Consider the following 144,179-nt stretch of genomic DNA (forward strand, 5'->3'; position numbering starts at 1 on the left):
CACTTTGCTGAACAGTTAACTGCCAGTTAACTGTCGGCTAACTATTACTTGGATTGCACTACCTGTATGTATAATCTATATTTTCATTTATATTTATCATTATTATTGTTATGAGCAGAGAGACAACATCTGCCGGAAGTAAATTCCTTGTATGTGCATAGGTACTTGGCGATTAAAGTCTGATTCTGATTCAATAGACCCATCTGATCCTTGCTTCCTAAACCTCATGTATGCTGCCTTCTTCCACCTGACTAGATTTTCCACCTCACTTGTCACCCATGGTTCCTTCACCCTACCATTCTTTATCTTCCTCACCGGGACAAATTTATCCCCAACATCCTGCAAGATATCCCTAAACATCAACCACATGTCCATAGTACATTTCCCTGCAAAAACATCATCCCAATTCACACCCGCAAGTTCTAGTCTTATAGCCTCATAATTTGCCCTTCCCCAATTAAAAGTTTTCCTGTCCTCTCTGATTCTATCCTTTTCCATGCTAAAGGTCAGGGAGCGGTGATCACTGTCCCCCAGATGCTCACCCACTGACAGATCTGTGACCTGACCCGGTTCGTTACCTAATACTAGATATAGTATGGCATTCCCCCAGTCGGCCTGTCAACATACTGTGACAGGAATCCATCCTGGACACACTTAACAAACTCTGCCCCATCTAAACCATTGGAACTAATCAGGTGCCAATCAATATTAGGGAAGTTAAAGTCACCCATGATAACAACCCTGTTATTTTTGCACCTTTCCAAAATCTGCCTCCCAATCTGCTCCTCGGTATCTCTGCTGCTACCAGGGGGCCTACAGAATACCCCCAGTAGAGTAACTGCTCCCTTCCTGTTCCTGACTTCCACCCATACTGACTCAAAAGAGGATCCTGCTACATTACCCACCCTTTCTGCAGCTGTAATAGTATCCCTGACCGGTAATGCCACTTCTCCTCCCCTTTCCCCCCTCTCTATCCCTTTTAAAGCACTGAAATCCAGGAATATTGAGAATCCATTCCTGCCCTGGTGCCAGCCAAGTATCTGTAATGGCCACTACATCATAATTCCATGTATGTATCCAAGCTCTCAGTTCATCACCCTTGTTCCTGATGCTTGTTGCATTGAAGTACACACACTTTAGCCCTTCTACCTTACTACCTGTCTACTCTCCTTCGCTTCCCCCCCCCTCGGACTGTCACCCAACGACCTGCTTCCGGCAGCCTAGGTGTAACTACCTCCCTGTAGCTCTCATCTATGACTGCCTCATTCTCCCTTATGAGTCGTAGGTCATCCAGTTGCTGCTCCAGGTCTTCCAGATCGCCTAGCCGCAAGCACTTCTGGTAGATGTGACTCTGCGGGAGAGAGGAGTTCCCCCAAGACTGCCACATCTCACAGGAGAGGCACATCACCGTCTCAGGAGGCATTGTAAAGACTAACTGGGAACAAACTCGTCCTCCGCCTCTTCTCGTCGAAGCCTCTCGAGTCAAAGCCTCAAATCTCCACTCCTTCACTGGCCACTTTGAGCTTGATCTTTGAGTTTGCCTTTCACTTACTCCTGCTCCCTGACACTCACAGACCTCTGGCAAACTGCTAGTGTCTTCCACAGTGAAGACAGATGCAAAGTATCCATTAAGTTCATCTTCCATTTCTTTGTCCCCCATTACAACCTCACCAGCATCATTTTCCAGTGGTCCAATATCAACTCTCATCTTTCTTTTATTCTTTATATAAGTGAAAAAACTTTTAGTAACCTGCTTTATATTATTGGCTAGTCTGCCCTCATATTTCATACTTGCCCTTCTTATAGCTTTTTTATTTGCTTTTTGTTGGATTTTAAAAGCTTCCCAATCATCCAACTTCCCACTCACTTTTGCTACCTTATATGTCCTTTCCTTGGCTTTTATGCAGTCCTTAGCTTCCCTTGTCAGCCATGGTTGCCTAGCCCTGCCATTTGCGAACTTCTTCTATGGGACATATCTATCCTGCACCTTGTGAATTATTCCCAGAAACTTCAGCCTCCTCTGCTCTGTCATCATCCCCGTCAGTATCCTCCTCCAATCCACCTGGGCAAGCTCCTCTCCCATGCCTCCGTAATTCCCTTTATTCCATTGCGATACTGATACATCGGACTTTTGCTTCTCCCCCTCAAATTGCAGTATGAATTTATATGATCACTGCCTCCTAAGGGTTCCTTTACATTAAGCTTCCTAATGAAATCTGGGTTTTTACACAACACCCAATCTAAAACGGCCTTTCTTTTTTAGCTGCTCTAAAAAGCCATCTCACAGGCATTCAACACATTTCCTCTCTTGCGATCCGACACCAACCTAATTTCCCAACCCACTTGCATATTTGTCCCCCATTACAATTGTGTCATTGCCCTTATTACACACCTTTTCCAGATCCCTTTGCAATCTCAACCCCACATCTTTGCTATTTGGAGGCCTATATCTGATGCCCGTAATGTTTTACTTTAACTTCGCAGTTTAACTCCACACACAAAGATTCAACATTTTCTGGCCCTCTGTCATCTTTCTAAAGATGTATTCCATCTGTTACCAACAGAGCCACACCACTGCCTATCCTTTCAATACAGAAGTACTGTATAGCCTTTGATGTTAAGCTCCCAACTGTGGCCTTCTTTCAGCCACAACTCAGTTATGCTCAGAACATTGTACTGACCATTCTCTAACTGCCCTAAGAATTCATCCACCTTATTCCAAATGCTGGCGTGCATTCAAATACAGCACCTTCAGTCCTGCATTCTTTTCCCTTCTGAATTTTGCCTCTGTGGTACAACTTAATTCTTTGCTCTGTCTGCATCTGTACCCAATAGCACAACTTGCATTCGTACACACAGCAGTTCCTTAAAAGAAGGCAGAGTGGTGAAGAAGGTAAATGCCTTCATCAGCCAAGGTAATGTTAGTTAGGCCACACTTGGAGTACTTAATGCAGTTCTGCTGTCCGCAGTACAGTAAGATGTGATTAAGCAAACAAAAATGTTGCCTGGATTGGAGGGCTTGACTGATAATGAGAAATTTGGTAAGTGTTTATTTTCTGTTTGTGAAGGTGCCAAGAGGTATCATGATGGCAGTATGAGAGGCTTAGATAGGATAGATGCCAGAGTCTGTTTCCTGCAATAAAGGTGTCTAAAATATACAGCATGTCATTAAGGTGAGGGTATGGAATGAACTACCACAGCAGAAGCTGGAGGCAGCAACAATAACAACATTTAAAAGTTATCTTGATGGGTATATAAATGATCAAGGCACAGAGGGATCTGGAATTAGTGCAGACAAATGGAATTAGTTATCGCTAGGCATGATAGTTGGCAATGACATGGTGGGCTGATGCATATTTGTATGCTGTCTGAGTTACCAATGTTTTCCAAACAGTTCCCTAGTACGCGGTAATACTTGAACCCAATACTCTGTGTTGTGACAATAGCTAACCTTGCACGTCAAGTAACCCCTTTACACTATTCAGTGCCACTTTGAAATTAAACATAGAAAAAAAAGAATGGATTTTGGACACTGCTGCATAACTCCTATGTATTTTCTGTTGTATTTTAAGATCATACACTGGGTCCTGTGCCTTTTGACTGCTGCATTGTAACAAATGGAGTTTGACCCTGACACTTCATATTTAACAAATTCTTGTTAAATATGTTAAAAGACATGTGTTTTGAGCTCTAAGGGAACAGAAAGTGCTGTAAACACATTTGGAAGGACAGATAAAAGGGTTTAATGGTCTAGATTTTGCAAAGAAATTAAAGCTTCCGTTTTGCAAGTTCCAGGAAGTTTGGTTAACTGTGCATAAATTTCAGAATTATAGTAAGACTCATGCAGCATGGAAATAGGTCTTCATGCCACCACTTCCACACCAACCATCAATCACCCATCAGTAGTGACACTTATTGCTGTTGATGTGTCAAGCCAAGCAGCAGTTATGGATGCACACCTGTGGCTGTGAAAACTCCTCATGGCTTACAGTGGGATGCCACTTCTAAATGCTATTCCTACACCTCTTACCATTGCTTTCTGCTTCTTCATGCACAGGCTCCTTTTGTAAAACAACACATTCAAAATGCTGCTGAAACTCAGACCCTCGACTCAAAATGGTGACAGTTTATTCCCCTCCATACATGCTCTCTGACTCATTGAGTTCCTCCTGCTTCAAAACCTCCACCATTGTCCCTGTATCAACAACTGAACGTGTCCTGTTGCACTCACCTCAATAACAAGCAGATGGTTTGAGTGGTTGATCAAGGACTAACTACATCTGCAGCATACTGCCACCCACACTGGACCCCCTACAATTCGCCTACCGATGCAACCGATTGACAGATGATGCAATAGCCACAGCTCTACACACTGTCCTTACACATCCGGAGAAGAGGGATGCTTATGTGAGAATGCTGTTCTTGGGACTACAGTTCAGCATTCAACACCATAATTCCATCCAAGCTCGACTGGAAGCTCAGAGACCTCAGCCTTCACCTTGCCTTGTGTAGCTGGGAAGAGTGGGTTCCCTCACCTCTGCCCTGCTGACCCTCAACATAGGTGCCCCTAAGGGCTGTGTACTAATCCCCCTCCTTTACTCTTTGTATACCCTTGACTGTGTTGCCACCCATAGCTCCAATCTGCAAATTAAATTTGCTGACGATAATACACTGCTTGGCCTAATCTCAAATAATAATGAGTCAGCCTACAGAGAGGAAGTCATCACCCTGACACAGTGGTGTCAAGAAAACAACCTCTCCCTCAACGTCACAAAGACAAAGGAGCTGGTTGTGGACTACAGGAGGCATAGAGACAGGCCAACTCTATAGACATCAATGGATCTGGGGTCAAGTGGGTGAACAGCTTTAGTTCCTAAACGTCACCAAGGATCTCACGTGGTCTGTACATACCAGTTGGGTGGTGAGAACTGCCTCTTTCACCTCAGACAGTTGAATAATTTTGGTATGGCCACCCAAATTCTAAGAACTTTCTATAGAGGCACAATTGAGAGCATCCTGACTGGATGTATCACTGCTTGGTTTGGGTACCTCCCTTAATCACAGGACTTTGCAGACACTGATGCAGACACCCTAGCACATCTGTAGATATGAACTTCCCACTATTCAGGACGTTTACAAAGACAGGTGTGTAAAAGGGGCCCAAAGGATCATTGAGGACCTGAGTCACCCCAACCACAAACTGTTCTAGCTACCATCCGGGAAACAGTACTGCAACGTAAAAGTCAGGACCAACAGGCTCCAAGACAACTTCTTCCACCAGGCCATCTGACTGATTAACTTGTGCTGCCACAACCATATATCTATGTTATATTGACTATCCTGCCGTACATATTTATAATAATTCACTACAATTGCACATTTGAACAGAGACGTAACAAAGATTTTTACTCATGTATATGAAAGATGTAAGTAATAAAGTAATTTCAATTCAAAGTGTGTGTGTGTGTGTGCGCGCGTGCGTGCATGCGTGTGAGCGCGCACACATTTCCAACCTGCAGAATTTCTGGTTTAGAAACATAGGAAACCTACAGCACAATACAGCAAAGCTGTGCCGAACATGTCCTTACCTTAGAACTACCTAGGCTTATCTACTTTTCTAAGCTCCATGTAGCCATCCAGGAGTCTCTTAAAAGACCCTATTGCTTCTGCCTCCACCACCGCTGGCAGCCCATTCCATGCACTCACCACTCTCTGCGTAAAAAACCTAACCCTGACATCTCCTCTGTACCTACTTTCACGCACCTTACAACTATGCCCTCTCATGCTCGCCATTTCAGCCCTGGGAAAAAGCCTCTGACTATCCACATGATCAATGCCTCTCCTCATCTTATACAGATCTACCAGTGCACCTCTCATCCTCCGTCGCTCCAAGGAGGAAAGGCCAAGTTCTCTCAACCTATTTTCATAAGGCATGCTCCCCAATCCAGGCAACATCCTTGTAAATCTCCTCTGCACCCTTTCTAAGGTTTCCACATCCTTCCTGTAGTAAGGCAACCAGAATTGAGCACATTACTCCAAGTGGGGTCTGACCAGGGTCCTATATAGCTGCAACATTACCCCCCGGCTCTTAAACTCAATCCCACGGTTGATGAGGTCAATGCACCGTATGCTTTCTTAACCACACAGTCAACCTGCGTAGCTCTGAGTGTCCTATGGACTCGCAGCCCAAGATCTCTCTGATCCCCCAAACTGCCAAGAGTCATACCGTTAATGTTATATTCTGCCATCATATTCGACCTACCAAACTGAACCACCTCACACTGGGTGGAACTCCATCTGCCACTTCTCAGCCCAGTTTTGCATCCTATCAATGTCCTGCTGTACCCTCTGATAGCCCTCCACACTATCCACAACCACCCAACCTTTGTGTCATCAGCAAACTCACTAACTCATCCCTCCACTTCCTCATCCAGGTCATTTATAAAAATCACAAAGAATAAGAGTCCCAGAACAGATCCCTGAGGCACACCACTGGTCACTGACCTCCATGCAGAATATGACCCATCTACAACCACTCTTTGCCTTCTGTGGGCAAGACAGTTCTGGATCCACAAAGTAATGTCCCCTTGGATCCCATGCTTCCTTACTTACTCAATAAGCCTTGCATGGGTACCTTATCAAATGCCTTGCTAAAATCCATATACACTACATCTACTGCTCTTCTTTCATCAATATGTTTAGTCACATCCTCAAAAAATTCAATCAGTAAAGCACAACCTGCCTTTGACAAAGCCATGCTGACTACAGTTGGCCCTCCTTATCCACAAATTCCACATGTGCGAATTCAACCAACCGCGAGTCGCAAAAATCCACAAGTGCTCTTCCAGCACTTGTTGTTTGAGCATGTAGAGACATTTTTTCTTGTCATTATTCCCTAAACAATGCAGGATAACAACTGTTTTACATAGCATTTACATTGTATTAGGTATCATAAGTAATCTAAAGATGATTTAAAGTATACGGGAGGATGTGCGTAGGTTATCGTGGATCAAGATTGAAAAAAATCGGAAGTTCTCTTACTAACTAAGTCAGAACAGGTACATCCGGTATTATTTAGCGTCAGTTAGTCAAACGTTTGTCTTAGTATATAGCATATATTTTACCTTTCTATGCGTATAGTTCCCGAGTTCGATCCAGTGACAGACCGCTCCTGAGTGCGCTCTCCACCGTGCTGGGTTGACGTGGAGGATCAAAAACCCAAAACCCAATCATTAAACCACTGTGTTGCTTAGTAATAATTGTAGCTTTCGTCGGGGCAGATCCTTTCTCACTTTATCCTTTAAAACTGTTCTGATCGTTGACTGATGTAGCCTAACGCTTTTCCAATGATCGATGGCGTTTCACCTCTTTCTGATCGCTTTATTATTTCCACTTTATTTTCAATCATGATTGTGATTATTTTCGTGAACAGAAACACTGCCGATTCAGAGCTCTGCCGCCGGGTCCCAAGGTCCACTGCACTGGGACAGGTTGAATAAAGGACTTAAGCATCCGCGAGTTTTGGTATCCGCGAGGGGTCCCAGAACCAATCCCTCGCGGATAAGGAGGGCTGACTGTATTCCTAATCATATTATACCTCTCCAAATGTTCATAACTCCTGCCTCTTAAGATCTTCTCCATCAACTTACCAACCACTGAGTTAAGACTCACTGCTCTATAATTTCCAGGGCTATCTCTACTGCTTCTCTTGAATAAGGGAATAACATTTGCCACCATCCAATCCTCCGGAACCTCTCCCATCCCCATTGATGATGCAAAGATCATCGTCAGAGGCTCAGCAATCTCCTCCCTTGCCTCCCACAGTAGCCTGGGGTACATCTCATCCGGTCCTGGTAACTTATCCAACTTGATGCTTTCCAAAAGCTGCAGCACATCCTCTTTCTTAGTATGTACATGCTCAAGGTTTTCAGTCCTCTGCAAGTCATCACTACAATCACCAAGATACTTTTCCATAGTGAATACCCAAGTATTCATTTAAGTATCTCTGCTATTTCCTCTGGTTCCATGCACACTTTCCCACTGTCACACTTGATAGGTCCTATTCTTTCATGTCTTATCCTCTTGCTCTTCACATACTTGCAGAATGCCTTGGGGTTTTCCCTAATCCTGCCCACCAAGGCCTTCTCATGGCCCCTTCTAGCTCTTCTAAATTTCCTTCTTAAGCTTTTTCCTGTTAGCCTTATAATCTTCTAGATCTCTAACATTACCTAGCTCTCTGAACCTTTTGTAAGCTTTTTTTCTCTTCTTGACTAGATTTACTACAGCCTTTGTACACCACGGTTCCTGTACCCTACCATAACTTCCCTGTCTCATTGGAAAGGTACCTATACAGAACTCCACACAAATATCACCTGAATATTTGACGCATTTCTTCCGTACCTTTCCAAGAACATCTGTTCCCAATTTAAGCTTCCAAGTTCCTGCCTGATAGCCTCATAATTCCCCTTACTCCAATTAAACGGTTTTCTAACTTGTCTGCTCCTAGTTCTCTCCAATGCTATTGTAAAGGAGATAGAATTATGATCACTATCTCCAAAATGCTCTCCCACTGAAAGATCTGACACCTGACAAGGTTCTTTTCCCAGTACCAAATCAAGTACAGTCTCTCCTCTAGTAGGCTTACCTACATATTGTGTCAAGAAACCTTCCTGAACACACCTAACAAACTCCACCCCATCTAAACCGCTTGCTCTAGGGAGATGCCAATCGATATTTGGGAAATTAAAATTTGCCACCACAACTCTGTTATTATTACACCTTTCCAGGATCTGGTTCACTATCTGCTCCTCGATATCCCTGTTACTGTTTGGCGGCCTATATAAAACAAAACACCCAGTAGAGTTATTGACCCCTTCCTATTCCTAATTTCCACCCACAGAGACACAATAGGCAATCCCTTCATGACATCCACCTTTTCTGCAGCTGTGATACTATCTCTGATCAGCAGAGCCATGCCCCACCTCTTTTGTCTCCCTCCCTGTCCTTTCTGAAACATCTAAAGCCTGGCACTTGAAGTAGCCATTCCTGCCCCTGAGCCATCCAAGCCTCTAATGGCCACAACATCATAGCTCCAAGTGTTGATCCACGCTCTAAGCTCATCCACTTTGTTCATAATACTCCTCGCATTAAAATAGACACATCTCAAACCATCGGTCTGAGCGCGTCCCTTCTCTATCACCTGCCTATCCTCCCTTTTGCACTGTCTGCAAGCTTTCTCTATTTGTGAGCCAACCTCCCCTTCCTCCATCACTTCAATTCGGTTCCCACCCTCCAGCAGTACTGGTTTAAACATTCCGCCATAGCCTTTGCAAAACTCCCTGCCAGGATATTAAACACAAAGTACACTGCAGATTGTATGGTCAAATCAACACATACAAACAAGCTGGAGGAAATCAGCAGGTCGGGCAGCATCCGTGGAAATGAGCAGTCAACGTTTCGGGCCAAGACCCAAAGTTTCGGGTCAGGACGAAGGATCTCGGCCCAAAACGTTGACTGCTCGTTTCCACGGATGCTGCCCGACCTGCTGAGTTCTTCCAGCTTGTTTGTAACTGCCAGGATATTGGTCCCTCTGGGATTCAAGTGCAACCTGTCCTTTTTTGTACAGGTCACAACTGCCCCAAAAGTGGTCCCAATGATCCAGAAATCTGAATCCCTGCCCCCTGCTCCAATCCTTCAGCTACACATTCATGCTCCACCTCATTCTATTCCTATACTCACTGTCATGTGGCACAGGCAGTAATCCCGAGATTACTACCCTTGTGGTCCTACTTCTCAACTTCCTTCCTAACTCCCTGTAGTTTTCAGGACCTCCTCTCTTTTCGTTGATACCAATATGTACCACAACCACTGGCAGTTCTACTTCCCACTTCAGGATATCGTGGACGCGATCAGAAACATCCCGGACCCTGGCACCTGGGAGGCAAACTGCCACCCATGTTTCTTTACTGCGTCCACAGAATCGCCTGTCTGACCCGCTAACTATAGAGTCCCCTAACACTGCAATTAGCTAGGGAGAACATCAAAAAATGCAATCAAATTGTGTGTCCTCTACTCCCACAGATGGATGTCTGACAAAGACAGAAACCAGAGTTTGAAATTCCACTTTTCACAATTCAGAGCCACACAGGATCATGGGTTATGTTCAAACTATTTAATATTTTTCGACACGCTGTTCACATATTCAGATAGGCACACAATGCGTGCTCTGCACATCCCTGGGTTGTGATCAATATGTACATGGAACAGTTTCAACCCTAACCAGCTTCCACTCTATCAGTTCTGCTTTCTTTACAAATGCAGAACTCTACTAGAGTTCACTGGAATACAAACGAATGAGGGGTGACCTTATTGAAACCTATCAAATGGTGAAAGGCCTACAGAGTGGATGTGGAGAGGATGTTTCCTATGGTGGGTGTGTCCAAGACTAGAGAACACAGTCTTGGAATAGCAGAGATGAGGAAGAATTTCTTTAGCCATAGAAAGGTGGATCTGTGCAATGCTTTGCCACAGGCAGCTGTGGAGGCCAAGTCTGTATGTATATTTAAGGCAGAGTTTGATAGACCCTTGATTGGTCAGGGCATGAAGGGATACAGGGAGAAGGTCTAACTCCATATCATTACTTCTGCTGCCAAATTCCACCCGGTCAATATCTGATTCTTCCTGTCCTTTCTGCATTTATTTCTGTCTCAGATAATAGGCTAGCTACTAACCTGATTCACAAGCTTACTGACTCCCACAGCTATCTTGACTACTTTTCATTCCCCACTCCCCAATCTTCTGTTAGGGAAGCCCTCTAGACTCAATATTGAATTCTCCAACTTCAAGTAACCTGACTGATCAGTCATTCATCTGGGATATTGGCTCAGCTTGCTTTATCCCCCTCTGGAAGTGAGGGTAGACCAGGCAGATGTTTGATCTGCATTCGTTGTGTTCCACTACATTCCACTTTCTCCATTCGCACTCTACTCCCATTTACTCTGACCAGAGAACCTTGTTTAGTTTATCCACATGGTCACCCAGGTTTTATCATATCATAAACATTACTTTCCCCCCACCCCCTCAGTTTAAAACATTTCTTTTCTCTCCTTCCCAGATCTGAAAAGGGGTTTTACCTGATATGTTAACTCCCTCTTCCCAAAGATGCAGCCCTGCCTACTGAGAATTTCCAGTATTTTATAGCTTTATTTTATTTCCAGACTCTAGAGTTTGAATTCCATGAAACCCCAGCCAGAAATCCAAATTTTACTGACAGTTGCCCTGAGCTGGGTGTACCCCTACCAGCATCCTTGTCTCCACTTGCTGCTGGAACAGCAAGAACAGGACATGTGCGATAATCACCAGTAATGGTGTGAGGCAAAAAAAGTGGCGGCAGAGATTTAACACTGTGAAAATTTGAAGTTTATCTGGCAATCACAGTTTAGGAACTGCCTCGATAACAATTCAAACAATTTACAATCAAAAATACAGTAGTCTGCAAACACAGTAGGTAAAATAGCATTTGTGGAGACTTCTCTGGATTACTCTGGATCTCAGCCATTGAAGTAGTTTTCAAGAACACTTACTGATATAGTGTAGAAAATAAGACAGCTGATTTATGAAACGCAGGATCTCCTGGTCACTAATTACATAACTACCAATTAGTTACTTTTAAGGTTTGGGCATAAATATTGACCAGGAGACTTTGCCAAATTCCCTTGCTCCTTGATGCACTCCTTGTCTATCAGAGAGGGCGGACACAGTCTTGGGTTAGTGTCTCACCTAAAGAGGGCACATCTGGCAGTACAGTACTTGCTCAGTCAGAGAAAAACAGGGTAAATATTTCAAGTTGATGCTATCTTGCTTACTGCGCAATTCTATTTCATGTTATTTCAGATTTCCAGCATCCAAAATATTCTTCTCTTCTACAGTGAAGCTGCATTTCTTAAATTATTCAGATGAATTACAGAGTAATGCACAACAATTATTTTTTAAAATGTTTAAAATTTTGTTCAATACTCTTCACATGACCACATGCACTTTATGTCACTGGTTATTCTTGAAAACTGATGTTGAGATCAAGGGTGGAAGCAGCTACCTTATTGAATTCACACCCAGCTCTAGTGTGAAGGAATGCCTGTAGAAAGGAAGCAAACACTTTGTCTTCCACCTAGTAAGGGCACTGTAACAAAAAAACATTAGCTGATTTCCAGCAGTCTTACAAGTATCATTTCCATTTTAACCAGTTTGCAGAATGATTCCTGAATTAAACTGTGTTGGAATTTTGACAGAAAGGACTAAAGGAGCAGTAAACTTTGCAATACTTTTCAGTCACCCATGTGAATTCTGTTTTTATGTTGCATTCGAAAAGATACGATGGGATGTTACGAAGTTTGATGGGTGAGTATTAAACCCTAGCTGTCCTCCCTAAAGCCATCAAGAGTAGGGGCAATTCTTCATTTCAGCTTTAAACGTTCTGATGGCAGAGTTATTGAGATTCCAGGCCTTGTATACAAGTACCAGAGCCAAAATCACTGACCACGTCCTCACTGGAGAAAGGAAAAAGGCAGCCGTTCCATAGGTTTTCTGCAGGAAGTAGCAGGCATAGACTTGCCACCCAAGAAGTCCCATCATGATGATGTGCATGGAGACAGAACGGATCCACCCAGTGTACTTGATGTGGGACCGAAAGAAGGCCCCTCGACAGCGTAGAAGCAGGCACCAGCACAGGTAGCAGAGCAGCGGAATGTTAAAAAATGTCAGCTGGTGAAAAGAAAAACAAATTAACACTGCATTATAAAGGGAAAGGCCTGTTGACATTTCAGTGAGAGATTCAGAAGTTTATCGTCCAGTTGCAGGCTAATGGGAAAAGGCAGACTAATAGATGGATTAGATGGGCCAAAAGGCCTGTCTGTGTTGTGCTCTATCAGTGGGAATAATGTGAAATTGATCCCAGAATGCTACTAGTCCTTTTTGAATGCCTCCTGACTACCACAATCTCATTTTATTTTCGTCATTTCAATCTCATTTTAGTTGTACAGTTAATAGCACCAAATAGAAAAGGCATGTCAAAAGGGCAATGTTATGGTAGTCACAGGAGATTTCAACATGCAGGTCGATTGGGAAAATCAGGTTGGAAATGGATCTCAAGAGAGTGAGTTTGTTGAATGCTAACGAGATGGCTTTTTAGAGCAGTTTGTCGTTGAGTCTACGAGGGGATCAGCTATATTGCATTGGGCGTTATGTAATGAACCAGAGGTGATTAGGGAGCTTAACGTAAAAGAACCCTTAGGAGGCAGTGATCACAATATGATCGAATTCAACTTAAAATTTGATAGGGAGAAAGAAAAGTCTGATGTAGCGGTATTTCAAAGGAGTAAAGGAAATTACAGTGGTATAAGAATGGAGTTGGCCAAAGTAAATTGGAAGGAGATGCTGGCAGGGATGACAGCAGAGCAGCAAAAGTGAGTGTTTCTGGGAAAAATGAAGAAGGTGGAGAATTGATGTATTCCCAAAACAAAGAAATAATCAAATAGTAAAATAGGACAACTGTGGCTAACGAGGGAGTAAAAGCAAAAATTAGTGGGAAGACAGAGGATTGGGAACATCTTATATATTGCGTACACATCATATATTGTGTACAGTTCTGGTCACTGAATTATAGGAAAGATATCAACAAAATAGAGAGAGTACAGAGAAGATTTACTAGAATGTTACCTGGGTTTCAGCACTTAAGTTACAGGGAAAGATTGAACAAGTTAGGTCTTTATTCTTTGGAGCATAGAAGGTTGAGGGGGGACTTGATAGAGGTATTTAAAATAATGAGGGGGATAGATTGAGTTGACATGGATAGGCTTTTTCCATTGAGAGTAGGGGAGATTCAAACAAGAGGACATGATTTGAGAGTTAGGGAGCAAAAGTTTAAGGGTAACACGAGGGGGATTTTCTTTACTCAGAGAGTGGTAGCTGTGTGGAAGGAGCTTCCAGTAGAAGTGGTAAAGGCAGGTTCGGTATTGTCATTTAAAGTAAAATTGGATAGGTATATGGATAGGAAAGGAATGGAGGGTTATGGGCTGAGTGCGGGCCAGTGGGACTAGGTGAGTGTAAGCGTTGGCACGGACTGGAAGGGCTGAGATGGCCTGTTTTCGTGCTGTAATTGTTATATGGTTATATGGGAAGCTTTTAAAACCCTACAGAGAGCAAGTAAAAGAATCATTAGGAGGGGAAAGTTGAAATAAGAAAGCAAGCTAGCAAACAACAAAGTGGATAGTAAAAGCTTTTTCAAGTATGTAAAAAATAAAGAGAGGTAAGAGTGGATGTAGGACCCCTAGAAAATGAGGCCAGAGAAACAGAAACAGGGACAAAGAGATGGGAGATTTTACATCAGTCACTGTGGAAGACACTAGCAATGTGCCAGCCGTTGAAGTGTGTGAGGGACGAGAAGAGGGTGCAGTTACTATTACAAGGGAGAAAGTGCTCAAAAGTCTGAAAGACTTAAGGAAACACAAGTCACCAGGATCCAAAGAACTGCACCCTAGGGTTCTGAAAAAGGTAGCGGTAAAGATTGTGGAGGCATTAGTGATGATCTTTTAAAAATCATTGGACTCTGGTATGGTGTCAGAGGACTGGAAAATTGCAAATGTCACTCCACTCTTTAAGAAAGGAGGAAGGCAGCAGAAAGGAAATTATAGACCAGTTAGCCTGGCCTCAGTGGTTGGGAAGATGTTGGAGTCAATTGTTAAGGATGAGGTTATGGAGTACTTGGTGACACAGGACAAGATAGGACACGGTCAGCATTGTTTCCCAAGGGGAAAATCTTGCCTGACGAACCTGTTGGGAGTTCTTTGAGGAGATTACATATAGGATAGATAAAGGGGATGTAGTGTATGTTGTATATTTGGACTTTCAGAAGGCCCTTGACAAGGTGCTGCTTACTAAGTTAAGAACCCATGGTATTACAGGAAAGTTACTGGTTTGGTTAGAGCATTGGCTGATTGGTAGGAGGCAGCAAATGGAAATAAAAGGATCCTTTTCTGGTTGACTGCAAGTGACTATTGGTGTTCCACAGGGCTTAGTGTTGGGACCACTTCTTTTTATGCTGTATATCAATAATTTAGATGATGGAAATAGATGGCTTTGTTGCCAAGTTTACAGATAATACAAAGACTGGTGGAGGGGCAGGCAGTGGTCAGGAAACAGGTTGGCTGCAGAAGGACTCAGATTAGCAGAATGGGCAAGAGAGCGGCAAATGAAATACAATGTTGGAAAATGCATGGTCATGCACTCTGCTGGTAGAAATAAATGTGCAGACTATTTTCTAAATGGGGAGAAAATCCAAAGAGCTGGGATGCAGAGGGACTTAGGAGTCCTTCTGCAGAGCACCCTAAAGGTTAACTTCAGATTCAGATTCAGTTTATTGTCATTTAGAAACCACAAATGCAATGCGGTAAAAAAATGAGAATGTTCCGCCAGAATGATATCACAAAAGCACATGACAAAACAGACTACACTAGAAAATCCACATAACGTTTGGCAATCCCCAATCCAGAGTCCGGAGAGGCTGCTGTGTATTAATATCGCAAAGGCAGAGTCAGTGGTGAGGAAGGTAAATTCAATGTTAGCATTCATTTCAAGAGGTCTAGAATACAAGAGCAGAAATGTGATGCTGAGGCTTTATAAGGAACAGGAGAGGCCTCACCTTGAGTATTGTGAACAGTTTTGGGCTCCTCATGAGGATGAGGAGGGATCTCATTGAAATCTTTTGAATGTTGAAAGGCCTGGACAGTGGAAAGGAGGTTTCCCATGGTCCTTGACAAGAGGGCTTAGCTTTAGGATAGAGTGGCATTCATGTAAAAGACAGATGTGCAGACATTTCTTTAGCCAGAGGTACAGCTGAGGAGGCCAAGTTGTTGGGTGTATTTAAGGCAGAGCTTGATAGGTTCTTCATTGGACACAGCATCAAAGGTTGGGGAGTGGAGCTGAGGGGGTGAAGGGGGGAAGGATCAGCCATGATTGAATTGTGGAGTAGACTTGATGGGCCAAATGGCCTAATTCTGCTCCTATATCTTATGGTTAATGCTCTGTGCCAGCATTTTATTTCAGCTTGGAGGCTATCTGCTCCCAATGATATCTAGTGGGATGCCTCCAGCAGGATATGATACCAATGGGAGCAGATGTCAGAAAGTGGTGGTAAACTAGTTTGTCCTGTTAGTAAACACTGTGACACGATGCACAGGCCAGACCAAGTTAGGAGCAGATTTCCATCCTTAAAGAGCATTAATGAACAGTAATGATTCTTATAATAATCAAACAGTTTCATGGCATTTTTCTCCTTCAGATGATGGGCGTGTGCAGGTAAGACTAATACCCACTTTTTATATGTTACTTTCAGCCATTTTCAGGTATTTCAGCTTAAATTAATTTTCTCTGATTGTAAAAGTCAAATTTGAAATCATATTCTTTAGCTTAGTGCTTTAAAAATTGATTCTAAAAATTTCCTCATGGCATCCCAGGAGAAGATGCAAGGAAAATTTACAAGAATGGCAATGGCCTGGAGAATTACTGTACTGAGAACATATTAGGCCAGAATTATATTTTGGAATTAAGCAAACTGAAGAGAAATTTATGAGGTGTGTAACTTCTGAGAGGGTGAACAAGGATGCATTTCCCTTGGAAAAGGTGCAAGTAACTACAATGGTGAATTTGTAGATGCATTAGAGAGGAATTGAAAAAGACTTCCTATCTGAACTCACCATCACCTCATTTAAAACAAATACCTGGATGAGCAGCTGAAAGCTGCAGTAATTAATGTAACAGACCAGACAGGGAATGGAAGTACCTAAACAGCTCTATTTTTAATCAGCTTTGTTTCTTTTGCCAATTACTTTTTCAATTACCCATCATCCAGCTAGAGGAAAACATTTCCTCTCTTACTCTACCAAAATCATGCTCCATACACCAGAATGTTATTATACACCATTATAAATGTTATTTTAGCATTTAAATGCAGTGAGTGGCCTTGTTTACAATTTTCAAGAAGTTGTCCATTTACCTGAAGGATTCCAATGAAAAAAGTCAGACCTCCCTCCAAGAAGTGACCGTCAACTACGATACCAAAGACAAAGCAAGCTCCAAAGTAGCCATCAACTATCTCACCGATGAACCAAGGCCCTGCAGAATGATAAAAGTGAGTGCTGGAGGTTTTACATCAACTGCATTACAAAAGATAAGATAGTGGAAGTGCTGGGAAGTATTTATTCCCTTTCAAACCATAGCATCACCTCTGCAAACAGAACTTTTGCAAGAAATATCATAGGCTATTATTAAGCTAATTAACCCCGAGACCCAGATCACGCTTGATCTGTGATCTAACTGCCATGAATATGGCTTCCATCTCTGGTTAAAATAAGTTTATTAGATTTAACAGCTGACCTGGCATTAACCGGCTGTTATTAAAAGTGGGTTACATACTTCCACAACACCACTTGTGGAAGTGTTAAGTACTAAAAGTCTGTAAATTTTTTGTCTGCATCCTAGATTCCCCAAACAAAATCTCTTCTCTCTTCACCAATCATTTCCCATCAAAACTTAGCCTAGATCTAATTAATCTTTTTTGATTTTCTGCATTTGCCAGTGAAATTTGCTTTCACACCTCATACCTTCAGAATTTATGAAAATATAATTTCAGTTTACAATACACTATCTCACACTTGCTGACATTGAAGACAGTTTGTCATAACACTTTTCCTTATTTTCTGTTTAATTATCTTTTTTACTTTCAGCTCTAATTTATATTATTTGCAATTACACCCTTTTTCTTCTTTGGAAAACTTGGAGATATATTGTTATGTACTTAAGTTCCTCATAAATGCAGTGAATAGTTTGGACCCCTGCCCCTGTATCCTTGGGGTATACAGTATATAACAACCATAATCATTCTGTCAACCACTTCAATCACATTTCTAGTTAATCAAATATCCCTTTACAAATCTATCCTGACTAACAAATATTTTTACAGTTTAAGGTCACTCCATACTTAATTACAGACCATTAATTTCATGTTGCTTTCCTCGTTTATCTCCCACTAAAGAAACATCCTCTCAGCATTTTCCCAGTCCAGCTTCCCTCAACATCTTAAAATGTCTCTTTTGGACCAGAGCAATTTACCATCTATGGAAACAAAAATAATTATAGTCATGGTACCTGCAATGTTCCTATACACCTATTTCACTTCAAACATGGGATTTTGTGTCATTATTTTCTCTTTGCTATTTTGAGTAAGTTACTTCTGCTAAGTCCCTGGTCCTGGTTCAATATTAGGTTTTTGGGATGATCAACATCATCTTCCTTTAGTGTAATTTTTGATCCAATGTCTACTGTTTCTGTAAATGTTTTAAAAATGTTTAACGGGCCCAAATTGTGCTGATTCCCTCTTTTTAACAATAATAAAAATTATATTTTGCGTTAGTACTAATTATATGTTGTGTTGATTTTAAATTGCTATATCTCTACAATTTAGTAGGGCTTGCTATCTTTTGTCTTTTGTTGCATCAATCTGAGGTACGAGGATCCATGCATTTGAAAAATTCCCCATCTGATTCCCTTAAAATCCTGGGATTGAAACCATCAGGACAGAAATGTTACAAGAAGCAAATGATGGACACCAATGAAGACATATGTACAACTATAGGTTAATTTTGATAAAAACACACAAAATGCTAGAGGAACTCAGCAGGTCAGGTGGCACCTATGGAGGGAAATGAAAGTTGACAATGAGGGATCATGATAAAGCATCTCCACCCAAAATATCAATTGTTCATTTTCCTCTATAGATGTAACTTGACCTGCTGAATTCCTCCAGTGTAATGTGTATGTTGATCCAGGTTTCCAGCATCTGCAGTCTCTCTTCTCTCTGTGTTTAATTTCATTCTTTAAATCAAGAATAAATTGGGTTACAATATTGCTACAACTGAATATTTAGACTTGTTATAATTGGTCACAGTTTTTTTAATGCTTTATATCATACAATTATAGGTGCCACAGTAGCTTAGCAGTTAGCGCAATGCTATTACAGCTCAGGGCATCCCAGAGTTCAGAGTTCAATTCCAGTGCCAGTCTGTAAGAAGTCTTTGTACGTTCTCCCCGTGGAATGTGTAGGTTTGATCCGTGTCCTTCAGTTTCCTCCCACAGTTAAAAGGCGTACCGGGTAGGTTAATTGGTCAATGTAAATTGTTCTGTGATGAGGTTAGAGTTAATCAGGTTTTTCGGGGTTGCTGGGGCGATGTGGCTCAAAGGGCCAGAAGGGCCGACTCCACACTGTATCACAAAATAAATAAATACAAAATGCGATGAAAATAAAAATTCAATCAAATTTATGAACTTTTGTAAACTTATATTTTGTTTTGCAATCTGTATCTGATCTTAAGATCTGAAATGGATGAACTAATTGCAATTTTAATTATATATTTGAATATTATAACCACTATTTTTGAATGGTGTCAAAATGGCTGTGTGCTATGTCTAGTGTGGTAGTCTCCCCATGGATTGTCACCTTGTTGTGGTGGAGAAGCTTGTGTGGCCCTGAGATCCCGACAGCGATGCCGTCTGGAGCTATGCTCCTGGTAGGGTCACCCATGGCGGTAAGGTCGAGGGTGAGGTCCCTGACAAAGAACAATTCAACCAAGACCTCAACAGTGGAACAGGCGGACAAAGTTACTTTGAACTCAACGGCAGTGAAGGCAGATGAAGGCTGCAACAAATCCATCAGCTCCAGCCATCGTGGTTTCCATGCCATTGGAATCAGTTGGCTGATTTGTGAAGTATCGTGTGCTTCTTGGAGTGCAACATCAAGTACACGTTAAACAAATACACGCACAGGTGTCTTCGCTCTTGTGGAAACGGAACGAAAACCATCATCCTCGACCTCGAGGGATAGCCAAGATGACGACGATGAGTGTGGTAGTGTAGTGGGTGGTGCTTGTCACTCTCACTTTCAGCTTCCACCGCTGGCTAGCAGTCTTGTGAAAAGGAGAGCTGAATGTGTAAGTCTCCCTCTGCCAGTACGTAGCCTCTCCATCAGCAAGCTTCATGTAATGCCTCCTCGCTGGTGACAAACAGAAACTGAGCTCGGGCTGAACTACAGAGGATGGGGAGGAGGTCTGGTCCCTGCACACGTAGCACGCATGCCCACTGGTGTGTGGACACACCCCGGTTCTCGTGAACTAGATCCCCAACTGCGGGTAAGTAGCCGCACTGCCTTGTGGGCAGCCTTGGGCAGGCTATGGGAGTAAACCCAGACAGCAAATCCGGAGTGGAGCCCCTAAGGTGGCTGGACGTCATTGAACATCCTTCTGGCAGTTTGTGCAGTCAAGCTGGTGCCAAACGTATTGCTTCATAAGCTTTCCTTTGGGCTACACTGGTGAGGCTGAGGAGGGAAGCTTGACGATTGGGCATCTCAGGATCTCCATACCTTCTACCCAGGCTTGTAGTGATGATGATCATCACACATTGTTCTTTGAGACAGATGGATGCCAACCACCAACCATTTTTGAACGGTCCAAAGGAAAATGCTGTCTCAAAAATCTTTAATCATACAATTTAAAAATTCTCTTTTGTGTTCAAGTCCCCCTGTGTACTCTACCTCAGTCACCTTCAGTTCTTCAGCCCTCAAACCTCTGAGTTACTTGAATAATTGGTTAGATTTGATTTGTTATGTGTACAGTTACTGAATTAGAGTGGATTGTTTAAATTAGATTCAAGTCCTTATGATAAGTCCCAGGATTACATATACTATAGTTGGGAATCTGGATGTATGGAAGGAGGAGCTGAGAATCATGCAAAACATTAGGCATAATCCATTAGGGAAGGAATTTGACAAATATTGCTTATCATGTAGAATACATGACAATACTGCAGCACTTGTTTAGAAAAGGTTATTAAAATACTCACCCACTCCTATGTAGCATGTGAACAGCAAGACAGGATAATAGAGTACGTTGGTCTTAGAGAATACATGGAATGAAAAGTTCGCAAGAGTGAAGAAACCAGGGCTCTCTGAAGGGGAAAAGTGATTGAAACTGTTTTACAAGAAATTAAACCAATCTTAAGTTTTAAGAGAACTTCAAGGAAGCAGAGCAGAAGAGGCCACTGAGTCAATGGTCAAAACTGTTGCATTAATCAGTAGCTTTGCACAATACCTTTTCAAGTGATGAGGATGGGGGGGGGGGGGGGGAGATGGACTTTCCTCAGCATCTCTACTTCTGCCAAGGCTGAGGAAAGTCCATCTCCCACCCCCCATCCTCATCACATTCTACAGGGGTTGTACTGACAGCATCCTGAGCAACTGCATCACTGCCTGGTTTGGAAATTGCACAATCTCAGATCCCAAGATCCTGCAGCGGTTAGTGAGGTCAGCTAAGATCATCGGGATCTCTCTTCCCACTGTTACAGACATTTACACTACACGCTGCATTCTCAAAGCAAACAGCATTATGAAGGACCCTCATAGAAACTCTTCTTCCTCCTGCCATCTGGGAAAAGGCACCGAAGCATTCGGGCTCTCACAACCAGACTATGCAACAGTTTCTTCCCCCCAAGCCATCAGACTCCTCAATACCCAGAGTCTGGACTGACACCAACTTCCTGCCTTCTACTGTACCTATTGTCTTGTTTATTATTTATTGTAATGCCTGCATTGTTTTGTGCACTTTATGCAGTCCTGGGTAGGTCTGTAGTCTAGTGTAGTATTTTCTGTGTTGTTTTTACGTAGTTCAGTGTAGTTTTTGTACTGTTTCGTGTAGCACTATGGTCCTGAAAAACATTATCTCATTTTTATTGTGTACTGTAGCAGCAGTTATGGTTGAAATGACAATAACAATTGACTTGACTTGAAGTGTACGTCCAATTCTGCTTTAAAGTTTTTTTGACTGAATTGGCTTCCACCATCTTTTGAGTCAATTCAGTCAATAGCAGGACAGCTGACTGCATCAAAATACACTTTCCTTTCTGACATCCAGCTACAGTGTTACTGGCAGGGCAGTGTTTATCATGCACCCAAACTCTGAGGAGATGCTGCCACACAAAGCTCCTGCTGGAGGTTCAGTGGTAATGCTGTCAGGAAGGGTGCTACAGGACTTCCACCCTATACTGATGGTACACAACTTGCATCCTTTTAAGCGGTAGAAATCTCACACCACATCAGAAAATCTTTGGTGAATGCCTCAGTCTCTAATGGTGTGCCTGTGGTGAGATGATAGTAGGTGGAGTGCGATGATGGAAGCTTTAAGAATAAAAGAAATAGAAATAGAAAAAGGGTAGGCCATATTCAGCCTTTCTACACCAATGAACAAGATCATGGCCAATCTTTTATTATGGTCTCTTGTCCCTGCACAGACTTTTGATTCACACAATACCTATTAATTGATTTTGAAAATACTTAACGACTATGTCTGCACAGTCTTCTTGCAATTCCAAAATTTTGTAACCATCTGGATGAAGTTTCTATTTCATCTCAGCCCATAGAGGCTTAAACTTTGTATTTTCTAAACTGACACCTAGTTCAAGATTTGAGCAGAAAGGTAACGTCCTTTCTGTATCTATTTTGACAAAATGTCTCAGGATCCAGCACTTCAGTCAAATTGCCTTACCTTTATAATCTTTCTGAAGAGAACATGTCCTTACCAGGTCTAGTAAATTAATTAACTGATTGTTTTTTTTTGAGATACAGCGTTGAATAGTCCCTTAAAGCCACACTGCCCAGGAACACCCTTGCCTAATCACAGGACAGTTTTACAATGACCAACCAACCTACTAATCTATGGAATATAGGAGGAAACAGGAACACCTAAAGGAAACCCTCGTGGTCACAGGGAGAATGTACAAATTGCTTACAGACAGCGGCAGGAACTGAACCCCGATTGCTGGTACTGTAAAGTGTTGTGTTAACCACTGTGCTACCGTGCACCCCCTCCTCTGTGCCCCATCCAATGGAGACTAATGCTGTGCAGACAACACTTTAAATGTAGCCTGATGATATTTTATTACATTTTCCCTATTACTTGTACCCGCACTCTGCAAGTCATGACTGGTTGGCAGGATGCAACAAATGGTGTGTGACAGGAATCAGTGCTGAGAATTCCTACTTCTACATTGTACACAAATGGATAAAGACATCAAGATATGGTTGCTGCATTTGCAGGTAGCACAAAGATAGCTAGGAAGTCAAATTTTACAGAAGACATAAGGGACATGGATAGTGTATAGGTGTTGTTACGTACCCGTGACACGTGACAGTGGTACCCTTGTCACGTGACTGGGGTTGAAGTTATACTGGACATGAGGTAATGGTGGAGTGATGTCATTTTCCCGCCAGTAGAGGTCATGTGACAGGTTTTTTCTACAGGGTATAAAAGGAAGACCCACCCTGTCGGGTGGGGCAGTTCGTGGCTGGATTTGCCAAGATGACTTCATGTTACTGTGTGATTTAATGTGATGACGCAGTTTAGTTAAAAATGAAGTTTTATATAATGCCTAAAGTTTAAAAGGTCAGAGCCAACGGTTTCTTTGCTGATGGAGAGTGAAGTTTGGAAGATGGACATCGAGAAGAATCGATTTTCGATGGATTGACTTCGACCTTGTGTGATCCTCATTCGGAAGGATTTCGTTTACTATTCTCACGATAGTCTCCGCTGGAAAAAGCGGGAGATTGAGAATATTGTGGAAGGAAGGTCAGTCACTTTAAGCTGTTATATTTAATAAAATTCGACGTGGGAGTTCGACGCTGGGAATTGAAGGACATCGACGTGGAAGAGAATTTACATCGCTTTAAAAAGTCTCTCCTTTTAAAAGTACCGTGAGCTTTTGAACTTTCGCCATATCGTTCTAAAGAACTGATTTTTTTTCAATACTACTTTAAAGACTGTTTGAGACTGCAACGCTATTAAGAGCTGTTTGAGCAGCTGAGCTCGGATCATTGTTTGGGGTTTGTTTACATTTGAAGGGGGTTTGTTATCAGTGTTTAATAAACGTGTTATTTGTTATAAAACCCTTCGTCTAACTCATCTATAATTATTGTTGCCTGAATACGTAACATAATTATGGGGGCTACGTTCGGGATTGAATTATTTGAGTTTAATAAGCTTTTTGAATTTTGAATCGGTGTTTTGGTAACGGGGATTGCTCGATTTTTTTTGTTTGATTGGCTTGTGAGTGGTATTCGGCAACGATGAATATTGATGAGTTTCTGGATTCACCAGTCGCGGATTTGTTAGCGAAGGCGAAAAAAACTGAAGTCTCTGAACTTGCTAATCGGTTGCATCTTAAAGGGGTTTTGCCAACTACATCAAAAGCTGTAATACAGAGAAAGATCGCATCACATTTTGTGGCTTCGGGTCATTTTGAAGAATCGATTTTAGAATCGTTTCCAATAAGTAATCTGGAGATGCAGTTGCAAATTGAACAAATGAGGTTGGAACAAAGTAAAGCAGAGTTAGAGAGGTGTAAATTGGAATCTGAGCAGAAGAAAAGAGAATTTGAATATGCAATGGTGAATTAAGGTCTGAGAAACAGTCTGCTGATTCTAGAAAACCGTTTGTTGCTAGCCAAGAAATTAAATTGGTCCCTCCATTTAGTGAAACAGAAGTGGAGAGATATTTTCAACATTTTGAAACTATTGCTCGGATGTCAGACTGGCCGAAAGATAAATGGTCAGTGTTATTACAGAGTGTAATCAAAGGCAAGGCACAACAGGTTTACACAGCTTTAACTGCTGCGCAAGCATTAGATTATGATATTGTGAAAGAAAATATTCTCAAATCGTATGAATTGGTCCCAGAAGCGTACAGGGAAAGATTCAGGAGTTTGAAAAAGTCTGTGGAAAAGACTTATGTGGAATTTGCCTATGATAAAGCTATGTGTTTTGAGAGATGGGTTTCTTCTAAAAATGTAAATGGGGACTATGAGACATTGAGAGAGCTGATTTTAATGGAGGAATTTAAAAGAAGCATTCCTGTTGAAGTAAGGACCTACTTAAATGAGAGGGATACTGATAAATTGCAGGACTGTGCTAGATTAGCTGATGAGTATGTTTTAATCCATAAGAATAAATTTCCTCAGGGTAGAATTTTCAAGAGGAAAAATAATATGGAGACTCCAGGTAAATCAGAAATTAAATCAGAGGTTAATGAGAGAGGTAAGGAGGAAGGAAAACCTGTGAAGGAAAGACAGTTTGGTCTTATTTGTAACTATTGTAAGAAGCCTGGCCATGTAATAGCTAACTGTTTCAAATTGAAAAAGAAAGAGAAGGAAGCAGTTCCAGATGCTTGTGTGCAACATACTGAAGCACCTGTAAAGTTACAGGGTTTGGTAAACACAAATGAGGATTTGTTAGAGTCTGACAAAGTTAGAAAGGGATATGATCATTTTATAACTGAAGGGTTTGTATCCTTGAAAGAAGGATCTACTCTGGTGCCAATAAAAATTCTTAGGGATACTGGAGCTTCTCAATCACTGATGTTAGATAGTGTGTTGAAGTTTAATGAAGAGAGTGATACTGGTGAGGTAAATTACATAAGAGGTGTTGGAAGTGATTTTATGCCTGTACGTTTACATGAAGTAAATTTAAAGTCAGGGTTAGTTACAGGATTTGTTAAGGTAGGATTACAGCATAGCTTACCTGTGAAGGGTATTTCTTTATTGTTAGGTAATGACTTGGCAGGTGGACAAGTTTTTCCTGAAGTGCATTTGACAATGGAATCAGAGGAACCAGAGGTGAATTCTAACACAGATTCTTCTTGTGTTGTGACTAGAGCGATGGCTAAAAAGATTGATGTGCAGAATGAGGTTGTTACTCATGACTGTTCAACTCAGGATTTGAGTTTTGAGGATGTGTCAGAAACTTTCTTACCTTCGTTGTTTGAACAAGATTCTGGGAGTAAGTCTGACTATGAAGATTTATCTTTGTCTCGGAAGGAGATGATAGCAGAGCAGAATAGAGATCCTGAGATTATAAAATTAAGGGAACAAGCTTTACTAGGTAGTGAAATTGAGAAGGTGTCAGTAGGATATTACTTGGAAAAAGGAGTGTTGATGAGGAAGTGGAGGTCGCCTACAATTCCTGCAAGTGAGGAATGGAATGTTGTTTACCAGGTAGTTGTTCCTAAAGTTTATCGGAATGAGATTTTGACTTTAGCTCATAGTGTGCCTTTAGGTGGACATCAAGGGGTAAGGAAAACTGGACAAGATTTTAAAACATTTTTACTGGCCTGGTTTAAGAAAAGATGTGGCGATGTTTTGTAAGACGTGCCATACTTGTCAAATTGTGGGTAAACCAAATCAGGTTACACCAGTAGCTCCATTACAACCTATTCCAGCATTTGGTGAACCGTTTTCTAAAGTTATTGTAGATTGTGTTGGTCCATTACCAAAGACAAAAACTGGTTATCAGTATTTGTTGACTATCATGTGTACTTCGTCTAGGTTTCCAGAGGCAGTACCACTTAGGAATATAAAAGCTAAAACTGTGACGAAGGCTCTTATAAAATTCTTTACTTATTTTGGATTGCCTAAGGAAATACAAACTGATCAAGGTAGTAATTTTATGTCTGGATTGTTTCAACAGATAGTTTATAAATTGGGAGCTAAGCAAATTACTTCGTCTGCATACCATCCAGAATCGCAAGGTGCTTTGGAGAGGTTTCATTCTACTCTCAAGAATATGATTAGGACATATTGTGTGGAGAATGAAGGTGACTGGGATGAGAGTATAAACTTACTTTTATTTGCAGTAAGGGAATCGGTACAGGAATCTTTAGGGTTTAGTCCATTTGAACTTGTGTTTGGGCATAGAGTTAGAGGACCTTTAGCTTTATTGAAGGAACAATGGATTAGTAAGGAAGTGCATACTAATTTGTTGGACTATGTTTTGAAATTTAAGGACAGGTTACATAAAGCTTGTAGCTTAGCCAAGGAAAATTTGAAGTTGGCTCAGGAGAAAATGAAGACTTGGTATGATAAGGAAGCTAGGATGAGGATGTTTAAGCCTGGAGATAAGGTGTTGGTTCTTTTCCCAGTGCAGACAAATCCTTTACAAGCTAGATTTCATGGACCTTATGAAATTGTGTCTAGAGTTAATGATGTGGATTATGTAATAAAAACTCCAGATCGTAGAAGGTCAACACAACTTTGCCACATAAATATGATTAAACCATATTTTGAGAAACAATCTGATACTGTGACTGTTGTGGTTAGTGAGAATGAGTTGGATTTAACTGGGGACATGATAGATGATTCATCTGACTTTCATTCTAAATCTAACATTGTTTCTGTTAGGTTACCTAATTCGACCATTTTGGAAAATATGGATGAGAAATTAGCACATTTACAGCTAGAGCAGAAACAACAGATGAAGGAATTGATTTTTAAGTATAAGGATTTGTTTCCAGATGTTCCGAGAAGGACTACTATAGCTTCACATGATGTAGATGTTGGAGATGCCAAACCTATTAAACAACATCCATATAGGATGAACATGGAAAAATGTGAACTTGCTGAGAAAGAAATTGAATACATGTTAGAGAATGATATTATTAGACATTCTAACTCGAATTGGAGTTCGCCATGTGTTATGGTGCCAAAACCTGATGGTAGTATTAGGTTTTGTACGGACTATAGGAAGGTGAATGCTGTAACGAAAACAGATGCATATCCAATTCCTAGAGTAGATGATTGTGTAGATAAGGTTGGAAAAGCAAAGTTCCTTACAAAGATTGATTTATTGAAAGGGTATTGGTGTGTTCCATTAACGGACAGAGGTAGAGAGATTTCTGCATTTGTAACTCCATCTGGGTTATATGAGTATAATGTTCTTCCATTTGGGATGAAGAATGCCCCAGGTACTTTTCAGAGGATGATTAATTCTGTGATTCAGGGATTGAAAGATACTGATGCTTATATTGATGATTTAGTGACAGGAAATGATACTTGGGAAGCACACATAATTGCGGTGGAGAAATTGTTTGAAAAGCTTTCAAAAGCTAACTTGACTATTAATTTAGCCAAGAGTGAATTTGGACATGCCACTGTGACTTACCTTGGTTATGTTGTGGGTCAAGGTAAGGTAGCTCCTGTTCAGGCAAAAGTTCAGGCAATTTTAGAAATTCCCACTCCGACGGAAAAAAAAACTCTCAGAAGGTTTTTGGGAATGGTAGGATATTATCGAAAATTTTGTAAGAATTTTGCTAATGTTGCCCTTCCATTAACTAATCTTCCGCAGAAGAATGTGAAGTTTGTGTGGACAGTGTTTTGTCAGGAAGCATTTGAACAATTGAAAACAATGATATGTGAACAACCTGTGCTTAGGGCACCTGACTTTGAAAAACCTTTTTCATTAGCTGTGGATGCTAGTGATGAAGCTGCGGGAGCAGTATTGATGCAAAGGAATGAGGGTGATGAGGTTGATCATCCAGTAGCTTACTTTTCTAAGAAATTTAATAAGCATCAAAGAAATTATTCAACAATAGAGAAAGAATTGTTATCTCTTGTTTTAGCTTTGGAATATTTTGAGGTATATGTTGGTACAACTCAAAAACCACTTATTGTTTACACTGATCATAATCCGTTAGTTTTTCTGAGTAAGATGAAAAACAAAAACAGAAGATTGTTAAATTGGAGTTTGATGTTACAAGAGTACAATATTGTGATAACTCATATTAAAGGTAAAGATAATGTGGTTGCTGATTGTCTATCTCGATGTTGACTGTACAATGTTTTTTTTTGGAGTGGTTTTTTTTTATTGTAACACTCCTACTGTATTGTATATTGTGTATGTTATATGATTTATACATTTGTTTTTTTTCTTGTAAGTAATTGTTAAAATTTTTGTTCTTGTCAGACCAAAAATGTTTTTTTTGGAGGGAGGTGTTACGTACCCGTGACACGTGACAGTGGTACCCTTGTCACGTGACTGGGGTTGAAGTTATACTGGACATGAGGTAATGGTGGAGTGATGTCATTTTCCCGCCAGTAGAGGTCATGTGACAGGCTTTTTCTACAGGGTATAAAAGGAAGACCCACCCTGTCGGGTGGGGCAGTTCGTGGCTGGATTTGCCAAGATGACTTCATGTTACTGTGTGATTTAATGTGATGACGCAGTTTAGTTAAAAATGAAGTTTTATATAATGCCTAAAGTTTAAAAGGTCAGAGCCAACGGTTTCTTTGCTGATGGAGAGTGAAGTTTGGAAGATGGACATCGAGAAGAATCGATTTTCGATGGATTGACTTCGACCTTGTGTGATCCTCATTCGGAAGGATTTCGTTTACTATTCTCACGATAGTCTCCGCTGGAAAAAGCGGGAGATTGAGAATATTGTGGAAGGAAGGTCAGTCACTTTAAGCTGTTATATTTAATAAAATTCGACGTGGGAGTTCGACGCTGGGAATCGAAGGACATCGACGTGGAAGAGAATTTACATTGCTTTAAAAAGTCTCTCCTTTTAAAAGTACCGTGAGCTTTTGAACTTTCGCCATATCGTTCTAAAGAACTGATTTTTTTTCAATACTACTTTAAAGACTGTTTGAGACTGCAACGCTATTAAGAGCTGTTTGAGCAGCTGAGCTCGGATCATTGTTTGGGTTTGTTTACATTTGAAGGGGGTTTGTTATCAGTGTTTAATAAACGTGTTATTTGTTATAAAACCCTTCGTCTAACTCATCTATAATTATTGTTGCCTGAATACGTAACAGTGTAGATTTAGCAAAGTGAACATAAAGTAAGAACATATGAAATTTGCAAACACGAGGAAATCTGCAGATGCTGTAAATTTAAGCAAAACACACAAAATGCAGGTGGAACGCAGCAGGCCAGGCAGCATCTATGGGAAGAAGTACAGTCAACGTTTCCGGTCGAAACCCTTCATCAAGACTAACAGAAAAAAGAGATAGTAAGAGATTTGAAAGTGGGAGGGGGAGGGGGAGACCCAAAATGATAGGAGAAGATAGGAGGAGGAGGGATGAAGCCTAGAGCTGGAAAGTTGTTTGGCAAAAGGGATACAAGGCTCAAGAAGGGGGGAGTATCATAGGACAGAAGGCCTTGGAAGAAAGAAAAGGGGAGGGGAACACCAGAGGAAGATGGAGAACAGGTAAGGAATTATTGTGAGAGGGAAAGAGAGAGAGAAAAAATAAGGATGGGGTAAGAAGGGGAGAAAGGGCATTAACGTAAGTTAGAGAAATCGATGTTCATGCCATCAGGTTGGAGGCTACCCAGACTGAATATAAGGTGGTGTTCCTCCAACTTGAGTGTGGCTTCATCTCGACAGTAGAGGAGGCCATGGATTGACATATTGGAATGGGAATGGGACGTGGAATTAAAATGTGTGGCCACTGGGAGATCCTGCTTTCTCTGGCGGACCGAGCGTAGGTGTTCAGCAAAACGGTCTCCCAGTCTGCGTCGGGTCTCACCAATATATAGAAGGCTGCACTGGGAGCATCAAACACAGTATATCACACCAACAGACTCACAGGTGAAGTGTCACCTCACCTGGAAGGACTGTCTGGTGGTGAGGGAGGAAGTTTAAGGGCAGGTGTAGCACTTGTTCCACTACAAGGATAAGTGCCAGAAGGGAGATTGGTGGGAAGGGATGGGGGGGGGGGGGGGGGGGGAAACGAATGGACAAGGAAGTCACATAGGGAGTGATCCCCGCAGAAAGCAGAGAGGGAGGGAAAGATGTGCTTGGTGGTGGGATCCCGCTGGAGATGGCAGAATTTACGGAGAATTATATGTTGGACCCAGAGGCTGGGGTGGTAGGAGGTAGGCAGACTGGGAGACCGTTTCGCTGAACACCTACGCTCGGTCCGCTAGAGGAAGCAGGATCTCCCAGTGGCCACACATTTTAATTCCACGTCCCATTCCCATTCCGATATGTCAATCCACGGCCTCCTCTACTGTCGAGATGAAGCCATACTCAGGTTGGAGGAACAACACCTTATATTCAGTCTGGGTAGCCTCCAACCTGATGGCATGAACATAGATTTCTCTAACTTCTGTTAATGCCCCTCTTCCCCTTCTTACCCCATCCTTTTTTTTTGTCTCTCTCTTTCCCTCTCACAATAACTCCTTGCTTGTTCTCCATCTTCCTCTAGTGCTCCCCTCCCCCTTTCTTTCTTCCAAGGCGCCTTCCGTCCTATGATACCCCCCCTTCTCTAGCCTTGTATCCCTTTTACCAATGAACTTCCCAGCTCTTAGCTTCATCCCTCCCTCTTCTGTCTTCTCCTATCATTTCGGGTCTCCCCCTCCACCTCCCAGTTTCAAATCTCTTGCTATCTCTTTTTTCCGTTAGTCCTTACGAAGGGTCTCGACCCAAAATGTCGACTGTACTTCTTCCTATAGATGCTGCCTGGCCTGCTGCGTTCCACCAGCATTTTGTGTGAGTTGTTTGTTAACATATGAAATTGTCCATTTTGAGAGGAAACATTTAAAAGAAAGGCACAGACTTTTAGAGCTGTACAGCAATGGAAACAAACCTTTCGATTCAACTCATTCAGAGCAACCAAGTTACCGAGCTACACTGATCCCATTTGCCTGTGTTTGAATCATGTTTCTCTAAACCTTTCTTACCTATGACCCTATCCCAACATTTTAAATGTTAGAATTGTACCCTCCTCTATTTTCTGGACAGCTCAGTTAATAGTGTTATTGACAGGCAAAATGAAAGTGGAAGGAGCGAGATTATGCTTCATTTCTGCAGGACATTGCTGAGACCACATCATGCTGTACTAGTCTTTGAAATAGATTAAAGATTAACCAGAAGCTTAACAGCTGACTTGCATCACTGTAGTTTAGATGAGTGAGAGATGACTTGATTGGTCCTGACAGGGTGGATATGAAAAGGATTTTCCTCTGGTGGGAGAATTCAGATCTAGGGACAGGCAAAATTACCTCAGAGAGTCGTGAATATTTGTAATTATCTTCCTTGAGTTGGCCACTTAAGACGATTTATAAATATTTTTCAAGCAGAAGTAAAAAGATGTTTAATATACAAGAGTGAAGGTTTCCTGTGGTTGTCAGAAATGCAGGGGTAGACACAGACAGCACAATTTAATACCCTGCCATTTAGCTACTCTTTGTGTGACATTTGATATTCTCCATCGCCCACACAGATAGAAATATATATGTATATAACATGCAGACAACTTGAGAAATAACCTAGTGACTTCCCAGTGTAACATCACTGATATCTCACAAGATGCAGTTAGGCTTGTTTTATCACAAGGGATTGAGATACAATACTGTGCAAAAGTCTTCAGTACATATAATTAGCTAGGGTGCCCAAGACTTTTGCATAGTACTGTTTTTGTCAACGTGGAGCAAAGAATGTTGGGAATGGCGAGGGTGGAGCACTGTAGGACAAGTGGCAGAGGAGGAGTGCCAGAGTTTGGGGTGACGCGGGTACAGACAGACCCAGCCCTGAGAGCCAAGGTAAAGTCATTTGATTGCAAGGAATTGGTTTATTGATCGTTACAGGATATCTCTCTGGTACTTCCTGCTCCCTCTCCCCTCCCATTTTCCCAACCATGATTCCCCTCTCCCTGACCCCTTCCTATTCTCAATCCACAATAGAGACTCATCTGGTTTATCATCACTCATATATGTCAAGAAATTTGCTTATTTTTCTCACGGCAGCAGTGCAGTGTATACATAAAATTACTACAGTGCTGCACAAAAGTCTTATGCAATGTATTTAAAAATAAACATTTTAAAAAAACCGGTAATGTTAATTTGCCAAGATGCAGAATATGAATCACCTGAAAATATACAGTCATTCATAATTTTAATGATTTGTCTATCATTTGAGTATGTAGCTCACTCAAAACCTATTGTTGTCTATCAGCCAGAGAGTCTCTCAAATCAACAGAGGTTTTAAACATAACCTGCATAATGAATAGAATTAGCACCAAACTGTAAAGCACACAAATTTACCTTTAAGCTGTGGCTTTGTCAGGTATCGGAAGAAAATGATTACAAGGATATTAGCCAGAAGGACCAAAATAAAGATAACTCTGAGCTGCAAAAAATAAAGTCACATCATTATGAAATATGCAATTCATGGTATTTTGGGCTTCAATGCCACCAACTAATCAATAATCGATCAGAAGTTGGAAGTGCAGAAAGGACTTGGAGTCTTAGTGAAGGATTCCCTAAAAATTAACTTGCACGTTGAGTCAATGGTAAGGAAGGCAAATGGAATGGTCAGTATTTCGAGAGAACTAGAATATAAATGGAAGGATGTAATTAATGCTTTATAAGGGATTGGTCAGATCACATCTGGAGTACTGTAAGCAAGTGTGGGGCCCCATATTTAAGAAAGGATGTGCTGGTGTTGGGGAATGTCCAAAGGAGGTTCATGAGCATGATCCTGGGAACGAAAAGGTTAATGAATGAGGAGCATTTAATGGTTCTTTGCCTGTACTCGCTGGAGTTTAAAAGAATGGTGGGGGGGGGGGGGGGCGGGATCTCATTGAAACCTATTGAATATTGAAAGGCCAAGATAGTGGACACAGAGAAGATGCTTCCAATGATGAAAGAGTCTAGGATGCCTGTTTTGAACAGAGATGAGGAGGAATTTCTTGAGCCATAGGATGGGGAACCTGTGGAATCCGTTGCCATAGATGGCTGCGGATGCCAAATCATTGGGGATATTTAAAGCAGTGGTTGACAAGTTCTTTATTAGTAAGGGCATCAAAGGTTATGCGGAGAAGGCAAGAAAATGAGATTCAGAGTGAAATTAAATCAGCCATGATCAAATGGTGGTGCAGACTCAATGGACTGGATTTATAATTCTTCTCCTACGTCTTTTTGTCTTTGTGAGACCGAATTGTGGCATGCCTTGGAACCATGATAATTATTTACCAATAATGGCTAGATTACACTGGACATGCTCTGTGCAACTCTGCATGTCCTTCTGCCACATCTACAAGAGCGGGAGCAGGTAACACAAGGCAAATGATGGCCCACTGTCACACCATGCACGGCCAGGCCCTGTTCCACTACTTAATGATCAGCAGTTGAAAAGCATTTAAATAATTCTGAAAGATTGCAAGGACTGGCTGATACCAATGTTTCAATGCCTTGATATGCAAACACTGATAACCCGATGAAGGGTGCACATGATTTCCTCTGCTCATGTGACACTATTGTACCAGGCTGCACAGTAGGGCCTGGAGTGCATACTCCACTATTTAATCTCCTATTTTTTCATGTACATAACAAAACTACAATGAACCATAAAACAAAAAAACATCAATATGTAAAATAAAATAAAAACTAAGAGAAAACAATATTTATTAATTTGCAGAAAAGAGCTCCCTCAAGATAAAAGTAAGCAGCAGAGTGACAGTGAATCAGAGCAAATTACAGAATGATGGCAATTTTTCTCTGTAACCATCCTTTGAACTCTTGATGTCAGCACAATCCTTTCTCATTTTAGCAACATTTTCACCTCACGTAATTTAATATTTTTTTCAGCCAGTTGGACACAATTGGTTAATTTTTGCAGCTTTGTTTTTGTGTCTGAATATAATTTATGAGATCTTTGAATTATTGAATATCTGCCATTCAATATGTGTATTCAATTTCTCCACTAATCTCAGTCAACTCAATGCTAATTGACTTTGTTTAAGCCTCATAAATTATAAGAGGGAGTGGTACTGAATCACATTGCAGGAGGCCCACACATTCTAATTCCTACTGTTTCCCACCTCTTCTCTGGTACCATTCTACAATGGGGACTCTTAAGGTGCAAACCAGACTCTTGCCGTCTTTCTACAGTCACTGGTTATGCTTACCATGATATAGTGAGAAGACTGGAGGATGAATGAAGCCATAATGTCAAAAGTGAGCAGCTCAATCTCTTCCATTGTAAACTTATGGCCTGTAATCGTGGTTCGTCCAGCTTTGTCCTAAGATCAGGAAAAGAAGTGATTCAGTGTGTTTGGGGAACAACAAATATGAGTAGCTTACCGAAGTCACTTCTGTTTAAGGGAAGCGAGCCTGAACTATACCAATGCCACTGACAAACAGATATATCTCCAGGTTAAATGGATTCCAAACTGACAAGCAGATATAGGGTGTGATGAGCTTCTTCTTGGATCTGACTGCAAATGACTTCTCAAGCCATTGCTGTAACCCAATCAACCACCAAAGGACTTGTCAACATGCCTATTGCTGAGGGAAGAGTCCAACTAGAGCATCAAAGCTCCGTGGAAAATAGGGAAACGACACTGGCTCTTAAATGATTCAACAATTTTATAAAGCCAAAGTATGATTTAAAATATGGGGAGCATATTTTAACAAATTCAGCATCTTGTGTAGAAAGTTCATATTGAAAAAAACATTTTTTCTATTTTTTTTGGCATCTCCTTTGACAGTTATCTCCCTCTGCTTCCTAATGAAGACATTCAGTCTTGAAGGCTTACTGTCCTCAGACACAAGGCACTATCCTTTTTTCCCCGATAGTCTAAAACAATTCAAGTCTCAGGGACTTCAGTTAAACCTTGATTGCTCTTTCCTACAGAGTAATCAAGGTTTGGATTTGAGATCAATTTCCCTCTCCCTTTTCCCTTAGACCTGCTGTGACTAAGACCTAACAGGATGTGAACAAGGATGAAATAAGTCTCTGAGGCTAGTGCAGATTTCCTTTACGTGAGAACAGAAGAAACTGGAGCAACAGGCCATCGGGCCTATTAAGCCTGCTCCAACATTCAGTAAGATCATCGCTGATTCAGATATGGACTCAGCTCCACAGAACTGCCTTTTCCCCATAATCCTTAATGTCCCCATTATGCAAAAATCTAACTGTGTCTTAAGTATATTTAATGAGTTGGCTTCTGGTGCTTCCTTGGGTTGAGAATTCCACAGATTCATTACTCTCTGGGAAAAGCAGTATCTCTTCATCTCCATAAAGTGATATAAAACTGCAGCATAGAAACAGGCCTTTCTGCCTATCTAGTCCATGCTGAGCCATTTAAACTGCCTACTCGCATCAACCTGCACCAGGACCATAGCCCACCATACCCTGACCATCCAAGTACCTATCCAAACTTCTCTTAAACATTGAAATCAAAAACTGCATCCACCATTTGCACTAGCTGCTCGTTCCACACTCTCACCATCCTCCGAATGAAAAAGTTTCCCCATGTTCCTCTTAAACATTTCACCTTTCACCCATAACCCATGACCTCTAGTTTTAGCAACACAGTCAACGTTTCATATCTCAGCCTGAAACATCAACTGTACTCTTTTCCATAGATGCTGCCTGGCCTGTTGAGTTCCTCCAGCATTTTCTGTGTGTTGCTTGGATTTCCAGCATCTGCAAATTTTCTTGTTTGTGATTTGACCTCTAGTTTTAGTCTCAGTGGAAAAAACCTGCTTACATTTACCCTATCTATACCCCTCAAAATTTTGTATACTTCCATCAAATCTCCCCTCAGTCTTCTATGTAACAAGGAATAAAGTCCTAACATATTCAATCATTCCCTAAAACTCAGGTCTTCCAGACCTGGCAACATCCTTGTAAACTTTCTCTGCACTCTTTCAACCTTATTTACATCTTTCCTGAAGGTAGGTGACTAAAACTGCACATAATGCTCCAAACTGGGCCTTAGCAAGTTTTATACAACTTCAATATAACATCCAATCTCCTGTAGTCAATACAAGCCAATGTGCCAAAAGCTTTCTTTACGACCCTACCTACGTATGACACCACTTTCAATGAACTATGGACCTGTATTCCCAGATCCCTTTGTTCTACCACATTCCTCGGTGCTCTACTGTGCAAGACCCACCCTGGTTGGTTCTCTCAAAGCGCAACACCTCACACTTATTTGCATTAAATTCCATCTGTCATTTTCCAGCCCATTTTTCTAGCTGATCCAAATCCCACTGCAAGACATAATAGTCTTCTTTGCTGTCCCCTACACCCCCAATTTGGTGTCATCCACAAATTTGCTGGTCCAGTCACATTATCATCCAGATCACTGAGAAAGATGACAGACAACAATGGACCCAGCACCAATCCTTGCAGCCCTCCCCCACTAGTCACAGGCTTCCAGTCAGAAAGGCAACCATCTACTACCACTCTCTTGGTTCTCCTGCAAATCCGATGTCTAATCCAATTATCTTAAATGCTGAGCAATTGAACCTTGTAAACCAACCTCCCATGCAGGACCTTGTCAAATGCCTTGCTGAAATCCATGTAGACAATATACACTGCCTTCCCTTCAGTAACTTTCCTCATAACTTCCTTGAAAAATTCTAAAATTGGTTAGATCCTGAAGAAGGTCTTGCCCCAAAACATCGACCATTTTCTTAGATGCTGCCTGACCTGCTAAGTTCCACCAGCATTACGTGTGTGTTGCATGAGCTTTTAGTTTGATGCTTTTCTTTTCCCCTCAGTTATTCAAAGCTGGTTCTCCCCATCTTTACTGGTCTTGCTTTTAACTGGCATGGAATACAGTCATTATTAATAAAATATTTATTAAAATATTACTCAGGAGCAATTTCAGTTATTTTTCAAAAGACTGGATTGTGTCCATTTCAGCACTGACTAATTATTCTTACCCACTATCAGAGTTACCCTGTCTCTCAAATGATCTGGTGCAATTTGCATGTCTTCAATGATGTTCCATAGCTAATACAGACCATGGAACAAAATTAACATCCTTGTATAAAGAAAGCTACCTGTCCCCATAGTAGTCTGGGGATTAATTAAAATATAAATCTGCCTTTGCCTATGACACCATTCAATTTACAAATATTCTCTTTTGGCAATGAAGAGCATTTTAAGGCCCTGTTACTAATGTAATTCAGGAAAATGTGGAAGACTACACAGAGTAAGATTTGCAACCCAGCAACGCCTTTGTGACAACACGCTCCTAAATTAGTTGAGAATGCATACTGGTCAGAATATTAAGGAGAACTACATTTTTTTCTGGTAGTAGTGGGATTTTTTTCATCTACTTGAGGCAGAGAGGGTTTCAGATTACTCCTGTTATCACACCAGTGTTTACCTCAGTAAAATTCCACAACTCCATTGGCTAGATGTGAACAAACATCCGTGGCTTCTCCCAGAACAATGTCCCAAACACTGATGCCCTAACCACAATCAGATGGGCCCTGTTGAAAATTGGTAATGCAGAATACAGCAACTTCCATTCGCTGGTTCATTGGCAAGACCGAGGCGGGGAGCTGTTTGCCCTCTGTTGTCGCATGGACCTGGCTTGCATACCACAACGTTGCCTGTTGCAACCGCCCAGAGCAGGACTCTGAAGTTTTTCTGTGACTACTTGTTTACTACCATCTTAATTGTATGTATGCTATACGTTCCACGTGTTGTGTATGACTGTTGATACAAGTTTTGCATCATCATCCCGGAGGAATGCTAGTCATTTGACAGTGTTCATGGGTATTTGTGTATAGTTATATAACTCTCAGACCATCTTGAAAAACTGGAACACCATCTTCAGCTTTTAGGAATTTTCATCCCATGATCACTCAAAATGGAGGATCATCACCTGGAAAGGCATCAAACTCTCAAAGGTCTCAACAACAGGAACAGAGTCAATGGTAGGGTTCTCAAATGGCAGAACTAATTGGTTCCAGCCTCATTACAGAGAACAGGAAAAGAAGTGGAGAAGTCAGCCGTCCAACCTGCTTTCTTAATCAGTGTGATGGGCTGATCCAGTCTTGAACTCAGCACCACTTCCTCACACTCTCTCCACACGCTTTGACTCGCTTCTCATTAAGACTTGAACATATTCAACAACTCTGTGTCTCCACAGCTCTTTGGATAGTGAATTGGGAAAATTCATGAACAAGAACACCACCTCCACCTGAAATGGGTGACCCCCCCCCCCCCATTCTGAACATAAATGCACGGGTGTAGAGAACTCTATGGAGGACAGCATATACTCGCTAAATCTCCTCAGGACCCTGAATGTTTCAATAGGATCACCTCTCTTTCTTAAATAGTCCAATGTGTACAAGCCCAACTTTTCATCATGCATTAACCCCCTTTTCCCAGAAAACAAAGTGGCAAACTTTCTCTGCACTGCTACTCAAATATAGAAAGCAAGTGGGACTCCCACCACTGCACTAAGATATTGCATCAACTCACCCAGTTCCTATACTCCACATCCCTTGCAATGAAGGCCAGCATTCCATTAGCCATTTGCTGTCCCTGCAAGCCAATCTTTTTTGCTTTTCATTTACTAGAACCCTCCTTTCACCATCGCAATTATTTGTTGAAATATATGACACTGCTTTCTCATACTCTAATTTTTATTATGGTTTCTAGACTACATTCATTTTGCAACCAACAACAGTTTATCTTGTTTACCACATTACTGTCTGTGGGAACCTGCTGGGTGCAAACTGTCTGTCACACTTCCTGCTTTGCAACACTTAACAGTACGTCTGATATTAAGAATAACATTCTGCAAGAATCACCTTTGGGATTACTGCTGGTTAGTGCTTACATTAATGATCTAGATGTGAGTATTTTCAATACAAACTGCAAGTATATACAAATGATATTGATCAGGATTATATGCACTCTCAATGTTACAGACTGCATTGGAGACTAAAGGTCATGGCTAGTAAACAAGCAAATGTTCAGGGGATATATGCGTGGAGTTCTGCATAGGTACATTCCAATGAGACAGGGAAAGGATGGTAGGGTACAGGAACCGTGGTGTACAAAGGTTGTTGTAAATCTAGTCGAGAAGAAGAGCTTACAAAAGGTTTAAAAAACTAGGTAATGATAGAGATCTAGAAGATTATAAGGCTAACAAGGAAGGAGCTTAAGAATGAAATTAAGAGAGCCAGAAGGGGCCATGAGAAGGTCTTGGCAGACGGGATTAAGCTTGAGCATGTAGATATTAAGGAAGAGGATGTGCTCGAGATTTTGGAAACCATCCAGTTGGATAAGTTGCCAGGACCAAATGGGATGTACCCCAGGCTACCATGGGAAGCGAGGGAGGAGATTGCTGAGCCTCTGGTGATGATGTTTGCATCATCAATGGGGACGGGAGAGGTTCTGGTGGATTGGAGGGTTGCGGATGTTGTTCCCTTATTCAAGAAAGGCAATAGAGATAGCCCAGGAAATTATAGACCATTGAGTCTTACTTCAGTGATTGGTAAGTTGATGGAGAAGATCCTGAAAGGCAGGTTATGCCTTACGAGCCTGATTGAATTTTTTGAGGATGTGACTAAACACATTGATGAAGGTAGAGCCGTAGATGTAGTGTATATGGATTTCAGCAAGGCATTTGATAAGGTACCCCATGCAAGGCTTATTGAGAAAGTAAAGAGGCATGGGATCCAAGGGGACATTGCTTTGTGGATCCAGAACTGGCTTGCCCACAGAAGGCAAAGAGTGGTTGTAGATGGGTCATATTCTGCATGGAGGTCAGTGACTAGTGGTGTGCCTCAGGGATCTGTTCTGGGACCCCTACTCTTTGTGATTTTTATAAATGACCTGGATGAGGAAGTGGAGGGATGGGTTAGTAAGTTTGCTGATGACACAAATGTTGGGGGTGCCGTGGATAGTGTGGAGGGCTGTCAGAGGTTACAGCGCAAGATTGATAGGATGCAAAACTGGGCTGAGAAGTGGCAGATGGAGTTCAACCCAGATAAGTGTGAGGTGGTTCATTTTGGTAGGTCAAATATGATGGCAGAATATAGCATTAATGGTAAGATTCTTGACAGTGAGGAGGATCAGAGGGATCTTAGGGTCTGAGTCCATAGGACGCTCAAAGCTGCTACGCAGGTTAAGAAGGCATACGGTGCATGGGCCTTCATCAATTGTGGGATTGAGTTTAAGAAACAAGAGTAATGTTGCAGCTATATAGGATCCTGGTCAGACTCCATTTGGAGTACTGTGCTCATTTCCGGTTGCCTCGCTACAGCAAGGACGTGGAAACCATAGAAAGAATGCAGAGGAGATCTATAAGGATGTTGCCTGGATTGGGGAGCGTGCCTTATGAGGATAGGTTGAGTGAACTCAGCCTTTTCTCCTTAGAGTGACAGAAGATGAGAGGTGACCTGATAGAGGTCTACAAGATAATGAGAGGCATTGGTTGTGTGGATAATCAGAGGCTTTTTCCCCAGGGCTGAAATGGCTAGCATGAGAGCGCATATTTCAAGGTGATTGGAAGTAGGTACAGAGGAGATGTCAAGGGTAAGTTTTTTTTATGCAGAGAGCAGTGAGTGCATGGAATGGGCTGCTGGCGGCAGTCGTGGATGCAGAAATAGAAACACAGAAAACCTACAGCACAATACAGGCCCTTCGGCCCATAAAGCTGTGCCGTACATGTACTTAACTTAGAACTACCTAGGCTTTACCCATAGCCCTCTATTTTTCTAAGCTCCATTTAGCCATCCAGGAGTCTCTTAAAAGACCCTATTATTTTTGCCAATGATAGGGCCTTTTAAGAGACTCCTAGATAGATACATGGAGCTTAGAAAAATAGAGGGCTATGGGTAAGCCTAGGTAGTTCTAAGGTAAGGACATGTTCAGCACAGATTTGTGGGCCGAAGGGCTTGTATTGTGCTGTAGGCTTTGAATGTTAACCTTGGAAATGTGCAGTTCTTGAAGATAGAGTAAATACTAAATAATCATAAACACCAAGAACAACTAAAAGGCATTGTTGGACTGGCAGTCCATTTGGTTAGTGAGCAAAGGGATGACAGATTAACTGTACCTGATGCAAGTTACTATGGGCAGCAGAACTTTATGTGAACTTACCTTTTTGGATGAAAAAGAGTAGGGCTTATTTGAATAAAGTTTAGTCCAACTGCAAGTTGGAAGGATGTGTCAGATCACGGCCACTCTGTACCTCAACCTCACCTTTCTTCATATGCTCTCTCAATAGCCTTAGCTGACCAATATTGATTTTAAAAAAATTGTGGAAGCTCTAAGTAAAACTCTAAGTAAATAGAGTGGAGAGAAAAAGAAAGTTGTTATTTCAGAACAAACAAAATTTTATCAGAACTGGGGAATATTGAAAAAAATGAAATGTGTTAAGTTGCAGGTGTGGGTGGGAAGACTGGGGCAGAGTCCACTTACTGATCTAACCTCTTCATCTTCCCTCTTTCTCCATTACCAACATTCTGAGCTTTCCAGTATCTCCTATTTTTATCTCCAGTATTTTACATTTTAAACACCTCTTGCTCAGTGTCGTAACTCCAATTCTGCATGAGCATTGGTAATCTTTGAGGGAGGGGGAACAGCTTCTTTTGTGTGAAGCCATCTCTTCCTTATTTCATATCAGTTAGTTCTAGATTTACAATTCTGTCCTTTTCCAAGATTCTTACAACCAAAGAAATAGTTTTCTTATATATTAAAGATAATAATTTGACTAAGCTCCTAATCTTTAGGGAGTACAGTCTGGATATTGAAGACACTGAGTGTTATCTGAACAGAATTTGAAAGTGATGCCCCTTGGGACTGAAAATCCTGCTGGCACCTGATAATGGAGCAGGGTCCACTGTTGAGCATAGTGGCTAACAGGGTGTAAAACAATGACCATTAAATCACTTAAAGACCATGTGACCTGATATTTGCTTTCTTGCTCTTTTCAACAGCAAATCTCCACATTCACCAACTTCCTGCAAACAGTCTTGCTACAAGCAACCATTTTACAGAACATCTCTGCCCAGTCAGCTGAGTCTCTGGTTGTCTGCAGTGTTCCTTGCCCTGCTGTACACCTCTAAGGTATAGGCCAGGCACTTTAAAACACCATCGATGTACCACCCTCTGTCTCCACAAAACCTCTCAAACGTACTGGAAGGATGCACTAAGCCAACATCAGCTTTGTCTCCCAGGCCAGCCTCCAAAGAATGGAGATGAATTACACAGCCACCAGATTCTCAAAACAGATGCTATTCTCAGCTCTGTGACATCAAGAGGCTACCAGAGACAGTAAAAATGATTAAGGGTGTTCTCAAAATTTCCTTGAATAATAGTGGAAACCTCTGGTATATGACCACTCAAAATGAAGGAGCATTTAGTATGGCAAAGGACCTCAAATCTCTTTATCAGAAGCAGCTAAAAACCCAGTATAATTCGTGGATGAGCCTCCCACCCACCAAATCAACTACCCACACTCTATCAAGCAGTGTCTGTAGGTCTCACATTGATCTCACCAGCCTCCTCAAAGTCAAAGTAGAAGTAAGTCATCTTCGATCATGAGTTCTTATGTTTTTGTTCTACTACATTGTTACAACAGAGATGAATGGATGTTCAAAGAATGGCAATTCATTGTTAATTTTGGCAGATTACAACCTGCCAGATTCCGTAAGTTTGACAATTTCACATCACAACCATGATCTCCATTTGTAATCATTCTGCTACCTCCATTTATACTTCCTTTAATCCCACTTCTTGTTTTTGGCCATTTCTAGACCGTCCTTTCCCTTGTGTTGCTTAATTCTGCATCCAGTCCTCTCCCAGAACTCAACTTGTTTTTATTTTTCACTCACTTGCCTTGCTTCTAAAAATCCTTGTACTTTCTTTGTAACTGCAACACTACTGTATATTCTGCACCGTATTCTTTAATATGTATGGAATGACCAGTCTGGATGGCATGTAAATAACATCTTTTCATTGTATTTCAGTACATGGGACAAAAATAAACCAATACTAACTTCACATTTCTAATGAAATATTTATTTATTTACTTATTTAGAAATACAGCGTAGAACAGGCCTATCCAGCCCAACCAGCCACCCACCTATTTAACCCGAGCCTAATCACAGAACAATTTATAATGACCAATTAGTCTACAAACCAGTAGGTCTTTCAACTGTGGAAGGAAACTGGAGCACCCGCAGGAAACCCATGGGCCCACGGAAAGAACGTACAAACTTACTTACAGAGGATGCCAGTTAAACCGATATCCAATGCCCAGAGCTTTAATAGCGTCGTGCTAACCGCTATGTTACCGTTGTGTCTCTTCCTCATAGTTTTTATAAGATTATCCCACTCTGTGTGTTTCCCTTTGCATCTATTTGCTGTTAACATCGGACAGAAGGTACGAATGATTCCACATTAAATGGCCTGAGATTCCACAACAGCAGGATCAGTAACATCTATTTCCCTTCAGCCATTCAGTTATGTTACATCATCTCTACAAATGCTGCCTGACCCACTGAGCACCAGTGCTCTCTCCCATTTCAGAGTTCTTTCTGCTGTATTTTGCTTTTGGTAGAAGAAAACTATGTATTTTGTTACCTGTGCTTGGACTTCAATGAAATGCATTCCTTTACTGTAATCCTTGGCCTTCCAGGGAAGTGTATGAAGTGGACCTTTGATATGGACTGCACTGCCTATTAAGACACCATCAATTTTGATGAGAACTGATGTGACTTGAGCTGGGGAGAAGGCTAAGACCCTGATGAGGAAATGTAAACCATGTTACCAACAGTAATTAGACCACAAAGCTGTATTCAATCCTACAGTTGTTATTGACACATCAATATCAGCCACCAGATCCTACTTCACATGTAGTATAGGAAATTTAATGTAAATGCAAGGAGTGTAACGGAGCCCGGATTAGTACATGGAAGTATGATACCATAGCCATTACAGAAACTTGGTTGAGAAAAGGACAAGACTGGCAGCTCAAGGTTTAGGGTGCAGATACTTCAGACATGACAAAGGGGAATGTAACAGGTGGGGAAACTGCATTACTGACTAGGGAAAATGTTACAGCTGCAATAAGGCATCTTGAATGGCTCATTCAGCAGGGACATACAAGCAGAGCTCAGAGAAAGGTTATTATACTGTAGGCTTCTCAATAGCCAACAGGAGCTAGAGGAATAGATAAGCAGGCAGGATGAGCAAAGACACAAGAAACAATGAGACAAGAAAATCTGCAGATGCTAGACATCCAAGCAACACACACTAAAGGCTGGAGGAACTCAGCAGGCCAGGCATCATCTACGGAAAAGAGTAAACGGTTGATGTTTCACGCTGACACCCTTCATCAGGTGCTGCCTGCTTGCTGACTTCTTCCTACATCTTGTGTGGGGTACTGCTGTGGGTGATATTAACATCCCCAATATTGACTGGCACTTCTTTAGTGCCTGGGCATGAAAGGGGCAAATTTGTACAGTGTATTAGGAGGGTTTCTTGAAACAATGTGTAGATAGCACAATAGAGATGGTACTATACTGGGGAATGAGCCAGGCCAGATTATTGAAGTTTCTGTTAGGGAGCAATGACTAGTATTTTAAGATCGTTAAAGGGAGGACAAGACCAGTTACAGGTAAAAATACTAAATTGGAGAATGGCTAATTATAAAAATAATAGGCAGGAACGGAAAACATTATTTATGGGCAAATCTGATACTAATGTGGGAATCTTTAACAGAAGTTGTAGAATGAGGACCAGCATACTCCTGTGTAGATGAAAGGTAAGGATGATAAGGTTCAGGAACCTTGCATGACAAGTGATACTGTAAGTTTAGTCAAAAAACAAATTGAAATACTGTATATGTAAGATTTAGGAAACTGAAATCAAACAAGAGCCATTAGGAGTATAAAGGAAGTAGGAAAGAACTTATTCAAGAAATGAGGAGGTCAAAGGTCCATGAAATGTCCTTAACAAGTGGGATTAAAAGAATCCCAAAGCACTTTATTTGTATATTAGGAGCAAAAGGTAAGTGAGGGAAAGCGTAGGTCCACTCAGGGACAAAAGTTGAAATCTGTGCCTAGAGAAACAGGAAGAGGGTGAGGTCCTTAATTTGCATTGCTATTCATTAAGGTGAAGGACATGGGTGATGGAAAGGTCAGGGAGACGTATGCTGATACTCTAGAGTATGTCAATAATCAGGAAATAGGATGGTAAAGAAGATCAAAACCATGTTCAATGCTCATTGGTCAGAACATTGAGTATGAAAGTGGGCAAGTTACATATAAAACTTTGGTTAGGCCACATTTGAACCATTCTGTGGAGTTCTGGTTGCCACATTACAGGAATGATGTGGACGTTATGCAGAAGACGTTCACCAGGATGTTGTAGAATGAAAGAGTATCAGCTACAAGAGGAGGTCTGATAAGTTTATATTGTTTTCTCTGGCAAGCTGAGGGGCAACCTGGTAGAAGCTTATAAAATTATAAAGAAGTTGGAATGTCAGATTGAAATTTCAAATACTATAGAGAATAGATTTAGTTGAAAGGGGGAAACTTTAAAGGAGATTTGCAAGGCATTTTTTGTTATACAAGGGGAGTGGTTAGTACCTGAAACATGCTGCAGAAAGTGGTGGAAGCCGATACCTACAATGGCATGTTTTTAAAAAAACAGGGAAGCCAGAGAGGCAAACAGACCACGTAAGGGCAGATGGATTACTTTGAACTGACATGATTGGCTCAGACATGCTGGGATGAAGGGCCTGTCCTGTGCTGTACTGTTGTATGCTCAACAGCAGGGCTTTGAGGGTCAAAGAAGAGAGAACCTAACAGATTGGTGCCAGTAATGAGGAACCCAGTTAAACTGATACTCGATTTTCATTTACAGTTTTCCACTGCATACAAAAGCTCACAATGATACAAGATGCGATCAGAAAGATATGGAGCTTTGATGGTCAAAGAGGAAAAGCTAGTCCTATGATAGGTGAGGTAGTAATCAAACAACACAGATTATAAGTGACAAGCAAATCAGAGGAGATGAGGGAAGTTATTTTATACAGCCATTCCACCAACTATGTGGGCCTGAAGTAATCTAGATTAAGTCCAATGACAATTAGTGACTATGAGTTGCAGCATCAGTTACTGTGGTATTCTGCTCTGTTTCCAAAGTATATCTTCCTGTGGTAACCTGCATGACTGTACAGGTAGAGAACAATAAATGGGTTTAATACTAGTTAGTAGGGTACATGGCTTTGACAAAGGAAAGGCTTATTATACCCAGTTGGTCATTTTGTTTACAGTGGATGCCAGTTAATTGGGCTATCATTTAATCAGGTCAGCTACTCCTCTGGGACAACTCTTAAAGAACAAAACCTAATTCAAAAAAATAGCCAGGATGCCCTTCATCATTTAGGACTATGCACCTTAATTGGGACAGGAGGCTGTTGCCAAACAGTGTCCAAATAGTGTCATTTGCGTTCAAAAAGCAGCGATTTTTGTCACTCATAGTTGGTGAGAAACAAGCAGTAAGACAATTCAAAACTGTTTTGCTCGCTGCAGTTTCAAGCATCGGCTGTGAATGAAAATGGAACAACTTCACTACTCAAACTAGGAAGAATTTGAATAGATCAAAAATCATCTTGAATGTTACAATGAAAATGAAGATTTGGAGAAGGCAATCGGCAGTAACATTATATGAAGGCAGTCCATTATCTACACTGGGTGTTTATGCTGACTTTCTTCATTTACAGTCAATGAAAAGAACACCACAGTATAGACTGGATGAATTCCTCCATTGATAACCATTAGGAACTAATACAGTTAATAGTACTATAGTATTATTAGTAGTGCATTAATTTGGTCTGTATTTCATTTAAATACATAATTTGTTATTCAGTTAAACAGTAGTTTGTCTCTTTTACACTTTTTACAATTTTCACAAAATTTCGGCTAATTGGGGCAGTTGCTTAATTGGGTCAAAACATACTGGTGTCCCAAATAACTGGAATTCATTGTATATCCACATAAGACCTCAGTGATATTGTGGCTTTCCTCTAGACATCAATTGCTCCTCATTACACAAAGGACAGAGGAACAGAATTAATCTATGCAGGGGATCTCAGAATCAGGTTTACTATTACTGGCATTTGTCGTGAAATTTCGTGTTTTGTGGCAGCAGTACAATGTAATACATAATAATTAAAAAACTATAAATTATAATAAATATTAAAACTAAATTAAATTAGTACCAAAAGAGAGCAAAAAAAAAGCAAAATATATAGTGAAGTAGTGTACATGGGTTCATTGTCCATTCAGAAATCTGACGGCAGAGGAGAAGAAGCTCTTCCTGAGTTTGTGCCTTCAGCTTCTGTACCTCCTCCTTGATGAGGGTCCTCAACGATGGATGCAACCTTTTTGAGGCATTGCCATTTGAAGGTGGCCTTGATGCTGGGGAGGCAAACACTCACAATGGAGTTGGCTGAGTTTACAACTTACTGCAGCTTCTTCCAATCATGTGCAGTGGCCCTACCAAACCAGATGACTATGCAACCAGTTCAAATGCTCTCCATGGTACATCTATAGAAATTTGGGAGAGTCTTTTGTGACATACCAAGTCTCCTCAAACTCCTAATGAAATATAGCCGCTGTCATGCCCTCTTTGTAATTGCATCTATAGATCTTCACAGATGTTGACACCCAGGAACTTAAAAATGCTCACCCTTTCCACTGCTGATCCCTTGATAAGGACTGGTGTGTGTTCCCTTGACTTCCCCTTCCTGAAATCTACAATCAATTCCTTGGTCTGACTGATGTTGAGTGCAAGGTTGTTGCAACACCACTCAACCAGTTGATCTATCTTGCTCCTGTATGCCTCCTTGTCACCATCTGAAATTCCGAATTCTGCCAATAATGGCTGTGAAATCAGCAAATTTATAGACAGCATTTGAACTGTGCCTAGCCACGCAATCATGGATGCAGAGAGTGCAAAGAGTGGGGTGAACACTCAAGAACAGCTTCTTCCCCTCCGCCATCAGACTTTTGAATGTAGAATGAACCTCACTACGTATTTTTTTCTTGAGGTGCATTAGTGTTAATTGTCAGCAAGGAGAAGATGTTATCTCCGATCTGCACTGACTGTAGTATCCACATGAGGAAGTCAAGCATCCAGCTGCAGAGGTACAGAGGCCCAGGTTTTGGAGCTTGTTGATTAGAACTAAGGGTATGATGGTGTTCAATGCTGAGCTGTGATCAATAAACAGCAGTCTGACATAGGCATTGCTATTATCCAGGTGATCCAAGACTGTATGGAGAGCCAGTGAGATTGCAACCACTGTAGACTTACTGTGGTGACAGACAAATTGCAATGGGTCCAGATCCTTCCTTAGGCAGGAGTTGATTCTGGCAATGGCCAACCTCTCAAAGCACTTCATTACAGTAGCTGTGAGTGCCACTGGGCAATAGGCATTGAGGCAGCTTACCTGCTGCTTTTGGGCACTGGTATGATTGTCATCCTTTTGAAGCAGGTGGGAACCTCTGATTGTAGTAGTGAGGAATTGAAGATGTCCTTGAACACTCCTGCCAGTTGGTTGGCACAGGTTTTCTGTGCCCTAGCAGGAAAACTATCGGGGCTTGAACCCTTATGAGGGTTCACTCTCTTGAAAGATGTTCTGACATTGGCTTCCCACGGGGTTGCCAGATGCTGCAGGGATTTGAATGTAGTTTTATTCTCGCTTTCAAAACAAACTTGAAAGGCAAACCCTGCCAGAGCTGACGTGCATCCAATCCTGTCCCTACGATCAAAATTGCTCTTAAAATAGACATCTGAGGGTCATACCTGAACTTCTTGTATAGTTCTGGATCACCAGTTTTGAATGCCACAGATCCAACTCTCAGCAGACTACGATCTTCTGGTTCAGCTATGGCTTTTGTTTTGGGTATGTCTGGTATGTTCTCAAAGGTACACACTCATCTATACGGGTCTTGATGAAGTCAGTGACTGTAGCATTTTCATTCAGATTTAAAGATGAATTCCTGAATATTGTCTCGTCCACTGACGCAGAGCAGTTCTCTAAGTGCTTCTGTCTCCCTTGACTGTACTTTCTTGTTCCTCACCACTGGTGCTCCAGTCTTCAGTCTCTGTCTGTATGCTAGGAGTATAAGCTAGTTGTTCGGACCTTCCAAAGTACAGGCAGGTACTGTAAGTGTTCTTGATGGTGGTATAACAGTGGTCAAGTGTGTTGGCCCCTCTGGTTCCACGGTGATGTGTTGTTCAGAGACTTCTTCAAGCTGGCCTGGTTGAGAACCCCGCAAAGATAGGAAAGGTATCAGTTTCGTGCTTGTTGATTGTGATGCTCAGCTCCTCCAGTGCCTGCCTGAATTGGAAAGAGCAGGTGGAAAATTGCTCTGCTCCTCCAGTGTCTGCCTGACTTTAGCCAGAGGTGGAAAGTACACCACTACTGGGTTGACAGTAGAAAATTCCTTTGGCAGATAAAATGGATGACACTTGACTGCTAGATGTACCAGGTTGGGTGAGCAAGATTGAGGCACCATGATGAGTTATTGATGAAGCATATTCCACCTCCTCTATTTTCAGCAGACTCAAAAGGTGACCTGTCTTTTCAGTGGATGTGAAGCCCTCAGGCTGCAGCACTCCATCCAAACTGGTGGGAGTGAGCCATGTTTCCATTAAGCAAAGTACACACCAGTCCCAGATGTCGTTCTGGTACTGCAATCTCACTCTGAGGTCTTCAATTTTATTTTCCAGAGACTATACATTTGCCTGCAGGATGATGGGGGGGGGGGGGGGGGGGGTCTAAGGTCACTGTGTTTCAACCATACCTGTACCCCAGCATGCTTCCCCGCTTTCTTTTTCTTAAAGGGGAAAGGTACTCTCGTCTTAAGTCTGCTGCTTGAGTATCAGATTTTGAGAATCAATTGTATTTTAAATAGTCTTAAAACTGAAGTCCCCATGGCTGTGATTGGATTTCAGCTGTAGTATCACTAAACAGGAATATTTGATGATTCCCATCCAGCTGCACACAAAGAGTCATCATTTATCAGTGCCATTTTGGAAATCGTCAGCTGGTCTTTGCAGTTAGAATTGAAGTGAAGAGTTCCAAGCTTCAGTATTATTATTTAGGACCCAAACTGGACCTCATATTTTAAGTATTCACAAGTAGTCATTGTCAAATAGACATAATCTTCCAAAATAATCCTTAGTGAAGCTGGAATTACATTCACATCTTTTTTCAGAACAGTAACATGGAAAAATTCTCAGAGCTAATGAAGAGAATAGCCATAGGGTACAGGATTATACTGATCTGTTGGTCAAATAGGAAAACAGAAGTTCGTCCTAAGAACGACACGATAATGCACCTTGGGAGAACTAACAATGGTAGGACAAACAGAGTAAGTGGAAGGGCCTGAGGGAGTACTGAGGAACACAAGGGACCCTGGAGTATAAATTAAGAATTTCTGAAGGTGGCAGAACAGCAAGACAAATGAAGACGGCATAAGGGATTCTAGACTTCATTAGCCAGGTTATAAAATACAAGAGCAAAGAGATTATTAATGAGACGATAGCTAGGATACCTTGTGGAATTCTGGTCACCACACTATAAGGAAGTACTTGTTGCACTGGAAAGAGTGCACAGATGCTTCACCAGGATGTGGCTGGAATGGAATATTTATGAGGAGAGGCAGGATAGCTGGGTTTGTTTTCCTTTGAGTGGAAAAGGCTGAGGGAAGACCTGAATCCTTCCTTAGCATCTTGTAGCATCATCTCTTTTGTTAAAGCCTTCAGCATTCCATCTGATCATTGAACTATCCTTTGGTTCTTCCCTTACCTCTATATTTACTAGAAACCTGTTCCATTGTCAACATTATTTAGTTCTGAGTATTACCTGTCTAAAATGTTAATTCAGATTCCCTCAGCAGGTACTGCCTGATCCAGTGGAACAGCGCAGTCATGATGGAAATATTCAGGAAATTGCCTACAAATCTCAATACATTGAAGTTTGTTCTAATGCTGTCTGAAATCACAGGTGTGCAAGTGTGACTCTTCACTCACTCTTTAAATAACTGTTCTGGTATCAGCCATTGCCTCTCAACCAGGGTTCAAGTACCACTGCCTTTACAGTGTTGTGCTTGTGGACCAGCAACATTGAAAAAAGAATATGCCCAGAACAGAATCACCAAGATGTTGCCTGGTGGAACGACTGGACGGACCGGGTTTGTTCTACTTAGATCCAATGTGACTCTGGCGGCACCTGATGGGGGTATACAAAATTGAGCGGTATAGAAATGGCAGACAGAAGAAATTTTTTTACCCTTGGCAGTAGTATATAAAACCTGACCGTCCTTGGTTTAAGGGAAGGAGATTTTTAGGAGGATATATGGAAGATTTCCTTTGATCAGAGTGTGGTTGATATCTGGTACACACTGCTGACAGTTAATTTCACAACATTTAAGCAGTATTTAGATGAGATGTAATTTGCCACGGATTACAGTACAACCTTCCTCAACTGGATGAGTGGGCTGAGGAATAGTAAATGGTGTTTAATTCAGTTACTTGCAAAGCATGATACTTTTAGAAGACAAATCAAGTTAGGACTTTCACAATGAATGGCAAGGCCCTGAGGAGTGTTGTCAGACAGGGACCTAGGAGTACAACATGGTTCCCTAAAAGTGGCCTCACGGGCACACAGGTTGGTAAAGGATGCTTTTGCAAAACTGGCCTTCATCAGTTAGGATGCTATAAAAATTGGGATGATATATTGCAGTTGGGCATGATGTTGGAATATTGTGTTTAGTTTTGGTCAGCCTGCCTTAAGAATGCTATTATGCTGGTAAAACGCAGAGGAGATTTACGAGGATGTTACTGAGACTTAGGGACTGAGTTATGGAGGTTTATTCATTGGACTGTAAGAGAATGAGGTGATATTATAGGATGCATAAAATCATAAAGGACACAGATAGGGGGAAATCATTTAGTCTTTTTCACTGGGTTGGGAAGTCAAGTAGAGGACATAGATTTAGGGTGGGAAGGGAGAGACTTAATAGGGACCATAGGGGAATTTTTTTTTCTACACAGAGGGTAATCTATATGGAATGAGTTGCCAGAGGAAGTGGTTGAGGTAGGTGCATTAACAATACAAGTACATGGTTAGGAAAAATTTTTAAGGAATATGAGACAAAAAGGTTTTGCTTTTATGGGAAATTACAGATCAGTTGAGCCAAAGGCTGTATGTGTATTAGAAGAGGCCCCAATTGCTGTATCAACTGGGTATTAAAAAAAAACACAAATACAAGGCTTAACTGCCCACATTGTTATTTTACACAGAAAATAATTGTTGAATGCAAGCAGGAATCTACAGTATGTTAAAGAATGGCTAAGCTCAGTTCTTGTACCCGTCACACAACTGAAATTAAAATTGTTTGGCTCTAGACTTGTTTAGAGTGAAAAGACAGCCAGAAGCAATATAACTGCAGATAGATTAACTCATACCTGATGTGTGTAGAGTGCCTGATCTTTCCCAGCGGTTCATGTACAGGGCTACTATATAGAGTGGATTTTGGATTAGTGATGACAATTACAGGCCACTTGTCGAACTTCAGATCCACAAAGCTAAATAGATCATGGTCAAACACCAAAACACGGTACCTGCCAAGAGTAAACCAACAAGAATGCAGAATTTGGAAGGCTCAAACTTCGCAGTTAAGACTAAAGAAACTATGGTAGAAAAGCAAATTATTTCAGGTATGTTCAGGAGACAAATTTATCTTCCTAGCGGAAGGCATGCCAACTAGCCAAGTAAAAAAACAAGGAGGTTCTTCTCTATTCCTGATTGCTAATGAATTAGCTGGTATCAACTGCCTATAATGGTGGAGGTCATCTATTAGGAAAGGAATTGCTCAAGTTCAATTCATGAGCATGTTGCTCAATTTCTTTCTCAGACCTACTGCTACCTTTAATGTTGCAGTTAGTCTTCGTTAGGCACCTCTCCTCTGTGTCACCGCTTGTTCCTGGAATCTCTTCCCCTGTGCATACCAGAAGTAGTTTCCCCATCTATAGCCACATCTGTGGTGGAACCTATTATACCATCCCTTCTCTCCAAATACCATCTCCTGCACCCTGTCTCTTGGCAGGGTTATGCTTCACCTTTTAGCTGTTTGCTGATGGCAAACCCCCATTACTAACCACCAACTTTGCCACTTGCACACCTCAAAACTAAGATCAGGATTACTCAAATATTCTACAACTTTCAAAGACAACAGAACACTGTACTATCTTTTCTGGCTCACCCCACCACCTTTGTTCATTGACAGCCATCAGACTCTAGTGAAAAGTCTTGAATCACACTGAACCCAAAGTCTACTCTTCCCTACTACTAAGGTTGCTTTCTTTCTTTAACCTCTGCAGCCTCCTCCTTCCCTACTCTGCTACTCGGAGACAAGCTCCTCTGAACTCCTCGTCCACAGAATACAAAGATGTGTGTGTTTCCTCTCTACATTCTTACTGATTGGGAACTTACTTAATTTGGTACTTTTTGCTCAATCTTATGCATTAAACAGTCTTCTCACTTAATGTTCTACTATCAACTTATAAAGTTCAAAAAAGATCAAAGTAAAATTTATTATCAGAGTACATACATGTCACCACATACAACTCGAGATTATTTTTCTTGCAGGCACACTCAGCAAACTTATAGAATATTAACTGTAAAGAGGAGCAATTGAAAAACGAGCACTGAAGACAACAAACTGTGCAAATATAAATATAAATAAGTAGCAGTAAATAACGAGAGCATGATAAACAGTGCTTAAAGTGAGATCATCTCAAAAGGTGAGTGTAGTTATCCTCTTTGTTCAAGAGCCTGATGGTTGAGAGGTAGGAACTGTTCTTGAACCTGGAGGAGCAAGTACTGAGACCACTGTACCTTCTACCTGACGGCAGCAGCGAGAAAACAGCATGACCTGGGTGGTGAGGATGCTGCTCTTCTATGACAGTGTTTCAAGTAGATATGCTCAATGGTTGGGAATATAAATAACTATTCCACCCTCCTGGTGCCCACTGTGCTCCTGACCATCAGAAGGAGACCTGTTACATCGACCCAAGGACATCAGTGGAACAGGACCTCAGAGTTCCCTTGTAAGGCTTTCACAATACATTAATGACAAGTAAGCAAAATTTGGGAACTCCCTAGTTTAAACTTACTTCCACAATACTGTACTACTGTTGACTCACATTCACGTGTCATGAATAGAATGAAGCATTCTCAAAAAAGGCAGTAAATTGCAAGTTAGTCTCTAAGTGGGAGTATCATGACTTATTGTTCAACAGCACCTCTCAAATCATGCCAGACCTTGAAGGATAAGGATGTCAGCTGAATTAAATAACTAGAGGTTTTCAAGGTGTTGGAGAAAGTGCCAAGAAGGATGAATATGAAACTTTGGCTAATTGGGGTAGCTGCTTATCACCAAGGTCAATTTAGTCTTTCAAATGCAGTTCACTAATACATTGCTGTAATAATATATTGAAAGAGCATAAAAATCTCAGCGATGGACTATTGAAGCAGTGAATCAAGTTCAAACTTTGAGATAAGAATATTTTTCCAAAGCTTTTCTGAAGTACAGTCTTAAATTAGTTATTTCAGACTCTAACCTCCGGTTGTCCATCCAGTCAGCCAGCTCCAGTTCGAATGTCCCATGTTCATGCCTGCTATGTAGAACAGGCATGAAGCCTCCTAATGTATGGAGATGTCCACAGAGGTAGGCAATGGCAGAACTGTGAAAGACAGGAAAACTTAACGCAATGAGCTCATGCACAGGTATAGTTTGCTCCTCTCCTCCCCACCACTCAACCCTTTTAACATTTGAATGTTTATAGTGAGGAAAAGGACATTCAGACCTGGAACCTTGAGGGCACGTTAAATGAATCACGGTGCTCAACCTATTCATGGCGTACTTCTCTCAAATAAATCTATCAGTAATTGAAGTAGGACAATGCAATTCTGATAATGAGTCACTAACCAAGGCCAAGATCCTTCATCTGGTCTCCCATATGGGAGGTCTTCTTTCAGCCTCCATGCTCCAGAGAAAACAACCCAAGTTTGTCCAACCTCTCCTTTATCACATGCCCTTGAATCCAGACAGCTTCCAGGTCATTCTGTTTTGCACCCTCTCTAAAACCTTCACATCCTTCCTGTAATAGGGTGGCCAGATGTGAATGTAATACTCCAAATGGAGTCTAAAGAGTGTTATAAATTAGTAGCACAAGTTCCCATCTCTTGAACTCAATACCCAAACAAATAAAGGCAAGCATGCCATATACCTTATTTACTATCCCATCAACTAGTCTACCACATTCAGGGAACAATGGACTCGTACCTCAAGATCTCTCTGAATATCAGCACTATTAAGGATGCTGCCATTTCTGCCCCTTTATAGTTGACTCTCAGTGTGCAACAGCTCTCTTGACCAGATTAAACTCTATTGGCCAATTCTGAAAACATTTATTATCCTGCCGTATCCTTTGGCATTTCAAAAAGCTTCTCAGTCTAACCTCTGAAATCTTCAATTGACTCCCAGCCTCATCACCTCCTTAATGAAGCAAACTGAGGAGCTTGGATGTCTTTGCCCTGTCAGTTCATTCAAAGGAAATGATTTCTCTGCAGTATAAATTCCTTTCAATAAACACCTTAAATGATCACAGAGTATTAAATATTTTAAAAATATTTAAAGTTCTGAATATTAAAAGAAACTGCACAGTGAGCATGTAGGGTCCATCAGCCTTTTCAAAGAAAAGCTGAATTAAGTTTCTACCATGGATCTGTACTTCAAAAAGAGGACAATTAGTTCTAGCAGTCCAAGTAATCAAAGTTCTGACATTTCCAAATTGCTTATCCAGTGATCTCTATTTGTATCTAACTATAAGCTAAACACTGAGTGGTTCTCAAACATATTCAACAGTGAATCAGAGAAAATCTTTTTTTTTAAACTTAATGCACCCTGTTCTTCAATATTTAGCTGTTTATCCAAGCATCTTCAGATGGCCAGCTTTAAGTGCTTACCTGAGGTTATGCAAATCCTTGTTGCCTGACAGGAAGTCAGAAATTCTTGAGGAGTGAAGCATTGGAATAACGGGTGGCTTTATTGCAATGTCTAAATTTTAAATTATGAGTATGGAGAGAAGGAACTGGAGGAATGTGAAGCTATGTCACAGTACAAGCCAGCACCTTCAGTACATGAGCAAAGGAGAGATTAGGCAAGAAAAAGAAAAATCTGATTCCTGAAACAATAGAGACCATTTGGGCCATTGTGACCAAGTTACATCTTTGAAGGAGATTAGTTTAATTTCCAGATTAAATTGTGCAGCTTTCTTCTGGAATATCTCTTAGTTTATACAATTAAGAACTGGAATAATTTAAGGCTGAGGTGTAGCTTGCCAGCATTTGATTGCAACTCAGAGCAATAGAACTGTGATGAAGCTTGTAAGAAGGCAATGGAACACTGGAGATGATACCAAGTAAGCTCATTTTTCAAGCTCCTTAGAAAGTCACACAATATACAAATGAACAGAAGCAGACAATATGGCCCTTAAGATTCTGCTCTGCTATTCAAAGTAGATTTATTATCAAAGTAGGTATACGTCACCATGTACAACCCTGAAATTTATTTTCTGGTGGGCATTCACAGTAAATACAGAAAACACAATACAATCAATGAAAAACTGCATACAAAGATGGACAAACAACCAATGTGCAAAAGACAACAAATTGTCCACATACATAAAGAAAAATCAAAATAACAAGAAGTAAACACTGAGAACATGAGTTGTAGTCCTTGAAACTGAGTCCATAAGTTGTGGAATCAGCTCAGTGTTGGAGTGAGTGAAGTTAGCAACAATGGTGCAGGAGTCTAATAGTTGAGGGGTAATAAGTGTTTCTGAACCTGGTGGTGTGGGTCCTGAGGCTCCTGTACCTTCTTCCTGATGCAGCAGCGAGAGAAAAAAGCAAAGCATGCCCTGGATGGTGGAGTGGGGGATCCTTGATGATAAATGCAGCTTTCCTGTGAGATCACTCCATTTAGGTTTGCTCAGTAGTGGGAAGGGCTTTACCCATGATGGACTGGGCAGTCTCCACTACTTTTTGTTGACTTTCCTCTTCAAGGGCATTAATGTTTCCATACCAGGCCATGATACAACCAATCAGTATACTCTGATCACCGTGCATCTACAAAAGTTTATAGAGGCTTGTCAAAGTTTTAAATGGCATGCCAAATCTTTGTAAACTTCTGAGAAAGTAGAGGCACTGCCGTGTTTTCTTTGTAATGGCACTTATCTACAAGACCCAGAACACTTCCTCTGAAATGATAACACTGAGGAATTTAAAGTGGCTGACACTCTCCACCTTTGATTTCCTAATAGGCACTAGCTCAGGGACCTCCGATTTCCTCCTCCTGTAGTCAGTAAACAGCTCTCTGGCTTTGCTAATGTTGAGTGAGAGGTTGTTGTTGTTGTGGCACCACTCATTCCAGATTTTCAATCTCCCTCCTGTATCCTGCTTTGTCAACATCTTTGATTCAGCCAACAGTGGTGCTGTTAGCAAAAGGTAATTATGGCATTGAAGCTGTGCTACAATTAAGAGCACCCTGATGTACGCACCTTCACTGCCTGGATTTTCCAGGATTGAGTGAAGAGTCTATGAAATGGTATCTCCTGTTGACCTGTTGTGACGGTAGGCAAAAAAGTGCAGATCCAAGTCACCCGTCAGACAGGAGTTGATATATTTCATCGTCATCCTCTAAAAGCATTTCTCAGTGCTTTACCGTAAGTGCTACTGGACAACTGTCACTGAGGCAGGTTACCACACTCTTCTTCAAGTTCAGTTTTCGTCATTCAATTGTACACATGTAAACCATTTCTCTGGACCAAGATGCACAACACAAAATAATGTTACCATAAATAATAATTTGCATTATGACACAAGTTAAAAAGTAAACAGTATGTGATGAGACCTGGATGTTGGCAGGGAGTTCAGTAGTCTTACAGCCTGGGGAAAGCAGCTGTTTCTCATCCTAACATTTTCTGTCCTAATGCTACGATATCTCCTGGCTGTTGGTGGAGTGGGGAGGAGGGGGTCAAAGAGATTGTTGGACGGATGAGAGGGATTATTGACATTGCTAAGGGTCCTGGTGTCTTGGATGGGTAGAAGAGAAACCTCCTCAGCAATCCTCACAATCCCCTGATGCTTTGCAATTCCTGTATCATAAGTTTCTTTTTTCTGTAATTTATTTTTTATTGAAGTTCATCAAACATTTCCATAAGATGTATTTCAAATATTGTACATATATAATCATATAGTCAGATGGTACATTGTTTCATTGCTTCAAGATTGTATATTTACTAATTGCTAATAAAGGACTGAACAAAGGATTCAACTTTTGGAACAATCATTATTGGAGCTGAAGGCATGTGATACAAGTATAACAAATCTGTGGGGTTGCTGGCAGTGGCAATTTGGTTTGGTTAGAATTGGCCACTACAGTGACCTTTCTGTCGATAAATCCAATCTCCAGTTACAGAGTGGGGTATTGAGACTCAGTGAGGACAATTTACCCACCAGCTTCTGACTGATGACTGTATTAAACACCAAGTTGAAAATTAGAAAACAGTACGCTGGCATGTGAGGCACCATTTTCCAGGTGGGATAGGATGGAGTGGAATGCTGGGATGAAGGCATCACCAGTGGACCAATTTGTGTGATAAGTGAACTGGAAAGGGTTCAGTGTAGCAGGAAGATGGTACCAGTATGACTGACGCAGACAGATATCTCAACACTTCTGAAGCAAGAGGTTAACGATATCAGTAAATGCTTCAGCAGTTAATCAGCACAGGTCTTCAGTACTCAGCCAGATACTTTCAGCGTGTTCACCATCCTGAACGATGCTCTCACGTCGATCTCGGAGACTGAAATCACAAGATCGTTGGGAGCTGTGGGAGTTTGTGAAGGTGCCTCCATATTTTGCCGGTCAAAGCAAGCATAAAAGATTGTGAAAGATTGGAGATAAAAAAAGGTCCAGGTGACGATGCAGTCCTAAGATTGGCCATCACCAAGATTGGCTCTGTCATAGACACATTACTTAGAATTGTCCAGATCATGGCTGATTCTATATCTCAGTTCTATTTTCCTGAACTATCCTCATATCCCTTGATTCTCACAATATCCAGAAATCTATCCATGAATAAACTCAATGTCTGAGCCTCCACAGATCTCCAGGACAGAAAATTCCAATGATTCACCACTCCAAAGGAATGTCTCCCTATCTCACTCTTTTATGTCCTACCCCTTACTCTGAGATTATCATTTCTACTTTTTAGGATCCTCAGCCAGGGAACACATTCTTCCTACATCCATCCATCAAGCCCAGTAAAAATATATTGCAGTGAGAATACCCCTTCTACACTCTGGAGAATAATGGCTTAACCATCATTCAGCAAATCCACCATCCTGGGGAACAGTCTGGTGAAGTTTTGCTGTGCTGTCCCATCACAAGCACATTCTTTTATTTAAGTAAGAGACTAAAAATCTGCAGAATACTACAGATTATAGGCTCACCAAGATCCTGCATAATTGTCTGCACCATGTAAAATCAACTAAGCTCCTCATCAACCATCCCCCTTCAGTGTGGATTCTGTCCATCCAAAGTCAATGGATTGCACAACTCCAAATGCAGGGAGCAGCACAAGCTACTAAAGATGACTTTCTCCAAAGACGACTACCCCGAATACTGCTTCTGCAAAATCTTCTAAAGAATACGCAAACACTGTCAGCAGATAAACTTATTATCAAAGCCATATACTACAGAGATTCTAACTAATGTATCTACAACAGAACCAGTTGTAGGGCTGCATTTTCACCCAGACATCTCTTTGTCCCCAACCTCTCCAGCTACATTGTTGCATTTTGCCTCCAACATTCCACAAGAATGGAGCTGATCTATGGAACTAATTGGAAACTTCTGAGCTATGGTGACTGTAGACTGAGGTGCACTGTCAACTCATTACTCTGTCCATAAGACAAGATACTAATGGGTACTAAGCTGTACCCTGACAAAAAAAAGATTTATGGAGCAGCCTAGAAAATGCAGACCATTTCCCTCATCTGGGAAATCACTTTTCAACTAAACCAAACAATAATGAAATTCACAACTACTTTGGCTGGAACAACACAGCTTTTGGTGTTTTGAAGGAAGTGTCTGAAGGTTGAGACCTCAATTCCTGTTTGGAACTTGGAATCTACTGGGTCACGGTGATCCCTGCACTCCAGAAACTTGACCTACTACCCCGAATACTGCCTCAGCAAAATCTTCTAAAGAATACGCAAACACTGTCAGCAGTATCCTCAGGCTAACATCCCTAATTACACTCCATTGGGCAAGCCAGAACATTTGCATGCCTAACACCAAACTCCTAAAGCACTCGGGAGAAGGAAAAAATTAGCATGCAGAGAAAACGATTCAAAGATGTGACTTCAAAAGAAAATGCACCAACTCAACTCCAAGGAATTGTCTTATGGAATGCCTGGCCCATAAACACTCAAAAAAGCATTCAGGATGACTGAGAACCTTGAGAGCACAAAGAATCCCAGCGTAAACAGCAGAGGAACGGACCATTTCACAATCTACACACATGCCCATTGGCCACTACCTTCTCCACTTGGATAGTGTCTGTGGTCTCTTCAGTCACCTCATCACCCAAAGAATTGGAGAAGGAGCAAGTCATACTCAATCCAGGACTATCTTAAAGATTTTTGCACAAACATATTTATGCTCAAATCTTCTCACAAGTAAGACAAACATACCGTTTGCTTTGGTAATCACTTACAGCACCTGCATGTTGGTTTTCTGTGATGTGTGTACAAGTACACCCAGATTTTCTTTGAACATCAGCATTATCCAATCACTCCTATTTGAAAGATCCTGTTTTTCAGTCTGAGAAACCAAAGTGGATGGCTTCACATTTTTCCAAAATGTATTCCATCAACCAAATCCTTCCTCACTCACTCAATCTGTAGCCCCTTAAGATTTATTTATATCCCCCTCCCTACTTACAATCCCACTTAGTTTTAATTCTTCAGGAAAAATGTGACACTTGATCTCTTTAACCAAACTACTGAAATATACTGTGAATAGCCAAAAACTAATCTCTGCTTTTCCTCACCAATCACAGTCTGTCGATCTTTCTGTCTCTTAACTAATTTTCAATCCATGCCAATACACTTACCCCGGGTTCCACGTGTTTGAACTTTGTTAACCAGACCTTACAGGAAGTCTTCGGAAGATCTAAATACAGCAAGCTCATCCACAAGTCCCCTTGTATATATTCTACCACGCACATCATCAGTGTTGAATTCTAATAGGTTAACAAATCTATGTGACTGGTAGAATAGACGACAATTTCCTTTTCATAACTACACGTCAATTTTACAGACTCCCATTATTTTTTTCTAGCTTATCCTTTATTACATAGTCCTGCATTTTCTTGACTACTGCTCTCCCTCTTTCTTGCTTAAATAATGAGGCTGTCCCTTCTGGTCTTAGACTCTGCCAGAGGAAACATCCTCTCCATTTCCACTCTATCAAGACCTTCACCATTCAATAGGTTTCAATTAGGTCACCCCTCATTCTTCTGAATTCTAGTGAATATAGGCCCAGAGCCATCAAACACTATTCGTATGACAAGCCATTCAATCCTGGAATCTTTTAAAGTGCATGACCACACATTTCCCAAGACTATGCTCCATCTGTCATTTCTTTGCCCATTCTCCTTATCTGTCTAAGTCCTTCTGTAGCCTACTTCCTCAAAACTACCAGCCCCTCCACCTATCTTCATATCATCTGAAAACTTTGCAACAAGCTCCAGAGCTTATTATCTGTTACTTGTGAAGCGGGGTGCCGTGCGCAATCATAATCGATTGAAAATGGACTTGGGAGCATGGAGGAACATCGGGAAATCTCCAAGACGACCTTCTTCGTTGCTGCTGCTGTTGTGAGGTCCGGGACTCTGCTGGGAAGAACAGGCCCCCAGTTCTCGGGGTCGCATTGTCGATGGCCGTTGTTAGGGCCGTCTTAATACGCTCGGCAGAGGATGGTGCTCGGAGAAGCTGTGCTGGAGGGGATGGTTGTCGGCTCGGAGGTTCGACGGACTCGGAGTCCGCTGCGGTCAGGTCGCTTTCGGTGTGTGCTGCGTCTGTGAGGCTGAGTCAGGCGACGCCGTGGAAGTCCATAGCGGGGTATTCCCTTCTGCCACCGGCGTGGGATGGCGAGTCTGTCGGGACCCTGGGGACTTGTGGAAACAGTGTGGTGATTTTTTTTAAACTTATAGTCCTTTAACATCTTTGGACTATTTTTACTGTGCCCATAGTCTTTTTTTTAATCAATTATGCTATTGTTTGCACTGTTGTAACTATGTGGTTTTGTGCAGGTCTTGTAGCTTTAGTTTTTGGTCTTGTTTGTCTGGTGGATTTGGAGCTCCTTTCCGGGGAACGCGCTAAGACGGTAGCGCGATATTAATACGCAGCAGCCTCTCCGGACTCTGGATTGGGGATTGCCAAACGTTATGTGGATTTTCTAGTTTAGTCTGTTCTGTCATATGCTTTTGTGATATCATTCTGGAGGAATGTTGTCTCATTTTTTAACTGCATTGCATTTGTGGTTTCTAAATGACAATAAACTGAATCTGAATCAAAGCCATCAATTCCATCATCCAAGTCATTGGCATACAACTAAAAAAACTCAACACAGACCCCTGTGGAACATTACTAGTCACCGACAGCCAGTCAGAAAAGGCTTCTTTTATTTCTACTCTTTAGCTCCTGCCAATCAGCCACTGCTTTATCCATGCGAGAATCTTTCCTGTAATACCATGGGCTCATAGAATGTTAAGCCACCTCATGTGTGGCACCTTGTCAGGTTTTCAAATTCTGGACCTTTACTGCACTGAGGAACTCATTGTGATCTGTCATATGCTATCTACATAAAGTTCAATGATGACTTTTATTTTTACTCTGTAGTGAGAGCCACTGGGCTTGAGCTCACCAATTTTCCACATGGTAGAGGTCAGGTTTTCTGCATCCTGAGCAGGGTGACCACATTTGACCATAGCAATGCTGATCTATGAGATCCTTCCTTGATCCCATCCTGAATGATAATAGGAAAGGGTTTACCTATTATTCTCAAACTGGACACACTCCCCTTCAGCCATTTCCCAACTTACTACTTTGTCCTGACCCAGTCCCCAGCCACAACCCCTACTCCTTGGGCTTTATGCAGGCAGAATCGCCTCAGTACATAGGAAGGATATCTTGCCCACACTGCTCTGGGGTCATCCATTTGGGGGGGGGGGGGGTAGAGAGAAGGAGTGGGAGCCAGCAAAACTGGGGGTTTCAGTGGTGTGCACACCAAAGGCAAATGGAGCCAAGATGGAAGGGGGTGTGGAGGTAGGGGAAACTGGAGTGGCAAGTCAGAGATCACAAGGGCTGCAGTGAGGTGAGGTTAAAGAAAAATGCCCAGATCAAAGGGGCATCCAGGGATGGATATCAGAGATATCCAGGGGCTGGAGTGAGGAAGGGTCAAATGCAACAGGAATTTCTATTTGCAAAAATAAATAAGGAGTTGCTAAACATCAGTCTAGTATCAGAATACCCTTTTAGAGTTGACAATGTCCAGGGGCTATTGTAATCATTAAAGTGGCCAAAGTACATGCTGGTTTCATTACTGTCTTGTGCTCTATTTTATCCATTTGGAAAGATGGTCAAAAATGGCCTTAGTCGCCATTATCTGGGGAAGACAAACAACTCGGCTTTACTGATTATACTGAACAGTACAATTCCTGAGTCCGCCAGATCCTGCAAAGTGTCAGTGACCCAGACATGCAATTGGAACCACAGTACTTTAAATCTGCAGCCTGAAAAATGTTAACTCATGTATGTCTATGGTGATCGATGCCTGTTTTAAATCAGGTGCATTCCCATACGACGAAGAGGATACTTGAGTGTTAACTTGTTTCTGGCAAATGACATGACTTTCAGCATCTTTTCAAGTCTAGCGCACAGTTAGGCTGAAGTGATGTTCCACATCAAGTCCAATACAACACATAAAATCAGCCACCAAAAGTAATACTTTCCTTCTATCAAAATGTGCTAGTTAAATACTTGTTAGTATCTACCCCAGTGAGGCAGCCATTAATGTCAATATGTTGTTCACACCTACAGAGGAACAGGTGTGAACGTTGTATCCGCTCTCCTTACATGATGTATGTTAAAAATGGCATCTAGTCAGCCAAATAATTTCATTGGCACTCCTTCCATTCTCCCCTCGGGCATTCAGATACTGCACTGACAACTGAAAGTGGCAGCCTTCTCTGTTCAACCCTAACCAGCTACATTTCACAAATACTTTCACATGTCCAAAGTAGAGGGAATGAGAAATATTTAAAGAAACACCAAAGGCATCAAATTCATTTCTACGTGATAGCTTTCCACTGGTGTGTTCCACTAGGATATTAGCCCACTGAATTTGCAGTACATCATTTTCACAAGTGGAGGATTAATGTGGTTGACTCGCTAAAAGAACCGTTGAGAAGTAATCCCTCCCTTCTGGAATTGCTTAACGCATGTGGTCACTTTAATGTGTCATTTCACATTAGTTCTACCGGATTAAAATAATTTTCTAATTTACAGACCAACTGGCTAAGGAATGGCAGATGAAGCTTGATTCAGATAAATGTGAGGTATTACATTGTGATATGACAAAGCAGATAAATGGTAGGGCCCTGGAGAGTGCCGCACAGCAGAAGATATGAAGATATGAAGATAGCCATAACCCTAACCCTAACGCGGGCCCTAACCCTAACCCTAACCCAGGTATGAAGATAGTGGCAGCACAGTTAGACAGGTTGGTGAAGGCATTTAACAGCTTTCCTTCATTGGTTAGACTATTGAATACAAGAGTTAGGATCTCATGTTACAGCCATGCAAGATATTAGTAAGCCACATTTGGAGAACTATGTACAGTTCTTGTCACCTTGTAATAGGAATGATATCATCAAACTGCAAAGGTACAAAAATGATTTATGAGGATATTACTGGGATAAGAGGGTTTACATTTCCGAGTAGGCTAGGACCAGTGTCCCTGAAGCATAGGATGCTGAAGGATGACCTCATGTAGAGGGTTACAAAATCATAATGGGCATAGACAAGGTGAATAGCCACAGTCCTTTCCTCAAGGCAGGGGAGTCAAAAGCTTGAGGGCACAGTTTAAAGCAACATAACTGAGGAGTAATCTTTTCACGCAGAGGTGGTATATATATGGAAGGAGCTGACAGAGGAAGTGATAGAGTACAATTATGACAGTTTAAAAGACATTTGCATATGAATATACAAATTTGTATATGAATATATATACATTTGTATATGAATAGGAAAAGTTTAACTGACCAGTTGGGCACAAGGGCTTGTTTCTGTGCTGGATAATTCCATGACTTAATGCTTGACTGGCCTTGAATGCTGGCAACATTTGAATTCACAACTTCCAGCCAATTACAAAACTACAGCACAGTGCAGGCCATTTGGCCCATGATGTGCCAATCTTTTAATTTACTTTAAGATCAAACCAACCCCTTCTTCCCATTTAGTTCTCCATTTTTCTTTCATCCAAGTGTCGACTTAAGTGTTTCTTAAATGCCCTGAATGTATCGACCTCTACCACCATCCCTGGCAGAGCATTCCAAACACTCACCACTCTGTGTAAAAGAGAAACTGATTATCTCCCCTATACTTTCCTCAAACCACCTCAAAATTGTGCCCCCTAGTATTAGCCATTTCCACCCTGTGAAAAAGTCTCTGGCTATCCACTCCAGTTATGCTTATCATCTTGTACATCCCAGTCAAGTCAACTCTCATTCTTCTTCACTTCAAAAAGCCCTAGCTCACTCAACCTATCCACATAAAAAGGTTTCTTCTGCACCCTCTCTAAAGTTTCTACACCCTTCCTATGTTGTTGTTGTTGTTGTTGTTCGTCCTTCGGAGTCGAAGATGACCATGACTTCAGTCAGGTGGAGGGTTTGTGACTGCGGGTCCGGAGGTGACTGGTGAGGCCAAACCGGGCCCTGAAAGCTCGCCCACATGTGGGACACATGAGGGTAGGTGCTGCAGTGGAAGTGGAGGTAGCTCAAGCCTTTAGCGCGGTGCATTTCCTCTGAGCCTCTGCAGTGCGTCTGATTTCTGCTGCATACGCTCCTTTAGTGGTCCTGCTCCACCAGGTTGGGTGGTCCAGAGCAAGCGATTCCCAGCTACTGGGATTGATGCTGAGGTCTTTGAGGGACACTTTGAGGCAGTCTTTGAAATGTTTCTTCTGCCCTCCACCTGAGCTTGCCCTGGCTCAGCTCTCCATACAGCAGCTGTTTTGGTAGTCAACTGTCAGACATCCTGACGACATGACCAGCCCATCTGGCTTGGGCTTTCTGTAGGAGAGTGTAGACGCTGTGGGTGCTAGCCCGCTCTGGGACCTCCGTGTCTGGGACTTTGTCCTGCCATCGTACATGGAGAAGTCTGCGGAGGCAGATCAAATGGAAGTGGTTGAGCTGTTTAGTATGTCTGCTGTAGACAGTCCAGGTCTTGCTGGCATAGAGGAGGGTGGTGAGAACCACTGCTCGGTAGACCTTCAGCTTGGTGGTAAGGCTGAGTCCTCTCCGCTCCCATACATTCTCACGGAGTCTCCCAAAGGCGGCACTGGCTTTGGCAATTCTGTTGCTGATCTCTGCATCTATGTTCACCACTCGTGATAGAGTACTGCCCAGATAAGTAAAGCTGTCAACTGCCAGTAGCTACTGCCCCTTTACTGTGATGTGTGGTTCCTGGTAAGGCTTTCCGGGTGCAGGCTGGTACATAACTTCGGTCTTTTTGGTGCTGATTGGACTTACAATCAGCACCCTTCCTATAATGAGGTGACCAGAACTGACATAATATCCCAAGTATGGTCTAACCAGGGCTTTATGGAACCACATTATCTCGTGGCTCTTGAACTCAGCCAACACACCTATCAATTTGCCCATAACTTCGAGGAATCTATGGATGTAGTCCCCAAGATCCCTCTGCTCCTCCACATTGCTAAAATCATGCCATTATCCCTGTATTCTGCCTTCAATGTTGACCTTCCAAAGCGAATCACTTCACATTTCTTCGGCTTGAACTTCATCTGCCACTTCTCAGTCCAGTTCTGCACCTGTCAATGACCCGTTGCAACCTACGACAACCTTCTATACTACCCACACCACCAACCTTTGTGTCATCTGCAAATTTATTAACCCACCCTTCCACTTCTTCATCCAAGTCATTTATAAAATTCACAAAGGTTAGCGGTCTCAGAACAGATCTCTGTAGAAAACTACGGGTCACCGACTTCCAAGGAGAATACGCTCCATCTTGACCACTCTCCGTCACAAGGCCAAGGTCCCCTGGACCCAATAACTCTTGACTTTCTGAATGAGCCTACCATGGTTGAATGCCATTTAAAATCCATACACACATTTACTGCTCTACCTTCAGCAATCTGTTTTGTCATATTCTCAAAAAAATTCAATCAGGCTCATAAGGCATGACCTGCCCCTCACAGCCTATTCATAATCGGACATGCTTCTCATAAATTCCATCTATGAGAATTCTCTCAGAGTTTCCCCTCTCACTGGTCAAAAATTCCTAGGGTTATCCTTACTCCCTTTTTTGAACAAAGGAATAACATTTACCTTCCCCCAATAACCTGATACCACTACTGTGGCCAGTGAGAACATAAAGATCATCACCAACTGTGCAGCAATCTCTTCCATCGCTCCAAGCAGTAATTTGGGGTATATCCCTTATAGCCACAGGAACTTGTCTATTCTAATGTTTTTCAAAAGTTTCAAAACATCCACTTTCCTAACATTGACATGTCCCACAACATCAGCCTGCTTTACAAATGTTTATGTCCCTCTCACTGGTAAACATGAAAGGAAAGTATTCATTCAGGATGTCTCCTAGCTTCTCCAACTCCAGGCACATATTTCCTCTTCTATCCATGATCAGTCCTACCATCACTCTAGTCACCTTCCTGTTCTTCACCTGGGCGTTTTCCTTAATTCTACTTGCCCCTTTCGAGCTCTCCTTAAGTCCATTCTTCAGCTCCTTCATGGCTACCTTGTAATTTTCTAAAGCCCTGTCTGATTCTTGCTTCCTAAACCTTAATCATCCTCTTCCTAAATCTTTCTTCCTCTTTATGGTGTTATCACAGAGCTACAATATAACCAATAAAGTGAAACTAAGTGGACATTTCTTTCAAAGGTCTGCACAGGTACAATGGACCAAATGATCTCTTAATGCCATATGATTTTGTTTCTTCCGTTTTTTTTGCCAGTATTCTCTAGGCCTCAGAAGTTATTGATCTTTACTGCAACAATCATTAGAATGAGGGAAGAACAAGAATGTTTAAATCTGAACTTGAGCTACACGAGCATTTAGATTTATCAGTTCCCAAACTGTCATAATGCCGAAATGTCAGTTAAAGACACATCCAAACTAAGAACTACCAGGATGAAGAACATCTGCTTATTCAGGTTGGTGTGGGGTGCAGTGGGAAATGCCTGCTTCTTCTGCACAACAGTGACACTGTCACACTGTCCCATATACATTGTGTGGGTCCATTCAGTGTTTGTTAGCCTGCTGTTGGATGTATTCCTGTGTCGTGGCCTGCGTTTAATTATACAGTAAATAGAAATCACTGCAAAGCAAACGAGATATACAGCACTTTAAACCATTTGAATGATGACTGTTGAAATCCCGCTCTCCTAGTGAATGCGAATTTAGTTTTTCTCTCTGAAAATGCTGACGCAGCCATTACATTCCCAGTTAAAATGTAAAACACTTTCCACTTAAAATGTAAAACAAAATTTTAAAACTGGCTTGTATTCCCTGGAGTACAAAAGATTGGGGAATAATGTAATTGAGATGATAATCAAAGGAGCTAACAATGCAGGTGATAAGAAACTATTTCTTCTGGTAAGTAAATGTAGAACAGGAGGGCATCAAATCAACATTAAAACAAAGTCATTATGTAACTTCATGGAGAAACCTTTGAACAAACCACAATTGTTGCTGAAAGTAAAAATGTCGGTATTATGTTTGATTGATTTATATTAGGTCTGATATTAAGGATTATGGAACTCAGACAGGCACAGATCAACAATGATCTATTGAATCAAAGGCACTGATTCAATGGCAAATCATCTTAGTATTCCAAAATCAATCAAGTGAAATTTTAAAAGTCCTTACCTCATGATTCGCCGTATTCCAGGAGATGCCGAGATGATTGTGGAAGTAGTATAATGGCTAAACCAAATGGTTTGATTACTGTAGACTGCTTCAGAGGCTAGCTTTGATAATTCAGCCATCTTGTTCTGTGAAGAACATATATTCCTAAATTATAACTTGCTAAGCTCCTAACCAGATACACTTTCCAGCTACATGACTCCTCATCCCAGCCCTTTAGAGCAGACTGTATCCTTAAACTGGAATTTGTAAGATGCAGTTGACTGCATTGCAGTGATACGTGCTTTGGCTTGCAAGCTGGTGCCCACACAGCAAAGAGAAGGAATATATATCTGTAGTTGACAATTGCAGGATGCCCAAAAGGACTGCATCTAGTGTATGACTGCAGTTGTACAGTCACTGATAAAATACTGAGAAATGCATAAGCCAATACTTGCACACCAAAGTTCAAAAAAAGCAATAAGATCATTGTGTTTCCGGTATCCAAAGAATAAATGTTGATTCCAACTTTATAAACCCTTTGCTTTTGTTTGATTCCCGACTTTCAAGCATGCACATTTGGCTGGGAGGAATGAGGGGTTTTACCTTAAGAAATACAATACCTTCAATGGTAGAACACTGCAATAGAATTGGCAGTCTCAATTATATTCTTCAGTCATTTGGGACTCGAACATAGCACATTCCAGTTTAATCAATCTCACTTAAACAGACAAGTTCATCTTTGCAATATTAATGATTTTGAGAGCTTGCTGTGTCAAATCTCACACTTTCCAATGTTACAACAGGGACTACACTTCACAATGCTTCACTGGCTGTGAAGCACTTTGAGACGTCTAAGACTGTGGACGGTACTAAATTTAAAATCTTTTTTTATTTCATTCAATGCATGTTCTATTTATTCCTTCCTCATAATAAATAGGCTATTTTCGTCATTAGTAGAATATTATTGTCAACTGCTGTAAATATACAAAGGGATGAATCAACACATGTGAGGTAGGCAGGCCTGCCAGATCAAATTGGGAAACTCCAGGGTCAAGGTCAGTAGGAGTGCCTGGGATGTAATGTAAGGTTTACAATAACAGCTACGTTTGGATCTCTGAACTGCTGAAACGCAGCAGTTTGTATCCAGAAATATTAAGGAATGCTGGTGAGATAAAGATATTGATGAAGAGTAGGCATTGGATACGAAAGTAGTTACAAAGATGCAGAGAAATTACTTTAGTTGGAGGGTGGTAAATCTGTGGAATTTATTGCCATGAGCGGCTGTGAAGGCAAAGTCATTGGCTGCATTTAAGGCACAGATAGATAGGTTCTTGATTAGCCAGGGTATCAAAGGCTATGGGGAGAAGGCAGGTGAGTTGGGATGACTGGAAGAATTGGATCAGCCATGATTGAATAGCAGAGCAGACTCGATAGGCCAAATGGCCTGCTTTTGCTACTATATCTTGAAGAACTTCTAAGACCAGCTGAAAGAACAAATGTATTTCCATATTTCTTCCTGGATCATTACCATCTTACTTGGGTCAGTTATTGCTGACTGATACTCTAAAGAATGAGAGGTACAACACAGCTTCCAGTGAAGCTGTCTGAGAATGTGAAGTCAAATTTCAAAATCAGAGGTTCCTACAGTCCTACCCAGGAGCTATGCAGTTGCATTTTGGTTTAACTCTCGGCAGAACACAGTTGAGTACCTTACTGGGTGCCTGAACACTCTTTAGGAAATTCGCCTCCTGACCTTCCAGTGGAATTTTCAATTAAGTGCCTGCTTTCCAACATAAAACTCCCCACTTTGCCCTGATCCAATTTCACCCATATACTGTATATCCACGTGTTTCTCACCTGATTCAACAACCCAAAGAAATTGAATGGTCTTTTGGGGCCAGGGCTTGGAGTGGCATCGACACAGATGAAGGAGTAATTTCCAAAATGAGTCTGATGTACATAATGGAAGGAACCTTCCCTTTTAAATGCTGAGTATTTCCTGTGGACAGAGCAGTATAAAGCTGTTAGTTATGATATGTATTAATTATGTTTTTATAAAGTCAGTCCCAGGGAGTTTATTTTAATTGTTATACAAAATCATGTGTTAGTAATCATGAATTATATGAAACACTGCAGCCCACACATTTGTTACTGGTCCAATATACAAACCCCATTTCCAGAAAAGTTGGAATATTTTCCAAAATGCAATAAAAACAAAAATCTGTGATATGTTAATTCACGTGAACCTTCATTTAACTGACAAAAGTACAAAGAAAAGATTTTCAATAGTTTTACTGACCAACTTAATTGTATTTTGTAAATATACACAAATTTAGAATTTGATGGCTGCAACACACTCAACTAAAGTTGGGACAGAGGCATGTTTACCATTGTGTTACATCACCTTTCCTTTTAATATCACTTTTTAATCGTTTTGGAACTGAGGATACTAATTGTAGTAGATTTGCAATTGGAAATTTTGTCCATTCTTGCTTGATATAAGACTTCAGCTGCTCAACAGTCCATGGTCTCCGTTGTCTGATTCTCCTCTTCATGATACGCCATACATTTTCAATAGGAGGTAGATCTGGACTGGCAGCAGGCCAGTCAAGCACACGCACTCTGTGTCTACAAAGCCACGCTGTTGTAGCCCGTGCAGAATGCAGTCTGGCATTGTCCTGCTGAAATAAGCATGGAGGTCCCGGGAAGAGACGTCGCCTTGATGGCAACATATGTCTCTCTAAAATCCTAATATACACCTCAGAGTCAATGGTACCTTCACATACATGCAACTCACCCATGCCGTGGGCACTGATGCACCCCCGTACCATCACAGATGCTGGCTTTTGCACCTTTCACGGATAACAATCAAGATGGTCGTTTTCATCTTTGGCACGGAAAACTTGACGTTTTTTCCGAAAACTGGCTGTAATGTGGACTCATCTGACCACAGCACATGGTTCCACAGTCTTTCGGTCCATCTGAGATGAGCTTGGGCCCAGAGAACTCACCGGCGTTTCTGCATTGAGTTGTTGTACGGCTTCCTCCTTGCGTAATACAGTTTCAAGTTGCATTTCTGGATGCAGCGACGGACTGTGTTAAGTGACAATGGTTTTCTGAAGTACTCCCAAGCCCAGGTGGCTATAATTATCACATTAGCATGACGGTTTCTTAGGCAGTGCCGCCTGAGGGCTTGAAGATCACGCGCATTCAACAGTGGTTTCTGATCTTGTCCTTTACTCACTGAGATGTCTCTGAATTCTCTGAAGCTTTTCACAATATTATGTACTGTAGATGTTGAAAGACCTAAATTCTCCGCAATCTTGCATTGGGAAATGTTCCTTTTGAACTGACTAACAATTCTCGCACAAATTTTGGCACGAAGGGGTGAGCCACGACCCATCCTTGCTTGCAAAGACTGAGCCTTTGATGGACGCTACTTTTATACCCAATCATGATACCTCACCTGCTACCAATTAGCCTGCTTAATGTGGAGTCTTCCAAACCGGTGTTACTTGAATATTCTGTGCACTTTTCAATCTTATTTTAACTCTGTCCCAACTTTTGTTGAGTGTGTTGCAGCCATCAAATTCTAAATTTGTGTATATTTACAAAATACAATTAAGTTGGACAGTAAAACTATTGAAAATCTTTTCTTTGTACTTTTGTCAGTTAAATAAAGGTTCACGTGAATTAACATATCACAGATTTTTGTTTTTATTGCATTTTGGAAAATATCCCAACTTTTCTGGAAATGGGGTTTGTAGTTCCTTCATTCAAAAAGAAAAAGAGAAGCAATCTAGGTGGTGAAGAAGGCATGTCATACTTACCCTCATCAGTCAGTGAATGGAATACAATTTTACAGCTGTACCAGATGCTGGCAAGACTGCAGTTGGATTACTGTGTACAGTTCTGGCATTCCAGGAGGATATGATTAAGCTGTAAAGGGTGTTAAAATGTTGCTGGGAGTGGATAGGCTGGGACTAAACTTGTAGGTAGAGTCAGTTGGTGAGAAAAGTAAATTCATTTCAAGAGGTCTACAATACAAGAGCAAGCATGTGATGCTGAAGCTTTACAAGGCCCTGGTGAGGCCTCACCTTGAGTATTGGGAACAGTTATCGACTCCTCATCTAAGAAAAGATGCACTGACACTGGAGAGGATTCAGAGGACGTTCACAAGGATGATTCTGGGAATGAAGGGGTTATCATACAAGGAACATTTGATAGCTCTGGTTCTGTACTCACTGGAATTTAGAAAGATGAGATGGTATCTCAACGAAACCTTCTGAACGTTGAAAGGCCTAAACAAAGTAGATGAGGAAAGGATGTTTCCCAACATGGGGGGAGTCTAGGACAAGAGGGCACAACTTCAGGGTAGAGGGGCATTCATTTAAAACAGAGATACGAAAAAATTTCTTTACCCAGAGGGTGGTGAATTTGTGGCCGCAGACAGCTGTGGAGGACAACTCATTGGGTGTATTTAGAACAGAGCTCGATAGGTTCTTGATTAGACATGGCATCAAAGGTTACAGGGAGAAGGCTGGGGAGTGGGTCTAAGGAGAGGAAAAAAGGATCAGCCATGATTGTATGTTGGAGCAAACTTGATGTGCGAAATGGCATAAATTTGCTCCTATGTCTTATGAACTGTTTTCCCTAGAGCTTAGGAGGCAGAGGAGATGACCTTATACAAGCTTTATAAATTACAGAATGATGAGGTGCCAGTCACTTTCCCTGAGTAAGGGGAGTCTGAAACTACAGGGCACGAGTTCAAAGTAAGATGGGCACAATTTGAAGGGAACTTGAGGGGCAATCTCTCTCCCCACAGAAGGTTCAAAGTCAATTTATTATCAAAGTACATATATGTCACCACATATAACCCCAAGATTCATTTTCTTGCAGGCATACTCCACAAGTATAAGAAAAACAATAGAATCAATGAAGGACCATACCCAAGAGGACGAACAGCCAATGTACAAAAGACAACAAACTGTGCAAATTCAAAAAGAAAGAAATAATAATAATAATAAATAAATAAGAAATAAATAGAGAACGTGAAAGGAAGAGGTACAGTCAAGAAATTTAAAGTTACTGATCCTCTCCTTCTCTGATCCCCTGATGAGGACAGTGCCGGTCAGCCAACTCAAATATGGCACTGGAGTTGTGCTCAGCAAATAGAGCAAGGGACTAAGCACACAGCCTTGTGGTGCATCTGTGCTGATGGAGATCGTGGAAATGTTGTTGCCAATCTGAACTGGCTAGTGTCTGCAAGTGACAAAACAGAGGATCCAGTTACACAAGGAGGTATTGAGTCCTCGTTCTTTGAGCTTATTGATTAGTTTTGAGGGGATGATGGTATTGAATGCTGAGATGTGTCCATCAGATGATCCTAATGTATGCACCTTCACATGTTCCAGGGTTGAGCCAATGAAATGGCATCTGCTGTTGGGCAAGTAGAAAGAGCTGCCAGAGGAAATGATTGATGCAGATACATGAACGGTAAGGTCTGAAGGGATATGGACCAAACACAGACAAATGGGATGAGTTCAGATAGGCATTTGGGTTATATTGGGCCAACAGGTGTGCTTCCAAGTTGTACAGCCCTATGATATTCAATCAGCTGAGTATTTCCATTATTTTCTGCTATTTTCCGTAATTCAAACATATGTAGTGTTAGCGTTCTATGTTCTATAAACGAGATGCTGAAAGATGAGGTTACAAGCAGATGGATCGAATTCGTATTAAAAAGCAAAGCATTTGGGGGGGAATGGGAGGGAAGGGGGTGTTGCACCTGCTTCTAGTTCAGATGTTTCTATGTGTACTTCAATGGTGATGGTATCCTTGTGAAATGAATAATTGAACTGCCATAATAGAAGTTTAGCCCCGATGTAAAACCTAACTGACCTCAACCCAGCAGTTTGTAGTGTTCCCACACAGTTCCAGAGGCCTGAATTAAATCCTGATCTACAATACTGTCTGTATGGCATTTGCACATTTTCTGTAACTATGTGAATTCCCACAGGTGCTCTGGTGTCCTCCAACAATACCCCACAAAGATAAGTACATTGCTTGATCAAACCCTTAATTGGCAAAAGATTTAAAAGGCATTTGATGGGCACCAGACTGAGAATAAACTGTAGGGCTACAAAGAAATAAAATGGAACTGATGGAATTGCTCTGTGGCAAGCTGGCATATACATAATAGGATGAACACAGGCATGAGAGAGAAACTAGCCAAAGTTGACTGAAAGGATACGCCAGCAGGGATGACAGTAAAATTGAAGTGGCAGGAGCTTTGAAGAATATCTCGGAAGTCACTGGATCATTTCATCCCAAAGAGGGAGCAGCATTCTAAGAGGAGGATGAGACAATCGTGATTGACAAGAAAAGCCAAAGACAGCATAAAAGCAAAAGAGAGGTAAAACAATACGTTAAAATTTGGCCGGAAGCTAGATAAGGAAGCCTTTAAAACTCAATTGAAGGCAACTAAACAAGCTATAAGGGGACACTATGAAAAATGAAGGTAAGCTAGCCAATAAATAATGGGAGGATACCAGATTTTTCAGATACAGAGAATAAAAGAGAGGCAAGAGTGGATATCAGACCACTGGAAAATGACACTGAAGAGTTTGTAACAAGGAACAAAGAAATGCTTGATGAACATTTACATCAGTCTTCACTGTGGAAGACACTAGCAACATGCCAGAAATTACAGAGAGTTGGGGAGCAGATGTGAGTGTAGGAGAAGATGCTTGGGAAGCTGAAAGGTCTGAAGGTGGCTAAGTCATCTGGACCAGAAGGACGACACCCCAGGGTTCTGAAAGAGGTACAGTATTGTGAAAAAGTCTTAGGCACATGCATAAAGCTAAGACACCCAAGACTTTTGCACAGTACTGTAGTAATCTTATGTGTTGCATTGTACTGTTACTGTAAAAGAAATTAATGATGTGAGTGATGATTTGGGTCTCTATTGTATTTTTATGGAACCCTATATCAGTATTCTTCCAGTTCATGAATCTGTAAAACCAACTACTTAAGTAGTTAAGTAAGTCAGTTTTTTAGCTTTCACATATTTCAATCCCTTATGATAAAACAAGTCAGCTGCATCTTGGTGAGATATTAGTGATGTTATACTGTCAAGTCACCAGGTTATTTCTGAAGTTCAGAAGAAGAGGGGCGTTGGGGGGGGGAGAGAGAAAATCATTCCAATCCAACATTGCTTGACATACTCATATCAGTATATGCATGGGTGATGGAGAAGATCAAAAGGCTTCTATCCCACTTTGTTCTCACTGATTAGCACTATTAAAGTTCATACAAAGGGTAACTAAGTAGGACGGTATCGAATGGTGCTGTTCCAGAGCCTTGTACAGTACTGTGCAAAAGTCTTAGGCACATATATATATATCAAGGGTGCCTAAGACTTTTGCACAGTACTGTAGTAATTGTGTGTATTGCACTGTACTGTTGCAAAAAAAAACAAATTCCATAACATATGTGAGTGATGATAAACCAGATTCTGATACGATTCTCTGTTGTGGATTGAGAGTGGGAAGGGGGCAGGGAGAGGGGAATCATGGTTGGGAAAAGGGGAAGTGAAAGGGGAAGTGGGAAGCACCAGAAAGACATGCTGTAATGATCAAAAAAACAACTGTTTGGAATCAAATGACTTTACCTCAAGTCTCAGGGCTGGTTTTGTCTACACCCAGACCACACCACCACTCCTTGCACTCTGCTGTTCAGTTCTGTTCATTTGGATTACCTAAGTATTTAGTAGACATGTTCACTTATCCTGTTATTCACGTGCCAAAGGAAAACGGGATTGTGGAATAAGAAAGTAGTAGCCCTCAGGATTGAATTGAAATGTTGAAAGTAAAGTTGTTTAAACAAAAGAAAAACGTGTCCTTGTTGTCTGGGTGTCAACAGTGGTAGTAGAGGATGGTTTCCAATTATAGGATCCCGCCAGCATTTGATGACAGCAAGCCTTAAGAAAGCTGAAAAAATGAAATTGGAATATGGATTCATGTTACGGAACTGGAGAAGCAGCAGCAAGCCTTGGCTGTTGCTTTTTGGGAGAGCGGAAGAGACCAAGATGGGAATTTCGGTGGAAGATCTGAACAAAGATGATGGAATGAATACATTAATAAATACACTTGACTATTTTCTGAAGGAAGAAAAGGACTGGATTTATGAAGCATATTCAGACTTTGACAATATTTACAGAGACAATTCTAAAAATATGGCTGATATTATTGATTTTGAACAAAAGTACACTTGCATGCGTAGATACAAATGGAACCTCCTGACGCTGTATTGGCTTTTGAATTGTTGCATATTGTGTGTCTAGACATGAAGGACAAACAGCTACTGTAAACTGCATGCAGAAAACTTACTTTTCAATCTATGAAATTAGCACTGAAGAGAATTTTTGGTGAAAAGGCTGCTAAGACAACAGTCAGAATTAGTTTGATTCAGGAAATGACATATTTCACTGAGCAGAAACAAGAGTATAGCAAGTGTAGTTCCCAGAGTGACCGGACAATGGTACCATTAGAAAAGTGCAGCAGATCAAAAAATTTACTACTGGGCAAGAAACTGTCCAGACAGAAATGAACAAGTTAAACTAACAGAAGAAAATAACAAATCTGAAGTAGTAGAAGAGTGTCATATCACATTGTTTGTGAAGGAATCACTCACTAATGCAGAGATATCTGAGGCAGAGATTTTGATGATAGAATCTCCAGGATCTGCTGTTACCGATATAGCATGCATACACACAGTGTGGGGAGAAAATGGCTTGAAAGCTATGTAAGTGAAATAAACCAGAATGAAGTGAATAAACCAGTGAACACAGATACACCTACTAATGCATTCAAATTTGGAGATGGAAAGATTGTACATTCCACCAAAAGAATGAAAATTCCTGCAAAAACAGGGTAGATAAAATGTTACATTGAAATGGAGGTGGTATCAGTGAACATTCCATTACTCTTGAGTAAACTTTCCCTAAATAAAGCAGGAAAAGTACTGGATACAGAGCATGACCTAGCAATGATGCTTCAACAGCCTATGTCTCTTGAGATCACCAGCCTTGGATGTTACTGTGTGAACACTCTTGATAAAGACATTACTGAGAACCAGTGGGAGAATGAAGTACTAACTGTCACACGAAACATGAGAAATGCAAAGTGTTGCTCAAACTTCACAAGCAGTTTGGACACACTTCAATAGATAGACTTCAGAAACTGCTCCAGAGTTCAGGAAACAAATTATTTTTCCATTCTTAATTGACAGGTAATTAACAGCTGTCTGACACGCCAAAAGTTCGGAAAGCCCAAGCCCATGGTTGGTCTGCCACTAGCATCTGAAAACAATGGAACAGTAGCCATAGATTTACATGAACTGGAGCAAGGAGTGTGGTATCTCCATGTCATTGATGAGCTCACATGTTTCAGTGCTGGTAGCATCGTAAATACAAGGAGACACTCAGAGATAGTAAAAACCTTCATCCATTCTGGCTAAGTGTCCTTGGCCCACCTCGGAAAGTATTCAGTGATAATGGTGGTGAATTAATGATGAATTCAGAGATACAGCAGAACATTTTAACATTGAAACAAATACAACAGCAGCATACAGTCCTTGGAGTAATGGACTTCTAGAGCGACACAAATGCTTACTGAAATAATGCTGAAGGTAAAGAAAAGGAATAGCTGTGATTGGAACATAGCCCTGGACTGGGCCTTTATTGTATCAATTGGTGTTTGGCCTCAATCCAAACCTTTCCCTCTGTACTGGTTAACAGGCCACTTGCTCTAGAGTGCACAAGGAGTGACTGGGTTGGGAAACACATTTCAGAACTGCATGTATCAAGGAAGGCTTTCACTGAAGCAGAGTGTTCAGAGAGAATTCGAAGAGCATTGAGGGCACAGGTCTGTCCTACAGATGACAAATATGATACAGGGGACAATGTGTATTACAAAAGAGCAGACTGTACAGAAGAGAAAGGTCCTGGAGTCGTCATTGATCAGAATAGAGTTGTGTTATTCATGAGACATGGAGGTACATATGTGAGAGTGCATCGTTCCAGACTACGAAAAGCACAAAGTGAAGACCATCAGAGCTCCATGGAGAACGACACAGAAAATGAAAAGCACTTACCTGGCACACGGTCACATAGCACAGACAGAGATGAGGAGAGTGCAGCTAAGGACCCAACAGAGTTGCTCGACAGTGGCACAGACAGTGTGGAAGACAGTGCAGTTGGGGACTCAGACTTGCCTGTACAGAAATTATCAAGTACAAAGACAACATGAAGTTTTAGCCTTAAAACAAGACAAACTGAGATTTTTAGACCAAAACACTGGTATCTCATACAAAGCCAAAGTCACAGGATGAGCAGACAAAGCCGCTGGAAGAAACAAAAGTTGGCACAACTTGAATTACCTAGAACCAGTCACAGTTGTTGGGACAGCAAGGTCAATTGACATGTCATGTGTAGACAAACTTCATACTGAATCAAGTATATACCATCTGAGAAATATCAAGATGAAGATGTCCTAGTAACTAAAGAGGTGTTGTTGGAATCTGCAAAACAGGATGAAATCAGAAGTTGGAGAAATAGTGGAGTGTTGAGGAAGCCCGAGACATTGCCAAAAGACAGAGTCTACAAGATGAGTGTGCACCCTATAAGAAACCCAGACAGGAATTACACCAAAAGCAGGTCTGGTAGCTAGAGGTTTTGAAGAACTGAATATAAAAGAATTCCAAAAAAGACTCACCAACATGTGCATCAGAGTATCTCCAACTACTTCTCTCAGTGATACATCAAAAGCATTGGCAAACCCACTGCATGGACATAAAATCCACATTCCTACAGGGAATGGAGCTGTCATGTGACATTTACATTAAACCTCCACCCCCCCGCCCCCAGCTGAAGCCAGAAGTGAAGGAACACCGTGGAAACTCAAAAGGTGTGCGTGGTCTAGCAGATGCATCACTTTACTGGTATAAAAAGGTCAAGGAAATGTTGAAAACAGGTGAAAAGAGGTCACAAGTGGATCCAGCTTTTTTTTCCACTGGCAAGATTCTTAATGTCATGTGATTGGAGTACTTGCATATCATGTAGATGATTTCATATGGGGAGGCTCGTAAAACTTTGTCACAACAGTTATCCCTCAGCTAAAGTCAGCCTTTCAGGTTGAGCGCAAGGAACATGACAGATTCTGCTTATGTAGAGATAGACATCCTTGCTTTTAACGTTACTGTACAACTCAGCAAGAAAATTATATGAAGAATCTTCAGACAATCCACATGAAATCCTCACATGCCACACAACGGGATGCACCCCTCAGTGAAGCTGAAGCTGAGCAACTTAGGTCAAAGATAGGTCAGATTTAATTGGTGGCAATGCAGAGCAGACCTGACATCATGTTTTGCCTGCAACTTGGCATCCAGCACAAAAAATGCCATAGTACAAACTTTACATGATGCAAACAAGACAGTGCGCAGAATTCAATCTGGAAAAAGTGGTCAAATTTTCAACAGCTTGGAAAAGAGCTCAGTGAGGCTCGTTGTCTTCAGTGAAGCCTCACTTGGAAATCTTCCTGATGGAGGGACTCAAGGGGTCATTTTATTGTACTGATGGGGGAAGAGGGAAGATTTTCACCTCTCTATTGGCAATCAAAAAGGATCCAAAGAGTTGTACGAAGTACACTGGCAAAAGAAACTTTTACAATGTCTGAAGGTATTGACAATGCTGTTTATCTGGCCACACTCTATTCTGAACTTCTCTATGGTGATCCAAAGAAGAGCAGTTTACAAATAACTTGTGTCACAGACAACTACTCTTTGGTTGATGCCATCAAATCACTAAGTCAGTTACAGAAAAGAGGCTTCATCTAGAGATAAGCAGCACCAAAGAACTTGTCCAAGCACAGAAAATTCATCTTATGCTGCAGTCAACTACAAAGGAACAAGGGAGCTCCAGCTCTTGTGCTGTTAGTGAAAGCATTTGGTACCTTAAGAATTGGTTCTTCATAGGTTAGAACTAATTCTCATGCCCTAATGGGTATTGTCTTTACGTTTTTAAAAATTATATACATAAAAAAGGAGGGGGAGATTTTTGAGTTCTGTTCATTTGGATTACTTAAATATTTAGTAAGCATATGTACATCCCCGTTATGCGCATGCATGCCAGATGAAGGGGGGAGGGGATTGTGGGATTAAAAAGGTGGCGGCACTCAGGATTGAACTGAGACGTTGAAGGTAGAGTTGCTTAAACAAAAGAAAAAGGTGTCTTTGGTGTTAACACCTGCCACTGCTTCTCAGCCACCTGTCCCACGTCCCTCTTGCAGCACACAACACTTGCCATTCCAGCATCTTTTGCTCCCACAAACTCGCTCTCCACTCCACACTGACAAATACAGTACTGTAGCTGAATAAATTTGTAGAAGCGTTAGGAGAGTCAGGAATAGTTCCAGAGGGCTGGAAAAATCACAAATGTCATTCCACACTTTAAGAGAAGGTGGCAAAAAAACCCAGAAAATTATACACTGGCTAGCCTGATTTCAGTGTTTGGTAATGTTTTTTCCCGTTATTAAGGAGGTGGTTTCAGGGTACTTGGAAGCACATAAAACAAGCCAACCAGCATGGCTTCTGTAAGGGGAGATCTCACCTGAGAAGTCTGCTGGAATTCTTTGAGGAAGTAACAAGCAGAATAAACAAAGGCAAATCAGTGACTGTTGTTAACTTGGATTTTTAGAATGCCTTTGACAAGGTGCTGCATGTGAGGCTGCTAAACAAGATAAGGGTAAATGGTGCACCTGTGCTGATGCGGATTGTGGAGGAGATATTGTTCAAAATAAATTTATTAAAGTATGTCTCTCTCAGGACGTTTGCCAACATGGGAAGTGCATATCAATGTCTGGAGCTGGTTTCCCTCTAACCCTGTCACTTTTACCCAATTCTAATCCGCCATCCACTTCCAAGCACAGAGTCATCCATATTACAATGCAGCTTTTAATGGTTAGGACATGGAATATCACAGCACAGCACAGGTTCTTTGATCCACAATGTTGTGCCGACATTTTAATCTACCCCAAAATCAATCTAACCCTTCTCTCCTACATTGCCCTCCATTTTTCTAACATCTATGTGCCAGAAGAAATATGAAAATTTACATTCTAAGAACCTGATTCTTTGTTCAATAGCTCCACTGAATATCAAAGAATGTTTACAATATACAACCTGAAATTCTTGTTCTTCACAGATATCCACAAACAGAAGAGTGAGTGACAGTTAAAAGATTCGAACCCCAAAGCCTTCCAAACTCCCCCTTCCGCACACAAGCAGCAGCAAAGCAACGACCCTCCCTCACCCACACCCACTTATTTCAGCAAAAAAAGCATCAACACCCTCTAAGAAAGCAGTAGCAAAGCCCTCATTAAAGATACAATCTGCAGTACAATTCAACATACCACAGGCTCTTTTGCCCTCTTCCCCTAACAAAGGGACAGAGAGGAGTTACTCAGCGAGAGGGGAAATATAAACGAAACAACTCACTGATTTATGGTGTTAAAGTCTACTGTGTCCCACCCCCACATTCTCAGACTCTAGAATCACCACAAACTCTCCCCCACCAATGAGAGATACAGAAACAAAGGATTTGTGGGATAATAGCAAGGATGGAGAAGTTCAGTTTGTATTTTGTACAAGGGATTCTATATATGCAATAGCAAAGTTGATATTTGGGGTAAAAAGGGGACTAACAACAGAAATACAGAATTGGCTGATGGACAGGCTGGAATGTGGTCTACAAGGTTCAGGACGACAATAGTAGCCCAGCTAGTAAAGCCACTATCTCATGTACTAATAGCCAGGTGCCATCTCTGTGGAAGTTGAATGTTCTCCCTGTGATAACCATAAGACAGAACAGAATTAGGCCATTCAGCCCATTAAGTCTGTGTCATCATTCCAGCACAGCTGATCCCGGATCCCACTCAACCCCATATACATGCCTTCTCTCCATATCCTTTGATGCCCTGACCGATCAGGAAACGATCAATTTCCACCTTATATATTCCCACGGACTTGGCCTCCACCTCAGTCTGTGGCAAAGCATTCCACAGATTTACTAATCTCTGGCAAAAAAAAATTCCTCTTTACCTCTGTTCTAAAGATATGGGGCCCAAAACTGTTGACAATATTCCAAGTACATCCTGCCTAGTGTCTTACAATGCTGAGCCTTTTTTTTCTCTTTGCTTTTATATTCTGCTTCTATTTCCTTGGAAATAAATGTTAACATTGCATTTGCCTTCTTTACCACAGACTCAACCTGTAAATTAACCTTCTGGGAGGCTTGCATGAGGACTCCCAAGTCACTCTGCACCTCTGCTGTTTGAACCTTCTCCCCATTTAGATGATAGTCCACACTGGTTCCTTTTACCAAAATGCATTATCACACATTTCCTAACATCTGCCACTTTTTTTGCCCATTCTTCCAATTTGCCCAAGTCCTGCTGCAATCGCATTGCTTCCTTAGGACTACTTAACCCACCACCTATCTTTGTATCATCCCTCAACTTTCCCACAAAGCCATCAATTCCATTTTCTAAATCACTGACAATGTGAAAAGTAGCAGTCCTAAAACTGATCCCTGAGAAACACCATTAATCACTGACAGCCAACCAGAAAATGCCCCCTTTATTCCCACTCTCTGTCTCCTGCCTGTCAGTCATTCCTCTATCCATGCCAGCATCTTTACTGTAATGCTAGAAGATTTTATCTTGTTAAGCAGCCTCATGTGTGGCACCTTACCAAATGCCTTCTGAAAATCCAAATAAATGACATCCACCGCCTCTCCTTTGTACACCCTGCTTGTTAATTCCTCAAAGAACTAACAAATTTGTCAGGCAAGATTTCTCTCAATTCTTGAAAGATCATGACCAACGCATCCATTATCTCTTCAGTAACCTCCCTCAGGACTCTGGGATGTAGCTTATCTGTCCCAGGTGGCACATCCACCTTAAGACCATTGAGTTTGTCTAGCACTTTTTCCTTTGTAATAGCAATGGCATTCACTCCTGCTCCCTGACACTCACGGACCTCTGGCACACTGCCAGTGTCTTCCACAGGGAAGACGGATGTAAAGTATCCATTAAGTTCATCTGCCCAGGTAAAACACAGTCTGATTGTGGAGGCACGTTGCAGAGGCTCTTTTTCTTTCCAGGATACAACCATTCGCTTTGTGGAAGATTTTGCACCCCAGACTTTAAAGATGCGCGCTGAGTATATAGGCGTAATGAAAGTGCTTTTTGATCGTGGTTTCAAACCTTCCTTTCGTAATCTTGCTGACCTAAGAATCAAGTTTAATACCGGGGAATTCAAGTGGTTCAAATCAGCGAGGGAAGCTGAAGCGTTTGTGGCAAGTCTTCCGGCTATCCAGTCATCTTCGGAATCTGATCGGACTTCCTAAAATGGTGGATAAGTACTCCTCGTAGTAAAATTACTTTCTCTGGACTCGGAATTCACTTGAATCACTCAGACATTATTCACTGAAACTCTAAAGGCTGTTGACAATCTCTCCCGGGATTTGGTGTGTGTGTAATCTATTTTCACCTCTGTATAACTTTACCTACAGAGTTCTACAACTAAATCTAACTTGTTTTGGAGGTTTGAAGTCTTTAGTGAAGGCCTCCCTGTTTGTCGGTTCACAGTTCAACTGCTGATTTATTTTTCCTCTGTTTTAAATACTTATTTATTTTATCTTTTTCTTTTCTTCACCCCCTTTTTCTTCCATTCTCTGAATGTTTTTTTCTCCCTTCTCGGTAAACGGTTGATAAATACTCGTCTTGAATTTACAATTTTCCCCTTCCTCTTTTTTTTCTTTTTCCTTCTTACCTTTTTTTTTCCCTTTCTCTTACTTTATCCTTCTATAATATTTCGCGGGTAGATTAGTTTTGGTTTTCTTCCGATTTTCTCTGTATTAAGTTGTATATTTCTGCAGAAGGTGTTCTAATCTGTAGTTATGTTTCCTAGTGCATAAACTAGTTACTGTTTGTTATAGCATTTATACGGAACTGCTGTCAATGACACAGATCTGGAAGTTGTATTTGGGTTAATTTCTTTGGTAGAGCTAGCTACTTGTTTTGGTAGCTGTCTAGTTTTGGGTTGTGTGGGTGGGGTGGGTTTTCCAGTTCCAACATTTCTTTATTGTTTAGGACATGTTTATATTTTGACCTTACGAATCTATGTTTACATCTCTGCTCCCAGACTGCTATTGTACCGCTTGATTTTTTATATGCCTGATGCCTTTTATGCATTAGTAATTGATAATGGCTAGTGCACTTAAATTTGTGAGCTGGAATGTAAAGGGACTGAACCACCCTGTTAAAAGGAGGAAGGTATTCTCACATATTAAACAACTCAAAGCTGACATTGCTTTCCTCCAAGAAACTCATATTCGTTCATTATTCAGTTCTCAATTCGGATTTAAAGTTCCATAAGATCTGGGGGCCTTTTATCGAGTACTTTCATAACCTTCCTCTTGACTAGGGTTTTTTTTTTCTTTTCGGTCCCTTGCTTTCAGCTCCCTTTCTTTTCTGGTAGTAGGCATTATTATCCTCTGTTGCTAAGCGTATTCACAGTCTGGGAGTTTGACTGTCCGGACTTATACTCTCTATATTGTGTGGTGGTTGGTCTGGAATTGTTGTTTTTTTTCTTGTGTTGTGGGGTTTGGGGAGGACACTAAGCTCACTTGTCTTTAATTTAGGTGCTTTTTTGTTAAATTCTCTTCCTTTGTAGCATATTGTTATTGTATGCTTAACCTTGCTCTGTATTAATGCTCCTCATTGGGATTTGGGGTTTTTAATTTTGTAAAATGTTTTGAAAAACTAATAAAAAAAAATTTAAAAAAAAAAGTTCATCTGCCATTTCTTTGTCCCCTATTACTACCTCACCAGCATCACTTTCCAGTGGTCAATATCAACTCTCCACTCCCTTTTACTCCTTATATGGAGTGGGTTTCCCCCCAGGTTTTCTTCCATATTCTAAAAATGTGCAAGGTAGGAGATTAATTGTTGTAAATTGCCCCATTGAGTGGTAGAATGTGGGATGAGTTGATGTGAATGTGGGGTGAATATGAAAAGGTATTAATATCAGATCATTGCAAATATTTGGGACAGGATCAATAGGCTACAGGGTCTGTTTCCACGACCACTGCTGGCTTTGATTTTTATCTTATTTCATTCATGGGAAGTAAATGTTATTAGCAAAATGATCGTTTATTGTCTATTCCCAGTTGCCTGTGAAATGAGGAGGCAGTTAAGTATCAATAATATTATTGATTCTGGAATTCTGTGCAGGCCAACCTGGATATATTCTCCTGTGGAGAATATTAGAGAACCTATTTGGCTTTGAGCCACTATTTGAAGACATATTCTGCTTGGTCAATAACTTAATCTCCTTGCTCCTGTATCCACATGTTAATGAACTAGACTTGGGCACAATTTCAAAATCTGCCAATATCACAAAACTATAGAAATGGTGAGCTGGGGATCTGGTAGAATGGTAACTCACATGCAAATGAAAATTTACAACATGATTGAAAGGAAAGGAATAATATAATACAAACTACAAGGTCAATCTTAAAAGAATATGAGTAAAGAAACCCAGGGTGCATATAAATCTTTACAATTAATAGGACGGGTGAGCAGAGCAGTTTAAAATAAAAGGAAATAATAATGTTGGAATTGTTCAGGTCAGGCAGACATGAAAAATTAACTGTTTCTCTCTACATAGATGCTGCCTGACCTGCTGAGCATTTTCAGTTTTTCATTCCAAATTTCCAATATTTTGTTTTCCAGTTTACGAACAGATGTAGGCAGCAGAAAGGGTAGAAACTGTGTCCAATCTACATTGTATCAACACCAGGGTACAAAACCCCAGAAATAACATGAAGGCTTTGGAGAGAAAATCACACACGGATCAGTGCTGGAATCCATATGGTTTATTATACAAACTATCAATCAGAATATGGATGTAGAAGTTTCAGATGCACCAAAACTGTAGCATCAACAGTAAGGCATCAAACTAAAGGGTTACTTTGATCAAATAGTCAAATGTGGAGAGCAACAGGAGATGGAATTTTGCCCTGATACATTTGGGGAGGGGAAAGTAAGACTAAAAATGTCAAGAGAAGTACAACAAATGGTAGGGGTCTATCGAGAAACTGAGGAATCTATGTGTGCCAGGATTGTTGAAGATGGAAGCACAGGTAAATAATGTGATCAAGAAGGCATATGGGATACTTACCTTCATTCACCATGCATAGAATACAAGAGCAGGGAGGTTATAAAATATTATAAAGCATTCATAATAGCTAAGTATTATGTACAAGTCTGGTTGCCTTGCTACGTTTGCATGAAAGAGTGTAGAGGAGAATCAGCAGAACATTGCCTGAGATGGAGCATCAGTTATAACTTCAAACATAGAACAATAACAAAAAAGGAAGAATATTTCAGTGCACTCTGTCTGTGTCAACCATCATGCCAATTGAAACTAATCCTATTTGCACATGGTTTATATCCCTCCATACTCTGCCTATTCATTTGCTATATCAGCATCCACCATGTGCATTTCAGGCACCTACCACTCCTTGTTTAAAAAAAATTGCCCCATAACTCTCCTTTAAATTTTGCCCCTCTCTCTTTAAATCTACACCCTCAAGTATTTGACATTTCCACCCCGGGAAAAAAAAGCCTCTCACTAGCTATTCTCTCATTCAAGCCCACACATTTGTGAACCTCTTCTGCACTCTCTTCAAGGCCTTCATACCCTTCCTGTAATGCGGTGACCAGAACTCCACACACTACTCTAAATGTGGTCTAACCAAAGTTACATACAATTGCAACATGACTTTCAAACTTTTTTTTTCACTCAATACTCTGACCAATAAAGGCAAGTATGTCGCAGGCCTTCTTTATTAGCATATCTACTTGTGCTGCCAAATCCATGGAGTAATCAACTTGTAACCCAAGAGAAGATCTCAGGAGGAAGTTTTTTTTTAATGCAGAAGGCAGCTGGAATCTAGAACACACAGCCTGAATGGGTGGTGGAGTCGGGTACTGTCAAGACATTTAAAAAGAATTTACATGAGGATTTGAACTACAAATGGTATAGACAGCTAAAAATCAAAAGCTGCTAAATTGGATTAATATAGATAGGTTTCTGGTGGCCGGCATAGATATGGTAGACTGAAAGGGTCTGTTTTTGTACTACGTGACTCTACAAGAGTACCAAAGTAATTCAACCAATTATTCTAGGAAAAAGGAAGCATTTCTTTTCAGTTATTTTCCACAAAATGTGGACATTGCTTGAAGGACCGATATTTACTGCTTGTTCCTAGCCATCTTCCTGAAGTTCTACAGGATGTTTCACAGAACTATTAGGAAGAAAGTTTCAGGATTTGACTGAGAAGAAATAGTTGTATTGACCCAGGTCAAGGTTATATGTGACTTTTAAGGGAACTTGGAAGTGATGCTCCTTCCTCCTTCCAAGTTGAAGAAGTTGTGTTATAATCCAAATAAAATTGGATTAAAGTTACATAGATGGTAGAAACTACTACTTTCTCCTTATAATACAAAAGGCTGGGAAGAAACTTGATACAAATAGTTTAAAAAGCTTTAATAAGATAAATAGAGGGAAACTGTTTTTAACAGATGAAGGTCAGATAACACAGAACATTACCGCATAGTACAGGCCCTTTGGCCCACATGTCATAATGACTTTTTAAACTACTCAAAGATCAATCTAATCTTTCCCTCGTACATAGAAAAATGGGGAGCTATCATCCAGGTGTCCATCACCCACCGGGGTGTCCCATGCGTTGACTCCGATTAAAAAAGCCTAAATCTGACATCTGCCCATACTTTCTTCCAAACATCTTAAAGTTAAGCCCCCTCATATTAGTCATTTCAGCAAAAGGACTCTGGCTGTCCATGATCTATGCTTCTAATCATATTATACATCTCTACCTTCATAAGTCATGCCCTCTAGTCCAGGCAGCACCCCAGCAAATCTCCTCAGCTCCCTGTCTAAAGCTTCCACATCCTTCTTGTAATAAGGCAACCAGAACCAAACACAATATTCCAAATGTGGTCTAATCAGGGTTTTATAGAGCTGGAACATAATCTTGCAGCTCTTGAACTCAGTCTCTCAATTACTGAAGGCCAACACACTATATGCTTTCGTAATAACCCTATCAACTTATGCTGTAACTTTGACGGATCTATGGACGTGGATACCAAGATCCCCCTGTTCCTCTATACTTCCAAGATTCCTGTCATTAACCCTGTATTCTGCCTTCTAATTCAACCTGCCATATGAATCACTTCACACTTTTCTGGGTTGAACTCTATCTGACACTTCTTAACCCAGCTCTGCATCTTGTCAATGTTCTGCTGCATCCTACAACACTTTGCACAACTCCACCAACTTCCATGTCATCTGCAAACTTACTAACCCACCCTTCCATTTCCTCAAAGTCATTTATGTATATATTAAAAAAATTACAAAGAGCAAGGGTCCAGAACAGATCTGCTGGAACACACTGGTCAACGACCTCCAGGCAGAATATACTCTATCTACAGCCACTCTCCGTCTTCTGTGAGCAAACAAAGCCAGTTCTACAATGCATCCACACAGCCAAGTTTCCCTGGATCTCGTACTTAACTTTCTGAATGAGCCGACCATGGGGAACCTTAAATGCCTTACCAAAATCTATATACGCCAAATCCACTGCTCTACTTTCCTTAACGTGCTTTGTCACATTCTCAAAGACTTCACTCAGGGTCATTAAAGCATAACCTGCCCCTCACAAAGCCATCTTGACGATCCATTAGCAGACTATGCTTTTCCAAATGCTCATAATTCTTGTCTCTGGAAAAGAGGTTCCCAACCTGGGGTCCACAGACCCCTCAGTTAAATCTAGGAGCCCATTGCATTAAAAAAGTTGGGAACCCACCCCTACTCTAGAACCTTGCAATAATTTGCCCACCACTGAAGTAAGACTGATTGGTCTAATTCCCAAGATTATCCCTACATTCTTGTTTTAAAACAAAGGAATAACATTTGCCACTATCGCCAAAGGTGCTGCAATTTCTTCCCTTGCTTCCATTAGTAACTTAGGGCAAACCCTGTCTGGCCCCAGGGACCTATCTATCCTAATGCACATCTTCTTTCTTAAAATCATGTTTCAGCATATCAGCCTGCTTTACACTGTCCTCACAATCGTCAAGTTCCCCCTCACTGATGAATACTGAAGCAAAGTATTCACTAAATACCTCCACCAACCTCCTCTGACTCCAGGAACATGCTTCCTCTCCTATCAGTCCTATCCCTACTCTGGTCATCCTTCGTTTTTTCACATACAGTGGTGCTAGAAAGTTTGCGAACCCCGTAATATTTTCTCTATTTCTGCATATGACCTAAAATGTCATCAGATCTTCACGCAAGTTCTAAAACAAGACAAAGAAAACCCAACTAAGTAAATAACACAAAAAACATTTGTTGAGAAAATTGATCCAATATTACATGCATTTGCTGGAAAATTTATGTAAACCTTTGCTTTCAGAACCCAGGGTGACCCCCCTTGTACAGGAGTAACTTCAGCCAAATGTTTCCAGTAACTGTTGATCAGTCCTGCATGTCAGCTTGGAGGAATTGTCAGCCATTCCTCCTTACGAAATTACTTCAACTCTAGATGTTGGTGGACTTCTTTACATGACCTGCTTGCACAACATTTCTATAAGATTAAGGTCAGGACTTTGACTCGGCCATTCCAAATCACAAATATTCTTCTTAAACCATTCTGCTGTTGACTTACTCATCTTTCGGGTCATTGTCTTATTGCATTATCTAACTTCTATTAGGCTTCAGGTGACGGACTGCTACCTGACATTCTCCTGGAAAATGTCTTGATACAATTTTGAATTCATTGTGCCTTCAATGATTGTAAGCTGTCCAGGCCCTGAGGCAGCAAAGCAACCCAAACCATGATGCTGCTTCCACCATGCTTCACAGTTGGGATGAGGTTTTGATGTTGGTGTGCAGCGCCCTTTTCCCTCCAAACACAGCAAAGTGTATTTCTGCCAAAAGATTCAAATTTTGTCTCATCTGTCTACAGAACATTGTCCCAGAAGCATCATGGAACATCCAGGAGGCCCCCTGCAAACTTGAGACGTGCAGCAATGTTTTTTTGGGAACAGTGGTTTCCACCATGGCATCCTTCCATGAACACCATTCTTGTTCAGAGTTTTTCTTATTGTGGGCCTGTGAACAGAGACTTCAGCAAGTTCTAGAGATCTCTGCAGGACTTTTGCTGTTAACCCTGGGTTCTTTTTCACCTCCTTCAGCATTGCACATTGTGCTCTTGGTGTGATCTTTGCAGGACGCCCACTCCTAGGGAGAGTAGCAACAGTACTGAATTTCCTCCTGTAGACAATCTCTCTTACTGTGGACTGATGGACACACAGGTCTTTAGAAATGCTCTTTTAGCCTTTTCCAGCTTCATGCATCTCTACAATTCTTCTTCTAAGGTCCTCTGAAAGATTGAGGTATGGCGCATGTAAACAGATCTTTCTTGAGAAGAGCAGGCTCTGTCAGTAACCTGACTTTGGGTGTCTTTTTTATAGGGCAAAGCACCTCTATAACCCACAACTCCAATCTCATCTCATTGACCGGAACACCTGACTCCAAAGAGCTTTTGGAGAAGGCATTACCCTTGAGGTTCACATACTTCTTCCAAAAGAAGTTTTTTGTGTTATTTATTAAATTTGATTCTCTTTATCTAGTTTTAGGACTTACGTTAGGATCTGATCACACTTTAGGCCATACTTACGTAGAAATAGAGAAAATTCTACGGAGTTCACAAACTTTACAGCACCACTATACAAATAAAATGCCTTGGGCTTTTCCTTAATCTTACTCATCAAGGCTTTCTCATTCACTTCTAGTTCTCCTAAATCTATTCTTCAGCTGCTTCCTGGCCACCTTGTAAACCTCCAGAGCCCTGACTGATCCTTGCTTCCTAAACCTTATGTAAGTTCCTTCCTTCCTCTTGACGAGATGTTCTATATCTCCTCACACATAGTTCACTCACCCTTCCATCCTTTCCCTACCTCAAATGGACAAACCTACCAAGAACCCCCAACAAGTGCTCCCTCAACAACCTCCACAGTTTTGTGGTACAAATGGCATATTTTGATGTCTTTCAAAAAACACATGCAGGAGAAACATACACAATGAAGAATTTGAATGTTCTGCCTGAGAGTAAAATAGATGCAGCTTCAGTATTTTCTCAGAGGGATGAAAAACAAAATTGCAGTGTTATGGGTAAGGGCTGCTGCATGGGATTGCTCTCTAAGAGCACCATAACAAACATAAGTGCTAACCTCTGAAAGACATATTTCTAACACTTGTCAAGCAAGTATTATTTCACTAAGTTATGCAAGAATTTCCAGTGTATTTAATACTTCCCCACAACACCATGCAATCCCCAACCCTGCAGCCTGACTCAGTTCACAAGCCTCCTCCTTCTGGTTGCCTAAAATACTCCAGCAGTCTCACTTACTGCCCCACCTTTTCATTTGTACTGTCATGAAAAGCCACTTGAGAGACAGGTGTTTTCCCATCAAGTATGAAACTTAAACACAGTAACTTCTTTGTTCCCACACTTGTGCACCCACGTGAATAGCTAGAGTGAGAATAGACAGCTAAATGCAAACTTATTGCTGGTTTTAGCTAGAGGTGATACTTGCACAAGGAAAATGAAGAGAGAAAACATCTGAGGTGAGACTCAGTCATTCATTTTCCAAGAAAGGAGAGCTGAATGTATTTTTTCCACCAATATTCATCACAATTCCCAGCCCGAGAATGAACAAACAACACATCATTCATTAAATACCAAATTTTAGATAGTTTTTAAGCACAATACCTGTAGTAGTTATTGAGACTCTCAAGTGATGGAATATTGAAAGCATCTGTGGTAAGAAAGAGGAAGACTGTATCATGGTAGGCATTTATATTGCACTTTTAACATAATAAAAATCCATAGGTTCTTAGGGATTATTAAGACAAAATGTAAATGCAAAAAAAATCTACAACAAAATTTGATTGAAGTGGTATATTCTAATGAGTGTCTTAAATGAGGTGATACTGATGGAGGAAGAGAGACCTGTAGACATGACTGCCAAATGGAGTGGGGTTGCACTCAAAATGAACAGTGACTGACAAATGCAGAGATTCTGAGAGACAAGGTGTGAAGTTGTAGGGCTGAAACAGGTTAGAGATAGTGAAGTGTGATGCAAAGAATTAATCTGAAAATAAAGCAGTTTAGAATTCCAACTCTCCCAAACCCTGATGCTCAAATTCCCAACCACATCCTGAAAGCAGCTTACAATGTTCCATTTCTGATTAATACCATCTTCTTTATTTGAATCACAACATCCTTTGCAGAAAGAAAGTATTCAGCCAGAGTTCACAGCCCGCTTTCATTGCTTCCCATAATTTCTATACAAAGCCCCGATTTGCATCCAGTGATTCAGGCAGCTGGGTCACAAGGAGAGGTTGTGTCTAGAGGGTGGTGGGCATCACCATAATATTGGCAGAAACACCAACACCAGCTAGGTGGTTCAGTGGAGAATATCGTTGCTGTGAATTTGTAAGCTTCTAACATTAAAGTTTGCAGTATACCAATTAGAATCATAAAGCACAGATTCAAGCTCTTCATCTCACTAAATCTGTGCCAGTAAACCAGCCCGGAGAAGTTAAGGTTTTAAGTTAAGCCCATCCTTCATCCACTTTCAGTGGCAACTTATCTACACCAATCCTATGCTAATCCCATATTAGTCTCTTCACATTCCCAGCAACTTCCCACTCATAGACACAGGAGTACTTTACAGCAGCCGATTAACCTACTAAACTGCATGTCTTTGGGATGTAGGAGGAAACCAGAGCACCCAGGGGAAACCCAATCATAGACAGAACATGCAAACTGTATATAGAGAGCAGAGGTTAGGACTGAGCCCTGGTTATTAATGCTGTGAGATAGCAGCTCTAATAGCTGCACTAATGTGCCGTTTGCCTCTTGCATTCTATTTCCTTCATTTACAAAGTGTTTACACTTTAATAAGCAAGGAAAATTGTATCAGCCATGATGAAATGACTGTGCAGTCTCAATGGGTCAAATGGCCTAATTCTGCTCCTTTATGTTATGGTCTAAGTACTTGTAAAACTCTAAAATTCCAGAGAGTTTAAAGACACCTGTAACTCTCCTTTTGAAGCACTATGATTAAATTGCCACATAATTTGGTAGGTGATGACAGAAGACTGCCATACCATGATTTCCTTTGATATCAATCCACTTGGTCTTTTCCAAAACTCTGGATTTCTTCAGGATAGCCTGATAGGTTTGCCACTCAATCTCATATTGATGAGATCCTATCCTGTTCCTTTCTTTGGCGTCCGTCAGATCCCCTGTGAAAAGCAAATACAACAAGAAAGAGAAATCAAGGCCTTTAGAACAGACTCGAACACAGCTTGGAAAAAGACTGCTCTCACCACCAATCCCAACTTCCCCATCAGTATCAACCATCCTTAGGGATTTGTGTTTTGCCAGTTTTCCTTGCTTTTGTGTATTTTCCCTTATCCTATTTTTCGTATGTGCTGAGATACTTAAAATTTTCCGACCTCACATGTGCTTTACAACTTAGATTATGAGAACACTCAGTCCTCGTTTATTGTCATTTAGAAATGCATGTATGCATTAAGAAATGATACAATGTTCCTCCAGAGTTTACTGTCAAACCTTATTTGACAATATTAACCAGAATTGATTGGCAAGCTTAAGGTAGCAGAACCCTTGGGCGGAGTCGGGGGGGGGGGGGGGGGGGGGGGGGAGAGTGATCATAATTTGATTGAATTCGCCCTGATATTTAAGAAGGAGAAGTATGAATGTTGTATACTTAACTAGAAATTGTATGTTTTAAATGATTAAGTAAACTTCAGTAAAGATAGAAAGCTATCAGCTGTAATAAATTGGTTCACAATCAAACACAGCACAGGATGAGAGGGCTGAAAAAAATGTGGACATTACTAACTTTACTTATCTTAACCTTAGAAGTGTTTTGAAGAACATTTTGCTCATTTTTATCTCTGCTGGTCACCTTCAATGCTGTAGAGTAGCAGGGAAAATGGGTGATCTGTGTCTTCTTTAAATTACTGTTTTATTACTTCCCTTTGCTTTGCTTTCTCTCTCTCAACCTCCCTTCCTCATTTTGCTTTACTTTCTCTCTTCTCCCTTTATCTTATTTTTTTTCAAGACCATTTGATATAAAAGCAGAATTGGGCTATTTGGCCCATCGCGTCTGCTCCGCCATTTCATCATGGCTGATCGATATTTCCTCTCAGCCCCAATCTCCCGTATTCCTTCATGCCCTGACCAATCAAGAATCTATCAACTTCGGCCTTTGTGAGGTGAGGCCTCCATCGGTCGGGGTGGTCCATGGATGTTGGCATCCCAGCTGTCCAAGTGTTCACAAGCCTAGGCAGTACAATATGGAGAGCAAGCTGTTGCTCATGTAGCAAGCTTCCCCACCCCACACATCTGATGAACCCAAAGGAATGGCAGAGACTGATACAGTTTTGTTCCAGCAGCGTCACAGGAATTCCAGTTAGCATTGAACTCAATGCAGCACTACCTTAGGGATTCCAGCTCTGGATTTCTCCCTGGGGTTTACTCCCGAAGCATTCCCCATGAGAGGGTACAGCTGTAAGGCAGTGGAGGTTTGAGATCAGAGTTTTCCTCTTCCTAGATGAGCTGCCAACCACAGTTAACAAGCCCCATCTGCTCAAAGCAACTGGTCTTAAGGCACCAGTAACCGGCCTTTGCCCCTCCTCCTGTCAGTACAAACAGTTCTGTCAGGCTTTGTACCTAAGCCATACGTGAAGACCAGGAGGTGGACTTAGTTGTCAGAGGTTATTTGAGGCGCACACCATTGGGAGCATTTAATAGGTAGTGGGAGCTTGTCTCCATTACCACCAACTATAACAACCATAAGAACCAACCTCTGCCTTAAATTTACATTAGAAATTTGGCCTCCACAGCTGCTTGTGGCAAAGAATTCCACAGATTCACCACTCTCTGGTTAAAGAAATTCCTCCTCATCTCCATTCTAGAAGGATGCCCCTCTATTCTGAGGCTGTGTCCTCTGGTCTTAGACTCTCCCACCATAGGAAACATCCTCTCCACATCCACTCGATAAAGGCCTTTCACCAATCGGTTTCAATGAGGTCACCCCTCATTCTTCTGAATTCCAGTGAATACAGGCCCAAAGCCATCAAATGTTCTTCATATGACAAGCCATTCAATCTTGGAAACATTTTAATGAACCTCCTCTGCACCCCCTCCAGTTTTAGCACATCCTTTCTAAGATATGGGGCCCAAAACTGCTCACAATATCCAAGTGAGGCCTCACCAGTGCTTTATAAAGTCTCAACATTACACCCTTGCTTTTATATTCTAGTCCTCTTGAAATGAATGCTAACATCACATTTGCCTTCCTCACCACAGACTCACCTGCAAATTAATCTTTACGGAATCCTGCACAAGAACTGTCAAGTCCCTTTGTACCCCAGTTTTTTAAATTTTCTCTCCATTTAGAAAATGGTCAACCCTTTCATTACTTCTACCAAAGTGCATAACCATACATTTCTTGACACCATATTCCATCTGCCATTTCTTCATTTGTTCTACTAATCAGTAAGTCCTTCTGTAGCCTCCCTACTTCCTCAAAACTACCTGTCCCTCCACCTATCTTCATATCATCTGCAAAGGGAATCAAGGGAAATGGGGACAAGGCAGGAACTGGGTATTGATAGTAGATGATCAGCCATGATCTCAGAATGGCGGTGCAGGCTTGAAGGGCCGAATGGTCTACTTCTGCACCTATTGTCTATAATTTCATTATCCAAATCATTGACCTATAACATAAAAACTATCAGTCCCAACACAGACCCCTGTGGAGCACCACTAGTCACCAACAGACAGCCAGAAAATGCTCCCTTTAATCCTGCTCTCTGACCTTGCTTTATTCATGCTAGAATCCTTCCTGTCATACCACGAGCTCATAGCTTGTTAAGCAGCCTCATGTGTGACACCTTGTCAAAGATCTTCTGAAAATCCAACTTCAGTCGATTCTCCTTTGTCTACCTTCAGACCTTTCAGCTTCCCAAGAACCTTCTCCCTAGTAATGGTAATTTCACACACTTTATGACCCCTGACACCTGGAACTTCCACCATACTGCTAGTGTCTTCCACAGTGGAGAATGATGCAAAATACCGTAGATTCCGGACTACAGAGCGCACCTGATTAAAAGCCGCTGGCTCTAATTTTAGAAATAAAATCAATTTTTTAATTGTACAGGCCGCACCGGATTTTAGGCCGCACCGGATTTTCGGCCGCAGGTGTCCCACTTTGTAATATGAGATATTTACACAGAAAGATATTACACGTGAGGATTTTTTAACTTTTAATTAAATCCATATGATAACAAAAACAAATACATATTGCAAATGCTTTTTTTCGAACCGTGCCCGTAACGCGGCTACTTTTAAATATACGTTGCGTATACTTCTTTACTGAACAACATTCCAATATCTCCTAACGACTGGTAAAAAATATATATACTGCAGCCTACCAGGAAAAGTTATTGATCGCCTTTAACTTAAAAGCAGCGTTCGCTCAGATCCAAAGCCGCTCGCGTAATGCGCTCCCTCCCTCCGTCCCGTTTTATCGCAAACGGCATTTTTCCCACAAGACGCGGCGAAACCGGGTGTGACGTCATAGCATCCCGCGATGTAGTACAGAAAACAAATATAGTTAAAACTCTTCTAACTTTAACTAGAAAATGAATTACTAAGCGAAAATATTATAAACTAAATAACTGCCATAAAGGCAGCACAATGCTTTTCTTCGAGTGTTTTCCATGTTGATGAGGGTGAGTACAAATGACTGATTTACAATAATTTAATTGTGAAAGTGCGCTTGATTTATCGTACAATTTCATTGGACCTCTGTGAACTACTCATCAATTTTATTGGTCTACTGTTATGAGGCAAAATGTTTACGAGGCGGCATGAAAAAAAATCATGTATTAGCCGCTCCGTTTTAAAGGCCGCAAAGTTCAAAGCTGTTCAAAATGTGGGAAAAAAGTAGCGGCTTAAAATCCGGAATCTACGGTACTTAAGTTCATTTGCCATTTTGTCGTCCCCCATTATTACCTCTCCAGCATCATTTTCCAGTGGTCCGACATTCACACTCACCTCTCTTTTACACTTTATGTATCTGAAAAAACTTTTGGTACCCTCTTTTAAATTATTGGCTAGCTTATTTTCATATTCCATTGCCTTCTACTGATTTTTAAAAGCTTCCCAATCCTTCAACTTCCCACTCATTTCTGCTCTATTATATGCCCTCTCTTTGGCTTTTATGTTGGCTTTGACTTCTCTTGTTGTGTTATATCACCTTTAGAATACCTCTTCCTCTTTGGGATGTACATATCCTGTGCCTTCGGAATTGCTTCCAGAAATTCCAGCCATTGTAGCTCTGCCATCATCCCTGCCAGTGTTCTTTTCAAGTCAATTTTGGCCAGCTCCTCTCTCATGCCTCTGTAATTCCTTTACTCCACTGTAATACCGATACATCTGACTTTAGCTTCTCCTTCTCAAATATCAGGGCAAATTCAATCAAATTATGATCACTTCCCCCCCCGACTCCGCCCAAGGGTTCTTCTACCTTAAGCTCGCCAATCAATTCTGGTTCATGGCACAACACACAATCCAAAATAGTTGATCCCCTAGTGGGCTAAACCATGAGCTGCTCTAAATAGCCATCTCGTAGACACTCTAGAAATCCCCCCTACTGGAATCCAGCACCAACCTGATTTTCCCCAATCTACCTGCATATTGAAACCCCCCATGACTATTGTTAACATTGCCCTTTTGGCATGCATTTTCTATCACCCACTGTAATTTGAGGGCCACATCCTTACTACTGTTTGGGAATCTGTGTACAACTCCAATCAAAGTCTTTTTACCCTTGCAGTTCCTTTGCTCTGTCCACAATGATTCAACACCTTCCAGCCTCTTTCTAATGATTTGCTTTCATTTTTTACCAACAGAGCAACACCAGCCCCTCTGCCTTCCTGCCTGTCCTTTCCATACAATGTGTATCCTTGGACATTCAACTCCCAGCTATAATCTTCTTTCAGCCAGGATTCAGTGATGCCTACAACCTCATACCTGCCAATCTGCAACTTCAAATACAACACCTTCAGTCTTGTAGTCACCCTTTCCAATTTTGTCACACCATGCTCAGCCTTTTGACTCCTCTCTATTGTTACGAATGTGCCACAACTCTGAGGAGCCGAAGGGTACAAAGTCGCCCCCTCCTTTTTGAGAATCGCAAGATCGCTATTAATTCGGGTCTGGGACCCAGGAAATGAGAGAGAATCCACAAGGTCTGGAATGTGTCTTGTCCTCAGCGAAAACAAAACCCCTGATAACGGCTATTGTCCCTTGGAGACGGAATTGTGTATTGAGTACTGTACTATTCATTGAAGCCCCTCAGGGGACGACCAGAGTGGGCTGGTTGAGGGATTGCATCATCCCAACCTGATTGACATCTGAGACCCCGTGAATAAGGATAAAAGAGGGTCTGGGGAACAACCCCTTTAGACGCACCAGGAGAAACGCTGGAAATCCAGTGACAGCGTTTGATAGCCAAAGCCGGTGGGGCCTGTGTGCGTCCTCCCTTGCCTGGGTTGACAGGCTCACCACGGAAGAACGGCTTAGCTAAAGGAGAGGCCACAAGTGAACGGCCACACAAACGGGACTTCTGACGGATCGAAATCATAAAGGTTGGAAAACCCGTAGCAGTAACTGTTCCCATTCTATTCCTATTTCTCTCTCTCTCTCCAACAAAGTGCAACACAGCGACAACCAAAAGATGGCAGCTTGTGGAACTGCAGTGAACTGTACATTTCCATCGGACAATTCATTATCCCCTAGACAACGATAGAGCTTATTTCTTATTGATTATTATTATACCCGCATTTTTAGATTTAGTATTGACGACGTATATTATCTGTATGTTTGCATTGATATTATTTTTTGTGTATTTTTACTAATAAATACTGTTAAAAATCATATCATCAGACTTCAACGGACTTCTCTATCTTTGCTGGTAAGTGACCCAGTTACGGGGTTCGTAACACTATACATCCTATCTATCACCCCTCAGACTCCCAAATGATCTGGAGTTCATCCAGTTCCAGTTCCAGCTCCTTAATACAAGTGTTAGAATCTGTGTGTGGCTGGATGCATTCTCACAGTTCTAGTGGTCTTTTTAAAAAACTTATATTGGTTAATTTTTGTAACTTTTGTAATTAGCCAGTTTGCATGGACCCTCTGAAAGAACTATAATTTTTAAAGGTTTGAAGCAAGCATCCAAATAAAAACATTGAATTTTAAACTTACTTCAGTAATTTTTTGCCATACTAAGTATTTTTTCAGTGCTACTGAGAGAACAGTTATGTTCATTAATACCAAATGTTCATTAAAAAGTTTTATCTAATTCCCCTCAATTCACATAACAAACTGATGTAAAAATGATTTCCCACAGAAGAGTAGATTTTTGAAAGAACAAGTTAATCTAGCTGCACTCAGTGCTGTTATTACTCAGGTTTGTGGTATACTGGTTCGAAATGGACTTAGCACACAAGTGGAACGCTAATGTAAAGCAAGAATCAAAATGTGACTGCAAATCTCAGCAGATGCTTTTTTTTTTACCCGAATAGTATGACTGATAGTCAGCATTGCACTTCCACCTCACAAAGTTAACAAAGGGCAATTGGTGTCGTACTTACACAAGCCAGGATCTGTATGCTGCTTCACTGGCCATCTTTAAACTGGACAGAGTATAATTAAACATAGGACAATGGGAAACACCTTAGAAAGTCATGTTCATCACTCCAGTGCTGATTCACAGGAAGGACTTTAGGATTTAAGCTAAAAACAATAGGTTTCTTAAATTTAAGCTGTATCCCATTGAATTCATGCAATTGAGAATTTATCCTAACTATAAATCAATGTAACTGTACAAACATAGGAAAGCTATTTCCTTCAATGAAGGAATTGGGGTGGTGGTGATGGGGAGGGGGAGCAGAAAGGAGCATAGAGCTAGAGCTAGGCCATATTGGAGTGAAATCAGAAAGCACTTATTGACACAAATACTGAACAGAAATCTGGAACTCTTCCCAAACACTGGCGAATATTGGGCACCAATTAACATTTGAGAATTAGATTGTTGAATGTTTGTTCATTGAAAACATTTAGGCACATTGAAAAATGCAGGTAATTGGGAGCTCAGATGTAGATCAACCATCATCTTTTGGGTTTGAATTCAGTGATCTCATCATGTGGTTTATGCAATTGAAAAGGTATGCTGATTAGTGTCATTTTTTTCACTGAAACTTAATTCAGCCAATTATTCATCATGATGGATGTTAGAGTGAATTTTTGTGTTTCGGTCATTCACAATTAGCAAATGGCTTCGGCCATCAGTCTTCTGTTTGACAAAGTGCTGTCGATTGAGTTCAAAACAATGCATTTCCTAAAAGCTGTGAATACCAGACACTGCTGATACCATAGTTTGACCAGATGCTGTAGTTTCGAAGATAGTATTATCTATACTTTATATATATGAATTGTCCTCTATGTTAGCATGTAAAATACCAAATAAATATATTGTGGATTTAACTTGCACTCCTAAAGGCTGTGAATACCAATCCAGGCATGCGGGCGTCAGGAGGAAAGGATGAAGTCAGAAGCTGTGATGTTTTGTATGTAGCTTCGAAAGAAAGCATTGTCTATACTTTGTAAATAGGGATTGCCCTTTATGTTTAGCAAATAAATATTGGGCTGGCAGACCTTTTCCACCAAAGGGTCTCCGTATGATGCTTGCTGTACCTTCTTTTGTCAAATAAAGAAGCTGCTTTGTATCTACCAGTAACTCTATTTCCCATGATTTCATCCACGCTACAACAATGGACCATTAGAAACAGGGTACTAGAAATGTGATTACAAGAAATCAGATGGAATTTTCAATCCAAAAATAGTATTAGTTTCTACAGGAGAATCTGAAAGGCAATGATGTAATGAAGTGGTAATTTCATGAGTTTGAGCTTATAGGGAAGGGATAAAATAAGAAAATGAGCAAATTAGAGATTAACAATCATGGTCTTCCAACATCATTGTTCCAAAATCAACACCATCATCATCTTGACAACCAGGTGGATTTACAATGCCGTTCTGCAGTTCTGTTGTTAATATTGCACAGTTATAAATAATGAAATTTATCCTTTAAACTGCAATAGTGGTGCAATCCAAAAACCAATATCAATGCATTCACACCGTTCTTTTTAATATTTAAGTTGGGAAAAGGCCGTTTCTGCACAGTCAAACTGCCCAGGCTAGAAAAATGTTGGCTTCCTAGGTAGGAAAAGGGGATCTCTGAGATATTGATTCAAAAACCACTCAATTCAATGTTTGCCCTTCAATAATTTTTTTTCAAAATTTACTGCCTTTTATGAAAAGGAAAAAAAATACTGTCCACCTTTAAGAAACAAAATTGTCAAAATAAGCAATATAAATGATAATTCAGTTTTATGAGTAAGAATGCATTCTATTAATCGCATTGGATGCTGCAGTTAAATATATGATTAAATATCTGATCGACCAATAACCAAATTACTAGTATCATGACCTACCTGTGACGAAAACGATTTCTGGCTTAATTACATCAATGGTCTCCGTGCAAAATTTCTGAAAGTCCGGGACTCTTTGGGGATCGACAAACTTACTGATATGGATGTCAGACACCTGAACAGAAAAATAGGTCTCAGTTAACTCAACCATGAACACTGCGACTATAATGCCTTCAAGTTTTAATATTCTACACTCTCGAAACCCGACTCTAACCTCCACTTCATTCGGAATACCACAACACAACTCGATACTCAGATGTGAGTGTTATTCTTAATTTAATGCTGAAGGTTTCATTTGCTGTGTGAAACTATCTCGCCCACTGTTCCGGAGCACCCAATTCGCATGCAAATTACGTCACGATTGAGCACAAGAAAATACATAATAATTCGACTTTGGCTTGTTTATTTAAGATATTAAAAGACTTATTAAGGGGCGGAAAGTAATCTCACATAATTTCAACTACATCGCCGACTAGGACTTTTCAAAATTGTTTAAAAGATAGCTCATAAATGAATTACAAAATACAGGGCACAGAGCAGGTGAAATGTTGGTTTGGATCCAGAAAACCAGCGCAGGTGGAAGCCTTGTTACTTTACGGTGTTGGGCGGGTTAGTTCGTTCGCATCACCCCAATATCGCGGAGTCGAGCTGGAGGCCTGTGCCGTCGCGGAGGGGCCTACCTGCAGGAACCAGAAGATGTTGTCCATGCCCCCGGCCGGGTACGGGGGCTGCTCTCCCCGCGAGTGTTGGCCGGTTGCACCGCGCGCCCGCAGCTGCGCCGTGTAGTTTTCCAGCACATAGCCGGTGAGGCAGGCCAGCAGCAGGCCGGCTGCGATCAGCACGCTGAACAGGACGAACATCCTTAGCGACAGCGACCGAGGAGACCGCACCACGCTGCTGACAGCAGCCCCACCTTCGGCAAGGACTGCCCTCCTGCCGGGGATGCGTCTCTGAAGCACCGCTTGAGGGGGCGGCCTTCCACCTCCCGCAATCCTGTTTCTGCCAAGCTGTTCGCGTCATCTGAAGCGGCCTATAGCGTTCGGGGTTCGGCCTCTTTCCCTAAAACTAAAAATTAGAATTATCTCCTCTCCTCCACCGTCCCTTGGGCCTGCGGCGTACCAGTTCCTAAATGCAATGTAGGAAGTCTGCGTCCTCAATACATTTGACACTCCCTGCATACCAAAAACAGAATGTAGAACAGAAATTTGCCAGCAAATGTATTTTTCAAGTTTCCTTGGATGTTTGAGGTGTGCAATCCACATCCAAGAGTGTGATTGCCCCATTTTTATCCTTTACTTCAAATCGTACAGCCCCATTTGATAATCTTTCTGAAACATCACCTGTTCCCGTAGCTGTGAATTTTCAGAACTATTATTGTCATCCCCTCTCTGCCTCTACAACTCATAACAAAATTTCATCTGCAAATTACATACTCAGAAATAAACAAAAGGGATTCTGCTGCTGCTGGAAATCCAGAGCAACACACAAAATGCTGGAGGAACTCAACAGTTCAGACAGCATCTATGAAGAGGAATAAGGAGTTGAGGTTCCAGGCTGAGACCCTTCATCAGGAATTTGAAGATTCCTACCTTTCGGGTGCATTTCAGTAATGCTGAAAGAAGTCTGAGGATCTCTAGTCAGCTCTGAACATTATCTCCATGTTCCATTAGGTCACAGAGCACCAAGTTAAAATATGGTTAAGGACTGATAACCACCTCCAAACTTTGCCCAGTTGATGAAAAATACTTGGAAGAAACAATGATTGTCTCAGTGGATAAAAAATCTACTCTGGATGGGGATCCTACAGTGTTTGTCACAAAGAGTGGCTTGATACCAGCTGGCTAAATTCTGAAGGACAACGTAGCTACTGAGTGAGCCAATATGAGAATGAACATCTCCAAGATTAGATAGATACTTTATTCATCCCCATGGGGAAATTCAACTTTTTTTCCAATGAGATTAGACTCAGAAATCCAGCAGTATCCAAGAGATACTGTAGACCATCAGTAGCAATGGCAGTATACCCCACCATATACTCCATAGACACCTCAGTAGGCCATTTTGCACCTCAACAGTTTATCTGGCAGATGTATCAGGCGTGCAATAGTAGATTCCGGTATTCCAGTTATCTCTGCTAGCTGGGTGTTAGGCAGATGGCTTTCAATTTGGTCCAGTAGGGGAATTGTTTCAGCTACTGTCAAATCTTTGCATGGCATCTTGGCAAGGATTTGAAAATTTTTAAAGTCAAAATGGAAAACAAAATTATCAAAATTCTCTGCTTTTTGAATCTGTGTTCATCTGCCCAAATGGTAGATAACATAACACAAGTACATATAACTGACGCTGTTTAAAAACTGTTCACTTAAGCACGATATAATATCTAACAGCTGCACAAAGTGTACGTGACTAATGCTGGTTAGAAACTATTTGGCAACAGTCTCCTACTACAATTAAGCAGCACGGTGTCCCAAATAAGCAAAAGAGTTCCCAGCTATTTTCTTGATTAGTTTTCTTTAAGAGTTGTCCCAAATAACCAGGTGCCCCATTTAACCAATGGCCCAATTAACTGGAATCAACTGTACTTCCAAATGATCTAGCCCAGTGTTTCCAATCTTTTTTAGCCCAACACCTAAAGCAACTTCATACTAACCAACACACCTCTCAGACACCATATAATTTTCAGCACCCCCAAAGTGTAAAAACATGTCTACAATATGCTAACATAAGAAAAATTATTCCACTGTAAATTTTTATTTGTGCTTAAACCTAGCTTTCACAGTACCTGTGCACTGTAAAGCAGCTTCGATATCAATGTGATCTTTGAGCTTGATGCCAACACCCCTCTTAGGTACAATATACTTTCTGGCACTCCCATAGAGTAAAAACATGTCTACCATATGCTAACAGAAAATTAATCCTAGCTTACACAGTACCTGTACAGCAGCTTCGATATAATGTGATCCTTGAGCTTAATGATATTTAGCAACAGTTGAAATATCTAGTTCAAGTTGTGACAGCAAAAGCCTTAAGTCCCCACGTGTAACAATGTCCAAGTAGTTTCTATCTTTTGTGATTATGTGGTTCACTGCATTGAAGCCTCTTCCAACAAGGTAGGAAGATGGAAATGCAATGAAGTGCGGTTTGGCTCTTCTTCAAAAACCAGGAAACTTTGTATGACCATGTAGCCACATACTACAAAAGCTAATTTTTTGAAAAGCATTTTTGTTCCTTCATTATTCTGAATTTTGATAGATTCTTCTTGCAAGCTTTCTTCCTGTTCTTCTACCTTACAAAGAAATAGGTTTAATTACCCAGTTCGTAATTCCAGATCATTCAAACACTTGAATCAATTCTGAAAATAGTTCTTCAGTGATTGCAGATGTAAGCAGTACTCTTGCAAATCACCATCTGTGAAAGAGAGTGTCATACTTTCCTTGCAGGGAAACTGTGAGAACATTCTTCTCCCAATGTTTTGTTTATGTGTTTATAATTTTCTGCTAAAAGTGCACTTTTTGCTTGGATTTAATTGGAATTTTCACCACACAGTATCATATTTAGAATGTTCATTCTGCCATACAGATCAGCTAGGTATGAAAAGAAATGTTGTAAGCAGCAGCCTTATGACTCTTCAAACTCTTCAGTGTCATCTTGACTGGCAAAATATTCTGCTTTTTAATGGATGAGCTTTAATTTTGTTGATAGTGGATATTACAAGGTTCATGCTTGAAAAAAGTTGCTGGCTGTGGTTTTTGGGTGCGAGATATTAATGATGAATTACACAATGGATTGCAAACAGACTAGGAATTTCTTTATTCATAAATGCCACTAAACTAGCATGGTGACCTGTCATATATAGTGCTCCATCTGTTGCACAAGAAATCATGCTCCTAATCAGAATACTTTTATCTTGAATATACATTTGAGTTCAGCGTAGATTGATTCTCCGTTGATATTTGTTTTTAACTTTTTTTTTCTTTTTTAAAAAATTTTTTTTTATTAGTTTTTCAAAACATTTTACAAAATTAAAAACCCCAAATCCCAATGAGGAGCATTAATACAGAGCAAGGTTAAGCATACAATAACAATATGCTACAGAGGAAGAGAATTTAACAAAAAAAAGCACCTAAATTAAAGACAAGTGAACTTAGTGTCCTCCCCAAACCCCACAACACAAGAAAAAAAAAAAAACAATTCCAGACCAACCACCACACAATATAGAGAGTATAAGTCCGGACAGTCAAACTCCCAGACTGTGAATACACTTAGCAACAGAGGATAATAATGCCTACTACCAGAAAAAAAAAAGGGAGCTGAAAGCAAGGGACCAAAAAGAAAAAAAACCCCTAGTCAAGAGGAAGGTTATGAAAGTACTCGATAAAAGGCCCCCAGATCTTATGGAACTTTAAATCTGAATTGAGAACTGAATAATGAATTTTTTCGAGGTCCAAGCAGGCCATAATGTCGTTAAGCCATTGCGCATGAGTGGGCGGGGCAACATCTCTCCATCTAAGGAGGATCAAGCGTCTCGCCAAGAGAGAGGCAAAGGATAGTATTCGGCATTTGGTCGGACCCAGACATAAATCTGTCTCGCCCCAAAAACCGAACAGAGCAATTAAGGGGTTAGGTTCTAGGTGCTGATTCAGAATACCCGATAGCGTAGTGAAGACATCTTTCCAGAATTTCTCCAAGCTAGGACAGAGCCAGTACATATGGATGAGAGAGGCCACGCCCCTCTTGCATTTATCACAGAGCGGACTAATGCCAGGGTAGAATCGAGATAGTTTAGATTTAGACATATGGGCTCTATGAACAATCTTAAACTGTAAGAGACAATGGCGAGCACAAAGAGAGGTTGAGTTCACCGATTTGAGAACTGAGTCCCAGCTCTCCTCGGATAAGGAGATATTTAAATCCTGCTCCCAGGCCATTTTAATTTTATCCACAGGGGCCCGTCGTAAGGCTGCTAGTTTATCTTGGATAATCGAAATTAAACCTTTACCTAGTGGATTAATGGAGAGAAATAGGTCCATAGCATTTTTCGCAGGCATTTTAGGAAAGTTAGGAATTAAAGGAGCAGTAAAGTGTCGGATTTGGAGATATCTGAAAAAGTGAGCGTTAGGCAGGTTGAACTTAACAGAGAGCTGTTGAAAAGAAGCGAAGCGGTTATCAATGAAGAGATCTTCAAAATGTCTAATGCCCTTCCTGTACCAAACATGGAATGCTGAATCGAACGTGGTAGGTAAAAAAAGGTGATTATGTGCGACAGGGCTAGAAATGGAAAACCCCTGGAAACCATAGCATTTCCTGAACTGAGCCCATATACGCAAAGTGTGTCTAACCAGAGGATTAGCTATTGATCTGGGCAGACTGCTAGGGAATGCAGAGCCAAGAAGTGCAGATATAGATAATTCTTTAGTGGAGCTCAACTCCATTGCCACCCAGTTAGGGCACTCAGGTTGACCGTGGAAGAAAGACCAGAAGGCAGCATAACGTATATTAGCTGCCCAGTAATATAAGCGAAAGTTAGGTAAAGCCACGCCACCCTCTTTTTTAGATTTTTGGAGGTGGATTTTATTAATTCTAGAGCGCTTATTCTGCCACAGATATGACAAAATAATAGAGTCTAAGGAATCAAAAAAAGATTTAGGAATAAAAATTGGGATAGATTGAAATAAGTATAAAAATTTGGGGAGAACATACATTTTGACAACATTGATACGACCTACCAAGGACATAGATAGAGGTGACCATTGTACCAGACTCTGTTTTGTAGCATATGAAAGATTGACAAAGTTTTCATGAAAGAGATCTTTAAACTTCCTTGTGACTGTAATTCCAAGATAAGTAAATTGATTATGGACTACTTTAAAAGGGAGATCACGAAATATTAGTTCTTGTGCTTCTTTATTAATTGGGAAAAGTTCACTCTTATGTAAGTTGAGTTCATAGCCAGAGATCTGGCTAAACTGGTCAAGAAGTGAAAACATTAGAGGTAAGGATGTAAACGGATATGAGAGAAAGAGTAGTAAGTCATCAGCATAGAGGGAGACTTTATGCTCAACACCCCCTCTCCAAATCCCGGTCAGTTCAGGACATTTTCGAAATGCTATAGCCAAATCAAAGAGAAAGGGACTTAAGGGGCATCCCTGACGGGTGCCACGTTTGAGATTGAATACTTGGGATTTCTGAAAGTTAGTTAGAACAGAAGCAGTAGGACACAGGTACAGCAATTGGATCCAAGAGATGAAACTTTGGCCGAGGTCAAATTTTTCTAAGACTGCAAAAAGGTAGTTCCACTCTATACGATCAAATGCTTTCTCCGCATCAAGGGAGATAACACATTCAGGAGTCCCAGTTGGAACTGAGTATAAAATATTAAATAGACGCCGAATGTTAAAAAAAGGGAGACGGTTTTTAATAAAGCCTGTTTGGCCATCAGAGATAATGGAGGGAATAACGGTTTCTAATCTATGAGCCAACACTTTAGCTAAGATCTTTACATCAACATTGAGCAGAGAGATCGGCCTGTACGAGGAACACTCTGTTGGGTCTTTGCCCTTTGTTAAAAGAAGAATAATAGATGCTTCATTGAAAGAGGGTGGCAATTTGCCGTAGTTAAACAAGTCAGATAATACTGAAAGTAACTGAGGAGAAAGAAGTGAGGAGAATGATTTATAAAATTCCACAGGGAACCCATCAGGTCCAGGAGGTTTCCCTGAGGACAGTGCAGAAATTGCAAAAGATATTTCTTCTAGTGATATAGGCGCATTAAGTTTGGCTTTGAAATCAGATGAAAGTGAGGGGATATTCAGATTCTGTAAAAATTGATCCACAGAGATATTGTCATTCAGGGATTCAGAGGAATAAAGCCGAGAATAAAATTTTTTAAATGCGTCATTAATTTCTAAATGATCCGATGTAAAGTCTCCGTTCTCCTTCCGGATCTTTGTAATATGTTGTTTGGCTTTAGAACGCCTCAGCTGATTGGCTAGGAATTTACCAGACTTATCCCCATGAATGTAAAAGCGGCTCTTGCTTTTGAGAAGTTGGCGTTCGACAGGTTGAGTGGACAGAAGGTTAAATTTAATTTGGAGTTCAACGCGCTTCTTGTATAATTCAGGGTTCTTAGTTTGGGCATATAATTGATCCACATCTTTAATCTGGTTAATGAGGTCTGCTCGATCTGCACGGGATCTTCTATTGAGATTTGCTGTGTAAGAGATTATTTGACCCCTCAAATATGCTTTCATGGCATCCCAGACAATCTGGGATGGCACTTCAGGTGATGTATTAGTGTTAAAATAGAAGGTTATCTGGTCTTTAATAAATTTTACGAAATCATCATCCGATAATAAAGTTGAATAAAGTGTTTGTTCCTCTGAGGGAGACCGGGAAAGTTCAGAGAGAGGGTAATTGGGGCATGGTCAGAAATCAGTATACTCTGATAGTCACAAGTGTGGGCAAATGGGATGAGTTGGTTATCGAGTAGGAAATAGTCAATTCTAGTGAAGGTATGGTGAACATGTGAGAAAAAGGAATAATCTCTCTCCGTAGGATGGAGGAAACGCCATATATCAGAGATACCAAAATTAGAGAGAAATGACTGAATAGCTAAGGCAGATTTGGTAGGTGATCTGGTACCAGAGGACGATCGGTCCAGTTTAGGATCCAACCAACAGTTAAAGTCACCACCCAATATAAGAGAGTATGAGTTTAAGTCTGGTAGTGAGGAAAAAAGCCATTCAAAAAAGTTAACATCATCAAAGTTGGGGGCATACAGGTTTGCTAGTGCAACTTTAGTGTTATATAGTTTACCAGAAACAATAATAAAATGGCCATTTGTGTCCGATATTTTATTATGGAGTTCAAAAGGAATATTTGAGTTAATAAGAATGGAGACTCCCCTAGCTTTAGCGGCAAAGGATGAATGAAAATGCTGACCCGCCCACTTGGACAGAAGCCCGGAGTTATCAAAACAACGAATATGAGTTTCTTGGAGGAAAGCAATGTCAGCTTTGAGTTGTTTAATATGTGAGAATACCTTCCTCCTTTTAACAGGGTGGTTCAGTCCCTTTACATTCCAGCTCACAAATTTAAGTGCACTAGCCATTATCAATTACTAATGCATAAAAGGCAGCAGGCATATAAAAAATCAAGCAGTACAATAGCAGTCTGGGAGCAGAGATGTAAACATAGATTTGTAAGGTCAAAATATAAACATGTCCTAAACAATAAAGAAATGTTGGAACTGGAAAATCCACCCCACCCACACAACCCAAAACTAGACGGCTACCAAAACAAGTAGCTAGCTCTACCAAAGAAATTAACCCAAATACAACTTCCAGATCTGTGTCATTGACAGCAGTTCCGTATAAATGCTATAACAAACAGTAACTAGTTTATGCACTAGAAAACATAACTACAGATTAGAACACCTTCTGCCGAGATATACAACTTAATACAGAGAAAATCGGAAGAAAACCAAAACTAACCTACCCGTGAAATATTATAGAAGAATAAAGTAAGAGAAAGGGGAAAAAAAAAGGTAAGAAGGAAAAAGAAAAAAAGAGGAAGGGGAAAATTATAAATTCAAGACGAGTATTTATCAACCGTTTACCGAGAAGGGAGAAAAAAACATTCAGAGAATGGAAAAAAAAGGGGGGTGAAGAAAAGAAAAAGATAAAATAAATAAGTATTTAAAACAGAGGAAAAATAAATCAGCAGTTGAACTGTGAACCGACAAACAGGGAGGCCTTCACTAAAGACTTCAAACCTCCAAAACAAGTTAGATTTGGTTGTAGAACTCTGTAGGTAAAGTTATACAGAGGTAAAAATAGATTACACACACACCAAATCCCGGGAGAGATTGTCAACAGCCTTTAGAGTTTCAGTGAATAATGTCTGAGTGATTCAAGTGAATTCCGAGTCCAGAGAAAGTAATTTTACTACGAGGAGTACTTATCCACCATTTTAGGAGGTCCGATCAGATTCCAAAGATGACTGGATAGCCGGAAGACTTGCCACAAATGCTTCAGCTTCCCTCGCTGATTTGAACCACTTGAATTCCCCGGTATTAAACTTGATTCTTAGGTCAGCAAGATTACGAAAGGAAGGTTTGAAACCACGATCAAAAAGCACTTTCATTACGCCTTTATACTCAGTGCGCATCTTTAAGGTCTGGGGTGCAAAATCTTCCACAAAGCGAATGGTTGTATCCTGGAAAGAAAAAGAGCCTCTGCAACTTGCCTCCACAATCAGACTGTGTTTTACCTGGTATTGATGGAAACACAAGATTACTGGTCGCGGACGGGTGCCCAGAATTCCGGGGGAAACATAGACTCTGTGTGCCCCTTCGAGCTCGGGCGGATTTGGAAGCAGATCCTTCCCGAATATCTCACAGAGAAACTCGGCGAAAAACTTCACGGTTGACCCCTTCTCAGTTGCCTCTGGTAATCCCAGAATTCTGATGTTGAGGCGTCTGCTGCGATTTTCGAGATCCACCATTTTGGAAAGAAGTTTATTAGATTTTTCCTCTAAGCTGGAACAGAGAGTCTCCAAGTATCGAACCCGACTTTCTAAAGCTTCAGAAGTCGAATCGATGCGAGATAAGTGTTCAGCATGTTTGTCCACTTTATCGTTGATCTCTTCTAACTGTTTGAAAGCGGTTTTAATTTCCTTTAAGATTTCGTCTCGGAGATTTGCAAGCGCCTCCATAGTCACGTCCGACGAGGTCGTAGTTTCTTTTCTCCCGGATTTAGAACTCTTGCTAGACATTGTAGGTTAGATATATTCACAGGCAAGTAAGAGATACCGAAATAATTCCTAACTAAGCTTTATAAAATGGAGTCATTTAGTGCAAAGGTAGCGACAGTAACGGAACAAAAGTTCGGAGCAGCTGAGCAATCGCCATCTTACCGGAAGTCTGTGGTTTTTAACTTTTTACAAGTGAGAATCTCTTAATAAACTTTTCCATTTTGGTAAACCATACATATGCTATTAGTAATGCCTCATTGTCTTGCACAGTTGACTCATCCAGTTGTCAACAGTGGGTCCAAAATTGTTTTTTGTAGCTCTATGTATAGTTAATGTTTTCACTTAATTAGTCAATACAAAGAGCTGCAGACATATCACTCAGAGGAACTGATTTTAAAATACTGGTGTCCATTTTGAGAGCCTTCGTGTACACTTCTGATAACTGCAGGATTATTAATCTTTCACCGGTGAGAAGCAATTAGACCATTATCAAGGTCATTTTAGATTTCTTGCCAAATGACTTGAGTGTACAATGCTCTTCAAATGTTTCTTTCATCTTTTGGAACTGAATACCATAAGTAGCCTTTCCAGGGTGTCTTTTACAGAAACGTTTCTGCAGTCTTGATGGTTTAATGGCTTCATTAGACAGTACAGTGTTACAAATAAGATATATGGGGTGTCACAGATCTGATGGGAACAGAATAAAACCATACTCCAGCTATGTAACATTGTGTTGACACACTTTCTGTAGTTTCTGTTTCTTAGCAGGAGTAGAGTACAAGTCTTCACCACCTTCAGACTCAGAGATCATCATTAAAGGGGCTTAATTAAAATAAAAAATCACTCAAACTGGGAATGCCTATTGGATGTTGATGACAGCAGTGAATTGACACAGTTGGTCAGGTCTCATGCCTCAAGTTAGGTTGCTGCTTACTAGACCCCCATGCAAGAATCTTGAACATCCCCCCAATAACTTCTGTATCTTCTAACACCCCTTTAGGACACATAACTGCCCCGATGGGAATCACTGATCTAGCCTCTACATCCCTCTGGGCAGAGAATTCCAGATTTTCGCCATCTCTATAAGTAGAAGCTCCTAGGAGTTTCAGTTTTAAATGACTGCCCCTGAATCTTGTAACAATGACCCTTCTAAAACAATGGTTTCCGACCACAATTAAATTTTATTTTCAGTTCATAGGATGTGTAACATTCTCGCTCGGGTGTAACGAAACCGAAATTAAATGTCAAGTTAAACCGTAGTCAATGAAAACAAGGTCGCAGTAAGATTAACCATTTACTGTTCACTCTTCACATTAACGTACGGTGAAAACTGTTGATAAAACAATACAAGATTGGTACAGTGTTTGTTTCCTTCTAAATATCACATTTACATCGTGAATACTTGCAAAGGTAAAACTACAATAACTACATTACATTAAAGTGCAGCATACAGTCAGAATCTACCTGCTCCATTGACTGCTTTAAATACACTTCAACACAAACTATCCCGACTCTTTAACTAACGAAAACATAAACCGTCGTTACTTTTAACAGAATCAGCGTTAACATTTTAATTCAACATATCGATTATTTCATGACTTACAGAGTTGTTTTCACTGTGTCTCTGGTGCGTAGAGAACAACCTTAACTTGCGCTGAACTGCCACATGTGAGCGACCCCCACCCTTGCGTTTATCCCAAACCGGTATTTTCCCACAAGACGCGGCGAAACCGGATGTGACGACATCGCAGCCGCGATATATTACAGACAAATGAATTTACTTAAACAATCCTAACTTTAACTAAAAAATGCTAACAAACGAATTACTAAGCGAAAATATTATAAACTTAATAACTGCCATAAAGGCAGCACACTCCCCGCTTGACCTTCGTAAGGTCACAATGAACATAATACAAAACTTCAGTCTCTAAATCAGTCATTAGGTAGAAGTAGAATGACTTCTGTAACTGGCCTTTGGTAAGTTTTCACATCGCCTTGGTCGGTAGTTTTCAACTCGACTTTCCTGACATGTCCATCCCTACTAGGGAATGTGGCAGTGATTCTGGCCATTGGCCAGCAGTTGCGGGTGATTTGCTTGTCCCTGAGCAGGACTAAATCTCCAACTTGAAGGTTCCTGCAGGGTTCTGTCCACTTTTGTCTGTGTTACAACGAAGGTAGATATTCCTGTCTCCAACGAGACCAGAACCGATTTGCCAGGGCCTGGACCTGTCTCCATTGCTTTGTGTACAAATCCTTATCAGAGAAGTCCCCTGGTGGAGGGGCAGCTCCTGCCTTCTGCGTAAGGAGCATTGATGGCGAGAGTATGAAGGGGTTTTCCGGGTCGGAAGACACGGGTAGGAGTGGTCGTGCATTTATAATGGCTGTGACCTCTGCCATTGGTGTGCGCGGTACCTCGTGGGTCAATCGGGTGCGTTGCTGCATCTCAGGTTTCCTTTTCAGGGTTTTTTGCAAGGACGTGAACCGCTTGACTGCCTGCTCTTTGTTGTTTGGCAAGCACTGGCGTGGTTCTTTGAAAGGTAGTGGAGCAACCCAATTATTTGCTTCATCTCTGAAGACCTCAGTGTCCATTATTTCTAAGAAAATGACGTCTTGAGCTGACGGAGCAAGTTTATTATCGTGCTCAGTTTGAGCTAAGACTGACTGACCCAGCGTCTCGTCAGTTACTTTGCGCTTGTTAAAGCCTTGTTGTGCTTCCTGGACACACATGGAACTTGTGCGGGGTTGAAGAATCGAATGGCGGCTACTCTCTAGCACATTGGTCTTGAGTGTGTTAACTGTTGGTTTGTGTACGTTGCCGAGACACACCTCTCCTAAAACCACCCAACCCAGATCCAGGCGTTGCGCAAAGGGGGCATCGTGTGGTCCATTGACCTGCTGCCTAACTTGTGTACCCAGAGAACATCTCTCCCTAATAGCAGGAGTATTTCTGCTCTTGGATCCAGCTCTGGGATGTGTTTGGCGATGTGGTGGAGATGTGGCTGGTGTAGCACCGCACTTGGCGTCGGGATCTCAGTGCGGTTATTCAAGATTTCATCGCACTCTAAGAGTGGAGGGAGACAGATGACGACTTTACCATCCAGGGACTCGATCTGGAAGCCTTCAGCCTTCCTTCCGTAAGTTTCCATGTTGCCTGAGCAGTATGGGAACTGCTCACTCTCAATGTTGAACAAGTTAAAGAACTCTGGTCTGACTAGCGAGCGATTGCTCTGATCATCCAGAATTACGTAGGCTTTGATGGCCTTGTCTTTGGCTCCCTTAGGGTACACCTTAGTGAGACAGATCTTTGAATAAGAACGGCTTGACTGAGCTTGACCGCAAACTTCTGTACAGCTCGAGCTGACAACAGTTGTCCTGGAGTGAGCTTCTCCCTCCCCGCCGTCCTGTTGTGGGGGTGAAGGAGCGTTGTCGGTTCGTGGTAACGGGCCAGGATGCATGGCCCCATCGTGATTAGTGCTATTACATTCCGGGCACTTCACGGCGATCGTATGCTCTCTAGCAAGGTGAGAGGTTGAGGAACAGCATTTAAAACATATTCTTTTCTCCTTGAGAAGGGCCTTCCTCTCTTCAAGGGGGTTTTCCCTAAACGTTCTGCATCTTTTGAGGGGGTGGGGTTTGTTATGCAATGGACAATTCTTGCCAGGGTCGTTGTTAGTTGTAAAGACTTTAGTCTTAAGCACTGAGACTGGTTTAATAATGTTGAAATTATTCGGAGAGGATTTATCTGGCTTGGTGTAAATTGTACTGCTTCCTGGACCTATGAGGCTAGGATCATTTCGCTTCTTCGCCTCCTTGCACACAAACCTAGTGAAATACTCAAAGGGAGGAAATTGACCTCTGTGTTCTTCCTTGTACTCTGAGGCAACGGACAACCACCTGTCCTGCAGCCCAAATGGAAGTTTGTCCACGAGTTGTCTAATCCCGGTTGGAGTGTCTAGGTACACTAGACCAGCTGAGTAGCCATCTTCTTTGGCGCCTTGAATCTCCATGAGTAAATCTCAGAGTTCTCTTAGCTTAGTGTGGTCCTTGGCTGACACCTTAGGAAAATTTCCCAAACGTTGGCATAGCGCCGCTTCAATAATTTCGGGGGCTCCATAGCCCTCCTGAAGTCTCTCCCATGCTTTCTTCAATGCTAGCTCAGGTTTGTTGATGTACACTGAACGTATGCGTCTCACCTGTTCGCATGATTCTTTTCCCAGCCATTTTGCCATAAGATCCAACTTCTGGGTTGCTCTGAGCTGGACTCCGTCGATAGCGTTGGTGAATGTGGAGTGCCATGCACGGTAATTTTCAGGTTTATCGTCGAACTGGTATAGTCCTGAAGTGACGAGATCCCGTTGTGCTAAATACCGTGCTACGGGTTCGACTGCAAGTGGCATGCGGGCTGAGGAAACATGTCTGTGGGTATACGACTGAGGGCATACATCTGTTATGGAATTTGTTGTTCTGGACTCGGTCTTTGCCTCTCTTCTCCCCAAATTGGGTAGTTTGGTGTCGAGAAGTACTTGTCGTGAGCCCTTTCATTCCTGGATTCGTCGCAGAGTTGCACGCGTAAATTGATTTCCTCGGATGGATGTGATGCGGTCGGGCCTCTCTGAGACTCCTCATGAAGTGGGACGTTATCAAATGAGTGTGGAGCGGAAGAATGAGTCTTCCAGTTTATTTGAGATTGGACATAGTCTCTTGTGCATTCCAACCTGATCTTTTCTGAAGTAGATTTTCCGTCAACCGGATCATGCATTTCTTCAGCATCTTCTATTAACTCTGCTTCCACCCTGGCAGCTGCTGCTTCTCATTCTAGCTTCAGCACTTCTAACTCTGCCTCTACCCTTTTTCTTTCCAACTCGTTTTCGGCTTCTCTGGCAGCCTTTTTCCTCTGGTTTTCGGCTTCTCTGGCAGCCGCTTCCATTCTTACTTCTACTTCTTGTTTGGCAAAGCACGCTCGCACATTGGCGGCTTCTGCTTTAGCTCTTGCTTGGATGGCCTTACTTGATGCCCTACTGCCCCTGTCGCAGGATGGCAACGACTTTGGCAACGACTTGATGCTGGACCGAGTTGACATCGCTGCACTTGAAACACCTGATAATGCCGCTTTTTCACTGTAACGTTCTCGCTCGGGTGTAACGAAACCCGAATTAAACGTCGAGTTAAACCGTAGTCAATGAAAACAAGGTCGCAGTAAGATTAACCATTTACTGTTCACTCTTCACATTAACGTACGGTGAAAACTGTTGATAAAACAATACAAGATTGGTACAGTGTTTGTTTCCTTCTAAATATCACATTTACATCGTGAATACTTGCAAAGGTAAAACTACAATAACTACATTACATTAAAGTGCAGCATACAGTCAGAATCTACCTGCTCCATTGACTGCTTTAAATACACTTCAACACAAACTATCCCGACTCTTTAACTAACGAAAACATAAACCTTATCGACCGTTGTTACTTTTAACAGAATCAGCGTTAACATTTTAATTCAACATATCGATTATCTCATGACTTACAGCGTTGCTTTCACTGTGTCTCTGGTGCGTAGAGAACAACCTTAACTTGTGCTGAACTGCCACATGTGAGCGCCCCCCACCCTTGCGTTTATCCCAAACCGGTATTTTCCCACAAGACGTGGCGAAACCGGATGTGACGACATCGCAGCCGCGATATATTACAGACAAATGAATTTACTTAAACAATCCTAACTTTAACTAAAAAATGCTAACAAACGAATTACTAAGCAAAAATATTATAAACTAAATAACTGCCATAAAGGCAGCACAGGATGGAAACAGACAAACTAATTAAGTGTGTTCTTGAGCCTCATTAGAACAGTGGAGAAAGCCAGAACTGCTTTATTTGAATCTTCAGCAGTTCAAAGTAAATTTATTATCAGGGTAAATATATGTCACCATGTACAACCCTGAAATTAATTTTTTTGTGGACATGCTCAATAAGTCCATTATAGTGTAATAACTATGATAGAATCAATGACAGACCACACTAACATGGCTGTTCAACCATTGTACAAAAGACAAACTGAAAATACAAAACTAAAGAAATAATAATAATAAATATCAAGAACATGAGATGAAGAATCCCTGAAAGTGAGTCCATAGGTATGGGAACAGTTTGATGATGGGGCAACTGAAGTTGAGTGAAGTTATCCCCTTTCATTCAAGAGCTTCATGGTTGAGGACTAATAGCTGTTCCTAAACCTGGTGGTGTGAGTCCCAAGGTTCCTCTACCTTCTTCCTGAAGGCAGCAATGAGAAGAGACCATGTCCTGGATGGTGGTTCCTGCAATACACACCTTTTTGATGGTAGTTCCAGTCTTACTTCAGAGTTACTAATGAAGTTCTTCATGTAGAACTATTGTTTTGCCAAATCTTCAACTCAGAAATCAGGAGGCAATATACCTTCAACTGTTTAATTGAATGTGACACAGACCAAGGCAAGTTCTTTCTTGGTATCTATTTTTTGCCTAATTAAAAGGGAAGAATATTTTGTTGCCCTCCACTGGGAAGAAAATATTTTCCCTTGTTTTTGTTACTTTTTAAACATGCATCAAAGCCATCTCCTTCATGCTGTTGACGAATCTGCAGCATTAGTCTCCAAATACTTTAAGCAACTAATCCTCTCAACCCCTCTATGTCTCCCTTGCTCAGAAATATGGCCATGGTGCCCTCCTAGTTAGTCCTAATTTCCTGCATTTGGCCCATATCCCTACACGTACCTATCCAAGTGCTTCTCAAATCATACAATTGTTCCTGCCTCAGCCACTTCCGGCAGCTTGTTCCATATACTCACCACCACCTGTATGAAAAAATTACTTCTCAGGTTCCTTTTACATCTTTCCCACTCATCCTAAATCTATGCCTGCTAAATTTGGACTTCAATATACTGAAGAAAAGACCATTACTGTCTACCTTATCTGTGCCTCTCCTTAATGCTGGATGCTGCCTTTTAGAGCGTTGGAGAAATACATACAGTAACAGGCTCTTCAGTCCATCTAGTTCATGCCCAAACCATTTAAATTCCCATTCCCAATGACCTGCACCAGGAACATCACTGTCCATACCCCTGCTATCCATGTACCTATACAAACTTTCCTTAAACGTTGAAATTGAGCTCTCATGCACCACTTGTGCTATAGTTCTTGATTCTTGAGTAATTCTTGAGGCACTTCCTCTTAAAGATGTGGTTTATGGTGCGGAGGGTTGTGCATATGCTAGCTGAGTCTACAACCTTCGGTAGCCTTTTATGATGTTGTGCATAGGAGGCTCCATACCAGGCTGATGCAACCTGTCAGAATGCTATAAGCTATCTCTCATTCTCCTTGTTTCCAGTGAATAAAGACCTAGGCTGGCCAACCTCTCCCTACAGCTCAGCTCCTCTAGAACTGCCAGCATCTTTGTAAATCTTTTCTGCACTCCTTTCCAGTTCATTCACATCTTTCCTAAACAAAGATGACAAAAACTGTACACAATACTGTGATTGTGGCCTCACCAATAACTAACACAACTGCAAAGTCCCAACTTCTGTACTCAATGTACAGGGCTGATTGATGAAGGGCAGTATGTTAAATGACTTTTTCACCACCCTGTCTACCTGTAGTACTGATTTCAACTAACTATGCACTTGCTATTGCCAATTAACTGGACTCTTGTTCATGAACCACACTTTATTTACTTCTGCACAAGGAAAACAGTGTGGCCCCTGTCACCACTCCTGTTCTAAACTCTGAACAAAGAATTGATACTTTGCCAGCCTCCATCACCAGGTATATCTTCCACTTCCCTCTTGTTTTAGCATCTGAAATTACCAGTCCCCATCAACTACTCTTTGTCTTCTGGCATTTTACCATGCAATCACAGAAGATATGAAACACTTGCCCTTTTTTACCTCATCCTTTCCCATCAACCAGGGAATCAAAAAGTCCTTCCGAATGAAAGAGTATTCATTTGCAATTTTCCCGGTAGATCACTTTTGGTGTTCACACTGTGGTGTGTTCTGTGTTAAACACAGGCACTTTTTGGTTTCTTCAATCTATAGTGGTGACTCAAATCTCCATGATGCATATCATTTTAATTCCCTGTCCCACTCCCCCTCTGAGCCATGTGCCTTCTGCACTATTACACTGAGCCCAGTTCAGGCTTGAGCGACAACACCTTATCTTCCATATCTTTTGAAACTCATTATCAAATTCTCTAATTCCAACTTCTTGAGAAAACAACCATAGATGAACTGAATCAAAAGCAGGATGGTGACCAGCAAGAACAGAAATAGCCTGAATTGTTGCAATGCAGAATTCAACCTGCTAGAATTCAGAGTAGAGTGCACCATGTAATGAGTCAGAACCCAGTGCCCAGAGGCAAAATGTTGCTAACTCAGATCAGAATGAAGTTTATTAACAGATTCAGATTTTCACGTCCATTCTCTTCAATTACTGCACCTGACCTCATCCCTGTCTCTAAACCCTAACCTGATCCTAAACTGACATATGTTGCAAAATTTGTTTTGTGGTAACAGTACAGTGCAAGATTGGCCGATATGATGCTGTGGGCATCAGTAACTCATGGAAAAATATCTCCTTTGGAAAGGATATTTGCTAATTTTGTCATACGCTCGCCATCACACCATGGATAGTGTGCACAATGTGAAGTGGCAAAAGAGAGAAAGATATCTTGCAGTGCAGGAGCCATTTGCAAACAGCAGGTCTTTTTGGAAGGGAGTCTTATCTGATCTAATAAAAAGAAAGGAGGTGTAAGCAAAGTGGCCGTTGTTAGGATGATCAAGCTTTGGCTCAACAGGCTTTCATGAGAACAGGTCAGGCTTAAGGTAGTCTTTTGGAGTCATTTAGTTGATTGTAAAACTTCAGCTTAAGAAATTAAAGGCAAAGGTATAACAAGTGGTAGTGTTACAATGATTTCCCTTCAATAATAATGACCAATTTGGCACAGAGAGAATCTCAGTTTACTGACAAGTACCTTTATTGGCTTAGTTCATAAGCACTTGAATTTACACACCTGGTGACCTGTGTGCCAATCACTAGGTTCTCTATGAACAGTCAACGGTGAGAAAAGGTAATGCCTAGGAAAAGGAGTATACACTGGCCAGGACTTCTTCTTGATCCAAATGTCTTCTTCATGTTTCAATGTGGGGTCATCACTTCTGCAATGGTCATTGTCTGTGCTCCCAAAATCCCCCATTCTTATTCTTTTCCTATTTTGTTGGTTGAAGGTCATCTGACTGACCTGTGTCAGTTCTTACTGGATGTGATCCAGGGCTACAAGCAGTTTTGCTTTCTGGCTCTTCCTTCAGCCTTATGGCTTTGGTGATTTATTTTGTTCTGTCACACTCAGTTCAACCAGGTCAGCCAAATACTGAGACCTGCAAGTCTGCATTTCACATAATAAAGAAATGGTCTCAGCAAACAAGAGAAAATCTGCAGATGCTGGAAATCCAAGCAACACACACAAAATGCTGGAGGAACTCAGCAGGCCAGGCAGCATCTACAGAAAAATGTATAGTTGACATTTTGGCTGAGAACCTTCAGCAAAACTGAAGAATAAAAGATGAGAAGTCGTTGGAAGGTGAGGGGAGGGGAGTGAGAAACAAAAGGTGATAGTGAAATTGGGAGGGGTGAGGGGTGAAGTAAAGAGCTGGGAAGTTGATTGGAAGTAGAGATACAGGGCTGGAAAAAGGGGAAATCTCATAGGAGAGGACAGAAGGCTGTAGAAGAAAGAAAAGGGGAAGAGCACCAGAGGGAGGCAAAGGGCAGGCAAGGAGATAAGGTGAGAGAGGGAAAAGGGGATGGGGAATGGTGAAGGGGGAGGGGCCATTACCTGAAGTTTTAGAAGTCTACGTTCATGCCATCAGGTTGGAAGCTACCCAGACAAAATATAAGGTGTTGTTCCTCCAATCTGAATGTGGCTTCATCGTGACAGTGGAAGAGGTCATGGATTGACATGTCAGAATGGATATGGGAAATGGAAATTGCTTCATTGAAAGTGGAAAATGACGCTGCAATTACCGTATTGAAAGCCCAGCTGAATACACAGGATCAAACTCCGAAAGAGATAGCAGAGTTGGCTAATGGAGCTTCAGACATAGTTGTGGAGCTGGAAAGCAAGGTGAAATGTCTTTGTGGGCAAGTTGAACAACTTTCTGAAAAATGTCTGAATTTAGAGGGACGTTCGAAAAGACAGAATCTGAGAATTGTGGGGCTACAAGAGGGGAAGGAAAATGGGCAAAAGACAAGAGATTTTGTGGCACAGATGCTAAAAGAAGCTCTAAACCTGGAAGAAACTTTGATGATAGACCAAGCACATAGAGCACTTCAGAAGTGCCCGGGGACGACGAGCCATTGCAACACCTGATTGTGAGGATCCATTATTGCCATGTATTTGAAGATATAATGCAGAAGGTGATAGGTACCAAGAATCTACGACATCAAGGTCAAAGGATTCAGATCTTCAGAGACCTTCCATCCACAGTGGCTAATAGACATGCGGTAGTCAGGAGGTTGCTGCGGGATAGACCCGGAGTCAGGTTTGGCCTCCTTTATCCCGTGAAGCTACGAGTGACAATGGAACTGAGGTGGTGTTTAAAGATCCAGAAGGAGCTCGCCGGTATGTGGAACGTCATTTGGGAAATGCTGAGAAGTGGCTGTGCACAGTGAGAAGAAACCCCTTACAGAATGAAGATGCCCCAAGTAAAACTCCACGGTAGGAAATTGTGAACATTTCGAACATTAATGAGGCCCTACCTCTAATCCCTGTAGAAACAGGACTTTCTGAGTTATATTTGGATCGTACTATGTTGGATTAAGGCCCTATGAGTGCACAGATAGTAATAAGAGTTGGTCTAAACTGGTGTTATATGAGGAGTATGCTGTTAATGGTGCTAGACTTTCTGGTACTAGAGTAAGTAATAGCTTTGAGAATCACACTTATTTTAACATCTCGATTATCTCTGTTTGCTAGTTTTTCTTGGTTTTTTCATTCCGATGCCAGATTTGGCTTTGTGACCATCTATGTAACTGGGGAGCTACTAAATTAGTTCTGAGAAGTGTTAGATATCAAGATGTTGTTGACAAGTGGTTGGTTAAGTCACTTAGGTTTGGTTAACAAAACAAAAGAGATGGTTGTTGACGTCCATCTCCCACCCCCCATCCTCATCACATTCTACAGGGGTTGTATTGAGAGCATCCTGAGCAACTGCATCACTGCCTGGTTCGGAAATTGCACCATCTCAGATCGCAAGACCCTGCAGCGGATAGTGAGGTCAGCTGAGAAGATCATCGGGGTCTCTCTTCCCGCCATCACGGACATTTACACTACACGCTGCATCCACAAAGGAAACAGCATTATGAAGGACCCCATGCACCCCTCATACAATCTCTTCTCCCTCCTGTTGTCTGGGAAAAGGCTCCGAAGCATTCAGGCTCTCACGACCAAACTATGTAACAGTTTCTTCCCCCAAGCTTAGTGTGGCTGACTCCCACAGCTACCTAGATTACACCTCCTCCCACCTTGTCTCCTGCAAAAATGCTATCCCTTTCTCTCAATTCCTTCACCTCCGCCACATCTGCTCTCAGGATGAGGCCTTTCATTCTAGGACAAAGGAGATGTCTTCCTTTTTTAAAGAAAGGGGCTTCCCTTCGTCCACTATCAACTCTTTCCTCCATCGCATCTCCCTTATTTCACGCACCTCTGCCCTCACCCCATCCCCCTGCCAGCCCACCAGAGATAGAGTCCCCCTGGTCTTCATCTATCACCCTATCAGCCTACAGATCCAACGTATAATCCTCCGTAACTTCCGCCACCTCCTACGGGATCCCACCACCAGCCACATCTTCCCTCCCCCCCCCCCCCCACTCTCAGCTTTCCGCAGGGATCGCTCCCTACATGACTCCCTTCTCCATTCATCCCCCCCATCCCTCCCCACCGACCTCCCTCCGGGCATTCATCCCTGCAAACAGAAGAAGTGCTACACCTGCCCCCACACTTCCTCCCTCACCACCATTCCAGGCCCCAGACAGTCCTTTCAGGTGAGGCACCACTTCACCTGCGAGTCAACTGGGGTGATATACTGTATCCAGTGCTCCCGATGTGGCCACTTATACATTGGGGAGACCCGCCGCAGACTGGGAGACAGTTTCGCCGAACACCGGCGCTCGGTCCTCCAGCAGTGGCGGGATCTCCCTGTGGCCACACACTTCAATTCCACAGACCACTCCCACTCCAATATGTCTGTCCATGGCCTCCTCTACCGTCAAGATGAGGCCACACGCAGGTCAATGGAGCAATACCTTATCTCCCACCTAGGTAGCCTCCTACCTGCTGGCATGAACATTCAACTCACAGACCTCTGTTGATACCCCTGCCCCCCTTACCCCATCCCTATCTATAATTTTAGTCTGGTTCTCTTTCTTTTTCCCCCCTCACTATAATCTCCCCCCAGCCCTACCTTTCTTTCTCTTTTATTTCCCATAATTCTCCACCTTCTCCCTAGCCCATTTCCCTCCAGCCTATCACTTCCCAGCTCTCTGCTTCATCCCTCCCCCCACTTCTTATCCCCCCTCGACCATCCCACGTTACTTCACTCCTGATGAAGGGTTTCGGCCCGAAACGTCGTTATTACCTCCTCCCATAGATGCTGTCTGGCCTGCTGAGTTCCGCCAGCATTTTGTGTTTTTATTTATTTCCAGCATCTGCAGATTCACTCGTGTTAGCTTTCTCTGTGTTGTTTCATTTTATTACGTAATTCAGTCTAGTTTTTTGTACTGTGTCATGTAACACCATGGTCCTGAAAAAACGTTGTCTCATTTTTACTATGCACTGTACCAGCAGTTATGGTCGAAATGACAATAAAAGTTGACTTAACTTGACTTGACTTATTTATGGACTGTTACCTTTACCTAGAGCTTTGACTAGGTGTATTTGTGCATGGTAATATGATTATTTTTGTTGGTTATTTAGAGCTTTCGAGCTTTCAAGGGTGGTGGGGGTTGTGGGGGTTGTGGGGGGGAGGGATAGGGGTAAAGGAGTGCTGTTTAGGGTCCATTCATTTCTAATGACCGATAGATTTACAAGGTCCAGAACAGATCAAAAATATTATCGTACATATGTTAAATACTGAGATGGTAGGAGGTTAGGGGACAAGAAATCGCATTACTCTTTGTTCCTGGAATGTAAATGGGATTAATGAGCCGGTGAAAACGGGTAAAGTCCTGTCTCACCTAAAATTGCTGCAGGCCAATGTGATCTTCCTGCAGGAAACACATTTGAAGAATGAAGCTCACTGTAAAATTAGGGGCAAGTGGATAGGCCAAATATATTCCTCAAAGTTTCCAATGAAATCTAGGGGTATGGCAATAATAATTCGCAGAAATGGTCCATTTCGTCACCTAACAACAATATCAGACAAGGACGGAAGATATGTCATAGTTACTGGGAAAATACAATCTATGCCAGTTACCTTACTGAATATCTACAGACCAAACTGGGATGACCCGGAATTTTTTAGACGAGTTCTAGGATTGATACCAGCAGGTCTCCAGCACTAATCTGATTATTGGAGGGGATTTTAATTTTGTTCTGGACCCATATTTGGACAGATCTTCCAATCAGAGGGCATTACCATCAAAGGCAAGTAACCTGCTGAAAACGTATATAGATAATATGAATCTGTGTGAGATATGGAGACTATTCAACTCAACCGGGAGAGAGTATTCATTCCACTCTAGAGTCATAATATATATACTAGGATCAACTATTTCCTTCTTGATGGCAAAATACTGCCACAATTCGATAATGTAAGATATCATAATATTATCATCTCAGACCACAACCCTGTTACTTCTTCACTGGAGCTGGGCGAATCAATGCAAACACATATTGGAGGTTTAATCCTCAGTTACTTAAAAATCCAAAATTTTGTGAGTACTTAGAATCACAAATTTTATTGTTTTTTGAGACAAATGATAACAGTAAAACACCCCCAGGACTACTATGGGAAACATTTAAAGATTATGTTAGAGGATGTGTAATTTCCTTTCAGTCTTCCCTGAAGAAACATAGTAGAGCAGAACAAATAGAACTAGAAGATCAAATACGTAAACTAGACACGGAGAATGCGCGACGACCATCCGCAGAAAAATATAACAGAATTTCAGCATTAAAATACAAACTTAACTGAATAAAAAGGATGTGCAGAGCCTTTATGTTTTCAAAACAGAATTTCTTTGAATTTGGTGATAGATTGCACAAATTGCTGGCAAGACAGCTACGCAAATTGGGAAGTGATCAGACCATTCATAAAATTAAATCAGACTCACACAAAGAATCAAAGATTCAGTCAGAACTATGAAAAATTATACGCATCTCAATCTAATGTACCGACGGGGAGCATGCACACATTTCTGGACACCTGCAGGCTACCTTCACTCAATCTGACAGAGTGTCAGGCTTTGGAAGCAGAGATTACAAATGACGAAATAGTAAGAACAATAAGATCCCTGAAAAATGGCAAAAGTCCAGGTTCGGATAGAATAGGTAATGAGTTTTATAAGAAGTTTAGTGACTTATTAGCACCTTATATGGTAAGGATGTATAGAAAGTCGTTTGAATCTGGCAGGTTACCCCAAACCCTGAACGAGGCCATTATCACGCTTATTCTGAAGAAGGACAAAGACCCAGAGGAGGTAGGATCTTATAGGCCGATTTCACTGCTAAATTCAGATCAGAAAATTTTGTCTAAAATGCTGGCAAGGAGACTCAGTCAGCAGATAGATAAATTGCTACACTCAGATCAAACTGGGTTTACCCCTAAAAGGAATTCTTTCTATAACATCAGGTGCCTTCTTAATGTAATGCATCCCCATGACATCCAAAGGAAGACCTTATAATACTAAGTTTAGATGCTGAGAAAGCATTCAACCAAGTGGAATGGCAATACCTCTACGAGGTTTTGAAAAAATTTGGAATGGGAGATTCCAAGTTATAATCCAAGATTTATAACTTGGATTAAGCTACTGTGCAGTAACCCCAGTGCTAAAATACTAACTAATCAGACCCTTGTGGAGCCATTCAGTTTGCACAGGGGCACAAGACAGGGCTGTGCATTAAGTCCCTTGGTGTTTGTGTTGGTCCTGGAACCACTAGCGGAGACTATATGTTCTCACCCCAAAATCTATGGGTACAATACAGAATATACTATCAACAAAATTTCCCTTTATGCAGATGATGTTTTGTTGTTTGTTACAAAATCATATATTACTATTCCAGTTGTGCTGGAAATGATCAATTTATTTGGCACTTTCTTGGAGTATAAGATTAATTGGGGGGAAAGTGAATTATTTCCGGTCCGAGCAGAAGAACAGGAGGGGCTTAAACAATTTCCATTCAAAATAACCCTTGAAAAGTTTACCTACCTTCGAATTGCAATAAATAAAAAGTATAGTTCTCTATTTGAAGCGAAGTTTACCCCTCTAATTGAAAAGCTTAAAAGAAAATAGAATTTTGGAAGATACTCCCAATTTCTTTAGGGGGTAGAGTAAATGGAGTCAAGATGATCTTTCTTCCCCAACTGCTTTATCTATTTCAGAACCTGCCCCTCTCTCTTACCAAAACCTTTTTTAAAGGATTAGATTCAATAATTCTACCTTTCATATGGAATTATAAAGCCCATTGAATTAGGAAAGAGCATCTCTGCAAGAATAAGACTAGTGGGGGGCAGGCACTACCCAACTTTATTTTTTATTACTGGGCTGCTAACGTCAGCCATATAGCATACTGGGTAGATGATACAGTTGTACTTCCCAGATGGCTGGAGATGGAGCGTGAGGATTGCCTACCGTATTCCAAAGGGGCAATCATTATGTCCCCTATTTGGTTAAATAAAGCCTGTTATAGAGGCAATCCCATTATCTATAGTACCATACAGATGTGGAGACAGATGGGGAAGCATTTGAAACTCAGAACACTATCTTTTCTTGTACCATTATCAGCAAACCCCCTTTTTTATACCCTCATGTATAGATGGGGCCTTTGATGTTTGGCGAAAATTAGGGATACGCAGTGTTGGCGACTTATACATACAAGGGATTTTTGCATCGTTTCAGCAGCTCCAGGACAAATTCAGATTGCAAAAGAGTTATTTTTCCAGATATCTCCAGCTAAGACACTATATAAGATCACATCTTTCTGGTTTTAAGACGGAAGAACCTGATAAATTAGATAATCATTTAAGATCATCACCTATTTGTATGATGCCATACAAAACAATTGCCATACAACAATGGATAATATTAAAAAAAGAGTGGGAAAAGGAGTTGGGTACAGAGATAGAGGAGGTTATATGGAATGAGGCTTTGGAGTATGTTAACTCCTGTTCCATCAATGCCAGGCATTGTTAAATACAATTTAAAATCCTACGTAATACTACTCAAAAGTAAAGATTCATAAAATATTCCCAGAGGTGTCCCCAATGTATGAGAAATGCAAGCCCTCAGAGGCAAATTTGTTGCATAGTTATGCTTTATGTTCCAGGATACAAGAGTATTGGAAGCAAATATTTGAGGTCTTATCGAAAGTATTAAAGGTTCAGATAATACCAGACCCCATTTTAATAATTTATGGAACTTCTGTGAGGTCAAATAAATTCCAGGCTACCCAGCAACAACTCCTGAACTATGGCATACTTAATGGAAAGAAGCTAATACAGATGTTCTGGAAATTCCATCGCTTAGACAATGGCTGGCTGCATTAATGGGTACTTTGCATCTAGAGAGGATAAGAAACGTTATCAAGGGCAGACTTAAGGAATTTGAAAAAACCTGGCAACCATTACTGTTGTATTTAGAAGAGACCGACAGCTGAACTAAGTGGGGGGGGGGGGTGCGGAAGGACCTAACCAGCACATATGGGAGGGGCGAGAGGAGAGAAGGGGAAAGGAGACGGAGTGGTAGGGTATTCTTTTCTTTTTGCTTGTTTACTATACATATATTCATTTGATTTTCATTATGTTGTTAGCAGAAAGAAAAGTAAAAAGAGGCATTGTTCTTTAGGACATTGTTTGTTGTGGTTAGCTGATGTTGCTTCACAATAAAAAACACTTGAAACGGATATGGGAAATGGAATTAAATTGGGTGGCCACTGGGAGATCTGCTTTTGCTAGCAGCTGGAGTGTTGGTGCTTGGCAGAGCGGTCTCCCAAACCGCATTGGGTCTCATCGAAGTACAGGAAGCCACACCAGGAGCATCGGATACAGTAGATGACCCCCAACAGACTCTCAGGTGAAGTTTCGCCTCACCTGGAAGGACTGTTTGGGGCCCTAAATAGTAGTGAGGGAGAAGGTGTAGGGGCAGGTGTAACACTTGTTCTGCTTGCAAGGATGAGTCCCAGGAGGGAGATCAGTGGGGAGGGATGAATGGACCAGGGAGTTGCATTGGGAGTGATCCCTGCAAAAAACAGAAAGTGGGGGGAGGGGTACACGTGCTTGGTGGTGGGATCCCTTTGGAGTTGGTGGAAGTTACAGAGAATTATGCGCTGGATGGGTGGTGGGTGAGGACAAGAGGAACCCTATCCTTTGTGAGGTGGCGAGAGGATGGGGTTAGGGCAGACATGTGCGAAATAGAAAAGGTACTGTTGAGGGCAGCGCTGATGGTGTTGGAAGGGAAGCCCCTTCCTTTGAAGAGGGAGGACATCTCCTTTGTTCTGGAATGAAAAGCCTCCCCCTGACAGCAGATGCAGTGGAGGCGGAGGGATTGAGAGAAGGGGATGGCATTATTAGAAGTAACAAAATGGGAAGAGGTATGGTCTAAGTGGATGTATAATAGACATCAGTAGATGAGCTGTCTCCAGAGATAATGACAGAAAGGGGAGGAAGGTGTCAGAAATGAACCAGGTAAATTTGAGGGCAGAGTGGAAGTTGGAGGTGAAGTTTATGAAGTCGATGAGCTCTGCATGGATGCAGGAGGTTGCAACAATGCACTCGCTGATGTAGCGAAGGAAATATTGGGGGTGTGACACCATTGTAGGCTTGGAACATAGACCATTCCACGTAGCTGACAAAAGGACAGGCATAGCTGGGAGCCATGTGAATGCCCATGGCTACCCCTTTTGTTTGAAGGAAATAGGAGGAGGCAAAGGAGAAATTATTGAGAGTGAGGACATTCAGCTAGATGGAGAAAAGTGGTGGTGGAGGGGTCTGGTGTCCAGAAAGAAACAGAGAGCATTGAGGTCTTCCTGGTGGGGTTGGAGGTGTATAGGGACTGGACATGCATGTTGAAAATAAGATGCTTGGGTCCTGGGAACTTCAAAGCATTGAAAAGATCGAGAGCATGTGAAGCTTCACAGATGTAGGTAGAAAGGGATTGAACTAGGAGTGGGGGTAATAAAACAAGAGACAAGGTATGTAGATATGAGTTCAGCGGGACAGGACAAGCTGAAACAGTGGGTCTATCTGGACAGGTGGGTTTGTGGATCTTGGGTAGGAGGTAGAAACAGGAGGTGCGGGGTGCGGGAACTATGCATTTGGTAGCAGCGGATAAGAGATCCCCAGAGCTAATGAGGAGAGTGATGGTGTGGGAAATAATGGCCTGGTGCTCCTTAGATTCTGTTCAAGGGGTAAGCATAAGGAGGTGTCTCTCAGTTGTTGCTAGGTCTCAGCAAGGCAGAGGTCAGTACACTAGACTGCTACAGCACCCCTCTTATCTGTGGGTTTCATGGTGAGGTTTGGATTGGTGCTGAGGGAGTGGAGAGCAGTGCTTTTAGAAAGGGTGAGATTGGAATTGGAGAGAGGAGTGCTGAAGCCAAGATGGTGATGTCCCATCAGCAGTTGGCAATGAAAAGTTCCAGAGCAGGGTGTCCAGGGAAAGGAGGAGGACTGAAGACAGGAGAAGGGGTCATCAGTGCGCAGTGGTGAGTCCTCACCAAAGAAGTAGGCACTGAGATGGAGGCCGCAGAAGAAGAGCATTACATTAATATTCAGTTGCTCTGATTAGGTTATCCTGGAGCAAGTATCAGTTCAAACAGTTCACAAAATGGCAGCCTCCATGGCAAGAATAAAGACTTTTACTTGGTTTGATTCTACCGCTCCTACCTCATTCCTGTTCATTGATTTGTAGATTGTAGTTCTCTCTGACCAACAGTAGTTGAGGCAGTGAAATGCTTCTCCTGTAAGATGTGGGATTGCAAGGTACCTTGATGACTACTGTATATCTGCAGGAAGTGCAGCCAATTTCAGCTCCTGACTGACAGGTTCATGGAACTGAAGTGAGAGCTGGATGTGACCATCTGGTAGGCTGAAAACCTGATAAGACTTTTACTGAGGTGGTCGTATCCAAACTGCAGGCTTCAGACAGTAGATAGGTGACCACCAGGAGAAATAAGGGGAGTTTACCATTAATACAAGGTTTCCTTGTGGTCATTCCCTTCAGCAACAAGTATACCCCTTTCAATACTACTGGGGGTAAACCTATCAGGGCACAGCAGCGGCAGCCAGGTATTGTAACTGGCTGAGGCTCAGCAGGGAAGGGAAAAGTCAGGCAGAGTGATAATGATAGGAGACAATGACAGGGGGACGAACAGGAGATTCTGTGGTTGTGAAAAAGACACCAGTATAATGTGCTGTCTCCCAGGTGCTAGGACAAGGGAGTCTCAGAGTGGCTACAGAATATTCTGAAGAGGGAAGGTGAGCAGTCAGAGGACATTGGCACCAATGACATAGATAGAAATTGGGACCTCTTTTGGGGCAGGTGTGACTCAGCCGGCGACTCCGAGACCAGCCATGAGTTCGAGCAACTCGCACAGTGCAGTCTCTTTGAAGCTCCTGACTTTCTGGGCCACTTAGCCCCACGTTTAGTTCGAGCAGGCTGAGGCCCAGTTCAACATCAGAGACATTACAGCCAACGCCACGCGGTACCACTACGTGTTCAGCACACTCGACCAGGAGACGGCAGGCTGGATCATCGACTTCCTACGCCAGCCACCAACGGAGGACAGGTACGCTAAGCTTAAGGCGCTCCTGATCCGTACCTTCGGATTCTCCCGCGCGGCTCCTACACATGGACGGCCTGGGTGACCACACGCCATCCGAGCTCATGAATGATATGCTGGCACTCATGGACGGCTATAAGCCGTGCCTTTTATTTGAACAGTTGCTTCTTGAGCAAATGGCAGAGGACATTCGCTGCCTCCTCGCGAGTGAGGATTTCAGCAACCCACGCAGGGTCACAGCTAAAGCAGACGTCCTTTGGCAGAGCAAGCAACGTGGAGCAGCCTCCATTGGCCTAGCCACGATCGCGTGCCTCAAAGCCCAGTCTCCACAACCGAAGCCGATGAGACCCACGGGGGAAAAAGACAGAAGTTCCGAACAATGGTGTCTCTATCACCAGAGATGGGGCTCAGGCGCGCACCGCTGCCGCCCACCGTGTGCTTTTCCGGGAAACACCGGGGCCAACCGTCGCTAATGGCTATGACGGCTGGCCACCGAGACAGCCTCCTGTACCGCTGGGACCGACACTCCGACAGGCGCTTCCTGGTAGACACTGGGGCCGAAGTCAGCGTACTCCCCCCCCCCGAACATGGACACTCGTACCGTGGTCCCAGGCCCCGAACTTACTGCTGCAAATGGCACCAGTACTCGGATGTACAGCCTGCGAACTATCTCACTGCATTTCGGGTCCAGCCGTTTCACTGGGACTTTCACGTTGGCAGCAGTGTCACAGCCACTACTAGGGGCAGATTTCCTACAAGCCAACTGCCTCCTGGTCGACCTAAAAGGCCGGCGTTTGGTCCACACTGAGACGTTCCAGACTTTCCTGCTTGGAGAAGCCAAGCTACCGGCCCTCCACCTGGATTCCGTGACCCTCTTGGGTAATGAATTCGCCAGGATGTTGGCGGAATTCCCCTCCATAGTCACCCCGCAGTTCTCCACTGCTGAACCCAAGCGCGACGTGCAGCACCACATCCCCACGCAAGGACCACCGCTGCACACACGAGCTTGCAGGCTCCCACCTGACAAGCTCCACCTTGCCAAGGAGGAGTTCCGTAAGATGGAAGAGATGGGATTCATATGCTGCTCAGGCAGCCCGTGGGCATCCCCGCTGCACATGGTGCCCAAGTCCACAGGAGAATGGAGGCCCTGCAGAGACTACAGAAGGCTCAACGACGCCACAACCGCCAACGAATACCCGGTACCCCACATCCATGACTTCACGGTGAACCTGCATGGAGCAACCATCTTTTCGAAAATCGACCTGGTCAGGGGATACCATCAGATCCCAGTGCACCCCGACGACGTGCCCAAGACAGCTCTCATCACCCCGTTCGGCTTGTTGGAATTCCTGAGAATGCCTTTCGGTCTCAAGAATGCAGCCCAAACTTTCCAAAGGCTCATGGATTTGGTGGGACAAGGCCTGGATTTTGTTTTCATTTACTTGGACGATATCCTGGTAGCCAGCAGTTCGCACCAAGAGCACGTGGCACATTTGCGCCAGCTTTGTCAACGCCTGAGCGACCACGGATTGGCAATCAATCCGGCGAAGTGCCAGTTCGGGCTGACGGAGATCAACTTCTTGGGCCACAGAGTTAACCGACATGGCGCAGTTCCCCTACCGGACAAGGTCCAGGCCGTCCGCCAGTTCCCCCAAGCCCAGCACGGTCAAGGTCCTGCAGGAGTTCGTAGGGATTGTTACGTACCCCATAACTGGGTCACTTACCAGCAAAGATAGAGAGGTCCGTTGAAGTCTGATGGTACTATTTTTAACAGTATTTATTGATAAAAATACACAAAATTAATATCAATGCAAACATACAGATAATATACGTTGTCAATGCTAAATCTAAAAGCGCGGGTACAATAATAATCATGAAGAAATAGCTCTATCGTTGTCTAGGGGATAATGTATTGTCCAATGGAAATATAAAAGTCACTTTAGTTCATTCAGGCTGCAGCCTTTGGTTGGAGTCAAGAGAGACAGAGGTTTTAAACTTGCCGGCTTTTCCTTTTTATGATGTCAATCCTTCGAGAGTTCCGTTTTTGTAGTCGGTCCTTCTAGCTAAGCCGTTCCGTGGAAAACTCGTCATCCGGGCAAGGATGGACACACACACGAGTCACCACCGGCTGTCGCTATTAATCGCTGTCACGGGATTTCTAGCGTTTCTCCTGGTGCGTCTAAAGGGGTTGTTCCCCAGACCTTTTTTATCCTTACTCACGGGGTCTCAGATGTCAATCAGGTTGGGATGATGCCATCCCTCAACCAGCCCACTTTGGTCATTCCCTGAGGGCTTCAAATAAATCATACAGAGCTCAATACACAATTCTGTCTCCAGGAGACAATGGCCATTTTCCGTGGCTTTGTATCGCTGAGGGGCCGGGACACATTCCAAACGTCTCTCTCTCATTTCCTGGGTCTCCTGACCCGAATTAATAGCGATCTTGTGATTCTCAAAAAGGAGGGGGCTACTTTGTACCCCTCAGAGTTGGGGCACAGTCGTAACAGGATGGTCAACTTTTATCATCGGTTCGTGCTGACGACGGCATGCATCATGAGACCCTTGTTCAACCTGATGACCGGCAAGGCCAAAGAAGTGGCGTGGGACGTGGAGTCCACGGAGGTGTTCGAGCAGGCCAAGGAGGCGCTGGCAAAGGCGGCCCTCCTAGTGCACCCGAGAGTCGATGTACCCACGGCACTCACAGTCGACGCTTCTGACACGGCAGACGGCAGAGTCCTGGAGCAGCTCGTCGAGGGCCAGTGGCGACCACTCGCTTTCTTCAGCCAGGGCCACCAGAGGTGAAGTACAGCGCCTTTGACAGAGAGTTGCTAGCGCTCTACCTGGCTGTCCGGCATTTCCGGTACTTCCTCGGGGGAAGGGAGTTCACCGTGTATAGGGACCACAAGCCCCTCACCTTCGCACTGGCCAAGCTATCGGACCCATGGTCGGCTCGGCAGCAGAGGCACCTGTCCTTTATTTCAGAATTCACCACGGACGTCCGCCACATCGCAGGGAAGAACAACGTTGTCGCCGACACACTGTCTCGCCCCTGCCTCCACTCAGTAGGCATATCGTCCTCAGGAATAGACAATGCTGCACTGGCGGAAGCACAACGGTCGGTCACCGAGATCCTGGCTTACCGCACTGTCATTTTGGGGCTCTAGTTGGAGGACGTCTCCATCGGCCCAGCAGCGGATCGACTCCTGTGCAACGTGTCTACTGGCAAACCCCGACCCGTGGTACCAGCAGCATGGAGGCACCGGGTATTTGACACGCTGCACGACCAGGCCCACCCGTCCATCCAGGCATCCATCAAGCTGGTAGCAGACGGATTTGTCTGGCACAGTGTGCGCAAACAGGTCAGAGTGAAGGCTCCCCTCCAGCAGTTCCAGCCGACGCAAAGGAGGTTCCAACACATCCACGTGGACATCGTCGGCCCCCTGCCAGTCTCCCGGGGTGCCGGGTATATCTTTATCATGGTAGACAGGTTCACCAGATGGCTGGAAGCCGTACCGCTCGCATACACGTCCACTGAGTCCTGCGCCAGGACGCTCATTGCAAACTGGATCGCCAGGTCCGGCCTCCCAACAGACATCACCTCCGACAGAGGGGCACAGTTCACGTCTGGTTTGTGGACAGCACTGGCGCAGCTCCTGGGCACCCAACTGCATCACACCACAGCGTACCATCCCCAGTCCAACGGTTTGGTACGGCAATTCCACCGGCATCTCAAGTCGGCCCTGATGGCGCGCCTCAGGGGCCCCAACTGGACAGATGAGTTTCCCTGAGTCCTACTGAGCATCCGCACAGCCCTCAGGAGGACCTGGACACCTCGGCAGAATTGGTCTACGGCGCCCCCCCAACAGTCCCAGGCGAGTTCGTACCAGAGGCCCAAGGTTCAGAAGAAACTCCAGCAGCGCTGCTAATGAGGCTGTGGGACAAGGTAGGGACCCTGGCACCGGTCCCGACCTTCAGGCATGGTCCCACGCCATCCTTCACATCTAAAGACCTCCGAGACTATGAGTATGTTTTTATTCGCAGGGGCACGCACAGGTCACCTCTACAGCGGCCGTACGAGGGACCCTTCAAGGTGATCCGGCACAACAGAACCACGTGTGTCATGGAGGTGGGTGGCCGGGAAGAGACTTTTACAGTGGACCGCCTCAAACCGGCGCACTTGGACATTGAGCAACCAGTGAGGGTACCTGCACCGTGTCGGCAAGGCCGGCCACCCAGGCTGGGGGCTCCACTCCCCCAGTGGACATTTCTGGGGGGGGGTGGTGTGGTGGCCCCCACACACGGGACACAAGCCATCATCAGGAGCTGCGGGCAGACTTGCGGTAGCACGTTTGGAACTACCCGCTCGGGGCGGACCTTCCGGGGACAGTCTGATGTCACGTCCGCCCCGTGGGTCACAGGGGCCCATGGGAGGGGAGATTTAAGCGCGTGATTTTGAATCAGTAAAGGCATTCTGAGTTCAGCTCTCTCTGCCTCCGTGTGTTTCTTTAGTAGTGCGTTGCGCACAACTACGGGGTTACACTTGAATCCGAGAGGGACCAATATTCATGCAGACAGATTTACTAGAGCTGTTGGGAGTAGAGCTGGCGGAGGTGGGACTGATGCTCCTGATGACTACTGCTGGCTATAAGGATGTCGTCCAAATAGATGAACGCAAAGTCCAGGTTGCGTCCCACCGCATCCATTAGCCGCTGGAACGTCTGTGTGGCATTCGGAGGAACTCGAACAGGCTGAACGGGGTGATGAGTGCTGTTTTGGCGATGTCTTCAGGGTGCACCGGGATTTGATGGTATCCCCAGACGAGGTCTACTTTGGAAAAGATTCCTGCCCCGTGTAGGTTTACTGCAAAGTCCTGTATGTGCGCCACGGGGTAGCGGACTGGAGTGGTAGCCTCGTTCAGTCTGTGGTAGTCGCCGCATGGTCTCCAACCCCCAGCTGCTTTGGGCACCATGTGCAGGGGGGAGGCCCATGGGCTGTCGGACCTCCGTACGATCCCCAATTCCTCCATCCTCTTGAATTCCTCCTTCGCCAGGTGGAGCTTTTCCGGGGGAGCCTTCGTGCGCGGGCGTGGAGGGGTGGTCCCTTGGTCGGGATGTGGTGCTGAATCCCGTGTCTGGGCATGGCTGCCGTGAACTGCGGTGCCAGAATCGATGGAAAGTCCGCCAGGATTCTGGTGAATTTGTTGTCCGACAGCGTGATGGAGTCCAGGTGTGGGGCCGGCAACTTGGCTTCACCCAGGGAGAACGTCTGGAAAGTCTCGGCATGTACCAGTCTTTTCCCTTGCAAGTCGACCAGCAGACTGTGAGCTCGCAAGAAGTCCGCCCCCAGGAGTGGTTGGGCCACTGCGGCCATTGTGAAGTCCCACGTGAACCGGCTGGTGCCAAACTGCAGCTGCACTGTGCGGGTGCCGTAGGTCTGTATCGTGCTGCCGTTTGCAGCCCTCAGGGTGGGTCCTGGCTTCCTGTTGTGGGTGTTGTACCCCATTGGGGGCAAGACACTGATTTCCGCTCCGGTGTCAACCAAGAAGCAACTGTTTGTCCCAGACGTACAAGAGGCTGTCCTAGTGGCCAGCCGCCATAGTCATTAGCGGCAGCTGGCCCTGGCCCTTGCAGGGCGGGCGACAACAGCGGGCTTTTGTGCCCCACCGCTGGTGGTAGAAACACCACTGTTCACTGGCCTCCTCACTCCTGCCTCTGTGTTGTGTGCATCCCCCTGCCGGGCCTGGTCTGGTCGGCTGTTGGGCGCGTGCCTGGTAATCTGACCGACGGACGCCATGCTCTCCCTCTTGGCTTTCCACAGCACGTCTGCCCGGGCCACCACCTTCCGGGGGTCACTGAAATCTGCATCGACCAGCAGCAGATGTATGTCCTCAGGCAGTTGCTCTAGGAACGCTTGCTCGAACATGAGGCAGGGCTTGTGTCCGTCAGCCAGGGCCAGCATCTCGTTCATCAATACTGACGGCAGCCTGTCTCCCAAACCGTCCAGGTGAAGCAGGCGGGCACCCCGCTCACGCCGTGAGAGGCCAAAGGTCCCAATGAGCAGCGCTTTGAATGCTTCATATTTGCCTTCTTCCGGGGGTGACTGTATGAAATCCGCAACCTAGGCGGCCGTCTCCTGGTCAAGGGCGCTCACCACGTGGTAGTAACGCGTGGAATCAGAGGATATCTGCCGAATCTGGAACTGGGCTTCTGCTTGGCTAAACCACACGTGTGGCCGCAGCGTCCAGAAAGTCGGCAGTTTTAGCGAAACTGCGTGAACAGATGAAGAGTCGGTCATCTTTGGTCCAAATCCCGTTTGGACCGTCGGGGTCACCAATGTAGCGATGTGCTACACACAGCGCTGAAATAACGACACGCAGTCGGTAAGTCATTTCGAGACTAGTTTATTCAAACTTCGCAGCACTGGCATTTCAATCCCTAGCGCCCGCCCTCTCCGGGCGGAAATGACGTCAGAGGTGCGTTACCAAAGTCTCTTCCCACGCGCTGGCTATTTGTGAGCCGGTTCGCCTGCGCAGAAAGTGGGTCGCCACAAGACCCAGTGGGTAGTGAGATGGAGAGGAAGGACAAGCACAAAATAGGGCAGAATTGTGGTCAGTGGGATTAGATGAAGTGTAACATGGGGACAAAATTGTAAAGGGTTTTGATTACATGACTGGAAGTTCAATATTTGAATGCACACAATATATGGAATAAGGTAGATGATCTTGTAGCACAGTTACAGATTGGCAAGTATGGCATTGTGGGCATCACGGAGTTGTGACCCAAAGATGATCACAGATGGGAGCTTAACATCCAAGGATACACATTGTATCAAAAAGTTAGGCTATGGGCAGAGGGGGTGGCATTGCATTTTTGGTTAAAAAAAGAAATCAAGTCCTTAGAAAGAGGTGATAGGATCAAAAGATATATAATCCTCTTGAGAAGAATTAAGAAACTGCAAGGTTAAAAAGGCCCTGATGGGAGTTAAGGACAGGCTCTACAAACAGTAGCCAGGATGTGGGATATAAATTGCAATGGTGATAGAAAAGGAATGTAAAAAGGACAATGTTGGGATAATCATGGGAGATTTCAATATGCAGGCAGTTTGGGAAAATCAGGTTGTTGCTGAATCCCAAGAGAGAGAATTTGCAGAATGTCTATAAGATGGCTTTTTAGAGCAGCTTGTGGTTGAGCCCACAAATTGGAAAGCCAATTCTGGATTGGGTGTTGTGTAATAAACCAGATTTGATCGGGTAATTTAAGGTAAAGGAACCCTTTGGAGACAATGATCATAATATGATAGAATTCACCCTGCATTTTCAGAGGGAAAAGATAAAGTCAAAGTATTACAATGGAGTAAAGGGAGTTACAGAGGCATGAAAGAGGAGCTGACCAAAGTGAATTGGAAGGGGACACGAGCAAGGATAATGGCAAAACAGCAATGGCTGGAGTTTCTGGGGTAATTCAAAAGGTGCAGAATAGATACACCCCAAAGATGAAGAATTATTCTAAAGGAAGGATGACAAGAAAGTCAAAGATAGCATAAAAACAAAAGAGAGGGCATACAATATAGCATAAATTAGTGGGAAGTTGAAAGATTGGGAAGCTTTTAAAAACCAACAGAAGACAACTAAAAAGCCATAAGGAAAGAGAAAATGAAATATGAAGTTAATCTAGCTGATATAAAATGGGATACCAAAATTCTTCTCAGATAGATAAAGAGTAAAGGAGAGGCAAGAGTAGATATCAGACATCTGCAAAATGATGCTGGCGAGGTAGTAATGAGGTATAAAGAAATGGCAGAGGAACTTAAGAAGTATTTTGTGTCAGTCTTCACTATGTAAGTTACTAGCAGTATACCAGAAATTTGAGTGTCGGGGGAAGAAATAAGTGTTGTTGCTATTACTAAGGCCAAGATGCTTGGGAAGCTGAAAGGTCTGAAGGTAGACAAGTCACCTGGACCAGATAGACTACACCCCAGAATTCTGAAAGAGGTAGCGAAAGAGAGTGTGCAAGTATAAGTAAAGATCTTTCAAGAATCACGAGACTCTGGAATGGTTCCAGAGGACTGGAAAATTGCTAGTGTCACTCCACTCTTTAAGAAGGAAAAGAGCCAGAAGGAAGGAAATTATAGGCCAGTTAGTCTGACCTCAGTGGCTTGGAAGATGTTGGAATTGATTATTAAGGATGATGTTTTAGGGTACTTGGAGGCACATGATAAAATTGATCAAAGTCAGCATGGCTTCCTTAAGTGGAAATACTGTCTCACAAATTTATTGGAATTCTTTGAGGAAATAACAGGCAGAATAGAGAACGGAGAGTCAGTGGATGTTGTTTACTTGGATGGAAACACCAATTCCTTTGAACGGAGAATCCTACAAAAAGTTGTGAATATGGCCCAGTTCACCACGGCTAAAGCCCTCCCCACCATTGAGCATGTCTATACGAAACATTGTTGCAGGAAAGCTATGTCAATTATCAGGGAACTCCACCATCCAAGACTTGATCTCTTCTTGTTGCTGCCATCAGGAAGAAGATGCAGAAATCTCAGGACACACACCACCAGGTTCACGAACAGTTATTACCCCTCAACCATCAGGGTCTTGAACCAGAGGGGATAACTTCACTCAACTTCAGTTGGCCCATCATTGAAATGTTCCCACAACCTCTGGACTCACTTTCAAGGACACTTCATCTCATATTCTCAAAATGTATTGCTTATTTATTTCTTTATGTTTTTGCACATTGGTTAAATGTTTGTTTATTGATTCTATTATGGTTATTATTCTAGGAGACAGCATTATGAAGGACCCCATGCATCCCTCATACAATCTCTTCTCCCTCCTGCCGTCTGGGAAAAGGCTCCGAAGCATTTGGGCTCTCACATCCAAACTATGTAACAGTTTCTTCCCCCAAGCTATCAGACTCCTCAATACCCAAAGCCTGGACTGACACCTTGCCCTACTGTCCTGTTTATTATTTATTGTAATGCCTGCATGGTTTTTGTGCACTTTATGTAGTCCTGTGTAGGTCTGTAGTCCAGTGTAGCTTTCTCTGTGGTGTTTTTTTTTACATAGTTCAGTCTAGTTTTTGTACTGTGTCATGTAACACCATGGTCCTGACAAACGTTGTCTCATTTTTACTATGTACTGTGTTACGAATGTGCCACAACTCTGAGGGGCCAAAGGGTACAAAGTCACCCCCTCCTTTTTGAGAATTGCAAGATCGCTATTAATTCGGGTCTGGGACCCAGGAAATGAGAGAATCCACAAGGTTTTGGAATGTGTCCTGGCTTCAGCGAAACAAAGCCATGGATAACGGCCATTGTCTCTTGGAGACGGAATTGTGTATTGAGTACTGTACTATTCATTGAAGCCCTCAGGGGATGACCAGAGTGGGCTGGTTGAGGGATTGCATCATCCCAACCTGATTGACATCTGAGACCCCGTGAGTAAGGATAAAAGAGGGTCTGGGGAACAACCCCTTTAGACGCACCAGGAGAAACGCTGGAAAGCCAGTGACAGCGTTTTATAGCGAACGCCGGTGAGGGCCCGTGTGCATCCTCCCCTGCCAGGGTAGCGGGCTCACCACGGAAGAATGGCTTAGCTAAAGGAGAGGCCACAAGTGAACGGCCACACCAACGGGACTTCTGATGGATCGAAATCATAAAAAGGAAAGCCGGCAAGTTTCTAAAAATCTCTCTCTCTCCAACAAAAGGCTGCAGCCTGCATGAACTGAGTGACTTTTATATTTCCATCAGACAATACATTATCCCCTAGACAACGATAGAGCTTATTTCTTATTGATTATTATTATACCCACACTTTTAGATTTAGTATTGACGACGTATATTATCTGTATATTTGCATTGATATTATTTTTGTGTATTTTTACCAATAAATACTGTTAAAAATAGTACCATCAGACTTCAACGGACCTCTCTATCTTTGCTGGTAAGTGACCCAGTTACGGGGTTCGTAACAAAGTGGGGATCTCATCTCGGGATTTAATACCAAATTGGGAGGCCAGTGAATTGGGCTTAAGTCCAAACTTGGATCTGGTTACGTGGGTAGCCAGAGGGGAAACCAGCAAAGATGGACGTGGATGAATTTATAGAAAACCTGACTCTGGAGACGCTAGAGGTGGCCACAAAGTTGGAATTGATAAATATTGTGAAAGGACTAAGCCTCGCAGAGGTGAGGTTGTCAATGAAAAAGTGGGAGGTGCGGAGGGCCATAACTCAGTATTATATTGTGAAGAATGTGTTTTCAGCTGAGGTATTGGAAAATATCCCTGAAAAGGCACCAGCTAGTGGGACGGCTCACTTAGAGTTGGAGAAATTAAGGTTGGAACATGAAATTAAGTTAAAACAGCTGGAAGCAGCCGAAAAGGAAAAAGAAAGGGCTGAAAAAGAAAAGGAAAGAGCTGAGAAAGAGAAAGAAAGAGCCGAAAAGGAAAAAGAGCAGGAAAGAGCTGAAAAACAAAGGGAGCATGTGCTCCAGCTTATTAGAGGTGAA

The 144,179-nt window shown here is 42.1% G+C and overlaps 1 protein-coding gene across 3 annotated transcripts; it reads right to left on the reverse strand.

Moving 5' to 3' along the window:
- Window positions 1-10,152: 10,152 nt before the first annotated feature.
- tmem62 (transmembrane protein 62) lies at window positions 10,153-104,968 on the reverse strand. Of its 3 annotated transcripts, XM_073040491.1 has the most exons (14): window positions 104,574-104,964; window positions 103,897-104,008; window positions 95,407-95,544; window positions 94,004-94,049; window positions 71,875-72,016; window positions 70,039-70,163; window positions 55,338-55,460; window positions 53,181-53,336; window positions 44,277-44,436; window positions 34,831-34,944; window positions 32,966-33,050; window positions 20,944-21,048; window positions 17,048-17,166; window positions 10,153-12,759 (listed from the first exon to the last, which is right to left on the reverse strand). In XM_073040491.1, exons 1-14 carry the CDS (start codon window positions 104,751-104,753, stop codon window positions 12,433-12,435), a joined length of 1,932 nt encoding a protein of 643 aa, XP_072896592.1. In that variant the 5' UTR covers window positions 104,754-104,964; the 3' UTR covers window positions 10,153-12,432. The 3 variants fall into 3 exon arrangements, with proteins under 3 accessions (XP_072896592.1, XP_072896593.1, XP_072896594.1); XM_073040492.1 differs by lacking the exon at window positions 20,944-21,048 and having other exon boundaries at window positions 104,574-104,968; XM_073040493.1 differs by lacking the exons at window positions 94,004-94,049; window positions 95,407-95,544; window positions 103,897-104,008; window positions 104,574-104,964 and adding an exon at window positions 80,173-80,267.
- Window positions 104,969-144,179: the final 39,211 nt, after the last annotated feature.

This window comes from Hemitrygon akajei, chromosome 3 (genome assembly GCF_048418815.1).
Source record: "Hemitrygon akajei chromosome 3, sHemAka1.3, whole genome shotgun sequence".
Classification (NCBI taxonomy): Eukaryota; Metazoa; Chordata; class Chondrichthyes; order Myliobatiformes; family Dasyatidae; genus Hemitrygon; species Hemitrygon akajei.

Coding starts and splice junctions, on each gene's coding strand:
- tmem62 (XM_073040491.1), bottom strand. CDS start 104,753: ATGTTCGTCCTGTTCAGCGTGCTGATCGCAGCCGGCCTGCTGCTGGCC. Junction 104,009..104,573: donor ACATCTTCTGGTTCCTGCAG/GTAGGCCCCTCC, acceptor TTTTCTGTTCAG/GTGTCTGACATCCATATCAG. Junction 21,049..32,965: donor GACAAAGCCACAGCTTAAAG/GTAAATTTGTGT, acceptor TTTCCCCTTCAG/AGAGCCCTGGTTTCTTCACT.